Source organism: Onychomys torridus, chromosome 12, assembly GCF_903995425.1.
Source record: "Onychomys torridus chromosome 12, mOncTor1.1, whole genome shotgun sequence".
In the NCBI taxonomy this organism is placed as follows: domain Eukaryota; kingdom Metazoa; phylum Chordata; class Mammalia; order Rodentia; family Cricetidae; genus Onychomys; species Onychomys torridus.
Window position 1 is genome coordinate 17847328 of NC_050454.1, and position 144179 is coordinate 17991506.

A 144179-nucleotide genomic window follows, 5' to 3' on the forward strand; every position below is an offset into this window, starting at 1 on the left:
TTTTTAATAACAAATACAGGAGAATTCCAAGGGCTGGTAGATTCTTCAATGTGTTGAGCATTTAACTGCTCTTGAACCAGCTGTTCTAAAGCTTGTAGCTTCTCTTTTGTCAAAGGCCACTGTCCAGACAGGTTTATTAGTTAGCCATTTTAAAGGTAAGGCAGTTGGTACTTCTGAGAGTTCAAGAGCAGTTGTACTCTGTTTGTGTAGAGCAAGAATAGTTGGTGACTGTTTTTATAGCATGTTATGATATTATTCCTAGAAACATGCATTGGCCTGTATTCCTTTTCTGAGAGTGTAGGAATTTTAATCTGGGTATTCCACTGTTGTGACAGATCTCGGCCCCATAGATTTACTGCTACATTTGCTGCATATGGCTTCAGCTTTCCTTTCTGTCCTTCTGGCCCTATGCATTCAACCCATCTTGAACTCTGTTTTATCTGAGATAGGGTGCCAATTCCTAAAAGTTGGACATTTACCTCTTGAAGAGGCCAATTTGGATGCCATGATTTTGGTGTAATTATAGTCACGTCCACACCTGTGTCTACCAGGCCCTCCAGAACCAAGCCATTAATTTGAATTCTAAGCTTTGGTCTCTGTTCATTTATGGAAGTCTGCCAAAATATTTGTTTTATTGTGTTCTTTGTAAACTGTGATTCATCTATCAGAGCTGTTTTATCATCCATTGCAGTATTGGTTTTTACATTAGGCATTGGTTTATTCAGTTGTCCTGGAGAGGAATGTCTTCAACAATGGCTGGGAGTGTTCTTACCACATTTGATTTGGGGGCCTGCAAGAGGCCCCCAAGGAGTTTCTCACCAGTAAAGGGTTGCCTTGTATATTTATCTTTGATCTGCACTCACTGGTCCAATGTCGGCCTTTGCCACATCGTCTACATAATCCAGGAGGTGGTTTGGGTCTCCTGTTTAGGCTATTCCTAGAAGGAGTATTACTTCTAGGATTACCCTATGTACAATTTTTACTTATATGACCTGGTGTACCACATTTTAAAATATTTGGTACCACAGGGCCTTCTTTCACCTCTGGGATTTGTCTCTCCTATCCAAGCCTCATTACTGTAGTTAAGAGATTCAACACTATTAGTATACTGAATCCATTCTTCCAAAGGAGCTGATCTGATCTTTAATGGTGTAAGTATTCTTTTGCATTCTGCATTAGCATTGTCGAATGCCAAGGACTCAGTTAATACTTTCTTAATTCCTTATCTGATACAGCTTTTGTTATAGCTGTGTTCAGCCTTTGTAAAAAATCAGTGAAGGGTTCGTGCGGTCCCTGAAATATCTTTGTGATATTTTTTCCCAAACGTTTAGAGCTGCTGTACAGCATAGGGATATTGTATCATAAATGGCTTGTACATTCCTGTCAGCGAAACATCCCTCACCAAGTATTTGATCTTGGGAGATCTCAAAACCTCTGAGTTTACCTTGTTCTAAATTTCTTGCCTCTTCTCTCAACCAGCTTTTCCACTGTAACTGCTGGCTATATTCTAGAACAGCTGAAATTAACTGATGCCAGTCATCTGGAATGATTCTATGTGAGGTAGACCATGAATTTAACATCTGTTTTACATATGTGGGGGTGTATCCCATATGTAACTACTGCTTCCTTTATATTTTTAAAGTCCCTTGTTGAAATTGGTTGTAATGTATATGTCGTATATGGCTCGGGGTATGTGTCATCTGCTGGATTCTCATGGATGATAACAGGATAAAGCCATTGTATGAGAGCCATTTGAAGATGTTACAACCTGTATGGTCTTGCCCTTCTTCTTATTAGGTCCCTTGTCATGTTTATTGAGAGTTTCCTCCAGGGCTTGTAAACGAGCACCTAGGGTCTGTTCCAGGGAGTAAACCTCCTCTCTTGTAAGGGATTCCAGACTTTTCAAGGAATCATGGAAGTTTTTATTTTCTTCTGAAACACATGATTCCATGGACCTTATCTTATCACATCATGATAATTTTTCTTCCTTATATAGTGTCTGAGTAGCTACAACTTCCACTCTGGAGAGTTAGTTCTATCCATTAAATACTCATATTTATTATCAATAAAAGCAATTTTGGGTACAAGCTTGTTTTGTAAATTCTGGTTAGCATATTCCAGAGAGAGAATATTTTTATGTAAGTCCTGGTCAGCAGATTTCAGAAGAATCTTTTTCTGTAAGCCTTCATTGCTATGTTTTAAAACCTGTAAATCCTGGTTAGCAGATTCCAGAGAGAGAATCTTTTTATGTAAGTCCTGGTCAGCAGATTCCATAGAAAGAATCTTTTTCTGTAAGCCTTCATTGCTATCTTTTAAAGCCTGTAAATCCTGGTTGGCAGATTCCAGAAAGAGAATCTTTTTCTGTAAGCCTTCTTTGCTATCTTTTAAAGCCTGTATCAGTCCCAATAATGACTCATCTTTGTTCTTACTATTAAACCAGTGTTTGAACACTGTGTGAATTATTACAATGAATGTCAAAATGGTACAGGCCAGATCTGTCTTAGGGAGGTTGTATATTTCCAGGAAAATGTCATTTATCATACAGGCAAAAAGGTTTTTAAATTCTTGTGAGGTAATGTTGTCAGCCATATTACAAGAATTACTCAAAATTTGTTAGTCAGTTTTAAGGTGTAAAATTATCAAGTACTTTTACTTGAAATAAGCTTACCTTTCCGTGGTTTGGGGGGGTGCAGTAGCACTTTTCAGGCAGCAGGAGGCATTGGTATAGTTCCAAAGCAGGGCCTGCTGGCGACCTTGGCTGGCTGCGGCAGCTGAAGGCAGGAGCCAAGATGGCAGGGAGCCAGCACTCAGGGAGGAGTGGGAATGCCTCACTCACAGCGTTTTCGCTGGTCTAGGGGCTAAGCTAGGGAACTGAGACCAGACTAGCTGTTCCCTTTTTTGGGAATGGAACTTTGTAGGCGTCCCCTGGTTAAATGGAACTTTGCAGGCGGGTTTAGGGAGGAGGCTGAAGGAGGGAGCCACCTAGGCCTTTGGAATTTGCCCCACATGAGCGCCAGAACTTCCAGGCAAATGCTGGGATGGCTATCCACTACAGTTAACCCATAATCACAGATTTCCATGACAGGACACAGTAAGAAAAGTTCAACTAAAAATTTACGCCTGGTTTTTGCCTTCATTTCTTTTAGGCTCTATGAGGTCATATAATTCTTTTACTGTTTAAATCAGAACAATAATATCCTCTTAAGACTTGGCACAAATAGGTGTTGAAGAGCTGGCTCAATGATTAAGAGCATGGGCTGCTCTTACACAGGACCCAGGTTTGGTTCCCAGCACCCATATGGTGGCTCACAACCATCTGTAACTACAGTTCCAGAAGATTCTACTCCCTCCTTTGTCCTCCATGAGAACCAGGCACACATGTGGTGCACATACATGCAGGAAAACACTCATACACATAAAATAAAAATGTTATATACATAAATTTTTTCGAGACATGGTTTCACTGTGTAGCTCTGGCTGTCCTGGAACTCACTCTGTAGTCCAGGCTGGACTCGAACTCAGAGGTCCACCTGCCTCTGCCTCCTGAGTCCTGGGGTTAAAGGCATGTTCCACTAAACCTAGCTATAAGCTATATTCTTAATGGTCTTATTTTTAAAAGACTTCTGTGGATATTTGGAAGTTTTAAATGGAAAAGAAAAGTTGTGTGTGATGTCATGGGAACTCTATAAAAAAGAAAACGTTCTTAAATGTCATTACTGATATGTATTTTCCCTTCATATAAAGACCAAATTTAAAATGTTGGTTTGGTAGTTTTAAAAGCTGAAGTCAATAAGTCTGTAAAATTAGTCTGAACTTCTTAGAAAATAAGCTTACTTTTACAGCGGTCAGGCTTCTACAATTTTAGAATTTTTTGTTGCTCGTTTGAAAACCTTTGTAACCTTAACAATGATATCTGAGGTTCTTCCTAACTTTCAGAGTCTACAGTTACCCATGTGCAAATGCTCCTTCCCATTTTGGGGGGGAGAGTGTGGCTTTCAAATATTTGTAAATTCTTCTATCACCTCACGATGCCCCTGTTAATCACCCCTATTTAGGTCTTTTAATTTCCCCTCCTACACCAATGCACATGCAGCCAGGAGCCTAGTCAGCGGCTAATGAGAATAGTACCCTCATCTGTAATTAAAATTCTACCCTTTATGTCACTTCCATGGAGTCTGTGTAATAGATGGCAGATGGCAGAGAGAGGCTTTGAAACAAATCATCTTTTTTTTTTTTTTAATTTCTGCATCCCATAAAAGAAAGGCATGTGGTAATTGACCAATGGCTAGGAGTGAACCCTATGGTTCTGGGAGCCAGTGGCATAATTATAATATATATTAGATATATAGATTTAAAAAACAATTTATTTATCCTTATTTTATGTGCATTGGTGTTTTACCTGCATGTATGTCTGTGTGAGGGTGTCAGATCTTGGAGTTACAGACAGTTGTTTGCTGCCATGTGGGTGCTGGGAATTGAACCAGGGTCCTCTTGAAGAGCAGTTGGTACTCTTAACCACTGAGCCATCACTCCAGCCCCAATATATACATTTTTTTTTATTCTGGTGTGCAATGGAAATTTCTAATTATAAGAAATCACAGAATGAATGAAAGATTTACCAGTGAGGGCCTGAGAAGATGTTAGTATTCACATATGCAAGGGACAGCCCAGCCATCAGGAAGAGCACCTATGTTTGAACAGCTCAGACACTTTTTCTTCAGGGAGTCTCAGATGTCATGTTTCCTCAGGTTCTTCTGATGGGTGCTGGCCAGTTTAAATATGTCAGCAAGAGTACAATGAACAGCCTATGTACTTACTCGTTTACATGTCAGTTGACACAGCCGGAAGTCATCGGAAGAAACCTCAACTGAGGGTTTTGCCTAGATTAGGTTGCTCTATGGGTACATCTATGAGGAATTATCTTGTTTATTAATTAATGGAAGAGGGTCCAGCCCAGTGTGGGTGACCCTCTTTCTCGAGCTGGTGGTCCTGGGGCTGTGTAAAAAGCTGACTGAGCATGAGCCAAGGAGTAGGCCAGCGAGTAGTGGTCTTCCATAGTTTCTACCTCAAATTTCTCCTTCAGTTTCTGCCCTGAATTCCCTCAATGACAGATTTGACCTGGAAGTAAAAGCCAAATAAATCCTTCCCCACAACTACCGAGTTGCTGTTTTGGTCAGCCTGTCTTATCACAACAACAGAATGAAACTGCCACACCTCAGCGACTTTACTCATCACTGTGAAGTTGGCACACACAGGGATGGCAGTTCCCAGAGCTCCTGCATTTTGTCTGTACACCTGCTAAGAGGAGAACATGAACAGCAGCACCATATATATGTATATATGATATACTTATACATACATATATATGTACACACACACACACACATACACACACACACACACACACACACACACACACACACACACACACACTTATATACATATAAGTCATAGGTCCAGCTGCAATGACTGAATGGCAAACTATGACTGGGAAGAGAAGCTCTTGACTGAAGCTTTCAACCTCACACTAAGTTGTCAGACTAATGTAGACAGAGGGGTTGGTGTCCAGAAGGACGACAAAGGGGCCAACTGGTTTCCAGACCCCATTGGTGAACTGTCTTCATGATTGACTCTATGTGCACATGAATTATAATCTTACCACAAAGAGAGGATTCTTTCACTCATTCTTTGGTATCATTAGGAACTCTTAGGTCAGATCATCGCTTCAGGTACTATTTACAAAGCAATTAAATTGGGCTCAGTAGGTACATTTAGACAAGCCCAAAGTCTTATGTAGGTGTGTGTGTGTGTGTGTCTGTCTGTCTGTCTGTGTATGCACATGCACGTGCACACATACATGAATCCTATGCACATAGATATGTGTGCACACCCAAAGATGGAAACGTAATTACTGAACACAGAAAGCAAAATGTATATGACACTTTCACTCAACAAGTCTCAGGATATAAATGATGACACAGGAGCCCTTATGTGACCACTGTGTTAAAAGATGGCTTTTCCATTTTCTCCCTTGAGAGGTAAGGGAACAAAGCCATCCTGGAACAAAGGCCAAGTGGTTGATCTGCCATAAAACCATTAAATCCAGAAATACAGACCCCATTGGTGTACATGCTCATAAAACTGGGCACTTAGAAAGTTGAAGGCAGGTCAGAGTGGGCACTAATTTAACAGAGGAGACTCTAATTTAAGAAATCTTTTGGAATTCAGAACCAGTCATCAAAAGAGCAACAACACAGAAGTTCTCTTGGCATGCTATCCTGCTTGCTTTTTTCCCTTCTCATTGTCTTCTTTGACATTCTGATAAGAATGTACAAGTCTGAGTGTGGTGGCTATTGTGTTCCCTGAAATATTGTGTGTTCCCCGAAATAAACATATCTGGGGTCAGAGAACAGACAGCCACTAGAACAAAGCCAAAAATGGTGGCTAGAAAATGGGAAGAGCAAGCCATAACAGAAGTTGGGCGGTGGTGGTGCACACCTTTAATCCCAGCACTTGGGAGGCAGAGCTAGCCGAATCTCTGAGTTCAAGGCCACTTTAGAAACAGCTAAGCATGGTGACCCACATCTTTAATCCCAGAAACCCTACCTTTAATCCCAGGGAGTGGGGGCAGAAAGAGAAAGGTATATAAGGCGTGAGGACCAGGAACTAAAGGAGTAAAACATGCAGTTAGTTAAGCATTTGGTTGGTTAAGCATTCAGGCTTTGGAGCAACACAGTTCAGCTGAGATACATGTGGAGGAGGACTCAGAAGCTTCCAGCCTGAGGAAACAGGATCACCTGAGGAACTAGCAAGGTGAGATAGCTGTGGCTTGTTCTGTGTCTCTGATCTTCCAGCAATCACCCCAATAACTGGCCTCGGGTTTGAGTTTCATTAATAAGAACACTTAAGATTCATGCTACATCTGAGCCAGGTGGTGGTGGCGTATGCCTTTAATCCCAGCACTCGGGAGGCAGAGGCAGGCAGATCTCTATGAGTTCGAGGCCTGCCTGGGCTACAGAGTGAGATCCAGGACAGGAACCAAAGCTACGCAGAGAAACCCTGTCTCGAAAAACAAACAAAAAACAACCAAAAAAAAAAAAAAAAAAGCACAATTCTCCCAACTACTTGTAAAGGAAATGCTGTGTCTTAACTTCCAAGGCTGAGCAGCAGTCAGTAACTAGAATCCTAGGAAAATGGTAACTGGAGCACAGACCCTTCCAACTAGGGATGCCCATCTTAAGTCAGTGGCCACCAGGCCTCTAAGTGTATAAATGAAAATGAAGCTGTGGGTTCTGCAGGAGTCTCAGAATAGAGAAAACAGGTAAAAATGCCCATCCCCTACCACTGGAAATCCTCAGAGAAAGATAAAACTACTAAACCCAAGAAATAGAGGTACACAGATAAAAAGACAGATCATGGATGTATAAGCACACACAAAAAAGAACACAAGGGCTAAATGTATAAGGCCAAAACTGTAAGACACACAAGAAGAAGTAGATAAAATCATTATACCCAGAGATTCCGAAATGCTGATTTCAGAACTGGGCAAACCTTGAGCACATGTTATGTTCAGCATAGCATGATAAAAGAATTGAATAACATGATATAATGGGTGCCTATGTGTAAATATGCCATCTCTCAAACAAACAAAAAGAAATGAAAGGATATTTTGGTATCCATAGAATACTTACAAAAGTCAGATATATTTAATAATGAATAAATCTTTGAAGTGATCAGGCTATAAACCCAGCATTCAGAAGGCAGAGGAAGAAGGATCATGAATTCAAGGCCAGCCTGGGCTATATGGTGAGAACCTGCCTGAAAAACAAAACAAAACAAAAACATTCTTAACAAAGTCTCACAGCTACATTCTCTGGTCCTTTATTTATGATGATGAGTCTGTCACCCAAGGCTCTCTGCTTTTCTCTGCACCACTGGGAAATGTCCTTAGACATAGTTCCTGATCTCACTCAAATAAAGTTGGAATTAGATAATATAGAAATTACCAAAATTGGGGCTAGAAGGTTCAACCATTAAGTACTCATACTGTACTTCTCTCAGAGAGGGCCAGAGCTTGGTTCCCAGCATGCAGGCTGAATAGCTCACAAACACCTGTAACTCCAAAGCCAGAGGATCCAGTGGCCTCTGGGGGAACTGGCACTGATAGGCACCTACCCACACACAAAACTGCATACATACACAAAGTTATGATTTTAAAATGATCAAAATCATGTGAAGAGGAAAAATTCAAAGTATAATAGTACTTGTCATCAATCAGAAAGAAAATATTTTTTACCAAAATCCAAAGGCCACTGTACTCGAAAACTGTACTCGAAAGATAAAAATGTGTGCCATAAATGTTTTCAATGTTAAATAAGAGAAAATAAAACACAGTTTGTTTTTTCATAAATAAATTTTAAAAATAACAAAGAATGGAAAACAAAGCAAGTGATTATAGCAGAAAAGAAGAAACTATTTGTGGACACAAGATTCTCATGTACAAATTCAGGACAAGACTGAGTGAAAGTGATCCATGAAAGTGAGCCACAGGGAGAAGTGATTAAAACTGTATGGATTCTATACCAACAAACTGGAATTTTGAAGACAGTGGGTAATTTCCTAGTGAAAATGCAAATTATCAAAATGAAAACAGAAAGAGAAAGATTAGCCAATCAATTGTAAAAAAGCTTGGAATGGTACTTTCAGATCCTGCTTGGATACGATCCCAGGGTTCCATGTACTCATAGCTGAGTATCAGTGGCCAAATGCTAATTCTGATATTGTTGTAAATAGTCAAGGTTGCTGTGGAATAATCCTTCTGTGCACTATGCAATTATATGTTGCTATGATTAGTTTAATAAACAAGCTGACTGGCCAATAGCTGAACAGGATAAAGTTTTAGGTGGGAAAGCCAAACTGAGAAGGATGGGATGAAAAAGGGTGGAGTCAAGGGAACCAGACGCTGAACAAGTTGGACGTACAAAATGGGATAGAGGTAAAAGCCACGAGCCTTGGGGCAGCACATAGATGAACAGAAATGGGCTAAATTGTAAAGGCTAGTTAGTAACAAGCCTGAGCTATTGGCTGAACATTTATAATTAATATTAAGTCTCCAAGTCAGTTATTTGGGAAGCAGCTGCTGGTTATTTGGGAGCAGGTGGTTAGGACAGGAAAATTTTGCCTATACAAGGTCTAGAAGAAAATTAAACTAGGATTCTCTTCGGGCCCTTTTGTGGTTTAATATCAAAAGTGTGTGGTTTTATTTCATATAATGAAAACTGCCAAGAGCTGTAAAACTCACTTCATTTAATGTCCTAGTACAAAAGCACTTAGGATTTTTGTTTTAAATTTAATAAAAGCGCTGCTTTGTGTCTATTTTTAAAGTTTCAAAGAATAAGGAGCATGAGAGAAACCAGAGATAAGAGGCTGGGTAGTGGGGAGGGAGTCTTCATCCTCAACACCACTCTGTCCTGATTACTTTTAAGGTCTCTGATGCTGTCAATGACATTCTCTATAATGTCTTTCCCCTATACTATCAAAATACAGGCAATATGACTTTTCTGAAAGAGAGGTCTGTATTGGTGAAATTATTAAGGCCACTCCATGTAGTTAAAAGGGAGGTTTATTTTGTGGGGTAACTTACAAATGAAGGGGTAAGTTGCAGGGTCTGGCAAAGGTATGGCGCAGTCCGGTGGTGTTCTCTGGAGAACTCTGCTCGGTCTACCTCCTGCGTCCCGCATCCCAGAACCAAGAGAGAGACCTCCTCTCGATCCTGGGTCTTCTGCTTCCTCCTCCGCCCCGCCTTGTGGGCATGACCATTACCGAAGCCTTAATGGGGGTCGGAACTTCCAGGCCAAGGCTGGGATGGCCACCCACTACAGGTCTGTTTCTGGAATTCTTTTTCCAATGACTGTTTTCCCCTTGGAAAGTTTTGATTTACAGTGGCTTTCTTGGTTTTGCCAGCAGTTTGTTACTGGAACATTTCAGAACTGTCCAGAAGAGGCCGTGAGCATCATGTTATGACCTGGGCCAGGCCAATGGCAGCTTTTCTGCTGCGTTCTGATTTCAGAGATATTAAAACACAGAAACATATACATCACAGTATCAGTGAATATAATAGCATGCAAAGAGAATAATGCAGGCTAATCTCCCTTGTAGAATATAGGCATGAATATTCTAGAAACGGTATTAACAATCAGAATCACATAATAGATCAGAAGAACTGCCAACACCAGACCCAAAATTATGATCACTAGTTAAGCAATTAATAGGGAGAGAGATGGAGGGGGATGTTTGAGCTATGAATATTGAGATCATTTAAAATTTATCTTCACCATTATTGAAAATCAGTGCTGGGGATGTAAGTTACAGTCTTGGTCCAGTCACCTACCATCTGTGTTCCCCGGGGGCATGCAAACCCTCCCTGGTTCTCATTGTGTTCATGTGAAAGTAGAGCAGACCAGGGTCCTTTCAGTGAATAGTCTAAGAGCCTGGGAGGCTAGGACTACTTCTGAGCCACAAGAATCCAGCCCAGACTTTACCTCGGTTCAGTCCAAGCCAAAGCCTTGGTTACTCAGGAAGAAAACTGGTCACACTGCCCAATAAATCTTCCTGCTCTTTAATTTCACACAACAGTGCAGAGTCTAATTCCAACTCAAATGGGAATTTAAAATGACTAAGTTCTCCTTCTCAACCTACTCCAGGCAAATATGCATGTCCTGGCTCCTTCCTGGGTGCCCATAAAAGCCAAGGTTAACCTCAATTGCCTTGGTGAGAGGCACAGACACAGGCATTGAGCTTGTTTTGAATGCCACCTCAGAGCTGCTCACACACCCTGCCATTCTTTCCTCCTGCAAATATTTTTATTAATGTGAGTTTACATATGCTATTTACTTACTTTATAATTATAGAAAAATAGACACAACAGAAATTTAACATTTTAACTTTATTTCTTTTTTTGTTTGTTTGTTTGTTTTGTTTTTGAGGCAACAGTTCTCAGTGTAACAGCCTTGACTGTCCTGGAACTTGTTCTGTAGACTCAGAGAGATCCACCTGCCTCTGTCTCCCAAGTGCTAGGATTAAAGTCATGAGCCACTATGCCTGGTTCCTTTAAAGGAGTTTTAATCATATAGTTCAGTAACGTTAAGTACACCCACAGTACATTGTTGTGCAAACCCCTTATTTACATTTTACCTTTACATTTATTAAAAAAATAAATGAATTGGATGGAGGTTGAGAAGATGGCTCTCAGCAGCTAAAAATGCTTACTACTGTTTCAGAAACCCGGGTTTGGTTCCTAGAACCCACATGGCAGCCCACAACTACTTGTAATTCCAGTTTCAAGGAGTTCCAAAACCTGCTTTTCTTCTCTGCAGGTTCCTGCTCTCATGTGGTACATGTAAACTCACTATAGGCTCACACACATACAGGCTAAATAAACAAACAAACAAACAAATACATCTTTTAAATGAATAAGCAACCAAAGGCCAGGGATGTAGCTCAGTTGGCAGAGGCTTGCATGGAGATCCAGGTTCAATCCCCGGCATTACATGAACATGGCCTGGTGGTTCTTGCATATAATCCCAGCACTGGGAAGGTTGAGGACAACCTGGGATACATGCGATCCTGTAAAGAGAAGGAGAGGCACCAACTGAAGGGAAGTGTCAGAGGAGCATAGGTGGGCAGGGAAAGCCTAAAGAACTACTTCAATAACCTAAGAAGAAACGGAGGAATTTTTAAGAGGCAAGGTTGATTGAACTCTGCGTCTCTCCCCAAGAGTCTAATCGGTACTGTCCTGTGATGGACAGCCAAGACAGCAACGGTAATAGACAGAATGTTTTAATGAAACTCAGGAATGTTCACATATGTCGGCCGTAGGCCTGAGGGTCTTTCATTTTGTAGTTGAAAAGAACAACAAAACAATCATATCAGGGCCGGCAGGAGGCAATGGAGACCAAATGAGATATGATGGAAGTTGTATAACCATGAAGGATCTGGACGTGGCTGATAATCAGACCACTTTATTCGACATTAAATCTCAAAGTACTTAAATCCTAGAGCTGAAAAAGTTAATAAAGTAATATGTAATATGGACAATTGACTAAGGGTCCATTAGTTAACGAAATAGGGCAAGCTACAAATATCAAGAAATGTAAAGGAAACTCAAGAGAGACCAAAATAGATGATTTTTTTTTTAAAGAAAAACTAGAAACAGGGAATTTCTCAGGACTATCTTAGGTTGTGCAGAAGAACCACCATATACACCACACGTGTTTAGGATTCGGTCCAGTAGAGTCCTCAGCCGAGATGAATGGGGGAGACCTGACCTCGAGCTAGACCTGGCCCAGCCTGCTTCGGAACCTCATAGACTCAGTTGCCCAATTTTGCTGGAACTCTTTGTCCTCCCTTAGATGTTAGAGACGTTCCTCAGAGGAAATCATTTTGGTCCTCGCTGATCCAACCCTGACACACTTCCACGCATACTACAGGCATCCTTGCATGCTCAGGTAGGGTAAAGGACACGGGACAAGTCTCGGCAATGTGTTATTTGTTGTGGAGTCTGGCTCCAGGCCGAAACCCTGTTATGTGACCTTTGAAAGCGGACTGTGGGCTTTGCTTGGTGGCCTGGTGGAAAAATTGCAATCACACACCACACTTGAGGCGCTGACAGTTCACTGCAACTTGAGCTGAAGTCAAGGATTTGCCTCCTTCTCCCTCAGCAGCCAGCCACGCCCATGGATGTTTTATCTTCAAAGCTCAGGCACCGACCATTAGAAGACCTCTCCTAGGAGTTGGCTGATACATTTCCCCGGCATTTCCTCTTTATTGAAAGCCCTGCGGGAGCACCTTCTGTACTTCGCCCAGTTCCTTTCCACTCCTAGCTCCTTTCCTGCCCTCTTAGTCCCTGGTAGAACACACAGGAGCCTTTCTTAAAGGCCCCTCAGCAGTGAGAGGGTCGTTTCCACTTAAACTGTATGCTCCAGAAACTGCACGCACCAGAAAAGTTTCCTTAACGACCTAAATGCCCAGCAATGAGGCTTGTGGAAATAAGATTTTGCGCACGTAAGACAAAACTATGCAGATCTTTAAAACGATGGGTACAAATGAAAGGTTATTTATCAGCAGCAGCTCTAAGTAGCATGAACTCCATTTTGTACATAAAAACTTCAGCAAACAGAATAGACAGCAGAAGTGACCTCTGGGAGCTAGGATGGTGTAGCTGTGATGGTTTGCCTGCCTGTGTTTCTTGGTCAAGGACAATGATGCATTATTTCTGTAATAAAGAGACAATAGAAGTTATCGTTTTTATATTCATACTCCTTAAACAAGTGCTTGTGTTTCTGGGAGTTCACGTCTGAGCTTAAGCACACACACAAAGACTAAACTACAATATTGCTAAATGGTCTGTAATAGTGAATATTTAGATGCAGTTCAATTTCTAGAGCTTGAGAAAACAACTTTTAACATATGCATAGATTATAATATTGACAGCTAAACTGAGTATTTATGACCTGGAAAGACTTTCACAATATATTAAGTAATAGGTTTAAAGTGTCAAGTTACATAACAGTGTATTTTCATACCCTTTGGCCTAGTCATTCCAGTTCTAAGAAATACTAGCACAGAAACACAAGTGTAAACATTGTGTCATGTCAGTAAAGTATTACAAGCTGCCCAGACTTTATCAATGGAGAATGCTGAAACACATAATGGCATATTCACATAATGGAGTGCCAGTGACCACCGAAAAGATCTTTATGGACAAACATAGCAAGTGTGACTTAAGTATGTATACAATGTCATCTATATGTGTAATTATACATACCTTATGTATGTATGTCATGCACAGAAATGTAATTACGTATGTGTATATATGTCATACATAGAAATGCAGTTTTATAGATGATGTATGGGTGTGTGTGTGTGTGTGTGTGTGTGTGTGTGTGTGTGTGTGTGTGTGTGTGTATTGTAGGATTACACTTAGAGCCTCACTTAAACTGGCGAGAGGGGGACATTTTCTTAAAAACATTAAGACTAAGTAATTCCTTCTCAATCTTTTTCCTAAGAAGAGCTAGGATAACCACCAAGCTTCCCAGCCTCAGAGGACTGGCTGGGTTTGGACTCTGGACATCTAGCTTGGAGGAGTGTGGGAGTCCTGTTAAGACTCTTCCTCTGGATCAGGAGAGAGGAGGAAGAGATTTAAGGGAGGTAGGAAACAGAAAATAATGGAATACATGTCCTAGGAAAGAAGAATTGGGAACTCAATGGAGCAAGAATGGGAGCCAGCTGGAGAGGAGAGGGGAGGGCAGTGAGAAAGAGGTACGAAGAAGGAAATAGAAGGATGTGTATGTATAAAGACGCCGTGATGAAGCCCATCACCTTGAATGCTAGCCTAAAGGGCAAGAGCATGTACTGCTCTTGGAGAGGACCCAAGTTTGGTTCCCAGAACCCACGTCAGGTGACTCACAACCACCTGTAACTCAAGTAGCAGGGCATCCTATGCCCCTGGCCTCCACATGCATCCGCAATCACAGGTCCACGTGCATGCACGCGCACACACACACAGACACACACACATTGAAAAATATAAAAATAAATCTTAATTAAAAACAAAGCAGTGAGCCATGGTGCATAAAACATTGGGTGACAAAAGCAGGTTGGAGATGGTGCTGGTTAGCCTTTGACACAAACCTAGACATGGGAAGAGGGGAACTCAGATGAGAAATTGTATCCATCAGACTGACCTGTAGGCAAGTCTGTGAGAGCAGGGGTTTGTTGTTTCTTTTAAATTGTTTTATTGTATATGTATGGATGTTTTGTGTGATAATCTGTCTGTGCGTCACATGTGTACCCTGTCCACGGAGGCCAGAAGAGGGCAATGGATCCTCTGGAACTGGAGTTACCGATACTTGCCAGCCACAGTGTAGGTGCTGGGAACCTAACCCAAGCCATATGCAAGGAGAGCCCTACATTTTCTTGATCAGTGATTGATGTTGGAGGGCCCAGCTCACTGTGTGGAGTGCTAACCACGGCAAGTGGTCCTGGGTTGTCTAAGGAAGCAAGCCAATAAGCAGCATTACTCCATGGCCTCTGCTTCAATTTCTGCCTCTAGGTTCTGGCCATGAATTTCTCCTCTGACTTCTCTTTATGATGGACTGTACGCTGTAAGGTGAAATAAATCTTTTCCTCCCCAAGTTGCTTTTGGTCATGGGGTTTTGTCACATCAGTAGAAAGCAAATTAAGGGGCTGGAGACTGGAGAGATGGCTCCACAGTTAAAAGTATTGGCTGTTCTTGCAGAGGAACCAAGTTTGGTGGCTCACAACTACCTGTAATTCCAAGCCCCAGGGGATCCAACACTCTCTTCTGGCCTCCTTCGGTATGGCATACACATCCTGCACAGACATACATGCAGGCAAAACACCCGTACACATAAAATAAAAAATAAGTAAATCTTGTTTTTAGATTTATTTATTTATTATTTATACAGTGTTCTGCCTGCATGTGTCCCTACAGGCCAGAAGAGGGCACCAGATCTCATTACAAGTGGTTGTGAGCCACCATGTGGTTGCTGGGAATTGAACTCAGGACCTCTGGAAGAGCGATTGGTGCTCTTAACCACTGAGCCATCTCTCCAGCCCAAAAATAAGTAAATCTTAAAAAGAAAAGAAAGAAAGCAAACCAATACAGAGATTGCCTATTGTTGTTTGTTTGTTTGTTTGTTTGTTTGTTTTTGTTTTAGTTTTGAGACAGGGTTTCTCTGCGTAGTCCTGGCTGTCTTGAAACTTCCTCTGTAGACCAGGCTGGCCTGAAACCCAGAGATCTACCTGCCTCTGCTACCTGAGTGCTGGGATTAAAGGCATGTGCCACCACCACCCAGCAATTTTTTTTCTTAATATCATGTATATTGCTGTTTCCCACAAGTCTTCTCCTGTGTATCTTGTTCCTGCCTGTCCTGTGGAACTCATGGTTGGGCAGGTGAGGCCTATAACACAGGTCCCTGTTGAGAGTCATAGTGGCGTTCCCTACCTATGGCCTCAGGTGCAACCAAGCAAGTGCTGACAACAGAGGACTCTCACCTCTTTAAAAGGCTTGTTGGCAGCTCAAGGAGTAACCCAAGTGTTGCTTTAGGTGCATGACTATAACATGAAAAAGACAACCCAACAAAACCTGCTAATTACTATGACTCAGTCTCTGGTTCACACAAGACGGGCACCCACACACACATAAGGACCAGGGTCTCCCTACTCACTTTGTAGTTATTTGATTTGCTCCCCGAAACAGTTCTAACCCACTGTGTTATTGGAATCCTGCAGGGCACTGGCCCCTCTTCCTTGGAGCTGCTGTTGCTGTGGCTTGGCTCTTTGCTAGGGTAGATTCCTCCCATTGACATTACCATTTAATTTTTTAGGTACCACTCGGTGCACACAGGGTAAATTTTTTCATCTCTCTGAGCTTCTTTTCTTCATTTTTAAAATGAGAAGTTTGACCTGGACTGTGTTTAAGAGTTGTGCCAGTTTTGAGGTTCTACACTTGAATCAGTTGTAGAGGAAAGCATTCACATTTTTCCTTCCCCTAGTGGTTTTTAGGCCCGAGTGGGAAGCCCTCTGCCTTGCATTTCTATTCAGCATCACTGTCCTTTAACCATTAGTCTCCACTGTCTCTACTCTTGCGGGCCACAAGAGTATATTATAGAGATTCAGCTGTTTATTAAAGCTATACCTTGACTGACCAAGGGTCCCTCAAATGGGAAGCCATTTATCATGGAATACTTGGTGTTATACAGCTTTAATATTCACCTGTCCCTTGCTATGAATTTCTTGTGGGTTCATATACTACTAAACCATTTGGCAAACAGTTCAACTTCTCAGACCTACTGAACCTCTAGGTAACTAATTCCCCCCAGCCGCAGCCTAGGAGACAAGCAGGCTGTAGATGCAGAACTTTGTTTCTTATGCAAATGAAGCTCAGACCATCCCCTTCCTTCCGGTCTAGGGGCATGGCAGAGAGACTGACTGAGGACAATAAGGCTTTTTTGCAGTAAGGTGCAGTAAGGACTGGAGCAAATTTCCAGAGGCAGATACAGAACCACGTGGCCAGAGAAGAGATGAAGACAGAGATTTGGTAGAGGGTAAAGCTCTCTTGTAGAGTTTTCTAAGAGCCTGTAGTAAGAAGCCAAGAAGGATAGATGGACAATAAAGAACAGAGGACGAAGATCAGGTCATAGCTTACTAAAACTATGAGGACAGGAAAACTGGACACAGGAGTAGAATGTGAGGACAGAGCTGAAGCTGTAGAGATAGGATTTTGTCATAGAAGAATAAAGTTAACAGACAAAAGAGCTTGGTGTATCTAGATTCCTTTCTCCGTTGTTGGTAGCATCTCTCCTGGGCCTATGGGAAGGAAATTAAGAGGCTGGACCTCAGAATTCTGAAACTCTACTTAGACAGTGGTCAGGAAATTGCACGTTCTAGTTCCACCTCACCCGGCCGTCATCTCCCTTTTCTCCCCAACAAGATCTCTTCAGTTCAATCCAAACAGGCAACTTGCCTTGGGTATCCTCGCCTCTCTGCAATGCTCAGGGGTCTTTTTCTTTGGGGCAATTGCAAGGTAAAACTCCTAGGACTTAGTTTTCAATTCTAACGAGGAACAAAATGAAAGGGAATCCAGAGGAGAATCCAAAATAGAAGTTACAGTTTCAGGAGAAGGTCCGGAATGGGAAGAGGTTCAACTTAGTCAAGCTACAGTGGCTGATTGATAGTCTATCGATATAAACTCAGGTAACAATAGTGCCTCAACTTATATGAAAACATTACATCTACCAGTTGGACACAGGGGTGCCTTTCCTTCAATTCTCCACCCTACTTAAGAAGGCTCACTAATGATATTTTATCTTCAGAGTGTTTCCACTGAAATGTGCATACATCTACAGTTGGCCTGTCTTCAAGTTCCTGTCAGCCATCTTGCAATTAGTAATTCATCTTGCTGTGGAAGTTGTTCCAACTTCGTAAACACTTCCCAAGTTAGTTATCTTCAAAAAATGGCCCCAAAGTGTCAAGACCTAAATTTCAAAAATGTCCCAGATGATGCAAATGAAGAATTTAATTCAACATTGTTGGAGGAAATGAATTGCTAACATGGAGTATTCAATAAAAAACAATATTAGGGATTGACAAGATGGCTCCGTGGGTAAAAACACAAGCTGCTAAACCCGATGATCTCAATTTGATCTCTGGAACCCACGTGGTGGAAGGAGAAAACTGACTTCCATAAGTTGTCCTCTGATTCCCAGAGGTTATGCTGTATTGTGTGTAAGTATACAAATGTACAGGCACACACACAAAGAAAAGTAAATAAATAAATTTAATCTTTTTTTTTTTTTAAAGCAACAGTGAAATCTGGGGCTATAGCTCAATTAATATAGTGCTCACCTGGCATGCATGAGGTCCTGGGTTCAATCCCTAGCACCGCATATAAACTTCTGTAACCCTAGTACGCAGGAGACACAAACAGAAACATCAGAAAATTTAAAAAATGACACCAAGATTCCATCTCACCCTATTCAGAATGGCTGCCATTAAAACAAAACCAAAAACAAACAAACAAACAAACACACACAGGATGGGTCAGTGGATAAGACACTTGCAGCTTGTATGTGAGGACTGGAGTTTTGTGGGGGGTGTCCCCATCCCAAGGCAAGCTGACTAGACAGGAAATCAGCAAACATGGGTGCAATGAGAGACCCTGCCTGGATAAATAAGGTGGTGGGGAGTTGAGGAAGCCACTCAGTGTCAACCCTGGTCTCCATGTGCATGTGCACTTGCTCACACATGTGTTCCTATACGTGCGAGTATGCACCTAAACAGGGATAGATACCAAACACACGTAAGAGAGGTGGGGAAGGGAGAGGGAGAGAGAAAGAGAGGAAGTAGCTGGGTGGGGGTATGGGTAAACAGACCTGCCTTGTGATCCAGCTGTACCATTTTTTGCAGATATTCAAAGAGATCAAACTCAGCATGCAGAATCAGAGGCCGCAAATCCATGTTTACTGCAGCACTATTGATAAGAGCCACATTGTAGTATTAGCCTGGGTACCCATCAATAAATGAATGGATAAAGAAAATGTAGTGTTTATGAATGGTAGAGTAATGGTCAGTTGTAACAGATAATGAAGGGCTGGAGAGATGGCTCCGTGATTACAAGCATACTACTCCAGCTCCAGAGGATCCATGCTGTCTTCTGGCCTCTACCTCCATGGGCACCCATATACACATGCACATATACACATGAATAAATGTGATGAATCCGTTTTTTAAAAGAATAATGAAATTATGTCATTTATGGTAAAATGGGTGGAGCTGGAGATCATCCTGCTTAGCAAAATAAGTCAGGCTCTAGGTTGAGTATATGGGTTGACAGAATGCTCGCAGGAAATCTGGGTTTAGTTCCCAGCCATCCTCACAACTGTCTGTGACTCCAGTTCTAGGATACGCAATTTCCTCTTCTGAACTTGGTGGGCACCAGGCATGCATCTGGTACACATGCATACATGCAGGCAAGCACACATTAAGTAAAAATAAATCCTTTTTTTAAAAACAAGATTGTAATCACATGTTTGGGAGACTGAAGCAGGACTGCCATAGGTTTGAGGCTGGCCTGAGATACGTGCCACATAAGACTGTTATAGGAAATTATACACAATGTATATTTCATATAGATACATATATACCATATATACATACACACACACACACACACACACACACACACACACACACACATATATATATATATATATATATATATATATATATATATATATAGATAGAGAGAGAGAGAGAGAGAGAGAGAGAGAGAGAGAGAGAAATTTTCTTTTTGGTTTTTTGAGACAGGCTTTCCATCCTGGAACTCACTCTGTAGACCAGGCTGACCACAAACTCAAAGATTCGCCTGCTTCTGCCTCCCAAGTTCTGGGATAAAAGGCGTGCACCACCATCACCAAGCCGAAATGCAACTCTTTTTAAATAAAATAAAATAAAAACACATGTGCCCAATGCCTTGGGGGCGGGGGGGGGGGGAGAAGATGAGACAGAGCATACTTTGCCTTGTACACTCTGGTAGTCACTAAAGTGACAGGAAGACACAACCAGTGGTACCCAACTTAGGGCTGAAACAGACAGAGTGCTAAGAAGGAGATGTTAACTCATCCCACGGATCTGAATGATAAGATCTGGAAGAATGATGTTGATGGACAAGGCATTTGATTCAGACATTCAAGGGTTGGGGGCCAATTCAACCGGTAAAGATGTGGATGAGGAAAGAGAGAGAGCAAAAGAAACAGATGCTTTGACAGCCCAGGGTGTTTTCAGAGATCTGCAGTTGAGGACACTTGATAGAAGCGGGCAGAGGGTTGGAAAGCCTACCGGCTCTCCCAACTGTGGCAATGTTAAAATCGCACGGGAGAGTTACAGCAGGGGTGGGCGGGTGGTTTGCTTGTTTTGTCATGAAAGTGACATTCTGAAGTCTGTGTTGATGGTGAGGAGACCTGTTAGGAAACTATTAAAATGATTCAGCCCAGGGTAATTAAAACTTAACAAGGCAGCAGTGTGGGAATGCGGAGGAGAAGAGAATCGCCAGAAACACTTCTGAAGTAAATGCGGTAGATCCAGGTGGGAGATGAAAATCGGTGGCCAGGAACTAAGGAGCTGCAAGATCACTTAATGGGAAAAGGACAGAGGGGTGGGAAAGGGGACCAAGCTGGAAGGAGTCCACGGCGTTTATAGGGATTCCGGGGTAAGGTAAAGGCCACGGAGAGCAGAGGGGAAAGCCTTAATGTGGAACCACAGATTCAAGATCCAGCTTTGGATTCTGAAGTGAGCATTGGCAGAGAAAGACAGTCCCGGAAACGAGTGTGTGAATGCGTGCGCATGCGTGAAGGCACGTGGCGATCAGAAATGGATGGCAGTTGTCTTCCTCAATTGTCCTCCACCCTAGTTTTGAGACAGGCACTCCCAGTGAACCTGAAGTTTAACCAGTTTAGATTGGCTGTCCAGCAAACCCCAGAGATCCGCCTGTCTCTGCCCCCCCCCCCCCCCCCCCCCCCCGTGCCTCCAGCCTTGGGATTATAGTCCCGGGGATTTTTATGTGTGGGTGGGTGTCGGAACTGGTTCAGGTCCTCACGTTTGCAGGGCAAACGCTTTACCAACTGAGGCATTGTTCCAGCCCCCCACACACACCCCGCCACAACCTTTTAAACTAAGTAACCCCAAAGGTAGAGACTCAAAGGGGGAGGGGGCTGGAGAGATGGCTCAGTGGTTAAGAGCACTGACTGCTCTTCCAGAGGACCTGGGTTCAATTCCCAGCACCCATATGGCCGTTCACAACTGACCCGACACCCATGGCAAAACACCAATGCACATTAAATAAATAAATAAATAAATAAATAAATAAATAAATAAATAAATAAAAAAAATAAAATAAAAAATAGAAGGAGACTCCAAGGGACCTCTGCAGCCCCTCAATGACAGCATCTAGCTGTGCAGAACAGAAAGTCGCATTTTGCTTGTTTTCTTGAATAAGACGTTTGCTTTATTTCTTTCCTCTTTAATAAAATATTTTCCGGTGACAAGAAGGCTTTGGGTGACATAGTGTGTGTGTGTGTGTGTGTGTGTGTATGTGTGTAAAAATATTAAACCCAACCTTCCCTGTCCTGTGATCTGAACCCTGCAGCCCTACTGGGCTCCCCTTCCTCTCCTGTCTCTAAAATATGTTATAAAAATGTGGCATTTGGGACCTGAGACGCGGCTCCCTGGGTGAGTGAGTTCTACGCTCATCGCTCTCGCTACATCCTGTACAGGGACACTTAGGTCTGCGGATTTAGAATAAAATAAATGAAGATATGAAGTTCAAAGTAGATACCCAGGGCCCAGCTCACGCTCTCTCCCCACCTGGGCCCAAGCCGGGTTTTCCTTAAGCGAGTCCTACACACTGTACATTCCAATTATAAGCAACATTCTTGTCTTTCTGATTCTAAAGTAAGCATAAACTCAATGCAAAGAATCAAAGAGTGCAGAGATTTAAAAAAAAAAAAAAAAAAAAAAAAAGAAGGAGGAGGAGGAGGAGGAAAAAGACAGAAGAGAGGAGGGGGAAAGAAAGAGGAAGGAAGCGGGTATGCATGTGGCCAGTTTCGGACCTGAGTCTGAGGAACCAGGCGCAGGATCTGCTCCCCCGAGGCCTGAGCATCCTTCTCCTGCAGGGCTCCCCGGGCCAGCAACCCCTCACCCCGACCCCTTGCTCTCTGAGCACACTGCAAGGAGCTGCCGGAGAGGCGGGAAGAGGTGGGAGTAGGGGGGACCGACTCTCGAACCGCGCCTCTGGGAATGGAGGTCGGAGAAGTGGAGGATGCGGGAACAGGGGACGCGGGAGTGGAGCGGCCTGCAGCGGAGCGCAGAGTCGGGTCCTGGCGCCGGGTGGCGCCAGAGGAGGGACGGCGGGACGGCGGGCAAGGGGAGGAGGCGACCCGCAGGGCACCGCGCGCACCGCACAGCCGCGGCTCCTGCTGTCTGCGTGGCGATGGGCGCGGTCCGCGTCCCTCCCGCCGCGGTCCAGCCCCGAGAACCCATCAGAGACCTGGAGACCACGCGCGTCCCACCCACAGCAGCGGGCTCGGCGCTTCTCAGCGGCCGGGGACCCCGCGAGGTGAGCAGTGCGCCCCTGAGGACCCCACACCCCCGAGATTTTGTAGGAGCTCCCGGTGGACGCCGTGGGTCCACAAAACACGGGGCACCTGAATTCTACAGTAAGAAGTGGAGAGAGAGGGCAGGGGCACTCTCTTCTCTTTAAAAACCTGGGCAGGGTGTTCGGGAATGATTTAAGAAATCAAAGAAAAAAAAAAGTTAGGGAAGAACGCGTTCAGACGCATCAGGGATGCTGATGGCAGTTTGGGAGGAAAAAAAAAAGAGAAGAGAGTGTTGTAACTGGATGTGAACAGAGTGTGACTTCTCTGTTTTATTGAATAAGCGGCAAACTGCTGAAAAGATCTCAGAACTATCTCCCACAGTCTGGAGATTTCCAAGCGTGACCCCAAATCTACCCTGCAGGTGCAAGCTCACCCCGAGGGCAGGGTGGCGAGCCGATGTTCCCCCACCCCGGCTCTGAAGTCTGAGAAGAAAGTTTTACTACGCTGTGCACTTTCTGTATGATGGCTTTGTTCCTGGGCACCAGAGGAGTGCCCCAGGCGCCCCAGCATCCTTGGATCTGGCCAGCACGGCAAGTAGAAAGCTAGGCACCACGTGCTGCTTTCTTAACTTTCCTGTAAACTGTTAACATTTCAGGAGTAAAACTGTAGAGGAGAATGGCGTGGCTGCTCTTACCCATGTGCGGTTTTTTCTGGGTGTACGCATAAGGAATAGGCAAATTGTATCCTGACCCTATAATAAATTGACTTTTCCATTGTATTCTTTCGACCAGGGTTCAGAGGGTGACATTTAAGTGTGTGTATACTTAGGTGAAAAGAAAAGGTTTTCTGGTGGGAGTTTAAAACCCCTTCATTTGTTGGTGTGTTAATTAGGCAGCCAGGCGGTAAAGAAAAAACACCTATTCTCCACCAATAGCTGGATTCTCCCAGCAGCTGGAATACCAGCCAGGCTTCCCAATTTGTAGATGTTTTGTTTTTGTTGTTTACTGTTGCCGAAGGAACAAATGGGTGTTGTCTAGGGGCTTCAGACACTTGGAGTCTGGGGCATAAAGTGCTTTGGCAAGCTTAGCTTGAATTAGGGCTCTCTCAGAAAGAGTGGAGGGGCTCTCTGGCCCCCATTTTGTCTGTCCTCGGGACCACCGACTCTATCTGGCATATTGTCTTTCTTTCTCTGTCTCTCACATTCAACTTTTAGCTGCTCTCTGTTCCCTGATGGCCAGTGGCAGAGTGGTGGTAGCCTGGGGATAGAGATGCCCTGGTCCAGGGAAAACGGAAATGTCCCCAAGCAGAGACAAGGAGGGTCAATAGCAGGAAACAGATTCATCTTAAAGAGTGGGAGGATGATCAAAGGAGCAGAGTCACCTACAAAGAAGAGGCCTTGGACACATTGTTCCTTGATGAGGCCTCCTATTTCCACTTGCTCCCTATTTGTACATAAAGGTATTTGGAAGTTGTATTGGAGGAAAATGAGACCTCTGAGAAGTACCCCATATTTACGTCAAAAAAAATCTGTGTGTGTCTGTGTGCATGTGTGCGCGAGTGTGCATCTGTGTGTGCCTATGAGTGTGTGTATGTCGTGTGTGCAGGCACATGCAGCCAGAGGATGCCTCAGGTGTGGGTTCTGGTTTCCGTCTGGTTTGAGACAGAGTCTCTTGGTATTTGTGAGTTAGCTGTGTGCACCAGGCTGGCTGGCCAGAATCTGAGGATTCTCCCTTCTCTGCCTCTCACTTCCTGGTAAGGCGGGTGGGATCACAGACCTGAATGCACAACATCTGAGTGCTCTGGAGATCCAAACGCCGTCACAGCAAGCACTTTACCCACAGAATGCATGTTTCATGTTCCGTTTCAAACCTTGAATGTTTTCAGGGAATAGTTTGAGGCAGAGGCGAGAGGAAGGAATGGCCAAGGTCCCTGTAATCCACAGAAGTGGAGAAGTGCAGGCCGACCTGAGCAGAGAAACTGGACTTGATAGCTGAACCGAAAACAGACAGAGCCCTTATTTTACAGAAAGGACTGAGAACTATTGGTGTTTAGTTTCTAATGAATTTGCTAAAGGATGCTGATAATAAGTGCAAACCCCTCACTTTTTTCTATCAACATTTTATTACAAGAAAATTTAAATATGCCAAGAAGTTGTTTACCTTTCTTTTTATAAACTTTTAATTACCCTATTTTTAAAAGTGTATTTGTTTTCCTTTTATGCACGTGAATCACTTTGCCTGCCTGTATTCTATGCATCACATTCATGCAGTACCCATGGAGAACAGAAGGGGGCATCAGATCCCCCTGGAACTGGAGTTCCGGGTGGTTGTCAGCCACCATGTGGGTGCTGAAAATGGACATAGGTAATTAGGAAGAGCAGCCAGTTCTCTGAACCATGATTCATCTTTCCAGCCCTTTTAATGATCTTAAAACATAAAAAAAAAGGTGTGGGACCCAATATGTGATCCAGGCCTAGACAAAAGTTAAATCAGAAACTGATTAAGAAAAAAATGTTAGAAGATATTTTTTGATAAAAGATATTAATTATATTATATGAATTTTGTTTTTTTATTGTTTAAGCAATTTTCTTTTATTTTTGAGATTATAATTACATCATTCTCACTTTGTTTTTTCCCTCTTTCTTTTTTTAAAATTTTTTAATTTTTTAATTTTTTTATTATTATTATGTGTTTTAATTTTATACATCAGCCATGGGTTCCCCTGTCCTCCCCCCTCCCGCCCCCACCCCCACCTTCCCCCCAGCCTCTCCCCTCCATTCCCATGTCCTCCAGGACCAAGACACCCCTGGGGATTCATTTAAACCTGGTGGATTCAGTACAGGGAGGTCCTGTCTCCTCCTTCCAGGCTGAGCAAAGTGTCCCTGTGTAAGCCCAAGGTTTCAAACAGCCAGCTCATGCACTAAGGACAGGTCCTGGTCCCACAGCCTGGATGCCTCCCAAACAGTTCAAGCTATTCAATTGTCTCACTTATGCAGAGGGCCTGATCTAGCTGGGGGCTCCACAGCCTTTGGTTCATAATTCATGTGCTTTCTTTCGATTGGCTATTTGTCCCTGTGCTTTTGGCAATCTTGGATTCAACAATTCACGCTCTTACAGTCCTTCCTCATTCTCGACAGTTGGACACCTGGAGTTCCACCTGGGGCCTGGCTGAGGATCTCTGAATCCACTTCCATCAGTTATTGGATGAGAGTTCCAAGACAACTGTTAGGGTGTTTAGTCATCTGATCACCAGACTAGGTCAGATCAGGCTTTCTCTCGACCATTGCCAGCAGTCCACAGAGGATGTATCATTGTGGATTTTTGGGGACCTCTCCAGCACTCTGCCTATTCCTGTTCTCATGTGGTCTTCATTTATCATGGTCGGTTATTCCTGGTTCTCCCTTTCTGTTCTTGATCCAGCTGGGATCTCCTGCTCCCCTAAGCTTTCTTTCCCTCAAATCTTGCCCTTCATTACTCCCACTGTCGTCCAGGTTGTTCATGTAGATCTCATCCATTTCTCTGTCATTGGGTGATCCCTGGGTCTTTCCTAGGGTCCCATTTTCTAGATAGCCTCCCTGGAGTTGTGTAGCAGGCTAGTCATCTTTGTTTTACATCTAGTATCCTCCTATGAGTGAGTACATACCATGTTTGTCCTTCTGAGTCTGGATTACCTCACTCAGGATTATTTTTCCTAGATCCATCCATTTGCCTGCAAACCTCATGATGTCATTGTTTTTCTCTGCTGAGTAGTACTCCATTGTGTATATGTACCATATTTTCTTTATCTATTCTTCAGTTGAAGGGCATCTTTTGTTCTTCTTAATCCCCATTAACAGACAACAGGTCTCTTGATTTTGGAGTTCTCTCTCTCTCTCTCTCTCCCCAAATTTAAGGTAGCACACATGGTAAAGACAAGACAAGAGGAGAAAGGCAGACTGACACTATTCTTTTATTCATTCATTCATTCATTCATTGCAGCAGGGGGGTCTTGCTATGTAGTCTAAGCTGGCCTCCGATTCCCAATCCTCCTGCCTCAGCCCCCAATACAGAGATTACAAATGTCTTATTCTTAAAGACATCACTTGGATTTATCACTCCTCCCTGTAAAACCCTTCAATAGCTTCAACTTGCACTTAAATAAAACCCATTCACCATCAGAGGTGATCACAGACAGCCCTGTGTGATGGGATATGCTTGGCCTCACCTGGTCGCATCTGTTGCCTGCAATCCTCCGAGGTTTTCACTGTCTGTGCTCACCGCCCTCTGATCCTTGTGACCTTAGTGAGAAGATCCCTGGCACTTGTCACTTTCTGATGCTGTATGGCTGTCTCTGTCAATTTGGCAGATCCTCCACTGGAAACCCCGTAAGAGCAAGAGATTTTTGTTGTTGTTTGACTTATGGTTATGGTCCTAGTTGGCAAATGATAAGCAATTAACATATACTATTGAATTATGAATGACACGCATTCTCCTGCCACACTTGTGAAACCAAGTTAAAAACAAAACAAAACTTGGTAAAATGCTAGAAGTCAGACAATCAATATTTTATAGTCAAATGATCTGGAGACCAGTGAGCTCCTTTATCTTCAGGGCATTTCCAAGCTTCGCCACTGAAAGTCGGGTCAGTTTTGACCACACAGCCCAAGCAAACTACACAAATTCCCTCATGCCTCTTTCTAGTCACCTCCACCTTCTAGAAGCCTCTGATCCTCCTACTTGGATGTTAATGGCTCCTGCATGTCACATAAATGTATTTGCATGGCATATCCTCTTTGTCTGGGTCATGTAAAAGCATTTCATGGCATATCCTCTTTGTCTGGGTCATGTAAACGCATTTCATGGTGTATCCTCTTTGTCTGGCTTCTTTTTGTAGCAGCCTCTGTGAAATTCATTGTTGTTGAGCGTTTCAATAGGCCATTTATTTTTATGTCAAGGTGGTATCCATTGTATGAATATTACTGTTATGTGTATTCATGCTCCTATTGATGGGCATTCGTGTTGTTTCCGGTTTGGGGCTATTTTGAATAAAGCTGCTATGATGATGCTTATAGATTCTGCCTCATTTTAGTTCTAAGTATTTCACTTGAAATAGAAAATCCTGTGTCCCCACGTGGAGAGAGGTATGGTAAAGAGACAGGCAGTGTGGAGCCCATCTGTAGACATTACTGCTATGGAGCTGATCTACCTCATATCCCGGAGAATAGCACTTGGAAAATGAGCACCCATGCAAATCAGGAAAGCCCTCAGGTATTCCTTAAATGTATTTTAGGTCCTTAAAAGAAACGGTGTGACGTGCCTCCTATTCTCACTGTTCTATTCCCCTCCTCCCCTCTCAGCTTCCCAGTCCAGGACAAGTTGACTCTAATCAGCCCTGAACATTATGCTACTGAGGTGTTAAAACATTCATGAGAAAGAGTCTTGTTCAGAACCTGATTAAATATTTATGTGTTTCCATGGGGCATTGGTTTCCATCTAGATTTCTCAAGGCGTTTTTCTGAGCTGTTTGTCATACTCATAAGCTATACAGACAGACAATACAGCCTCATGATGCCGTGTTCCTGGAGCCAGTGTTAGAGCACCCTGCTTTCTGGGGATGGAGATAAGAAGCCCACAGAAAACTATTAGCTTCCAGTGTGTTCACATCAAGTATGTGCTGTTGAAATGGCATAAGGAGAGGAGGGCTTGTTAATGAGGAACACTCACAGATGTGATCTAGAGGGAACAGTAAAGAGAACATGCTAGGATGCAGAAGGATTCATCAAAAATGGGATGCTTACATTTCAAATGGGAGGCTTAGTTCCTCTGATTCTGTCATGGACAGAGCCTGCACAAGTTAACTATGCCCAGTGCTTCAATTAAATTATGACTTCCTGCCATGAGAGGCTATGGCCAGGGGTGGAGTCTCTGCAGGATTTCCATGAGAGAAAAAAGTCAAAAGAAGAAATGATGTTGGGGTAGGGTTCTGAAGGATCAATGCCTCTCTGGCTGGCAGCTACAGTGTAGAAGGGGTTTTCCAGAGGCAAATCTATTATTTGAAGTAGAGTAAGATCAGGTATTATAATCAGGACCAAAGTGCTGGTATGGTTTGAGGAAGGTACAAAGAGGGTGAGGAGATGAATGGCCAGGCTTTGGTAACAGATAAAGCTGGTGGGTGGCACACACCTTACACCCCAGTACTCAAGAAGAAGTACTCAGGAGGATCTTTATGAGTTCGAGGCCAGCTTGGACTACATAGAGTTCCAGGACAGCCAGACTACATAGTAAAACTCTGTCTGAGATACATAGATGATAGATAGATAGATAGATAGATAGATAGATAGATAGATAGATGATAAAAAGGAAGAAAGAAATAAGGAAAGATAGATAATAGATGATAGATAGATAGATAGATAGATAGATAGATAGATAGAGACAGATAACTAAAGGCCAATGCATTGATGGGACTTTAGTCTGTTTGTCATGGGTATCCATGTAACTTTTGGCCAGAGATTGGGTCATATTTTGAGCCATTCTTGAGATGTGTGTCCAACATAGGCAAAATCTTGAGATATGGTTATAAAAAGGACTTCCAGGCTATTCTACCATGTCCTGTCCAGTCTAGAGAGAGGCTCGGTGCAATGTAATCTAAAGGAGGTAACAAGAGGAGGTTAGGTTGACTTAATATATTCCCAGACATGACCTGAGCAGGTATCAGTGCCCACCTTTTATATGTAAACAGGGTAATAACGTACCAGTTACTATGCTGTTTCATTTTACATTATTTTAGGTTAATATGTACATTATTTTAGATTAACACATAAGTAATCAATTTATATTAATAGAAAATTTTCATAATTTCTCCATTGATAGCTGTTCATGTTTTCCTCCAGTTTGTTTTCTACACAACAAATTATGCTCTAATCACTGTTCTATGTTGACCCATACACTTCAAGGGGTATGTATGTATGTATGTATGTATGTATATATGTATGTATGTATTTAGCAGGGCTAAAGGTTGAACCCAGGGCCTTATGCATGCCATGCAGTGCTCTACCACGGAGCGATGTCCCTAGTCCCCACACACTCTGATTACCGTTTCTGTTGGAGAGACTCCACAGACTGGCATTTCTGGGCCAAAGGGAATACACACAAGTGTAACCCTCAGGGTGGAAGAGGGGACCCCCTTCCTCCTTTTGTCTTTCTGCCTCTACCTTCGGGCAGGAAGGCCTGTCTGTGTGCGTCTGTCTGTCCGTCTGCAGGAGTGCCTCCAGGGAGACTCTGCCAAGCGTGGATTATACCGGCTCAGTGGGTAGGGAGTCTGCAGGGCTTTGGCTTCATCAAATCTCTCTTGGCTGTTGGTTGGCCAGACTGTTTATAATTCCCCTCGCTCATTTGTTCCATGCTGTGCAGTAGAATTACCCACGGCCTTCATCTGGAGGGGGGGGGGGCGGTGTGCTGGGGAGGGCCAGGCCTTCAATAAAGTGTCCTTGCTCTCCCACCAAGCCCTATCTGCTGTTTGCGGTGTCCTTTCTTCAAGGGCTGCATTGGGAAAGGCCCTTCCCCTCCTGTCTCAGTCTTCTTCCATTTTAAGGATTTGGGGGCGCTTTGTAAGCATATAGTCAACCAACTGTAACTGATTATTTAACGGGAGGATAATTACATGCGGAGGCAGGGGTCTTGGAGCGTAAGGATCCGCGCCAAGCAACAGATGGGAGCAGTCTTAAACAAATGATTTTTGTGAACCCTGGAGTTAGGGACGAGCTTTTCAATAGTACTTGGCTTTCACGTTCAGTTTTGCTCTTGTTGGGCTTCTAAATTTAGTCTATTGGGCGAGGGAAAAGCAGGATTCCCCACCACACCGGAGATGGATAAAACAACACAGGGCCATTGAGGAAGGTGATACAAGCCAGCGAATTCCAGCTAACCGGCCAAAAAGCAAGGGTTTTAAATCCTCAGTTGAAGGCGGCAGTGTGAACGTGGGCGGGTGAGCTAGAAGACAAGGTGTGGGAATGTGTGATCCTGACCCTTATCCGACAGGATTCTGCACTTAAAATGCCAACATTTTCGAATTAACTCCTTTTCCAGGCAGTCACCTGGGAAAACTTCTTTCTGTAGGCTGCTACAGAAAAAAACTGCTTCTGTAGGCTGCAGTTTGGACTTAGCAGCTTCAGAGTGGATTTCAAATCCCAGATTGAATATTAAAAACAAGAGAAACAGGATAGAAATTATTACAACTAATTTCTAAGGAGAAATGTTTAAAGTTAGCTTGCATAAATATATATATATATATATATATATATATATATATATATATATATATATATATATATATATACACACACATACATAGCCTGCAAATAAACATTAGCTTTTATGTTAATATGTATTTTATATAAACCTTTACTTTTTAAATATGTACTCAATGATAATGATAATTAAATTTGTGCACATAAGTGTCTTTTATAACTTAAGGATTCTATTATGTATCTTTTCTTTCTTTCTTTCTTTCTTTCTTTCTTTCTTTCTTTTTTCTTTATGGAAAGGGTTTCTTTATGTTGCTTTGGCTGTCCTGGAACTCGCTCTGTCAACCAGGCTGGCCTCAAACACACAGAGATCTGCCTGCCTCTGCCTCCTGAGTGCTAGGATTATAGGCATGTGCACCACAACCACCTGGCTCTATTAAGTATCTTAATTAATGTAGTTAATAGTAAGAATAGTCATGTTGTATAGTACTAGTATTTGTACTCACTGGGTAAATGTTACCTTTACTTTGAAATTACATTTCTTTGTACATTTCTGTGCTCAAAAATGTGAAAGTCGGAAAGACAACTTGAAGGACATGGTTATCTCCTTCTACCACATAGGACCCAGTAATCGAACTCAAGACATCAGACTTAGTAACAGGTGCCCTTACCCACTAAACCATCTTTAAACTGTTTGGTCTTGTCAATAACAACAACAACAACAAAGTAAGGTTAAAGATCTTCCAGTATTCAGTATCTGCTTCTGGTAGTCACAAGCTAACCGGCAGTAGACTATTGCTCCCATGGAGAAAAATCTAGAAAAGCTGTATTTAAAACAAAACAAAACAAAACAAAACAAAACAAACAAACAAACAAAAACACTATTCGTAGTCATAGAAGACATACTAAGGCAGTTAAGAACTCAAGAGCTAAGAAACCTCCAGAAGGAGAGAAACTCACTAAATACCTCACATTCCAAACATTCTTTTCCCTTGGGCCACTTTGATTATAAACAATAAAGTAGCGGCTAGGAGTCTCAGAAAAATATGTGCAGTCTAATAGGACTGAGAAGAAAGCACAGACATGTGAACTGGACATGGGAGACCACAGTCACAAAAGAAATGAGGCACAGAGCAATCGGCCTACAGGTCTATGAACACTTCCCTTCAGCCCTTTACCGACTTGTAAGTAGCACAGACAGAGTTTTTTAAAAAAATCAAGCAGGGGAAAGTGCTTTTGTAAACACTGGGGTACTAGAGCAAATGTTCAGTGGTCAAGAGCATTGCTCTTTCCAAGAACAAGAATTCAATTCCTAGCACTCAAGTTAGGCGGCCCACAAGCATCTGCAACTCCAGCTACATACAGAGGGATCAGGTGCACACATGTGCACATACCCATATGCAGACACATAATAAAAATAAACCTTAAAAAATTAAAAAGCTCGAGAGCTAACCAGAACTATTTACCTTGTTGTTGTTTTATTTTAAAATGCTTTTAAAACATTTTAAGTATGGGGCTGTTTTGATTGCATGTGTGGCTATACACCACATTGATGCAGTGCCCACTAAGGCCAGAAGAGGGCATCAGATTCCCTGGAACTGAAATTATAGATGTTTGTTAGCCAGCATGTGGGTGCTGGGAATTGATCTCAGGTCCCCTGTAAGTGTTTTTTATTGCTGAGCTATCTCTGCAGCCCTCCTACTTGAAGATAAAAGTTGGGGTTCAGATCCTACCTAGATGGAAAAGCCTGAAAAGCATCCTAGCTTTTTTCTGGGGTTCCTGCAGGATTATGACTGCACAGTTGGGGAGACAGAAGAGGTCTCGTACAAGATGAAACCCTAATCAGCCAGTCATTGACTGATCAGAGGGATCTGTTCTTACGTAGGCCCCTGACAGAAGCCACTTCTGTTTTCTTTTGGGGAAAGAAGGTGACCTAGGGTATCTACGTGCTTAATCACGATTTATGAGATTCAGTGAAATAAAACAACAGGCACACCAAGATGGGGCTTCCAGAATACAGAACAAAAAGAATAGCTAAAATTCTGCCGTCAAGTCTAGGAAGACAGACAGGCGACTAGGATTGACGGGAAAGAATACTGGAGAAGAGAACACGTCAGAGAGTTTCTCAGGACACTCCTCAGGCCTAATGGTGTGATAAACAAAACAACAAGAACAATCACAGATGGCAAAGATGACAATATAACAAACCATCTTGACATCATTGATCTTTATGTGACCCATTACAACAACAGGAAAATATACATTGTTTTTGTCTTAGCTACTTTTGTGTTGCCAGACAAAACACCATGACCAGGCTGGAGAGATGGCTCAGTGGTTAAGAGCACCAACTGCTCTTCCAGAGGTCCTGAGTTCAATTCCCAGCACCCACATGGTGGCTCACAACCATCTGTAAAGAGATCTGGTGCCCTCTTCTGGCCTGCAGTCAAACATGGTGTATACATAATAAATAAATAAATCTTAAAAAACAAAACAAAACAAAACAAAAAGCCACCATGACCAAGGCTGCTTAGAAAATAAGGGATTTAATTTGGGGCTCACAGTTCCAGAAGGTTAGAATTTCCCACCCTTATGGCAGCAGGCAGGCAGGCAGGCAGGCATGGTGCTGGAAGAGTGGCTGAGAGCTTACCTCTGATTTACAGGCAGGAAGCAGAGGGAGACCGGGTCTAGGCTGGGCTGTTGAAACCTCAGAGCCCACCCACAGTGACATGCCTCCTCCAACAAGGCCACACCTCCTGATCCTGCTCATGAAATTTCATACTGGAGATCAAGTGTTCAGATACGGCCTATAGAGGCCATTCTCCCTGAAACCACCACACTTTTTAAGTATAAGTGGAACATATATCAAGACAGACCATATGCTGCATTATATCATACCACAAAGACTCAGTACATTTAAAGAGATTGAAGTTATTCAGAACACGTTCTTGAACATGGTGGAATTGAGAAATCAGTGACAGAAATCTATAAACATCTGATAACAAAATAGCATGCTTCAGAATGACTTATGAGTCAAAGAATTAATCAAGGGCTGGGGAGGATGCTTGGTGGGGACAGTGTCTACCACATGAGAACCTGGCTGCAGGCCCACAGGAAAGCCAGGCATGATGGTGTGCATCTGTAACCCTTGCTCTGGGGTAAGGTGTGCCGGAAGGGTCCTGGAACTTGTTAGCCAAGCAATCTAGCCAGCCAGCCAGTAAGTTCTGGGTTTACTGTGTTTCAAAAAAGGAAGGTGAAGACTAGTAGAAGAAGACACTAGATCTGACCCTCACCCTCCACATACACTTGGATACATTCACACACGCATGTACACAGACTACACACACAACAATCGCATGAACACAGACTAGCTGGGTATGATGGCACACACCTTTAATCCCAGCACTCGGGAGGCAGAAGCAAGTGGGGCTCTGTGAGTTCAAGGACAGCCTAGTCAACATGATGGGTTCCAGGCCTGCCAGGTCTACATAGTGAGACCCTGTCTCAAAACAAAACAAAACAAAACAACAACAAAAATATATAACTTAAAAAATGGAAAAATAAAACAAGAATAAATCAAAAGAGAAACTATGCCGGGCGGTGGTGGCACACGCCTGTAATCCCAGCACTCGGGAGGCAAAAGCAGGCGGATCTCTGTGAGTTCGAGGCCAGCCTGATCTCCAAAGGCGCAAAGCTACACAGAGAAACCCTGTCTCAAAAGAGAGAGGGAGAGAGAGAGAGAGAGAGAGAGAAACTATTTCCACTGAGTGAGTGTGGAAACGTCACATAGCAGACCAGTGTCTGGCGGGAGATGCTGGTGAGAGCAGTCCCACCAGGCAGGCATCAACCAGTAGTCTCAGAACTCAGAAGGGTGAGTTTTAAGACATCCTGGGCTACATAGTGAGCTTCAAGCTATCCTGAACTACAAAGGAAGACCCTGTCTGAAAAAGTAAATAAACAAACAGTAAGAAAAAGAAAGCTTTGAATCAAAACCTTCATCCTTCATCCTAATCAACTGAAAGGAAACGAAACTCAAAGCAAGCAAAAGCAAAGGGACAGGAGAGGTGGGGAGGGGGGAGATCATCACTACAGATTCGACTTTCCCCAGGAAAGAGTTCATAACCTCCCTAAGTCTGACTGAGATCATTTAAGAATCACGACTTGGATGATAAAAAGATTGAGTGTTTCATTGAGCAGGCAGCTAAGAACCGAAGAAGTCCTGGCCCGAGACACTACTATTATAGGATTATGAAGCTGGAGCTTAAATTAAAACCAGGCTATGACTGTTACGGTGCCGCTTATTATATCCCAGCATAGGAAAAGGAAAGTCAAACTCCACATACTGGATGGAAGGCTAAGTTGGCCCAGGAACACTACAGTATTCTTTTCACTTAGAATGACCCACTGTGTATAAAAATCCTACTGCTTATGGGACTAGAGAGATGCCTATACGACCTTAGGGTCAGGGCTTCTGAGTCTTCTTCCCTCCAGTGAGTCTTATAAGTTTCTTGAGCTTCCTAATTGTTCCGAGTTTCTTGTGAGTTTCATGAGCCCGTGAGTCTCCCTCCTCTCCCTCCATGTTTTACTCTGGAGGAAATGGCCACACAATTAAATTTACCTTTTTCACCTCTCTGGATTCCTTTGCTTAGGTCCACATTTATATCTGGTATCATTTTACTTTGGCACCAAGACTTTCCTCTGACATTTCTTTTTTTAAATGTATTTTATTAATTCTTAGAATTTCATATATGCATACAAAATATCTTGATAACATTCACCTTCATCCCTCCCCCCAACTCCTGCCAGATCCACCCCAACTCCAACTTTATAGGACACTTTATGTATATACATATATACATAGATAGAAGAGAGATGGATGGGTGGATGGATGGATGGATGGATGGATGGATGGATAGATAGATAGATAGATAGATAGATAGATAGATAGATAGATGACAGATGGAAAGAAAGAAAAGAAAGGAAGAAAGAAAGAGAAAGATGGATGGGTGAATGGATAGATAGATAGATGACAGATAGATAAATAGATAGATAGATAGATAGATAGATAGATAGGCAGAGATACAGATCTATCCCACTGAATCCCATATATGGGCATGGGACAATCTACTGGAGCAAGGTCCATCTACCAGGGCCACACCTTAAAAAAAAAAAACAAAAAACCAGGGACTGGAGAGATGGCTCAGTGTTTAAGAGCACTGACTGCTCTTCCAGAGGTCCTGAGTTCAATTCCCAGCAACCACATGGTGGCTCACAACCATCTCTAGGGGGATCTGATGTTCTCTTCTGGCATAAAGATGTACATGCAGGAAAAAAAGCACTCATACATAAAGTAAATAAAATTAAAAAAATAAAACAACTAACTCTCTGTCCTCTAGAAGCCATCAACTGCTTGTAGTACCCAGTTCTATTTTCTCAGCCTGAAATTTCTTAATAAGATTGTTATTTCTTTCTAATTGCTTTCTGCCCTCTCCACTTGGAATCACAGTTCTACATATGCTGGAGCACTCACTAACATGCCACACATCCCTGTGCTCATTTTTAGTAACCATTTTTTCTTCTATGTTTCATCTTCTGTAATTTTCCTTGCCAAGTCTTTAAGGTAACCAGTATTTCTTTCTAAGGTGTTTAATGGAGGGTACTTTGTTTCAGATGTTCTGTTTTTATCTGAGGGAGTGCTGTTCAGCTCTCCTTTGTGTCTTTGTTTCCTAGGCCTTTACTGTCTCTTCTGGTAGCTACTAGAACAGTTGTTTTAAGGTCTGTATGTGCCAGCTCTATCTTTTCTGTTCTCTGTTTCCATCGAACTATATTTTAAATTTTTTACATTTGGGAGTTGTATTTGCTTTGAATCTTTAAATGCTTGGCATGTTTATTGGATGTTGTGTGTGCGTGTGCATGCCTGTGTATGTGTGTGTGTGTGTGTGTGTGTGTGTGTGTGTGTGTGTGTGTATCTACAAGATCATGTATATGTGCACATGAGGTCGAAGCAGCTTGTCTCTTTCAATTGTCATCCACTTTACTTTTTGAGACAGGGTCTCTCCTTAACCCTTATGCTCACCAATCCCAGCTACCCTGGCTGGATCTTCTGTCTCCAACTCCCCAGTGCTGGGATTACAAGTGTACACTGCCATGTTTGGCTTTTTTTAAAAAAACATGGGTGCTGGGGATTTAACCCATGTTCTTACGCTTGTCAGCAAGCATTTTACAGCTGAGCTATGTCTCCAGCTCCTGGATGATAGACATTTCTAATTTATGTTATTAACTGTTAGATCCTGTTGTGTTGCTGAAAAAGAATTGAGTTGTGTTCTTGAAAGGGCCGAATACTCTCTAAGTTGCTCTGGTCCTTCGTAGGCACACTTGGTTTTTGCTTTGTTTTCTGAAACACTGTTAGGACAGGCCGAGAGCACCCTTTGGACTTGGGTTAATTTAGTTCAACCTCTACAGTGTGACTTTCCTGAGGACTCTATTCAGTGTTCTGCATATTATGAGTCTCTTTCCTCCATTTGCTGGGAACACTGTGGAACACAGAGTACTCAGCTCTGGGGACTGTGCAGATGCTGCCTGCCAATAGTTACTTCTTCAGCTTTAAGATGTGATCTCTCACTTGGACAAAGGTCTGTGAAAGCCTGAGGCTCCCTGCAGACCCCCTAAGCACTTTCTCCCTCTCTCTCTCTCTCTCCCTTCCTCTCTGTACTTTCTCTTCTCCATTACTCTATCTTCCATTTCCAGCCACCTCACCTTTTCCTTCCTTCCTCCCTCCCTCCCTTCCTTTATCTCAGCAAGACATCTCTTTCTGCTTGGGTTACTTCTCCGCTTGCTGCCCCAGCCCAGAATCTGCCTTCAGGCAGAATGTCTCTTTGGAGCCAAAGTCCTATGATCTGTTGCCCAATGTCTAAAAAAAAAAAAAAAAAAAAAAAAAAAAAAAAAAAAAAATCTTCATACTTTTTGTCTGGTTTTTAAGTCTGGTTTTTTAAGTTTTTAAATTGGTCATGTGACCAATTTTTCAATGGCCAGAAATAAATAGGATTACTTAGAATTAAAAAGAAATAAATAAGTTAATAAATAGGATATAAGACCATTGAAAGCCCCATAAAACATGGACACATCAACGTGGGAAAGAATTCTGTTGTGACTGATAAATGAACTGTAAGCACATGGCCTTGAGTCTGCTGCTGGGTGTAACACATAGTTTCCTCAAGGGGACTTTACTGATGGGGATGTGGGAGTGGACTTGCTTTAGGAAGGGTGTGGCAGACTTCACACCTTGAGCCTGGGTTCTGACTCTCTTCTCATGGTCTGATGCCTCTCCCCAGTGAGTCAACACTATAAATTTCAGCAGCTCTCTTTTCAACGGCCAAGCCCTCCACTGTTTCAGACCTTGGACCTAGGAGTTTGTTAACACTGAGATGCACCTGTGATTGGTTCATTTGTGGATTTCTGTGACTAAGTGCCCTCTCTGGCATTTTATGCCTGCCTGCCCATATGGCAGTTTAATACTGTCCTATGTAAGGTTCCTGAACTGGAGAGTCATGGACCCAAGGAAGGGCTTCTGGAGACTTAGTTCCCAGAGCTTTACTTCTCAGGGTTTCCTCGAGTATGTACTGCATCACATGTCTTTACCAGGGAGTCTCAATTTGGCACATGCTGGGGACAGTTGGCAATGACTGGAGGAGACATTTGTGGTTGTTGAACCTGGGAGGGGAGTGCCAAGCATGCCACTAAACATCCTATATTCACAGAGTGGTCCAGACCACGAAGAACTACCAAGCCAGAAATATGTGTCTTTGGCTTACCAATGTGATGGAAAAGACAATATAGAGCACATTTCCTCCAGACTATCATGGTGTGATCTGCTCTGTGATTTGGGACATTGCTCAGTAGGGGATGTCTGAAAAAAAGAAAGAGCCTTGTTAGTGAGAATTCCAACAAAACTAGGTTATGAATAGCCATGCCTTGTTTGTTTTGTAAATTTTATATCCAGTCTTCTGCCCAGACCACCCAAGAATTCAATGCTAATGGGAGACAGTGGACTTCAGTTTTCTCAAGAGTGCCCTGTCATGAAGCTGGTAAATAATTCAGGAACATAGTAGTGGCCAGTGACCGGGCGACACCTGCTGCTACATTGTCCATGTCTGAGCACACAGACTCCAAAGATGACACTCCGCACCTGTCACCATTGTTCTGCCTCAATCGTGGGCCTAGTGTTCAGTGACTATTGATTAGTAGCAATTAATATTTGTCCCAATCTTCCTCCACAAAAGCACAAGGCAGAAATGGCATCCTCTTAAGTTCTCTCCATTAGCCCCAGATCTTTTTTCTCTCTTAAAGGATGGATTGGTTTTAAAAAGGAAGGATAAGATGCAGGCATGTCCAGTCTGTGACCCGTGAACCGCACATGCCACCCCCCTGTCTTCCACCCCTCCCCCTTCCTTGTCTATGTTTCTAGACAGGCTCACCTAACTCGGCATCCCAAGCCCCGAGATTCTAGATGTCTGGCTTCACTTCTTTCCAGATCTCAATATTCATATTACAAATACCTTCTGAGAGAGGTGAAACCTTCTCGGCCCTTTTCTCAGCCCCTCTCCCTAGAGCCTGACTAGCCCGTTACACTTCGGCAATTCTGACAATTTAAAAACCAGTACAAGCTCAGGGCAACTCAGCTGTCTGAACACGGAAGGCTCTTCTATGCCCCGAGAGACAGGAGAAAATAGCTAAAAGGTAATTGATGTAGAGAGATAACATAGGGTACTTAGCCAGAATCACCTAGGATCCAAAAGAGCATATGCCTGGAGCTATGTGGAAAGATCTTAGGACATGAATTTTGCAGAGGGAAACGGGGGAGATGTGCCCTATAAATCAAAAGTAAAGTTTTTCAAGAGCTTGGCCATTAAAAGGCTCTGGAGAGTGAAGAGATTTTAACCTAGAAATTCTTAAATGCACTTACTTTATCTCTGTTTCTAAAGTATCCATTACAATGAGTTTTTAAATATATTTATTAAAGTATTTTCTATTTTTAAATGTTGTGATATTTATAAGCATATAACTACACGTGATAGAACATAAGTACGCATAGTTCAGATAGAAAAAGTATTTTAAACCTGTGTGTGCATGTTTGGTAGCTGGTCTAACTGCTTTCCTCCAGGGCCCAGTTTGACTGCCCTCTAGTGGTGAACCGGAATCCACACGTTGTACGACCTGAGATGCCCATCTTGATCACGTGGTACCCGCTGGCGGCAAGGGTTCCTGCTGAAGAGTGTCTGGTGTTCAAATATGACTGATGAAGGAGCCTAATGAAAGAACCTGCACTTCTACCCAGATCCCCTTTTCACCTTGGATCTGGAGTCTAGAAGCAGCTCTGGGATGGGGCCTCTGAAGGGAAGACGTGAGTCGTGTCCACATCCTTGCCAGGGAGTAACCAAGACCGCGTAGGTGCCCACAGAGGGAGCATGTGGTGACATGGAGCTGGAAATCAACTGCTCTGAATTTTGTGACAGTTTCCCTGGCCAGGAGCTGGATCGGAGACCCCTTCATGATCTTTGCAAGACAACCATTGTAAGTGAGCAGCTGTGGGCATCAGTGTTCCTCACATACACAGTGGTGGGGATGCTGGTGGTGGTGGTGGTGATGGGGGTGGTGGAGGAGAAACTGCCTTGTAGGATGACTCAGCTTTGGTGTCTATAGGGCCTTCATTCTTGTTTTGTTTTTCGAGGCAGGGTTTCTCTGTGTAGCTTTGTGCCTGTCCTGGAACTCACTCTGCAGGCCAGGGTGGCCTCGAACTCACAGAGATCCACCTGTCTCTACCTCCCAAGTGCTGGGATCAAAGGCGTGTGCCACTAAGCCCAGCAGATCATTCTTAACGGCTTCTTTTTTTTTTCTTTTTTCTTTTTTTAATTCTACCTCTAGACTGATTCACAGCCCAGCAGCGCAGACATCTCTCCCCTGTCTCCCACCCTCTTGGGTGTTGTTTGGACTTTCCTCAGCTGTGGACTACTTCTGGGGCTCTTCTTTTTCGCTTTCACAATTCGCTGCAGGAAGAACAGGTAAGCAGACTCCTGCCTAGAGTCCCACCTCCTGTAAGCAGAACCGGGAAACCCAGAGTGCTAACATCATCTTGGCTCTGTGAGCAGCTTAGCCAGAGTCCATCAATGCAAAGCCTGGGATCACAGGGACCCCGTGTCTCATGCTCCCCACAGTGCCTCTAGCATTTACAACAGATTGACACTTAATGGGTGCTCAGTATATGTGTTTGGTGGCCTTGGAGGGAAGACCAATCCAAGTGGTGAATGCTACCAAGAAAATGACCGGGGAAAGTATGTGCATTGGGTTAGAGAACTACAAGGTTTCTATAATGCCAGCTAGTGCAGGGTCAACAAATTATACAAGGATAGCATTGTCCCACACATGATTGGCTCTCAGTAAACCGGTAGTTGAAAGCATTCAGGGGCAAGCTTTGTCAGTGGAAACAAGAAACTTTGTGCTGGAGAGGCAACTTGGCTGGTAGAGTGCCTGCCCAGCATTCACACAGCCCTGAGTTCAGTCTCCAGCATCACATTCAACCAAGTGTGATGACACATGCCTGTAATCTCAGAACTCAGGAGGGGAGGTGGGAAGATTAGGAATTCAAGGTCATTGTCTTAGTTAGGGTTTTATTGCTGTGAAGAACACCATGACTATGGCAACTCTTATAAAGGAAAACATTTCACTGGGGGTGACTTATAGTTTCAGGGATCTAGTCCATTATATGGAGGGTGACATGGCAACATGCAGGCAGACATGCTGGAGAAGGAGCTGAGAGTTCTACATCTTGATCCACAGTCAACAGAAGGAGACTGGGTACCAGACGGGGCATAGCTTGAGCATATAAGACCTCCAAGCCTGCCCCAAGAGTGTCACACTTTGTCCAACAAGGCCACACCTACTCCAACAAGGCCACACCTCCTAAAAGTGCCACTCCCTATGAGCCAAGCATTCAAACACATGAGTCTATGGGGGCTATTGCTATTCAAACCACCACAGCCATCCTTGGCTATAGCAAGTTTGAGGTAGGCTCTTCCTTCCCAGTCAGTGAGATGGTTCAGTGGGTAGAGGAGCTTGCTGCCAAGTTTGTTGACCTGAGTTTGATCCTGAGACTCCACATGGCAGAGGGGGAGAACTAGTTGTTACAAGTTGTCCTCTCTCTCTCTCTCTCTCTCTCTCTCTCTCTCTCACACACACACACACACACACACACACACACTCTAAAAAGTAGAATAAAATTTAAACCTCTGATCCCTGAAAGGAGAGAAACCTGAGAATACCATGTAGTATGCTCCCTTAGTATAAGTCGTGGCCAGTTCAGTGGCTTCAGGAGCTGTGTCTTCTCTACCCACAAAGTTGAATGAGTATAAGAGGACATAAAGGAGATATTTGCCTTGTTAAAAACAAACAAAACCCCTCGATTGTTGAAGAATGCGCCGGGTCTAGAGTCCATTTTAAATTTTAGCGACAATATTGTCTATTGAGGATAAAGGCCATAGAACCTACATCTTGAGATTTAAGGCTACAAAAGTAAGCTGTGATTCTGGATACAGAGCATCATGAATATTGACTGAGGGTTAGTGCTTTAATTGGGAGAATTAGTATTTTTTTTTAAGATTTATTTATTTATTATGTATACAGTATTCTGCCTGCAGGCCAGCAGAGGGCACCAGATCTCATTACAGATGGTTGTGAGCCACCATGTGGTTGCTGGGAATTGAACTCAGGACCTCTGGAAGAGCAGTCAGTGCTCTTAACCACTGAGCCATCTCTCCAGCCCGAGAATTAGTATTTTGTTAAGATTTACTACAAAGTTAAATGTAGTTTGAGTATTATGCTTTCAAGGACAACCTAGTGTTTTTCTTCTGACCAAGATCCATAATTTTTATATGTAATTTTTCACAATATGGGATTTATCAAACACTGGAGGTAGAGATGGCTCAAAGGTTAACAGCTCTGGTTGCTCTTCCAGATGACCCAGTTTTGATTCTAAATACCTACATGACAGGTCACATCCTGCTGTAATACCACTTCCAGAGGACCCAATGCCTCTGCAGGTACCAAGCACACATGTAGTACACAGACATGTCTGCAGGCAAAACATTCATAATTAAATTAAAATTTAAAAGCTTTATCAAACATTTATACATACCATTAAAACAGAAACACCTGCTGGGTATGGTGGTGCACGCCTTTAATCCCAGTATTTGGGAGCCAGAGGCAGGCAGATCTCTGTGAGTTCAAGGCCAGCCTGGTCTACAAAGTGAGTTCCAGGGCAGCCGGGGCTACACAGGGAAATGCTGTCTCAAAAACCACAAAACCCAGAAGCACCTATGAGCAACACTGAAATAGAAACACACATATTTCTGTCATTGCACTAAAGATTTTCCGCCTGTCTTGTTCAAAATGGGAACATGACTTGGCATAAAGAGTGAGATCATAAGAAGCCCTGCAGATCAAATTACAGTGTATGGTGAAGTAGCTTAGGAGACTCCGGCAGGGAAAAGAACCCACTTCCAAGGGTGCCTCACTGAACAGGAAACTTTGTTCAAAGGAGCAACATCAGGGTCAGGTGATCCGCTTTATTTCAGTTGATGTCTTGTGTGTGTGTGTGTGTGTGTGTGTGTGTGTGTGTGTTCCTTCATGTGATTGGACTTGAATGTCATAGGAAGAAAAGTATATTACAGAAACAAAAATACTATAATAATGATTAAATTTAGTCATAGATATTTGCATTTATTTTAAAATAAAGTTAACATAGCCTACAACAGAAAATCAGCAAAGATCTAGGGAACTTGACCTAACTGGTACTTGTCTAACCCTCCACCCAACAATAGCAGACTCCTTCACATTCTTTACGAGGACACACAGAGCACTTACCAGACCAGGAAAGACTCTAGGCCCTAGACAAAGCTGTACTGAATTTAAACTGGGCATGGGGATTCGTGCTTGCAACCTCAGCACTCAGGAGGCAGAGCCAGGGAGGAGGGCAAGTGTGAGGCTAGCCTGGGCCATATAGCAAGTTCTGGAACAGCTTAGACCCTGTCTGAAAAATAAAACAAATGAAAAAGAAAAAAGAAAAAGAAAGAAAGGAAGGAATGGAGGGAGGGAGGGAGACAGGGAGGGGGAGAGAGAAAAGGAAGGAAGGAAGGAAGGAAATTTAAGAGAATTCAAGTCATACAGAGTATGTCCACTGAATACATTGGAATTAAATTAAACTCAGAAAATCCTAAAATACACAGAATCTACTGAGAACACTCCAATAAAACCATCCTCAAAGAAGTAATCAAAAGGAAAAGTAAAATAGAAACTCTCTTGGATTGAATGAAAACGAACATGTATCAAAGCAGTTAACTGTCTTTAGAGCAGTGCTTTGGGTGCTCATCTCTTTATCAGACATGAAGAAAGGCCCCAAATCACAATCTCACCTTCACCCATGCACAAAAATAGACTAGAGAACAAACAAACCTAAAGCAAATAGTGGAGAGGAAATGACAAAGATCAGTAGAAACTGATAAAATGGAAAACACAAAACAAAAAGGAAAAATAAATCATAACCAAAGCTGCTTCTTTATAAATATTAGTAACATTGACCAAGTTCTGGTCAAACTGATTGGAGGGAAACATTAAAGATGCAGTTAGTCAAATGAGGGATGGAAGAATGAATGGACACCCTACTCTGTGTCAGGTTGAGAAGGGGGGTTGGCTCTGCAGTATTCCTCATTGAGTTCCAGCTCCAGGGAGTCTCGCTTTCTGAAATCTCTTTGAGTGTGGACTAGACTTATTGACTTGCTTACTAATGAGATGCCATTGCTGTTGTTGGGGTATAAAATACCTTCCATCTTTTTCTTCACTGGGTTGCTCTAGACTGCTCTGTTGTAGGCTGACCTACAGTGAGACCCTTATAAGAAGGAACTATGTGGGATTCACACTATTAGTCATGGTTTTCTAGAGAAATATACTGGTATATACATATATGGAATTTATTAAGTCAGAATGTTTATAAAAAAAATAAGACTATAAGCACTGTGAACCAAAATCTATTGCACAGGGAAGTAGCTTTTGAAGTAAGAAAGAAAAGATGAAATTGCCCATTTTCAAAGGTACTTTATTGAACAATAAAATTTATTCAAAGGAGCAACATTACAATCAGATGATCCAGCCGGGCATGGTGGTACATGCCTTTAATCCCAGCACTTAAGAAGGAGAGGCAGAGGCGGATCTCTGAGTTTGAAGCCAGCCTGAATTCCTGCGTTCCAGGAGAGCTGAGGCTACACAGGGAAACCCTATCTCACACAAACAAATGAACAAACAAAAATAAGCAAATAAACAAATAAATAAACAACAACAAATCATATGATCCACTTCATTTCAGTTCTGAGGTCGTGTGTGTGTGTGTGTGTGTGTGTGTGTGTGTGTGTGTCCTGTTATGTCTGAGAAACACTGTTTCCCTGAAGTCATCTACTACCTCTACCTCAGGCTTTTACAATCTTTCCAATCCCTCTTCCTCATAGATCCCCTGAGCCTTGAGAAGAGGATTGTGACACAGACATCCCATTTAAGGCCGAGCACTCTCCACTCTCTTGTTTTCTGTATGTTGACCAGTTGTGGATCTCTGTACTAATTGCCATCTACAAGAGGAAGCTTCTCTGATGAAGGCTGAGTGATATATTGACCTACGGGTACAGCAATAAATCACCAGGAGTCATTTTATTGCTTTGTTAATTTAGCAGAATAATAGTAGTAGGCATCTATCCATAGCTTCTTGGCCTCATTGGCAGTTTCAGGGATGGGTTCTGTCTTAGTTAGGATTTCTGTTGCTGTGATGAAAAACCATGACCAAAAAGCAAGTTGTGGAGGAAAATATTTATTTGGCTTATAAGTCAAAATTGCTGTTCATAACTGAAGGATGTCAGGACAGCAACTCAAACAGGGCAATCCAGAAGGCAGGAGCTGATGCAGAGGCCATGGAGGAGGGCTACTTACTAGCTTGCTTCCCATGGCTTGCTCAGCCCACCTTCTTATATCCCAGGAACAGCAGCCTAGGGATGGCACCACCCACCATGGACTGGCCTTCCCCCACTGATCACTAAATGAGAAAATGCTGAATCTCATGGAGGAGGCATTTCCTCAGCTGATGACTCTAGCTTGTATCAAGTTGACACACAAAAGCCGTCAGTACACGTTCCATCTCACAGAGTGGGCTCAAATCCATTTTTTCCCCTGTAAAGTGGATGGTTACTCCCATAGTGTCTATAGCACTATTTCACCAATGAGTGTATCTTGTCAGGAAGATCAATAGTGTAACTCACAGCATTCATAGTTAGGTGAGCTGGATAACGATTTTTCTCCTCTTGTAGCATGCATAACACCTCCTAGAACCATGAAAAGTAGTCAACAAGAATAAAACTTCCAGCTGAGTACCAGTTAGATTTTTCCATATTCAGTGACTTAAGTATATGAAGTCTTCAGCAATAGGGTCTTAAAAAGTATCTACTTTAAAAAAGAAAGAGAGAGAGAGAGAGAGAGAGAGAGAGAGAGAGAGAGAGAGAAAGAAAGAAAGAAAGAAAAAAAGAAAGAAAAAAAGAAAGAAAAAAAGAAAGACAGACAAGAAAAGCACTAAGCTGTCTTGTGGCTGGCTATTCCCACTCAGGCTGAAGGGTACAGGGTAGGACTGTCCAAAAGGTTTTATAATTCCAGTTACACAAAATTCTAGAAAACTAATCCGTTGCTAACTAACTTGTACTAACATATGGGTCAACAGTTGACTGTAAGTGGGTGAGGTTAGCAAAAGGAGAGAGGAAAGAGGAATTATAAAAAATCATATAAGAAACTTAAATAGCAGTGAATGATTGTCTTGACACAGACATAAGAAAGTTTGTATTGGGGGCTAGAGAGAAGGCTCAGTGATTAAGAGTACTGGCTGCTCTTCCAGAAACTCAGCTTCCATTCCCAACACCCACCTTCTTGGAATTCTAGCCCCAGGGGATCTGATGCCTTCTTCTGGCCTCCATAGGCACTGCACACACAGTGAACAGACATATATATGTTCAGGCAAACGCTCATACACATAACGTCAAAGTAAATGTTATACAAACATTGTTATCTTTCTGAGAAAGCTCTCATGGGAAATAAAGTATATAGGTATATCTTTGTTTTTGTTTTTGTTTTCAAGACAGGGTTTCTCTGTGTAATAGCCCTGGCTGTCCTGGAGCTCACTCTTTAGATCAGGCTGGCCTCAAACTCAGAAATCTACCTGCCTCTGCCTCCCAAGTACTGGGATTAAAGTTGTGCACCCCCCCCACACATACAGGTATGTTTTTCTAAAAGTCTTGCTAAGTTATCTTAAAATCATCTGATAACTTTACTAGCTATTAATAACTGATATAGAAAAAATATTTCCCTTAGATTATTCATGAACTTATTAATAAGAATATTCCTTTACTAATATTCTTTTTAAACTGTACAACTTAAGCTGAAATTGTTAAATATTTCAGGCCCAACAGGAAGCTCTCCTGGTATCTATCTCCTCTGACATATACAAAGTAGGACTTATATTCTACAATCTACACTAAGCTAACCTTGTTCAATAAGGCCTTTTATTCTGAGGTCTTATTTCACTATTAATTGAGATGACAGTTATAGATTGTAGATTGATATCTTGTATCTCAAAGTCGACACTGGAATTCCCATCATAATCTTCAGTAAAATGTTGCTGTCTGAGAAATATGAATCATAATTATTGTGTAGAATGTGGATTTTTACTCTGCTCGCAAACTAACAACTTAACCAGTTACTGTTTCATGGACATGAGCCAAAGTAGTCAACACTCATGACTGAAACAGTAAGCAGCTTCTAGTTAGACTGGCTCCCAGGGCAATGACGGGCCTGTGGACACAGTCCAAATCCCATGAGCATGAAGAAGGGCCCGTGGAGGAGGCTTGAATAGTCAGTGAGTTACCTGTCAAGGAGAGGGGCACTGGGTCTAGAGGATTCCCTGCCTTTACAGTGAGTTACAAGCTGGTGTGTGTGTGTGTGTGTGTGTGTGTGTGTGTGTGTGTGTGTGTGTGGCGGGGGGAGGAAGGAGGGAGGAAGGGGAATTGAGATCTCTGTTACTTTTCAAGGTTGTTCGTGTATTATGTGAACAACCCTGAGAAGGGCATGGATAAAGAACAGGCAAGCACTTGTGTCTTGGGAGGACCCCGCAAGAATAGACAGGGCCGTTCCTGGGCCCACGGTAGCTTTGCATACAATTCAGAGTTCTGTACAAAGCACCTTCCATACCCAGAGGAGTGACAGTCAGCTATTCAGACCGAAAGTGTCTTTTCCTGTGCCCTCTTCACTCCTGGACATGGTCCTCTGCAGGTAGGATCCTCACACCGGTGCCCTGGCTGCTTCTGGCAGAGCGGAGTCTCATGCTCTGGTGTGCAAGCTGTGTTTACCTGCCCTGCTTTCAGAAGATCCACGCTATGGTTCTCAAGCACTTCCTTGTCCCTTTCTTGGACTCTGCCTCCCTGGGTTTCATGTCACTGGTCCTCATCACAAAAGTCCTTAGGATCTCCCTGCTTTTCCATTTCTGAGAGTGTTATATTATCATCTGAGTGAGGCTGATCTTATTACAGTCAATAGGAAATGTTTAGTGAGCTGAATACTTTGTACCCAGGATACTGTGTAAAATGTGATTTATGGGTTTCCGAGACCTTGAATTTTATCTGTCCCCAGGGTAGGGAAACATGAACAAGTAGAGGTACATTCTGTTTTTGAAAAAAAAAAAAATAACTGTCAGTCAGAAGTAGGGCTAGCTGGGGAGGGAAAGGACCAGTGGGAAGGGCTGGGGACTGGGGAAGGGTCAACAAAACAAAGAAGGTAAGAAAATGCCATCATGAAATCTATCACCTTGTATACGGATTTTTAAGAAGTTAGTTTTAAAGCCCAGTTTTGAAACCGAATGCCTTGCTGCTGGGTAGGATCTGAGCTGTTTCCATATTGATTGATCCAATCCTGTCATCTTTGTGGGTTGATTCATTGACGTTGAAAGCAAGGTCACTGTAAGGACAGGCAAGCAATACCAATCACTTTGGGCTGAGAGAAAGCTTACACACTGGCGTGCTGGGATCGTGGCTATAATCTCTGACACTGTGATTGCTAACCAGGACAGAAGAGGAGGAAGCAGTCCATCCTAGAACAGACACTGACCAGGTTGCCCAAGTTAGGATAATGTTGCAGGGTCAGGGGCTGGATAAAGCAGAGGGACCAGGGACAGATCCTGAAAGGCTCTACCATCACAAGAAGCTGGCAGTTGCAGAAGGAAAATATTATTTGGACCGTTGTTTCCAAGAGATTGGGCAGCGTGCGAAGAGTAGATGTCGTATCATGAGGTCAGATGCCACTGGCATGTGGGAACAGCTCAGGAAAAGAGATACAAAGCAAAAGTGAGGTGGTGGGTGGGGAAGGTCTTTCTTGGGTCCTGCCTGTGGAATAGAGTATGGGTGGGGGTGTGTGGAGGTTCATGAGGCAATAGGGTTAAGACATGAGAGTAGTCTCGGCACAGAGCTTTGATGCTCTTTAGCCATCTGGCAGACAGGCTTAGATGGATCTTAAGCCTAGATGAACTGCTCACACTTTTCTTCATACATCTGTGTATGTGAATTTACATAACTAGTCAAGCATAGTGGCACAAGCCTTAGGAGTCAGAAGCTGGAGGGTCACCAGTTCAAGACCAGCCTGGGTTACATAGTAAAATTCCTGTCTGAGAAATAAAAAAAACATAAATAAGTAACTAAAATAAGAATAGATAGACACATGGGCTGGCAAGATAATTAAGTGGCAAAGGCACTTGTCATCAAGCCTGACCACCTAAATTTAATCTCAGGGGCCCATAAGGTGGATGGAGAGAACTGTCTCCCAGAGTTGTCCTCTGACCTCCACATGCATGCCATGGCACGCCTGCACATGCACACACATACACACACCACACTAGATAGATAGATAGATAGATAGATAGATAGATAGATAGATAGATAGGTAGATAGATAGATGACAGACAGATAGATGGGCCAATAGACCGATCGACAGACAGACAGACAAGCAAACAGCTGAACACAACTGTCACTGTCCTACAGCTGGTGGTGGATGGCATTTACTAAGTTGGGAGAAGGCAGTTCTAACTCCTTTACCAAATATTGAGATCCTTGAACTTTTTTAAAATAAAGACTTGTTTTTATACTTCTTGGTGTTTTGCCTATAGGGGTGTCTGTGCACCGTGAGGGCATGCAGTGCCCTCAGAGGCCAGAAAAGGATCCCCTAAAACTGGAGTGACAGGGAGATGTGAATTGCCATGTAGATGCTGGGAATTGAACCCTGGCTCAGTACTCTTAACCACCAAGCCATCTCTCCGGTTTTGAGTATGTATGTATGTATGTATGTATGTATGTATGTATTTGTGGTACTGAGGGTAGAACCCAGGGCCTTGTTCATGCCAGGCAATTAGTCTACCATTGGCCACACCCAGCTCCTGGCTGTTTTCATCTTTGCTCTCCATTGTACCCAGATTATGTTGTTTTCCCAGGGGAACACTTTAGCTGGCCTGGAATAAAACCGAGCACAAGGATAAGGATAAAAGCTCTTGGAAGACAGACAAGTCCTTTCACCTACTTAACAGTTTCAAGTCCACACACACAGCACATAGCAAAGCAGCTGCTCTCCACTGTGATCCTTCTCCTAGGGCTCCTCCCTCCCTCCCTCCCCAGGCCCTGGCATGGCACGCAGGTTCCCAGCCCTTCTGGCTGCAATTCTTCCAAACCATCCCCCCAATCCTGTTATCCCACAGCAACGAATCTGTCCTTGGTGCACTATTGGCCATGCTGGGCTGTACTTGTAGAGGGCCTTCGTGCCATCATGTTCTTACACAGCTGGCTGTTGTTATCTACACATCTGTGAGTTCAAGGCCAGATTGCTCTACATACTGAGTTCTGGATCAACTGGGACTAGATAGAGACTCTGTTTTTAAAAATACACACACACACACACACACACACACACACATGCTGGGCAGTGGTGACACACGCCTTTAATCCTAGCACTGGAGAGGCAGAGGCAGGCGGATCTCTGTGAGTTTGAGACTAGCCTTGTCTACAAAGCAAGTTCCAGGAAAGGCGCAAAGCTACACAGAGAAACCCTGTCTCGAAAAACCAAAAAAAAAAAAAAAAAAAAAAAAAAAACCACCAAAAAAACCTAAAACAAGAGATAGTGACCAAACATGACAAAATAAAGCATATTGAGATGGATTTTTTTTAATGGAGAAAAGATGTGCAGTGATAAACAATCCAGCTAGCCAATACATGAATAATGGTCAATCCAAGACATGCAAATTGAAGTCACAGTGGATAGCCTACATGCCTACTTAAGAGATGGGAAAAATTAAGTTTGGAGAAGCTGAAGAGCAATAGGAATTCTGATGCATTGTTATGGAAGTATAGTTGCTTTGCTAGAGAGATGGCCCTCTGAGAAATGTCTCATGATGTGAGGTGTTGTGTGAATGTCATAACACATTCCACACACCTAGACAGCATAGCCTCCTACAGACCTAGGCTAGAAACCACTGCTGTATGCAGACTATATGCATGTGGTGTCTCAGTGTGGGTATATATATATGCATTCACTTTGCAAAACTGTTTAGCAATATCTATAAACCTTGAACATATTCATACCCTGTCTGTCTGAAATCCCAGAAAAACTGCCCATATAGCTACCAAAATACATTTACTAGAACATTCTTAGCAGTACTATTTATAACAAACCTTTTCCAGACCATTTTGTGTTGCTTTAACAGACTATCTAAAGCTGAGTTATGTATAAAGAAAAGAGTTTTATTTGGCTCGTGATTCTGGTAGCTGGGAGATCCAAACAGGATGGTGCTACTATTGGGTAAGAGGCCCTAGCTGTATCACAACATGAGAGAAGAACAGAGAACTAAAAATACACCAAAGAGGCCAAATACGTGGGGGTAGTCTTGATTTGTCACAGCTGGCTTTCATGCTAACCTAGTCTCACAAGAACAAACCAATCGCCATGAGGTGGTCATTAATCCCTTCCGTGGTGGTGCTTACATGACCCAAATCACCCGTTGATGTCCCATCATCTCGAAACAGTGTTGCACTGGGAACCACACCCCAACATCAGTTTGGGTGGGAACAAACGATATTCACACCATAGCAGAACTGTCAAGAAACTGGAAGCAGCTCAAATGTCCATCAACAATTTTAACGTGGCAACACCTTCAGATACATCCCATAAAATCGATGCTACACAATAATAACAATGATCTACAATTACCTGCCACGGTACTGACAATATTGTTGACCAAACACCAAGATTATACCTGGCGTGATTCCTCTGGTATGAGAAGCACAAAGACAGACAAGTGAGCCTGTCAGGAGTCCGGGCAGTTTTTACTCTAGGTCAAGAAAGAGAGAAAGGGAGACAGCCTGGGGACCAGCAGAGCAAGGGACAGGTGTCTGACATGTAAGTAGGCTTCCTTCTTGGGCTGTGCACTGGATGCAGAGGCGTGTCTGGTGTGGATTTTTTTTAAGGTTTATTTATTTATTATTATGATACAGTGTCTGTCTGCACATATCCCTGCAGGCCAGAAGAGGGCGCCAGATCTCATTACAGATGGTTGTGAGCCACCATGTGGTTGCTGGGAATTGAACTCAGGACATTTGGAAGAGCAAGCAGTACTCTTAACCTCTGAGCCATCTCCCCAGCCCCCCTGATGTGGATTTTTGAATTGTGTATTTATATATATGAATTTGTCTTTGTTTGTTTCTGTTTTGTTTTGGATTTGTGTTTGGTTTTTATTTGGTTTTTGAGACTGAGTCTTGCTATGTAGCCCTGGATAGCCTGGTGCTTCTTGTGTAGCCCAAATTCATGTGGGCTCAAATTCATGGCAATCTTCCTGCTTCAGCCTCTAGAGTGCTGGGATTATAGGCAAGCACCACCTTCATGCCTGACTATGTATATTTTTCTTCAATGTGTTTTTAAAAGTGTCATTGGGTTTTTGTTTTGTTTTGTTTTGTTTTTTTCCACAAGATGAAAACCTCCAAAAGTGATATATGTCGGTTTGTTATAAGAAACAAAAATTCTGCTGGGTGGCAGTGGCATACACCTTTAATCCCAGCACTGGGGAGGCAGAGCCAGGCTGATCTCTGTGAGTTCGAGGCCAGCCTGGTCTACAGAGCAAGCTCCAAGACAGGCACCAAAACTACACAGAGAAACCCTGTCTCGAGAAACAAACAAACAAACAAAACCCAAAAATTCTTAAATATCATTTTTCTGGAAAATTATTCTTACTTATGTCTATTATGTATATTGAAGGGCAAAATGATTAGTTATACTGTAAATATGAAGTGAACTGTGTAAGACTCCTTTATGCCACTGATTAAAAAAAGGAGGAGAACTTGGGCCAGCAAGATTGCCTAACAGTTTGAATTTGATTCCCAGAACCCACATGGTGGAAGGAGAGAGCCAACTCCTCAGTTTTTCTATGACCACCAACATGTAGCCTGGCTCATGCTCACACACACACATACACCAAATAAATGGAAAGAAAGAAAGAAAGAAAGAAAGAAAGAAAGAAAGAAAGAAAGAAAGAAAGAAAGAAAGAAAGAAAAGAAAGAAAAAAGAAAAAAGAACTTGTTTATCAAGATACTTAATTAAATGGCACAAAAGTACACACAATAAAAGAAAACCAAGTTCAGGATCACCAAAGTTAAAACTTCTGTGCCCCAGGGGATGGAGGGACAGGGCAGTGTAAGAGCATGTACTGCTCTTGCAAAGGACCAGGGCTCTGTTCTCAGCACCCACATCAGGTGGCTCATAATTGCCTGTAGCTCTGGCTTCAGGAGATCCAACACTTGATACAGACATAATGCAGGCAAAACACCAATGCACATAAAATAAAAATAAATCATAAAAAGAAAGTGTTTTAAAACGTTATATCAGGCTGGAGAGATGGCTCAGAGGTTAAGAGCACCAACTGCTCTTCCAGAGGTCCTGAGTTCAATTCCCAGCATCCACATGGTGGCTCACAACCATCTGTAATGAGATCTGGCACCCTCTTCTGTATACTTAATAAATAAATAAATCTTTAAAAACGATATATCAAATAAAGGATTTATATCTAGATATTTGAAGGAATGCTTACAACCCAATAGTAAAAGACAAGCCAAAATAAAATGAATATCATAAACTAGATCTGCCCATTGTCAGCAGACCGGAGTAAGGACATAATCTCACTCTCATACTGAAGAGTGAAAACTGGTAGAACCATCTTGGAAAACAGTATAGAGTGGGCCAGGAATCTGAATAGATGTATCTCTGAAAAGATATATTAAAAACTCAGCAGGCACTTCCTTCAGTAAGAAGAGAAAAGCAGATCAAACCGGATTGCAAACCACTTTCCACCCCCTGGGATGACTGTAATTAAAAAGTGAACAAGTGTTTTTGAGGCCATGGGTATAACACTCACACACTATGGGTGGGAATGTAAAACAGTTGAGCTGTTATGGATGTCATTAGAGAATCCCCCAAATATTGAGTGGGCAACAGTTAAATTCCTAGGTCTATATCTAAGAAAATGAAAACATATGCCTACATCAAAACATAAATGGATGTCCATGATATTCTTATAATAGCTCCAAAGTGGAAACAGCTAACCCAGGTGTCAGGTTTAAAAGCCAGTCATGCACTGTGTGATTCCCCTTCATAAAACAGTTCAAAGTCAGAACTAACTAAATTACAGTGCTAAAAGTCAATGCAGCGTTTTGCCTTTGGAGAGAGGGAAGGTAACAATTAGGATGTGGCTGTAATGTTCTCGATTTGGACTTGGCTTATGGTCACCTAGATGTTCTCTTTGTGGGTAGTTCACGGGCCTATACATTTATAATCTGTGTACATAAAAAAATAGCTTTCCTTGTCCATAGTCATTACGTTTTAAAGGCAAACTGTCAGGAATGTGTAAGTATAGGAGTCACGGACAGGAAGTAACTACACCTTCCGGGGACTATGGAACTGTAGAGACCAAGGGTTAACTTCCAAGCATCCATTTTACATAATTCTAGATGTCGTGAGCACCCTGCTCCCCCAAATTCATACGTGGAAGCCCTAAGTCCTAATGTGACTGTATTTGAAGACAGTCTTTACGGTTAAATGACGTTAAGTCCTAGCACTAGCCCCTCAGGGCTGGTGTCCTGAGAGTACAGCTTGCAGAAGCGCCTGCTGGTGTGGACGAGGTCTGTGGAGACAGCAGGCAGCCGCACTACAAAAGAGCCTTGGCCAACTCATGACCGTGGACTTCGAGTCTCCTGAATATGAGAAACAAAATCCTGTTGTTTAATTCATCGGGTCTGTGGACTTTGTCATGGCAGTCTGCTCAGGATGGTACAGCAGATATTGCCATGTATTCAACAGCCTTACCTCTGATCAAACACTGTATCGAGATTTATTTATAAATTTTCCTGTTCTCTTTGCTTTTGTAAATGTAACCAGATATCCAAATAGTACTTGATTCAGGTACTAACTCTATTTGAAAATAGTCTAACACTAATCTATACCTGACTCCCTCCCTAGGCTACCCCCGAGGCCAGGAGCTTGCTTTTACCTCTATAATTCACCATAAATATGTTTTCAAGTACTTTGATTTGCAACTCTCAACAGCGATGGCAAATGGAGCGCTCTCTCTCTCTCTCTCTCTCTCTCTCTCTCTCTCTCTCTCTGTCTGTGTGTCTGTGTGTCTGTGATGGGAGGGGGTGGTGATCGCTGTGCTAATCTATGCAGAATGACCTTTGTTTCTATCTGACTGAGCAGATGTAGGAATTAATCATTGTCACTCCTGGATGGCTCAGCTGCAGCTGTCCCCACTGCCTCTCTCGCCCCTGATAGATTTATTACTGTGTTTTGTTTGTTGGAAAACATGTCCGAGCACAAAAGATCTAGCAAATTGCAGTCACTTATCTGTAAGTATAGATTTCTAGAAACACATTTTTTCCCCTACACATCTTTAAATATACACCCTGATCCTTTAAAAGAAATAGGAGGAGGAAAAGAAAGAAAAGAAGGCAATACCAACTGGCCATGTTGTTTTGGGGACACCAGGATGATTCTTTCCTTTCTGAACTTTCACTTTGGATGTGGCATGGCCTCCAGCCTAGGCCCTCCCACAGAACTTGGCAACGCCTGGCTTCTGGGCCCATGAAAATCAATGGCCTGGTTTACTTAGCACCAAATTTCATTTCATAGCAAAACCATTTACAACCTTCAAACCATAACCACCACCTCCTGTGGGCCCTAGACACTCCTATTGTGAACTGTTCCCACAGCTCCTGCAGATCAGCCCCTGGTGATCCTGACACAGGCCTGGATGGACATTACACAGCTATGACCCTTTGCATGTTGGAAGTTGGCCCCCAAACCCAGTGTGGCTTTGTGAGTCTGGGCTTTTGTCTGTTTTCAATCAGGTACCCCACCAGCCACCAAATCAGGTCAGCATGCCACAGGGTAAAGGCTAAAGGGAGTAGACCAATGCCTGTCAAAATCTGTTTTTTCCTTTCTGATGGCCCACTGGCCTGCTCAGAGTCTTAGACCTGGGAAGATGTCCCAGCCAGCTTGGGCCTGACTGGCCCCACCCTCCCCTCCCTGGGCACTGTGAGGGTTTTCTGCCTGATAGACTGACTCACGCTCACAGTCTGGTGGACTCTGTCTGTACTTTTCTTCCCCAGAATATATGTATTCAGTATGTATTCAATCTTTCACTCCCCCCTGCCTGTGGGTTCAAGTTTTTGGCACCAGCCCATGGGTCCACCCAGACTCCTGAATTTAAACTCTTCTCATTTAAATTATTTGGCTAGTGTTTTGTTGTTGTTGTTGTTGTTGTTGTTGTTGTTGTTTTGAGACAGGGTTTCTCTGTGTAGCTTTGCGCCTTTCCTGGAGCGCACTAAGTAGCCCAGGTTGGCCTCGAACTCACAGAGATCCACCTGGCTCTGCCTCCCAAGTGCTGGGATTAAAAGCATGTGCCGCCGCCGCCGTGGCCACCACCACCACCACCACCACCACCACCACCACCATCACCACCACCACCACCCTGCGACTAGTTTTTGTCAATGCTGATAGTATTTCTATCTGGAAGAGACAACACGCATCTTTGTATGAGAATGCAGATAAACATCAGCCTCCCTGGTTAGAGCCTGCTCCCAAAGTTAAGAGATATAAAACACCTGTTAGTGGTAGCTCCTTTTGGACAGAGTCTATTATGGAAACATTGCTTTAAAGTTATATATATATATATATATATATTGCCTGTACTATCTCTTGAATGATAATTATCATTCTAAAATTTACTATATCTCACAGGTTAAAAATTAAATATAGGGAGAAAAAAAAAGGGTTGGGGATTTAGCTCAGTGGTAGAGTGCTTGCCTAGCAAGTGCAAGGCCCTGGGTTTCAATCCTCAGCTCAAAATATATATATATATATATATATATATATATATATATATATATATATATATATATAAGATGGGGGACTGGAGAGATGGCTCAAAGGTTAAGAGCACCAACTGCCCTTCCAGAGGTCCTGAGTTCAATTCCCAGCACCCACATGGTGGCTCAGAACCATCTGTAATGAGATCTGGCACCCTCTTCTGTATACATAATAAATAAATAAATCTTTTTAAAAAATTAAAGATAGAAATAAAATATATTATAAAAACTGTAAATAGAAAAATATTGTAGGAAAAGCATTTTGTCTGTAATATCCTAAATTTACAAACCTGAGCCTTTTCTTTTTGTTGCATGTACTTATTTATCTATGTGTGAATGGTGATCATGAGCATGCCCATGTGGGTACGTGGAGGTCAGAGGTCAACTTTCAGGAGCTGGTTCTCTCCTTCCATCATGAATGTCCCAGGGATCAAATGCAGGTTATCGGGCTAGTGACAATCATCTTTACTCACGGAGCCATCTCACTGGCCTCGTATCTGAACTTTCAAATGGTAGTTTATCTTTCAAGTGTTCTAGAAGTTCTGCCACACTCGCTCAGGGTCTCTTTACACCTTCCTGGTCTGTTTCTTTCTTGGCTTCAGAGCAGTCTGTCCTCATTTACTAGGAGCCCTGCCTGTCCCTCCTGTTTCCCTTCCACAGAACTTACTTTTCTCTTATCCTAAAAGCGGCTAACGTTAGGTGGTCCACGCTAATATACTCTGAGGACTTAGCCTAGGCATCAGGCAAAACTAGGTGACTCCCTTCCTTTCTGGCCCGATGCCTAAGCTAAGGTGGGAAAAACAATAAAACAGAAATGTGTTTAGAAGGGCATCATCCTCAATGAACCGTTGAGTAGGGAAACCAACACACACACACACACACACACACACACACACACACACACACACACACGGAGCTGTGAGATGACAGTTGGAGTTCACAGGCTCTTTTGATGTCTTCAGAGATGGGACTCACACACCAATCATCAAAAGTTAGCGGTAGAATCCCACAGTTCGGAAGCCATCATCAGATGATAAGTTTAATGTTCGGGAATCACTAATCCCAGAACATTTCATTATCCCAGTACTCTGTGCTGGTTTGCAGTTTCTCTCCATTTTCTCCTTCCCCAAGTCCCTAGAAACCAATCATTCTTTCTATATCTGTGGGTTTATCTATTCTAGATGCTTCATGTAAATGGATTCATAGATTAATGTCTGGCTTCTTTTATTCAGCATAATATTAGCGTGTTTGTTAAATATATCCATGTGGTAGTGTCAATCAGCATTTCATTCCTTTTTGTGGCTGAGTAATATCCCATTATCTGGATACCACACATTTTGTTTATTCATTCATCAGTTAATAGATACTTGGATTTTCCTGCTTTGGGGGCTGTTATTAAATAAAATGATGCTCTGAAAATTCACATACAAGTCCTTGTGTGAGCATACAAGTTTTGCTTGCCATGGAACAGAGTTTCACAGTAACCGTTTAAACTGTGTTTAAAACTGTTTATCAATGGCTATACCACTTTACAGTCACACCAGCAATCTACGGGGCTACCTACTCTCCACATCCTCACCTATGTCCATATGCATTTCCTGTTCAATCCCAGACATCTTGACGGATATAAAGTGTTGTCTCATTATGGTTTTCATTTCCATTTCTGTGTGACCAATGATGCTGAGAGTTTTTTCATATACTTGTTGGTCATTTCTGTATCTTCACTGGAGAAATGCCTATCCAAATCTTTTGATAATTGTAAAAAAAAAATTATTACTTTAGGAATGTATTTAAATTAGTGGATGTCAAACTTGGTTTGCATTAAACTCTCCTACAAAGCTTTAAAAAATCTTCTTGCTGGGGTCTGGAGGGATGACTCAGAGGTTAAAAGCATTTGCTGCTCTTGTAGGGGGCAGGTTCAGTTCCCAGCACTGACATGGTGGCTCACAACTGTTGCTAACTCCAGTTCCAGAGGATCCAGCGCTCTCTTCTGGCCTCCACGGGCACTGCATGCGCATAGTGCGCATATATAATCCAGGCAGAACACTTATATGCATACGTGCATCTTTTAAAAGATGATGCTTAGGCTTGGCTCCAAGTTAAATCAGAATACCAAGCAGACATTAAAAAAACTTTCCAGGTGATTAAAGTTTTTGAAAACCATTGCTATAGAATAGCTGAGCAAGCTCATGAGACTGGCAAATATTAACAACATAGAAACATAGACATTAAGCAAGTCATTTTAAATCAGAGAGTTGACTCAAATATAAGTCATAAAGTGGTTGATGGGGCCAAAAGGCAGTGATTAGCTATTTAATAAGGGGGGCCAGGTATTATAATGAACGATGCTGTAACAGGAAGTTACAAACCACCCACAGCTAGAGAAAATGACCAACTGTGATTCTGATCTAGGAGATACTCCCATGAGGTGACCACATGTGCATACAGATTAAAATAAATGTGAGTAACACGACATGATAAAATCTGTGAGCCCAGAAAACTTACCTTAATGGCTGATGTTCACTAAGGGGAAAAAAGTGTTCCCTAGGAAAAACTGAAAGGTGTCTTTGAAAGTGACAGGACAAATGGGGACTATTTTTAAAGATGTGACTGGAAGCATAGAAAAAGAACAAGTGAGAGATTTTCAGAAATCTAAGCACATGAAGATGTGATGGTCACAGTGGTTACCCTTGGAGGGAAATGACATCTCTCCAAGAATGTCAGAAAGAGAGGAGAGCAGGAGGCTCACGGAGTATGTCAGGTTAGGAACAGGGTGTCGGGCATATGTATTAGACAAAAGAAGTGCTTTTGAAGAGAGTTAAAGACACATAAAGGGATTATTTTAAAATCTATTAAAAGAGGAAGCTTGAATGACGTGGCCGCTTTTGCTGCTCTATGGGGCCACAGGGCCTGTTCCACATACTAAAGACGATCGGCTGAACTAATTTCACATCTCTGAGTGTGTTGAGAAGGACATCAGAGCTGTTATCACACCGAAACTGCCTCCTAAAGGGACCCGGTAGCAGTTACCAAGTATGTTTCTGGGTATTACAGATTCCTGTTCAGGCAGCCAAAATAAATACAGTTCAGTGTCCAAAAGGCTTCCAGAAGAGCATCTTCTCTTGATGGTTCCTCTCGCTGAAGCTTTGGCCCCCAGCCACCCCTTTTTTTAATCACCAAGCCTCTTAAAAGAGCATCCTCATCAGCCACCTCCATCCATGCATCTAAAGTTCATTCTTCAAACCCATCCCTCCGACCCCACTGGAAGGTCATTAAGTCTGACTCCTTGCTCAGGTCACTGAATCAGCAGCTGCTTCTTAGCTGTCATCCTTTTCAGTTTTTAAAGATGTGCTGACACCATTAACCATCTCCCCTTTCTTCCTTTCCTTCATTTCTTCTTACGACTTTTCTTTGTAGACAGGGCCTCACTATGTAGCCCAGGATTATTCCAGGACTCCTGATCCTCCTGCTCTTGCCTCCCAAGCGCCAAGATCACAAGCATGTGCCACTGTGCCTGGCTCCAATCTCCTTCCTGAACATTCTCTATTCTTAATTTCTGCCATTTATAAAGTCCAGTTCTAGGGGGCTGGATAGATGGCTCAGTGGTTAACAGTGCTCTTGCAGAGGTGTAGTAGGAATCTTAAAAGTTCTTATTAATGAAATCAAACCTGAGGCAGATTATTGGGGTGAATGCTGGAAGATCAGAGAAGCAGAACAAGCCACAGTTTTCTCACCTCACCAGTTCCTCAACTGGTCTTGTTTTCTCAGACTGCAAGCTTCTGAATCCTCATCCCAATGGCTCTCAGCTGAACTGTGCTCGAAAACCTGAATGCTTAACCAGCCAAACGCTTTACTCACTACATGCTTTTTTCTCCTTAGTTCCTGGCCCTCACGCCTTATATACCTTTCTCTTTCTGCCCCCACTCCCTGGGGTTAAAGGTTATGTTTCTGGGATTAAAGGCTTGGGTCACCATGCTTAGCTGTTTCTAAAGTGGCCTTGAACTCAGAGATCCAGCTAGCTCTGCCTCCCAAGTGCTGGAATTAAAGGTGTGTACCACCACCGCCCAACTTCTGTTATGGTTTACTCTTCCCATTTTCTAGCCACCATTTCTGGCTCTGTTCTAGTGGCTGTCTGTTCTCTGACCCCAGATATGTTTATTTTGGGGAACACACAATATTTCAAGGAACACAATACCCACCACACAGAGGACCCAAGCTTAGTGGCCAGCACCCACCCCAGGCACTTCACGGCCACTTTTAACTCCAGCTCCAGGGGATCCAATACCCTCTTATGGCCTCTGCAGACAATATACTCGTGTACACACACACACACACACACACACACACACACACACACACACACACAATTAAAAATAAAAACAAATTTTTAAAAATCCAGTTTTACCTCTGTGCTTATCAGTTACTTCCAATAGTTCTAGAATTCCATCTACCCACTTAATGTTGATGTCACCCTGGATTCCAGTCTTGACTTACTTCTTACCCTGCACCTTTTATTTGGGTTTGATGTCTCCTCTTCAGTATCCTCAGCCATGGCTTCCTCTGATCCCAGTCTGACTTCATAGTTGCCGTAAGGGTTTTTCCATAGTTAGTCTAGATTCATTGGCTAAAAGCAGACTCTAGTCATTAGTCTTGCTCTCCCCTTGTAATTTCCATCTTGTTTATTAATAATACCATGCATCCATACCTACTCTACCATCTCCCGTGCATGCAGATACTCACCAAGTCTCAGCTATATAACCTCTGCAACGTCTCTCAAATCTGTCTCTTATTATCCAGCTCCATTGTCCAAGTAGAATCTTTTTTATCTTTTTTTTCCCTTGTTTTCTTTTTTTTTTCTTTTTTCTTTTTTGGTGGTGGTGGTGGTGTGGAATGGAGAGTGGTGGTGGTGGGTAGTGGTGGTGGTGGTGGGTGGTGGTAAACTATAATCTTAATTTGTTTTCTTTTAAGATTGGTTTATTTTATGTACACTGGTGTTTTGCCTGTATGCATGTCTGTGTGAGGCTGTCAGATCCCCTGGAACTGGAGTTACAGATAGTTGTGAGCTGCTATATGGGTGGGAATTGAACCTGGGTCCTCTGGAAGAGCAGCCTGTGCTCTTAACTGCTGAGCACATTAATTTGTTTTTATTGGGATGGTTGCCATGCCCCCCTAGTAGGTCTTCCTCATTGTTTAAGCTTCTGACCTTTTGTCAATATGACTTAAGAAGCACAACATGGTTTCCTAACACAGACTTGGGCTTGCATACACAACTCCTTAGGTGAGCATTTAAGGTTTATGGGGGTTTTGTTTTTGAGATAGGGTCTCACTATGTAGACCAGGCTGTCCTGGAACTCACAGAGATCTGTTTGCCTCTGTCTCCTGAGTGCTGGGACGAAAGGTGTGAGCCACCATGCCTGACTTCCACTTAAGTCTCTGTGTTTTGTTTGTAACACACAGTCCCCACGTTCCCCTTTAACCCTTGCTCTAGCAGGTACTGCGGGCATTGATCTCCCGCCTGTGGCAGTTCTGTTCTTGTTTTATGACTCGTTTGTCACCAGAAAAACACTCATTCATGGGGCTGGAGAGATGGTTCAGAAGTTAAGAACACTGGCTTTTCTTCCAGAGGTCCTGAGTTCAATTCCCAGCAACCACATGGTGGCTCAGAACCATGTAATGAGATCTGTAATGAGATCTGGTGCCCTCTTCTGGTCTGCAGGGATACATGCAAACAGAACACTGTATACATAATAAATTAAAAAAACAAAACAAAAAAACACTCATTCATCCTTTAAAACCAACTCTTGTCTCTTAACATGAGGCTCCTGGACCAGAATTAGCAGAATCACCCAGAAACTTGCCTAAAATATAGTACTAGATTCCACTTAATCCAAAACTTTTGGGGGTGATGAGGACCAGCGGTCTGTGTTTTTGACAAGCTCTCCTCGTGATTCTGGTCATATTAGGATTTAAGAACCACTGTTGTAAGACCCAATTCCTTTATCAATCTCCATGTCCTTTGAACAACCCTTACTTTGTTTCAGAATTAGATCTACTTAGTCACGTACCCATTTCCTTTGCTAACGTCTGAGTCAAGTACTACATTTTTGTACTCAACATCTCCCGTCATGCCCGGCACTAAGAAGGGGATTGATGGGATTGATTAGGAACTGGGGAGACAGCCCAGGCAGTAAAGTGCTTGCTGGGAAGCCTGCTGCCCTCAGCTCAGGCCCCAGCACCCACACAAACATGTCGGATGCAGTGGCAAGCACTTAGATTCCAGCACTGGGGAGGCAGTGGGGATTCCCAGAGCTCACTGGGCAGTTAGTCTAGTCAAATCTATGAGTTCCAGGGGTATAAGATACTCTCTCTCAAAGGATATGGTAAGAAGGGGCTGGAGAGCTGGCTCATGGCTTAAGATCACATCCAGTTCCAGGGAATCTGGCACCTTCTTCTGGACTCCATGGGTGCCCCTCAACACAGACGTGTGTGTGTGTGTGTGTGTGTAAACAAAAATAAATATTAAAGCTGGACAGTGGTGGTGCATGCCTTTAATCCCAACACTGAGGAGGCAGAGCCAGGCAGATCTCTGTGAGTTCAAGGCCAGCCTGATCTACAGAGAGAGATCCAGGACAGGCACCAAAACTACACAGAGAAACCCTGTCTCAAAAGACCAATAAATAAATATTAAACTCTAAGATGACAAGTCATTGAGGAGGATGCTGATGTCAACTTCTACATGCACACTTATATGAACCCATACATACACAGATAAAATTAATCATAAAAATTCAGCATACTAAAATATACCTTCTTCCCTACAGGATTTATTCATGATAATCAAATGGAATCTAAGGCTTCTACTCATTTTTTAAAAGATTTATTCTTTTTTTTTTTTTTAAATCAATGGGTATCTTGCCTGTATGTCTGTGTACCACGTGCATATAGTACTCTCAGAGACCTGGAGTAATGTTGTGAGCCACCATGTGGGGACTGGGACTGGAACCCGGGTCCTCTGGAAGGGAAGTCAGTGCTCCTAACCACTGGGCTATCTCTCCAGCACCCCAAGGCTTCTACTATTAAAGGCTGATACATAACACACACACACACACACACACACACACACACACACACACACACACACACACACCAATACTAAATGTTAGCAAAAGTATGAGAAAACTAAGTCTCGCATGCATCACTACATGACCATTTAGTAATTTCTTGGAAAATTAAACACATACTGTGTGGTTCAGCCATTGGATTACTGGGTATTTACCCTAGGGAAATGGAAACATCTGTTTACACAAAACTTATGCCTAAATATTTATAGTAACCTCATTTGTGGCACTCAAAAACTGGAGACATGACAATAAACTATCTGAAAAGGAAATCAAGAAAACGATCTCATTTATAAAGTGTCAAAAAATCAATGAAATAAAAACTTGGGGTCTTGAGATTAGACTCGGGAGCTAAAGCACTCACTACACAGATTTGAGGACCCGAGTTTGACTCTCCAGAACCCACATAAAGCTGGGCATGGTAGTTCTCATGGCTGTAATTCTAGGGTTCTTTTTTTTGTTTGTTTTTTGAGACAGGGTTTCTCCATGTAGTTTTGGTGCCTGTCCTTGGATCTCACTCTGTAGACCAGGTTGGCCTTGAACTCACAGAGATCCGCCCGGCTCTGCTTCCCCAGTCTGGGATTAAACGCATGCGCCACCACCACCTGGCTAATTCTAGGGTTAAGGTAGAAAGTAGAGACATGAGAACCCCCAGTGGCCCATGGCTTAGCTAGCCTGGTATCCAAGGCAGCCAACAAGCAAGAGATCCTGATTCAAACAAGGTGGAGAGAAAAGATGGACGCTTGAGGCTGTCCTCTGACCTCCAAGCGTGTACCCACACCCATAGACATAAACATGCACACACACAGATATATACTCATCACACACACACACACACACACACACACACACACACACACACACAGAGTTGTTCCTTTTTCATCAGATTTTAGGAAAGAATATATAATTCCTGTCTGTCATAGTGCGGAGCCAACATTGCCAAGCCATTGCTGGGGCCTCGGCTTAGAGATACCAGACAATGGCAGAAACCCAAAAGAACCCAAAGCCAGCTGCAGCAGGAATTCAGACTGGATTCCAGCCAGTGGGTAAAATCAGGAGGCATGATGGGAAATCAGCCAAGGTCCTCAGTCTGAGCCAGCCATGGGATCTGAAGACACAGGCGAGTCGGCTGTGTGTACCACGGGGAGCTGAGTGGTCCTCTGTGTCTGCTCTTGTTGACACTGACAGCCAAAAATGAGGCCTTTGGGAGGCAGCTGAAAACTCACAGCCTACTAACACTATGACAGGATGTTAGCAACCAGGGTCAGAAAGGACTCTGAGAAAGGTGCATTAATCAGGGAGGTGTCAACAGGGTTCTGGGCAACTGTGACCGATTTGGGGAAGTCAAAGAATGCTAGAGACAACCAGAGTCAGAGAGTGTGGGTCACTTGTGCCCACAGTGTCCCCAGTGGACAGCCACATGCCAGCCTTTTCATGGTAAAATCAGAGTCAGGGCAGGGTGTGAGCCTCAGGTCCTGCCCTGGACAACTAACTGATGGGAACAAGGCAACAGGGAGCAAACAGGTCTTCCTTCATGGCTCTCTTCTTTCTCATTTTTCCAAGGCCTGAACCCCTAACACTCACCTAAACCTAATGATTAGAATGATTTTAACAGGCTGGGCGGTGGTGGCGCATGCCTCAATCCCAGTACTAGGAAGGCACAAAGAAGCAGGTGGATCTCTGAGTTCGGCGCCAGCCTGTTCTAGGGAGTGAGTTGCAGGATAGCCAGGACTACACAGAGAAACCCTGTCTTTAAAAAAAAAAAAAAAAAGGGGGGGGGAGGAAAGGAGAGGGAAGGAAAGGAAAGGAAGGAAGGAAGGAAGGAAGGAAGGAAGGAAGGAAGGAAGGAAGGAAGGAAGGAAGGAAGGAAGGAAGGAAGAAAAGAATTAATTTAACAGACATTTAATAAGGTTCCACTAAGAGAGAGCCCCCTAGAAGGTGCTCATTGGCACCAAGGCAGAGCAAACTCAGTCCCAGGGTCATGAATCCCTAGATTCTGGCCCGATGGAGAACCATTCTTACATGGATTCACGGACTCAGCATTCCTCCCAGATTCCCAGACACCCGGGCCCAGCATTCTCCTAGCATAATAAACCTGAAGACTGAAAAGAGGCGAACGAGGGAGCAGAGATGGATTTGCAGCCACCTGGGGCTGGCGCCTCGCGATTGGATGCTTCAGACGGTCAATTGTGTTTGTGCTTTTTGTCCTACTTAGAGCCAGGGTGTCTGCTCTGGCTTTTTTCTTTGGAAGTGCTACAAGAGTCTTGCTAGAAATCGCTGGTGGCCTTTCGGACAGCGGCGGCGGCGGCGGCGGGAGGGAGAACGGAAGTTTAAATCGCAGCCTGACCGATTACAACCCATGTGGAACTGGAACCCTCGGGTCGGAGAGCTTGAGGAAAAGGGGATTTTCTTCTGTGCGTCTATTGTCCACTCTTGCTGTTTAAAGGCACATTTAGAATATTTTACAGATGTACGAGACATGGAAATACACATTTGGGAGTTAATTTTTTAAAAAATCGATATCAAATGTTACCATAATACTCCTAATATAAAGCAGGCTTCCTTTATAAGGACGCTTCTTGTGGCTTTTGCTTTCTCCTGACTAGGAGTGTGTCTTCAATGTGCCGTTCACTACTGTCCCACATTTGAACTGGCACCATGAGGAAATGGGCATTTGCTCTGAAGTGAAAATCTAAATTTCCATATTTCAGCTTTTAAAATGGATGCAAGGATGCCGTTTTGAATTGATACTCAGTTATGTTTGTAGCCCAGGAGAGCTATGAATTCTGAAATATGTGTACTGTAAATCTATATGTATTTTGATATATTAAATTTATATAGCACGTATATTTTCTACTGGCTACAAGTAAAGGCACTTGCCACCAAGCCAGACTCTCTGAGTTTGATCCCCAAGACCCACACAGCAGAAGGGGAAAACCAGCTTGCGTGAGTTGTTTTCTGAACTCTGTGCATGCCATAGTACTCAGGTGCCAACACACACATGAATAAAGGTAATTTGCATTTTTAAATCTGTATATTCTCATATGCGTGTGTTAAATAGCCCTGGATACTGAGAAAAGGGCTGTTAGTGTTAAATGCAACTTGTATTCTCTTTTAAAAGAGGAGTAAGAAAAGTATCCTTGTAGTGAAAAGGTTAAAAACCCAAGGAAGTAGCCTCACGAGCTGAGAGCAGAGTTCTACCTAATTTGCTTTGCCATCTCCATTCTCTTTTTCTTTTTCTTTCTTTCTTTCTTTCTTTTTTTTTTTTTTTTTTTTTTTTTTTTTTGGGTTTGTTTGTTTGTTTTTCAAGACAGGGTTTCTCTGTGTAGTTTTGGTGCCTGTCCTGGATCTCACTCTATAGACCAGGCTGGCCTCGAACTCACAGAGATCTGCCAGGCTCTGCCTCCTGAGTGCTGAGATCCACCTGGCTTATTTTTTTTTTTTTTTCTGTCTCCATTTTCTTAATGCTGTGATGGGTTCCTATTCAGGAATTAATATTTGACACAAAATGACCATCATTGAGAAGATAAGCAAAGCAAAGGACACTGAGGCCATCAGCTAAAGGAGAATCTGGGGCCAGGACATTCGACAAGTTTTCTTTTGTACCTAATAAGCAAAGCTTTTATTTGGATAATCAGTTGATCAGGCTGTAAAATCCACCACATCTCTGGAAACCAGGTCAGTCTGCTCTTACGGGCTAAGGAAGTGAGGCAGAAATGCACGTGACTGGCTTGCTGATAAGCCAGCCACAGGGGAAAGGTGCTGTAGCTAGCTAGCATGATGTGAAAAGGGAAGAGCTGGGAGGGACCTTGAGTCTCATCCAGTCTCACCTCGGCTAACCACGTAGCTAGTCTGTAGCCTCTGTGTCCAGTCCTTTCCAGCTTCAGGAACTGTCAGTCCAAAATGACAGGTTGGTGGGTTGGAAATTTTGCTCTCTCCAGGTTAAAACAAAGCTGTATAAGCACTGAGCTTGCTTTGAAAAGCAAGCGAGCTTAGAGAGGCCAGGCCTACCCAGCACTCGGGGCTTCAAGATATAAAAGAAGCCATGCTTCTACGCCCAGCTGCAAGCAGCAAGGTAGTCCAAGATCAGCAGCTTTTCTGAAATCCGGGAGAGCAATGCATGCTGTTCATTTCTGTCTCTAACATCAGCTGAGGGTTGGGAACCTGCATGGTCATAAAGATGAGGTCTGCTGTCACGTTTCTGGGCCCTCAGGGGCCCTCCTGGCCACATGACCCAGGAGATGTGTTAAACAAAGGCATATCCTGGGAGAAGTCTCCAGGAAGGATTTGGCCAATGGAAAGGAACCTTTGGAGGGGCCTGATCTCATTGGAGACTCGTGAACATACGTGTGTACATGCATATGTGAATGAATGAATACTCCCACAGATGCTGTGGTTTCCTAGAAACCGAGGGGGGCAGGGAGCCCAGGGCTTCACAAACACCCTGTTAGGATCTCTCGTTTATTTTCAGGCTTCGTTCGGCACGGTGCTGGGAGGGAAGCCCAGGAGAGGCTCACCCACACAACAAGGCTTGTCAGTGAGGACTTAATCTGCTCAAAACCCATGGTCTGCAGAAACCCAGAGCAATCGGAACCCCAAAATAACTCTGGTCTTTGTGTGTGCAATAACACCAGAGAAGTCTCAGCCATTCCATGAAAGTGCAGAGAGACACCCGGAAGCCACTTCCGTTACCCAGCATGTGCCCCCCTTGTCTAACACATGGACATTAAGCCAGCTCAGATCCCCTCTGTCTTCCAATGATCGGAGAACTGGCTCTGTCTGCAGGGCCTTGTAGTCCCCTTGGAGGAGGAAGTTCCAGGGTAGGAGCTGGAGAGCAGCTAGGAAGTCACTGCAAGGGAGGCTTTGATCAGTTGGTGGCAGCAGAGGTAGTGAGAAGGAGCCGGGTTCTGGGTGTTTTTCCAGACTAGAACCACTGAGATGTGGGGACAGATTGGATGTGGGAGGTAAGCAGGAGTCGGCAATGACTCCAGGGTTTTTATCCACGCAAACACAAAGATGAAGTGCTCCTGCTGACCTGGAGAAGGTTGGTGGAGGAACAGCTTATGAGACAAGCCAAGGAGTTCAATGCTCAATGGACTGTGGTTTAAAAATTAAGAAAGAGAGAAAGTGCCAGGTGTGGTGGTGCACACCTTTGATCCTAAGGCAAGGCAGAGGCAGGTGGATCTCTGTGAGTTCAGTACCAGTCTGGACCACATAGCAAGTTCCAGAACAGTCAGGGATACACAGTGAGACCCTATCTCAGTGGCAGGGGTGGGTGGGGGGGTGGGTGGGGGGAGTATGTTTAAAATTCCTGAAAGTAGAACTATTTCAAATGATAAGGACAAAGGATTCAGAGACCCTGAAGCAAAATAAAATGAAATCATTATGATTAAAGGATTTAGGGCTTAGGAAATTGAAAGGTGACATTGAGCTCTCTGGATGGTCCTCCATGAAGGCCCAGGTGGGATGAGGTGGCAGGGTGATGCAGACATGAAACCAATGGTCAGAGATCACACTAGCATTAGTCCATTTTGAATTGGTTAATTCAAATCTTAGAAATGGGCAAAACAGCAAACAGATCAGATCTGCGGGCGGCACCACACCAGGTCCTATAATAAAACTGGAGTTTTGCTCGCCATAGATTTATTATCTCGTTGTAACATAATATAGCTCAAAATCGGAGGGCTGAGTGAGAAACTCAACAAATTCTCAGGATTGAAATCTTTGTTTCACTGCTGAGCTGTGGATGACTCCTCTACTTATTTTCAGTTATGATGGAACTCAATAATAGGGGCTGAAGAGATGGCTCAGAGGTTAAGAGCTTGTACTACTTACTGCAGTTCCAGAGTCCCCAGGCTCAACTCCCAGCACGCACATGGTTCACAACCATCTGTAACTCCAGTTCCAGGGAATCTAATGCCTGCTCCTGTCTTCTGAGGGCACCAGACATGCAGCTGATGCACAGACACCCATACACGTTAAATTAAACAGAACAAAACTACCGAATGTTAGCCTTTACATCAACTCATGAGGCATCTTATAAAGTACACCCTGTGATGCCCTAAGGGAAGTTTCCTGCCAGTCTAGCCATAGCTTGTCAGGCTTGTACCCCCAGTGATAGGGATTCACAACATGCCCCCATGGTTGGCGTACCTAGACATTTCTGCCTAGCCATTTCTGGGTCAAAATGTCTTGCGTGACCAGGATCCCGTGGCTTTGTGTGGTTGCATAAAGTACACAGCTACGAGCATGCGTGGAACAGCCACATGGGTCTGTGTGCACAGGCGCGGCCCAGCCTTTATAAGCTGGCTCCATGTTTCCAACTCCATCTTTTATTCACATGTCTTTTCACAGGCCTGTCACCTCTGTCTCTCTTTCCTATCTTAATAAAACTCTTGTTAGTGGATTCTGTCATGCTACGTGACATTTCCTCGCAGGCTAAGAGCGCCTCCGCCAAATAACTAACACCCAGCCCTTCCCAACCCTGAACCATGTTTCCAAGTTCAGTAACTCAAAGTCCCCTAGCTCCGAGGCCAGTGTTTGAGCTGGTGAATGTCACAAGCATCTGAGTCCACTAGACTACAGGTGTGAGGACAGTGCAGGATTAAACAAGTTCTACAGATGTTTATCTACATGTCCTGAGATTTCACTGGAGAATAGAAAACATGAGAAAGCCCTTGCCTCACATTTCCAATTAATAACTGAAAAGGAAGAGAAAATTAAAATGAGATTGTTATATAATCCTTAACCCCCACCCCCACCTCGTTTCAGACTGCTAGTCACCTAGTCTAGACTTTTAACGTGAGTCCTGCCATTATAATTAAGTATATAATATTTAAATCTCCTGGCTTTAAATGTCTGCATGTTTGTAGGTGGGTGAAAATGTTCAGCTTTGTAGACTTCATCATTTAGTTCAACAGATAACTAAAATGAAACGGTGGTTGAATACCTCCCCACATGGAAAGACCGTCCCCAGACGAGTCATTCACGTACTGAATTGGAGATGATTGACATTTAAGTGGCTTCACAGGTGTTCGCTCAGCCAAACAAAACAAGTTAATCATCTCCTATTCATTTTTTTTTTCTCTTATAAGATATCCTCAGTAAAACTTCTCAAGGAAAATACCAAAAAAATACACGTCTGGGTCCATGGCATGTTTATCTGAACGATGGGTTTATACCAGTTCTTGAGACGGGAACTAGAGAATGCCTGTTTGTTTGAGCAAAAATAACTATCTTGGTGGGTTCCTCTCCACTAAATCAGAAACAGGGAGAATTCCCAATCAGGATTCCTGCAATACTGGAGCGTTCAAATGAGACCAAATTAGGGTGTTCAAATAAAGTAGGTGCAGAGAAGAGCAGGGCTGCAAAGCCACCCATCAGTGATGCAGATAAAACAGATGTTTGGCTATGAGGTCCTGCCATGAGGAGGTCACCATCAGAGGCTCATGGCTTATGTCCAGGAGTTTATGAGAGGCAGATGGAAAAGGGTCTCAATTCCTGCTCTTACAGAAGCTCAAACATCAGAGATCCCCAGGGTAAGCCTGATTTCCCCCTTAGATGAACTGATTCTCATGCCGAACCTCTGCTGGTGCCCAGTTTGTCTGGGACCCCAGTTAGCCACATTCCCTGGAGTCTTTGCTACCCACTGACTTCATTTTGCCCCCACTCCCTTAATGCCTTGCTTCTGATCTCTCCTTCCTCTTTTTCCAGTCAAGTAAGAAAAGAAAAGCAATGCATACTTTCTTCTTCTTCTTCTTCTTCTTCTTCTTCTTCTTCTTCTTCTTCTTCTTCTTCTTCTTCTTCTTCTCCTCCTCCTCCTCCTCCTCCTCCTCCTCCTCCTCCTCCTCCTCCTCCTCCTTCCTTCGAACTCACAAAGATCCACCTGCCTCTGCTTCCCGAGTGCTGGGATTAAAGGCCTGCACCACCACCACCGGGCGCATACTTCTAATAATTGGTGTATATGAAGCACCCCAAACCTATTTCCAACTAGCAGTCTCCCTTATAGCTCAGTTCTGCGAGCCCCACACTGTCTCCCTGTGTACCCACTGCTGGTCAATGGCATACACTGACCTGTCCTTTAGAAGCCTTTAGGATTTCACTGACAAAGTCCTCACCCTTCTCTGGTGTCCTCTGTGTGCCAGTGGCCAGCCTTCTTTTAAAACTCTGAGTTATGTAAGCAACAGATTGCAAGAATTTAGATTTTAAGAAAAAAAAAAAAGCCAGTAGGGCTGCAGGGGTGGCTCAGCAGTTAAGAACCCTTGTTGCTCTTGCAGAGGACCAGGGTTCAGTTTCCAGCACTTACATCATCAGCTCACAACTGTCCGGAGCTCCAGTTCTGAGGAATCAGGCACTTTTCTTTGTCCTCCATGGGCGTGAGGCACACACATGACACACACATGTACGTGTAGAGAAATGTGCATAAACATAAAATTAAAATTTTAAGTCTTGTTTGTTTGTTTGTTTTGAGGCAGGATTTCTCTGTGTAGCCCTGGTTGTCCTGAAACTTGTTTTGTGATCAGGCTGACCTCGAACTCACAGAGATCTGTCTGCTTCTGCCTCCCAAGTGCCACCATGCTCAGCATAAATTTCTTTTTTAATTAGATATGTTGACATATGCCTGCAATCCCAGCACAGGGGTGGTAGAGGCAGGAGGGTCAGGAACTCAAGGGCATCATAGCAAGTTCAAAGCCAGCCTGTGCTACATTATGTCCTATCTTAATATATGTACATACATAACATACATCAAACAAAAACAGGACTTGGTTTAAATGAATGTAAATAAACAGTAGGATTTTTGGAGGGCACACAGTGGCTCTTCCCAGTGACTGGGGCTGCAGTGGGGATCGCCCTGGGAAGAAGTATTGCTCTGGCATGTCTTCAACACCAGTGCAATGGATCATAGCTATATCACTCTTTCTATTTCCACCTAGGATTGTGAAGATGTCCAGCCCCAATCTGAACATTGTGACCCTACTGGGCAGTTGTCTGACTTACAGTAGTGCTTACCTTTTTGGGATTCAAGATGCTTTTGTGGGGAATTCAATGGAAGCACTCATTCAGGTAGGTGGCATTTCGAAATTTTGTTTCAGACACCGTGTTGAACTTTGGTTCATACTCATGGCTCTTCCTGTGAGCGGCAGTTACGTGTCTGTGTTATGGGCATATGCAGTGAGGCCCACTTTCCACCCCATGCCCTCCGTGGGCCTGAGACCTTGAAGATGGATGAAGGTTCCGCTTGTGACTCTTCCTCCTGTCCTCTTCCCCCCCCCCCCCCCAAGACGAGACTGTCCTTGCTGTGCATCGGGACGTCCCTTGTGTTTGGCCCTATTCTGGGGAAGAGCTGGCGACTCTACAAGGTGTTTACCCAGAGGGTCCCGGACAAGAGAGTGGTGAGTTGACAGCTGGTCCGCAAGGCTGGCCTGCAGCGGGAGCTCCACGGTGGCTCGGAGCTGGGGGAGTTAGTGCAAATCTCTGGGATGACGGCAGGATGGCTAGAATTCTTGCTCCTTAGTCCCATCCTTGAGTCAGGTGGCTCCATAAAGCTCCACCCAGACTTCTAGGATGTGAGTGCTGCTGGGAACATAGGCTGCTTGAAGTCCACCCACCCCAGGCTCCATGGGAACCTGTGAGCGGGCCAATACGTGGCACTGTGGGAGCGAAAACAAGATGCCAGAGAGACGGGTTCTTGGCACAGACGGGAACTGCAAAGCGAAAGAGTGAGTGTAGAGGAACTATAGCAAGAAGCAGACTGGTTCCTCTCCCTAGAGCTCGGGTCTTTTCCCTGCACTGAGAAGGGCATAGCTAAGGCAGTGAGCAAGAAAAGGGCCTCAGCGGGCAGAATTATATGGAAGCCATGCAGCAGCCAGGTCTCCTGCATGTTCCTGACATCCAGCATTTATTATAACCATATTCTAACATTTTATCAGATTCCCTGATATGGCTGCCCAGACCTCAAAGCCAGACCGTGGGCCTCTTCGGCTGGAGACTCCCCAGACCTCATATATAATTCTGTCAGAATACTTCTCTGTAATTATGGGATTCTAAAAACCAAACCTTATTGAATCACGGTGACTGCTTAGCAAAACCTCACAGATGTAGAAAGTTGGCTAAACAGACAGAATTCATCTCCCTCTTGATACCTTTTCCAAAAATAGCTTTTATTTATTTATTTGTTTGTTTGTTTATTTGAGGCAGAATTGACAGACAAGAAACACAATATTGAAACTGTGACATGATGCTTACCTGGTGGGGGGAGGGGGGAACATGATCAGGAAGGTGGTTTTCCCAGAGAGAGGCTCACCCTTTGCACTTGGGGTGTGCAGACCCCTGAGATGTCCGCACGCACAGGAAACTCGACTGTGTAATTTGTGATAGTGAGGGACTGTATTAGCCCTCTCCCCTGAATAAAACATGTGATATTATGTCTTAATCCATAAAACATGTGATCTAACAAACTCCATCATCCCCAGATGTTCAAAATCCTCTACCCAGTGTTACATTTGTTACATTGTTACATTGGGCCTCCCTATCTCAAGGACACCAGTGTTCTGCATTCTGGCATTAAGGATTAGTTTTTCACTTTCCAGAGTTGCACATAAATGGAATCATGGGCTGGAGAGCTATCTCAGCAGTTAATGAATGGAGTTGGGTTCCCAGCACCCAGGTTGGACATGTGCACATACCTGCACACAGGTGCACACATGCACATAATTTAAAACTAAAAATTCTAGATTTTAAAAGTCTTTCAAAAACAAATTTTAGACATATTTATTTTACTTTATGTGCATGAGTGTTTTGCCTGCACATACGTATGTGTACCCTGTGTGTGCCTGTGACCAAGGAGGTACAAAGAGGGCATCAGATGCCCCAGCACTGGAGTTACAGATGGCTGTGAGCCGCCGTGTGTGCGGGGAACCAAATCCCCTTCTTTGCAAAAGCCACAAGCGCTCTTAACCACTGAGCCATCTCTCCAGCTCCTAAAAACAAAACACTGAAAAGAATTTAAGGTCATCCTTAGCCCCATAGTGAGGACACATGAGACTCTATTTCAAATAAACAAACAAGTAAGTAAATAAATGAAAACAAAATTTTGTCTCTGGTGACAGTTCAGTGGGAATAATGTCTGCTGGGAACTATGCAGTGGATACTCTTGTTTAGTTTGGTTTATTTTATTCATGTAATTATTTTTAATATAACCACTCATCCCTGCTGCTGTGTACATCAATTGTTTATGTTTACCCGTTGATGGAGTTTGGGTTGTTTCCAGTTCAGGACGAATACAGATAAAAATAGTGTGAACATTTGTGTACATATCTTTGCATAGATAAAAACTTCCCTTTCTCTTTGCTCAAAACCCGAGCCTAGAATGGTCAGCTCATATGGTAAGTGTGTATTTAACTTTGTTTTGTATGTTTTTGCTTTTTTTTTTTTTTTTTTCCACCAGAGCTGAGGACCGAACCCAGGGCCTTAAACTTGCTAGGCAAGCGCTCTACCGCTGAGCTAAATCCCCAACTCCTGTTTTTGCTTTTGAGGCAAGGTCTTACTGTGTAGCCTTGGCTTGCCTGGAACTCACTGTGTTACCAGGTTGGCCTTGACGTCATAGATCTGCCTGCCTCTGCTTATTGAGTACTGGAATTACAGATGTGTGCCCCCACATCCAGCGCTAACTTATTCTTTGTGGATTGTGCTTTGGAGGTTAAATATAAGAAATATTTGTTTGATTCATGGCACCAAGATGTTTCCTCCTGGATTTACTTCTAGAAATATTAGAGTTTTTATGTTTGTGTATGAGAGATAGAGAAAGACAGAGACAGAGTCAGAGACAGAGACAGAGAGACAGAGGGGTACACTTACCACAGCATATGTATGTATGGTCTTCTGCTTTCACCATGTGGGAGCTGAGGATCAGCTCAGGCCATCAGGCTTCTTGGCAAGCGGTTTGACCTGCTGAGCCCTCTAACTAGCTCTCAAACAAGTTTTTAAGTTGGTTTGCCAATCTACATAAAAATATGTTGGGATTATGACTGGAAATGCACATATTTTACCAGATTTATTACCCTTTGTCATACATTGCATGTTTTATTGTTTTGTAAACTATACTTTTTCATTGATTTTTGTCCAGATACAGACAGATAGGTGGGTTTTGGTGCTGATCTTGTGCGTTTCAACCTTGCTAAATTACATAATAGTTCTAACAGCTTTGTCTTCTAAGACGGTCTCACAATATGGTCCAGGTTGACCTATGTATTCTAGGCTGGCCTCAGGGCCTGGTGTTCCTTCTGACTCTGCTTCCGAAATGCTGGATTACAGTTGTTCTAGCATACGCAGATTTTCTAGCAACTTTTTAATAGACTCCGTTAGATTCTCTGTATTGATGTCATATCACCTGTGAATAAAAAGCTCTTTTCTGATAGAGTCTGTAAAAAAAAATAGTACAACTTCAAATTGAGGTGACGAGCAAAATGTCCTTCAATTATTGTTGTTTCATATAAATATGTGTGTCTGGGCACCATGTGCATGCAGTGCCCAAGGAAGTCAGAAGAGGGCATCAGATTCCCGGGAACTGGGGTGACAGATGTTGGTGAGCCTCCATATGGATGCTGGTGATCTTGAGGGAGGAGCCCTCTTTCCAGCCCCCTTCAATTAGTCTTGACTTATCTGGAAGGCATTCACGATCCACGCTAAGCTTGGATTGAGTGTGTGGCTTATTCCAGTAGTCCTAGCACTTGGCAGGAATTTGGTGAGTTTGGAGCCAGCCAGAGCAAGACCCTGTTTCAAAAACAAAACCACAAAAAAACCATTATGTACATGTATGAAAATGTCATAATGAGTTGTATCATCATGTATAATTAATGTACACTAGTAAAAACATTTTAAAGAACAAACAAAAACATGGATGTTGGCTGCAGTTTCATAGATCATCCTTCTAATTGTGGAAGGTTCTTTTTCCTCTCTTAGGTTCCTGAGAATTTTTATCAGTACTGGTGTTGGGTTTTGTCTAACAAATTTCCATGTCTATTGAAATTATCCTATTATTTTCTTGTTTGGGCTGCTCATCTGGTGGATTGTGTTAAATGATTGTAGGATGCCCAAACAAACTTGCCTTCCTGGGATAAATTCAGGTTGGTCATGCTGTGTTAAAGTCTTTGTATTGGGTAGAATTCCTCTTTATGGAAATTCTGTGTGGATCTGTGCACTTACTCTTTTAGTGAATATTGCTTTGTGGTTTCCTTTTTCTGTAGTACATGTATTTACCTAGTTTGGGTATTGGGGTAATCCTGGCCTTGTAGAAGGAGTTGGGAACTATTCCTTCCTCCTCCATTTCTAGAGTACTTTGTATATGATAGTAAAATTATTACATACTCCTCATTGTCATAGGATAATCTCCATGTAATAATGCACTTCCATTTCTCCCCATCCCAATCTTCATGTTATTGCTTCCATTTTTACATGTGCTACAAGCCCCACTCATAATAATAATTGTTTTATTAAACAATCACCTTTTAAAGGTATTTAGTAGACCAGATCATATGTTTTTCTTTGTAGTTGACATTTCCAGTGCTCTTAATTTTCTATACATATTTTTTTGTTTTTTTTTTTTGAGAGGAAGTCTCACTATGTAGTCCTAATAGGCCTGCCCTACCACTCACAGAGATCCACCTGCCTCTGCCTCCCAAGTGCTGGAATTAAGGAAGTGTATAACCACACTCAGCCTTACCTCCTCATTTTCATTTGGTATCATTCCCCTTTGATCTGAAGGGTTGAAAACGTTCTAATGTGAGTGGAGAAGTGCTAAGCTCTTTCAGCTTCATTGGGCTGAACATATCTTTATTTTGACTGTGTTTCCATAAGCTATATTGCCATTTGTTATGTGGTATTGGGGATGGAGTGCAGAGCCTTGCTCACTCTAGTCAGCGGACCTACCACTGTCTGTACCCCAACCTTTGGATGTTTCTTTTTTGTTCCTGTACTTAGATGGAGATGCCCCTCTCCCGCTGTCTTCTTGCTTGGCCTTACATGGTGAGGTCTGATACTGTCTTGGTCCTCGGTACAGAGTGAGTCTTTTTCCCTGATTGCTAGCAGAGGTTTCTCTTATGAACAATTTGATTAAGCAAAGTTTAACTTGCTCTTGCGAACATTCTAACTGGATTGCGTCTTTCCTTTGATGGCTGTCAAGAATGTGGATTGAACACACCCATCACCCTGGACAAAACTCAACTCCAAATGGATCAAGGACCTCACCATAAGACCAAATACCCTGAACCTGGTAGAAAAGAAAGTGGGAACAGGCTTGGCCTCATTGGCACAGGAAAGGTTTTCTGAGCAGAACAATGATAGCATGAACATTAAGACCAACAATAAATGGGACTCCATGAAGCTGAAAAGCTTCGGTACAGAAAGGACTCCATCATTTGGACAAAGCAGAAGCCTGCAGAATGGAAAACTCTTTACTAATTGATAGTTATCTAGAGTATATAAAGAGTTTAAAAATGAATATCAAAACATCTTTTATTATACATCTTTCATTAAATTGTCATAATCAATTTAAGATTTACTGTCATAAAAAGAACATTCCCTTCGTACTAGTCAAATTGTAGAGAAAATATTAATAATTCCTCCATCTTTCAGTCCCATCTCGGAGTTCTGACAAAGTCTGGCAGTAAAACCTCCACATTTCTCTACGTTTTCATAGAGATACATCTAGAAATAAAAGTGAACTTCCTTTATAAGACCCCTGGACATCTTTGCCAGAAAAGTTAGAATATCAAAACATTAAACAAGACGATTGGTGGTGGTGCACGCCTTTAGTCCCAGCGCTTGGGGGGCAGAGGCAGGTAGATCTCTGAGAATTAATGCAAAGTTAGCCTGGTCTACACAGTAAGTTCCAGGACAGCCAGGACTACACAAAGAAACCCTGTCTTGAAAAACAAATAAACAAAACGTTAAACAAATGGAAATGGTTAATGGTACCAAAAACAATAGCTGAATAGACTTACAGGGAAGGCATTCAGTCTTGCAGTCCTCATCATGAACTGGGTTGGGTGGGGGGAGGCTGCGTTTGAGGCTCCCACAGAGTGCTGTGCTCAGGGCACAGGACACACTCTAGCACCTACGTTAAACAGCCGAGCAAGCGAGGAGCCATTTTGACCTTGACTCCTTTGCAGATTATCAAAGACCTGCAGTTACTGGGCTTGGTAGCAGCCCTGGTGGTGGCTGATGTCATCCTGCTTGTGACCTGGGTGCTGACTGATCCCATCCGGTGCCTCCAAATCCTTGGTGTCAGCGTGAAGGTGAGGGCCTCTCCCTAGGCAATCTAATTCCTGACTTGGGCTGGCCTCTGTGATGATCATCATCTCAACAGCAGCACTGAGCAGCTGTCCTACAAAGAAGTCAGGAGCAGTGGCCGCCCGGAGCACCCTGTCCCTTGTCTGCAGGGTGTCCCTGATCTTCTCATGGGAGTCCTCCTAGATGTCAGTGCTCAGGAATCTGCCTGTCAGGTCTCTGGGCTTGCACAGTCACTGATGAGAACTTTCAGCTCTAGGGAGTTGCCTTCTCCTCCCTGTCGAGGGATAAAGGTAATGTTTTGAGGTTATCTTTGTAATCATTGGACTTCAGTTCAAATCACAGCCTGCATCAGCCGTGCCCTGGGGGAAGGCTACATAATCTCTCCAAGTCTCCTTTCTAGACAGAGGGGTTTCTGGGGTGCATGCATACATGCAGACAAAATACTGTGTATCTAGACAGAGGGATGAAGAGGAGGTAACAATACCAACTTTTTCACTGGGCTTGGGTGAAGATGAGGAGAAATAATGCAGGTAAAGGGGCTGAGGAATACAGTGGAATCAGTATTGCAGGGGTCAGTGAATGAGGAGTTGGCTCTCTGAAAATGGTGATCTATGATGTGAAATACTCCTGCAATTTTGCTGAGGTGATGTTTGAACTCGCTGTGGTAGCAAAGCCCTTGAGTAAGCCCCAGCATCTCCAGCCGTCCACCACCTTTCTTTCCCTTCCTATCTGCTTGGGCACCCTAGTTTAGGTTCTAACAGAATTTATACATTTTTTTTTCCATTTTTACACACTAAGAGGGGAAGTTATATGCTCTGGAGGAGTTCACACTCCAGGAAGATCACAGAGCTCTAGTGTGTGGTTGGTGCCAGGAATTTGAATGCCCTTGGTTCTGACCCTGTGTCCCTCACAGGTGACAGGGAGAGATGTGTCCTGCTCGCTGACCAACACACACTTCTGTGCTTCGAGGTACTCCGATGTCTGGATTGCTCTGGTTTTGGGATGCAAGGTTGGTAACCACATCTCCACAGGTTACAGTCCGTCTCCAACAAAATGGTTTGGGAAGAGAATTAGGGAATTGATGAGATTTATTTGTGGGTAGTGATGACAGAGAATGGTGAGCTCACAGCCAACCTGGGCTCATGCAGAAGTCCCAAAGCTGTGAACCATTTATTTCTCCACTGTTTACATTTGGAGGGGCCTTTCATAACTCCTCATGTGCCTTCATTCAGTCTACCGACAAATCATTGGCAATTCCGTTTCTCTCATATTACGATCTGTTTTTCTGTTGGGGGGGCTGAGGGAGGGTTTCCTAGGGGAGGGGTTTTGATTGTTTGTTGGTCCATGGTCTTGCTAGGTAACCCTCATTGGCTGTGTAAGCCAGGCTGGCCTTGAACTCATAATGTGAGCCATTGTAACTGGTTTAGAAGTTTGTTTGTTTGTTTGAAGAATCCAGGAGGCAAACAGCCATCACAGCCACCCCTGCCCTTAGCCAGGGCTCCAGAATGTTCCATCTTGTTACTCTTGTTCTTCCTCTGGTCCTGGACAGTTCTGAAGCACTCGGGTCATCTCCGTTCTTGGATCCCTTCCACCTCACCCCTCCACCCCAACCCTGTCTTCATGTGTCACCTCCATGGCTTTCTGCACATTCCCATCGAACTTCTCACTACCACAGTGTTTCTATAAGATATGGAGGCTGGGCGGTGGTGTTGGTGCACGCCTTTAATCCCAGCCCTCAGGAGGCAGAGGCAGGTGGATCTCTGTGAGTTCGAGGCCAGCCTGGGCTACCAAGTGAGTTCCAGGAAAGGTGCAAATCTACACAGAGAAACCCTGTCTTGAAAAACCAAAAAAAAAAAAAAAAAGATATGGAGAAAGAGTAACTGCCTGAGCCAAGCCCATGGGGGGAGGCTGCCAGCAAGGAGCTCCTGAGGAGGGCTAGCCCCACCCCCTTGCTTGCTGACTAATGGTAGAAGACAGTCAAGGACCAGGTGTGGCACCCTCCAATAGTAGCCATGGGTACAGTGGCTTTGAGTCACACCTATTTCCCTTTTTAGCAAGAATATTAAGTGGAATGAAACTGTTTTATTAAGATCACATCTAACATTTCAGAATCACAGAGTTCATTTTATTCACCTTCTGTAAAACAAATAATGGCCGGGCAGTGGTGGCACACGCCTGTAATGCCAGCACTAGGGAAGCAGAGGCAGGCAGATCTCTGTGAGTTTGAGGCCAGCCTGGTCTATGGAGGGAGACCCAGGATAGGCACCAAAACAACACAGAGAAACCTTGTCTTAAAAAACAAAAACAAGACAAAACAAAAACAAAAACAAAACAAACTCAATAACGATGCATGCACCTCTGGATGCCACTCAAAGGCATCAGTTACCCGGGAGACAGGCCCCACTGGCCTCTTACTTATGTCCATCTTCTCAGTGAAGAGCCGATGGTGACTGGGTTTGGCCCTGTACCCCCAATTGGGACGTTGGGTGTGAGGAGTACCTCTGCCACACTGATTCCTTCCCCTCTAGCAGAGCCAAAGCTTCCAAAGTCACCCCTTAGAGCCTGCCTGCAGGTGGAGTGGGCCAGGTCATGTGATCTCAGAGTCAGCGGGACACCTGGCCTGACTTTCCTTGGCTCGGCCTCACCTTGTACCCGATGGCATCTACACATTCCAGTTAGGAACAGGGTGTGACTTGCTCTCCTCTCCTCTCTCTACCAGCCAAGCCCTCGACTCTGCTACCGCTGTCCTCATGTAGTTATTGCTATGGTTTTCTTTTTTTAGTCTCACCACATGGCCCAAATTGTCCTGAAAACTCATGGCAATCCTCCTGCCTCAGCCTCACCAGTGCTGGGATGCCTGGTCACCCATCATGCTGGGCTGTGAATGTCCTTGGTGGCAATGGTTTGTTGTGTTGTACTTTGAGCAAGTCAGAAAGACTAGTGTGTGCAGAAAATGACAGGAAAGCTTTGACATCTGGATATGCGCAGCTGCCTCTGAGGAAGGCGGTGCCCTCGGATACCATGCCATTTTCTCCCCTCCGCAGTACAAATGAGAACCGGGAGGACAGGTTCATGTTTGTGAAGAGAGGGAAAAAGCTGGGCCCCAGTTCCTTGTTGGTAGAGTCGGGGGTGGGAGTGGGGAGTGTGTGTGTGTGTCCCAAAGCAGTTCCCATACAGCACCTGCTGCCTGTGCCTCCCCTCACTCTTGCTGGGGTCCCAGCCTACCTTTGTTCTCCTCTTTTTCCATCTTTCATCTCCCAAGGACCCCCACTGCACAGAGCCACGGGCAACCTATGGAGTTCCTTTGTGTCGAACAGAAAACAGTGTTCTGTTCTTCCCTGTGGATGCAGTCTTGCAGGTGCAGAGCCTGGCAAGCAGATGGTGCCTTTGAGCTCCCTGGAAAAACAAACAATAATCCTCTTCCGCCCCTGGCACTGCCCTGCTACTGTAGCATAGGGCTGGACATTCGGACCATAGGTCCCTTTCAGTTCCCGTGTGCCACTCAGCCTCACTCATTGCCAAGCCATAATGGATAGGTAGCAGGCCTCCTACACACACACACACACACACACACACACACACACACACACACACACACACACCCAGCAGGAGCTGGCTCTCCTCTCTTCCTAGTGCCCACTGCCCTGTCTGGGGGACACCTATCCACCTACATAAGGCTCTGTGCCTTCGCCCATATTATCTGATGACTTGTTTGCCCGTCTCGGATAAACTCATTCTCAGTGAAAGATGGAAGTAGCACTCAGAACCCAAAGGTATAAGGAGGACTCATCTCCTGGTTTCTTGTGTTGCATCTTAGTGGAAGCTCACAGCCCAGTGTTACCGATGAAAGGACCCTGGCCCCAACCCTGCCGCTCTGACCTGTGTCTCTGGTCCCTGCTCCTCCTGCAGGGGCTGCTGCTGCTGTATGGTGCTTACCTGGCCGGCCTGACCAACCATGTCAGCTCTCCTCCAGTGAACCAGTCCTTGACCGTCATGGTCGGAGTCAACCTCCTGTTACTCACGGCCGGGCTAATTTTCGTGCTCACCAGATACTTGCACTCCTGGCCTAATCTAGTCTTTGGACTCACCTCTGGAGGGATCTTCATTTGCACAACCACCGTGAACTGCTGTGTGTTCCTCCCCCAGGTATGGTTGGAGTGCTCTGCAGGGTTCTTCACGGAGTATGACAGGTCATTTTACTTTCCCTGAAATTATGGTGGTCAGAAGAAGGGCTATCTCTGTACCTCCTCAATGCTTAGGAGAAGACAGCTCCGCTCCCCAATCAGGCCAAAGAGGGCTACCAGTGGCAGGACCAGTTCCTTGAGGTGACCGCACCCCTGCTTCCCACCAGCTCCCACTCTGCTCTATTTCATGCCCCTTCGGTCCTTGAGATTTTTTTTTTCCAAGAGAGTATATCTTCTTCTTTTTTTTTTTTTCTTCTCACTATGTAGCTCTGAAACTTCTCTGTAGGCCAGGCTAACCTCAAAAAGAAATACCTAGGGTTGGGGATTTAGCTCAGTGGTAGAGCACTTGCCTAACAAGCGCAAGGCCCTGGGTTCGATCCTCAGCTCAAAAAAGAAGAAATACCTTTTCCTTTCTAATTTGGGATTGCAGGTTCATAGAGAAATTTCTGCTTAGAATTTCATGAAGTGGGATGGTTACCCTAGCTAGGTGTGGTGATGCACCCCTGTAATCCCAACACCTGGAAGATAAAGGCAGGAGAATCAGGTCATCCTCAACTACACAGTGAGATTTTCCTTTTTTATTGGATGGAAACAGAGTCTTTACAAAAGGGAGAGATTAGCCAGGCAGTGGTGACACACACCTTTAATCCCAGCACTCAGGAAGCAGAGGCAGGAGGATCTCTGTGAGTTTGAGGCCAGCCTGGTCTACAGAGTGAGTTCCAAGACAGCCAGGGTTAAACAGAGAAACCCTGCCTCAAAACACACACACACACACACACACACACACACACAGAGAGAGAGAGAGAGAGAGAGAGAGAGAGAGAGAGAGAGAGAGAAATTAAAATGTATTTCCTATTACAGAGGTTAAGAATAAAATCAAATAAATAATGGAGGTGCTAGAAGCAGAAAAAACATCTTGGCAAGGAGAGAAGAGGTGAAGAAATCCTTAAATCCAGGAGGAAAACTTTGGTGCTCCTTCTGAGCTGATGGCTACAGCGTCTCCTCATCTATCACGTTAATGACCTAGCCACTAGATGCTTTTTTCCCCCTCTGGCTCTTCCTTTCTTCCCCCTGAGGCTCCCCCCCCCCATGCTGAATCCCTTCCCCAGGTGAAACTACTGGCTCGTCCCACAGTTGACTGTCAAGGTTACAGTCAACTTAGAGCCAGCTCAGCTTGACACATCAGGCTCTTCCTGCTTGCTAATTCTCAACCAAACATTCCAATAAACAAATAGGGGTGGGGGAGTCTACATGAGCTGCTAAGGCTGGGTGCAGCTTTTGTGCCACAAACTGGAGGGACTTTGCAACATCTTAATGTTGTAAGAACATTCAACTCAAGAATGGCTGGAGAAGGCCATTAAGAGTGGAGGCTCATTGTCTGGGTCCCTCCTCCCTGGGAGATGCCGAGCTGAGGAGAAACTTTGGGGTAGCCTAGGCTTTTATGCCACTTCTTTCCTTTCTTGCCTATGAAAGAACTAAGCATTTGTCAGCCTGTATAGCCAGAGATATCCCCGGAACACCGAGGTTTCCTGGAAGGCTTCTGAGAAATGCTGTGCTGTCCTGGGGGGGGGGGGGGGGGGATAGACACTGTTGGCATATCCCTTTTTATCTTCTTTCTGCCTTGAATATATGTAATGTCTGGTGTGAAGGCAGTCAGTTGTGATCAATAAAATATATTTATTACACTAGGAGACCGTAGCTCCTTCCGTGTAAGGGTATACACTCAGGAGAGGTTTTTGTTTTTGTTTTGTTTTCTTTTTTTTTTTTTCTTTTCTTTTCTTTTTTTCTTGTTTGTTTTTTTTTGTTTGAGAAACAGGGTTTCTCTTTGTAGCCCTGGAACTCTCTCTGTAGACCAGGCCAGCCTTGATCTCACAAGAGATCCACCTGCCTCTGCCTCCTGAGCTGGGATTAAAAAGTGGGGACCATCACCACCTGGGAAAAGAATTCTTAAGGAGAACCCAGGGACACAAAGGAGAACACATATCTGAAGGTTTGGTGACGATGCCTTCTTCGACAGTTGAAAAGGTTCCAAGATATTTATTTTGCTTGGTCAACAGGATTCCAAGGACATTGCCTCATTTCAACAAAAACAAACCACAAAGTCAGGAATCTAGTCTTAGATAATGAAATATCGAATAAGGATGAAAAATGATGCTTAAGTTGAAATGAAGCATTGAATAGGCAATTTAGACACTACAAAATATTGAGCTAACAAACTAAGGAAGCAAACGACAGATAATTATATTTATAAGTCACTAAATAAAAAAATATAAAGAATAGGTCTAACTAGGGGGCAGAGTTCATAGCGAATAGTGGAGAGAGAGGGAGGGGGGGAGAAGGAAGGGAGGGAGGGAGGGAAGATACTAACCACCCAGGAACTCGGAAGTCAAGGCTTTCTGATTTGAGCAACACGCCCTCCGAAAATGGAGGGGATCTACACCTCCCTGGATGGTCCTAGTTGGTGTTTCTGCTCTGCTCTCTTACCCTTGCGTCCCGAGACTCAGCTGCAGGATTTCTGCTTCCTCTGGCCTTTGAATCCTCTGCAGCTGGGATGGACAGATGAACATCTGTCTCCCAGAATTTACCTACAGTTGCTAACTGTGCTAACCTACCTCTCATCATATGTTTCTCTGTCTCTCTCTGTCTCTGTCTCTGTCTCTCTCTGTCTCTCTGTCTCTCTGTCTCTGTCTCTGTCTCTGTCTCTCTCTCTCTCAATTGATTTGTCCTCTGAGCTCAGACATGTTTAGTGGAAGCACGTCTTCCCCTGTGAGGCTAGCGCTGTGTCCCCAGGGCCGTGAGACAGCTGAGCACCTTAGGGAAGGTGTCCCAGGGGGAGTCAGAGGAGGGAGGATCGGAGGAAGGCTGCAGGGAGGTGAGTACTGGGCTAGCCGGAGCCTTCAGAGCTGCTGTGACCCGGAAGGGTCTCTAGGCGGCGCTGGACAGCAGGGTGCAGCGACTGTTGGCAAGGGAACCAAGAAGCTTGTACACAGCTCTCAGGAAATGCCTGGGTGTAGCTGATGCCAAGCGCTGAGGTCATCGCCAGCCAGCCACCAGCCAGCCACCAGCCAGCCACCAGCCAACCCCTGCTTTTGTGACCTGAGTGTGACCCATCCCCCTACCCTTCCATTCCATTCCGAAAAGCAAAATTCCGAGGACATTTTCTCTTCCAGCCCCGCATCCATGACACACTTAGGATTTGTCCCCTTTACCTTGTGCCCACAAGCCTGGAGAACTGTAAAGAAAACCATCCTTCATTTATTCGGGTATCTTCTGGTCACATATTAGATGGCAGGGACAGGCAGTGATGCACAGGGCGGCCCTTCCCCTCTTTAAGTCTGGAGGGAAGCAGACATAAGAGGAATAAAAATCCGTGTTTTGGAAGCTGCCCCAGACTTTGCTAGCGCTCGGGGCAGCTTCATGGCAAATGGACGTTGGAGGTCAGTCTTGAGAGAAACTCAGCAAGCGGATGGAGTAAGACAGAAAATGAGAAAGAATTCCCAAGAGTGGGAAGAGCGCCAAAGAAGGAACAGCCAGACTTTACTCTTTTCGTTTTATTATATTTTAAAAGCACTTTTAGGGGTTGGGGATTTAGCTCAGTGGTAGAGCACTCAAGACCCTGGGTTTGGTCCTCAGCTCTGGAAAAAAAAAAAAAAAAAGCAAACAAACAAACAAAAAAAAAACACTTTTATTTGTGTGTAAGCATGGACACATGTGTGTATATGTGTATGCCGTGGTGCATGGATGGAGGGAGGTCAGAAGACAGCTTGCAGGAGGAATTGGTCTCTCCTTTCATGATGGGGGTTCCTGGGATTGAACCCAGGTCACCAGACCTAGAGGCAAGCACCCTTACCCACTGTGCCATCTTGCTGGCCCACTCTTAGCAATTTTTTAAATTAATTTTATTTTTCATTAATTTTTATGTGCCTGCATGTATATCTTTGCACCATGTGTATTCTTGGTGCCCACAGAGGCCAAAAGAGGACACCAGATCCCCTGGAACTGGAGTTACAGACAGTTGTGAGCCAGCATGTAGGTGCTGGGAACCGAACTGGAGGCCTCTAGAAGAGCAGCCAGTGCTTTTAACTACTGAGCCATCTCTCCAGCCTCTCTGCTACTTTTGAAATAGAAATAAGGTGAGAAGTCAGAGACCAGAGAGGCAGTTCTGTGGGCTTCTAGAAGCACGGTGTGGCCTGATGCCACATGGATTCCCACTGGTTCTAGTATCCTGTGGCTGCTGTAATAATCGCCAACAGCTTTAAACAAAACAAATGCATTGTCTTCGTCTCAATTAGGGTTTTTATTGCTGTGAAGAGACACCATGACCACAGCAATGCTTATAAAGAAAACATTTCATTGGGCTGGTTCGCCTACAGTTTCAGAGGTTCAGTCCATTATCATCATGACAGGGAGCATGGCAGCATGCAGGCAGATGTGGTGCTGGACCCAAGAGTCCTTTATCTTGACTCAGAGGCAACAGGAAGTCGACTGTCACATTGAGTGAAGCTTGAGAAAGAGACCTCAAAGCCCGCCCCCACAGTGACACACTTCCTCCAACAAGGCCACACCTCTTAATAGTGCCACTCCTTCTGGGGGCCCATTTTCTTTCAAACCACCACAGTCTTGCAGTTCTGTTGGGCAGATGTCTGAAATGGGTCTTATTTGACTATAACTAAGGTATCCATAGATCTGCATTTATTTTTCTTCAGACAAGGAGAGAACCCATTTCTTGGCTTTTCCAGCTTCTAGAGGCTTCCTGCCTTCTTTAGTTCATGCTCATCCCTTCCCTTTCTGACCCATAGTGGGGGGGGGCTCTTCATGGCCATCCCTCCTCCTCTCTCTTTACCCTCATCTTCTTCTCTGGCTCTTCTTCTCCTCCTCCTCAGCCTCCTCCTCCTCCTCCTCTTCCTCCTCTTCCTCCTCTCTTATATGGACTCTTGTACTGACAATGGGCCTACCTGAATAATCCAGAATAATCTTTCCATCCCCAAACCTTAACATCACCATCACAAAATTCCGTTTGCCATCTTAGATAACAGTCAACCAGTTCCAAGGACTCAGAGACAAGGAAGAGATGTGAGGAGTCTTAACACATCCTACAGCGTCCACATAACCCAGAGGCCAGAAACAAAAATTTGCAGATCCTTTGGAGGAAGTATCTTGATCCTTGAGGATCAATTATAGATATCTCAGATAATGCAAAGAGTCTTGAGGACCAGGATCTTCAGAAAGAAGGAACTAAAAGGGATTGGTGGGCTATGGTCAAAGGGTGCCTTGGTTCCACCAGCTTAGGGGATATGAACCCAAGGCTAGATATGGCCTTATGCCTATGTTGAGCTGGTCCTTGACAGCTGTGCCAATATGGCTCCAATAGGGGTAGTGACATTGTGGAGGGTAAGAGGTCTCTGCCTCTACTGCTGAGGTCCCCTGTCCTTCACATCTTTGGTACTCCTTAGATAGACACAGCGTCCTGGCAATTCTGCAGCAGATTCCTGTCTAAGAATATTCTAGGTCACATCTGCCACTATGAAAGTTGGCCAGCCCATGCCCCCACCATTTTTGCCCCCCCCCCAACATTCTGTCTCTTCATCAGTTACATGAGAATCCAAGGTCCTGGTTATAGCTGTCAAAAGTGATGTGTGACCTTGGAAAAGTCACGCTCCTCCTACCCACTTTCCCTGTTGGAAAATACGATCGTGTGTCAGACCTGACATTCTGTTGTATTTATTGAGACCTGTTGGTTTTAATTTGCTCTGTGGTCACTCATTTGGGTTAGAAAGCCTCCAACAATGAACTGGGCTCCCAATTGCTGGAAATGCATCACTCCTCAACCCCTGAAAAATGATGAAGAAAAACAACATGTGACTAGAAACAGCTTCATAGATACATTATTGTTTAGTCGGCTCCCAACCAAGAGCCTTAGGACACTGCCCTAGACATGTCTTTGCTCTGATTTCCTTTGACACCTTGACAACAGAGAGGCTGTTCTGTACCATGTTCTGTCTTATTCTCGGGCACTTTTAAAGCATGAAACCTTAACACCCTCCATGTTTTCTGTCATTGCTCCCTATGAGCACTGCAGAGCAAATGGCATTTTAAGGAGTAAATAGCTCATGCATATGTGTATTAGTGCCAGTGTCGTCCCTTTGTATTTATGAGAAAGAGCAAGGCAAGTATTTCTGGGTGTGTAATTAAATAAATAACGTGTGTTCTTTGGACTAACAGCTGAAGCAATGGAAGGCATTTGAAGGAGAAAATCAAACCTTCAGACGAATGGCCAAATATTTCAGCAGCCCTAGCAAAAGCCTCCACAGCCAAGCTGATGAGGACCAGAACTGCCACTTGAGGGACGAGAAGAGCTGCATGGAGAGGCTCCTCACAGAAGTAAGTAAGCTCCACCTTGCCTAGCAGGCTCCCTGGGAGGAACTCCAGCCCTGTGGGAGCAATTCCACATGCCCTCATGATCCCTCATGCCCTCATGGCCCCTTACGATCTCATGGCCCATGCATGTCTTCACGGCCCCACATGTTCTCATTGCCAACATTCTCTGTCCCAGTCATTCTTCTAATTTCCCCAAGAGCAAACAAAACCTCACCATCACCCCGTGACCCTCATCCATCTCACTCATGCAACAGACAGGTGTAGACTGAGTCATTGTGCTCCAGGTTGATGAACAAGACCAACTTGGTTCCTGACCTTATGGAGTTTGCAGTCAAGTGGAACAAATGGATATTGATTAAGTAAACATTTCATCATAAACTGTGATAGGAGAGACTGGAGATGAAATGTAACTGAAAGAATGCTTATCTAGCATGTACAAAGCCCTGGCGTTCATCCCGAAACTACTAAACCGGGTGTGGTGACATCTGCCTACAGTTCCAGCGCTCAAAAAGTGAAGGCAAGAGAAGTTCAAGGTCATCCTCAGATCACCTAGGGAGTTCAAGGTCACTCTGAGCTACATGAGACTCTAGCTCTAAAACCAGAGAAGAAAAATGTGAAATTATGATGAGAGTCAAGAAAGAATCGATCAGGATGATAAATGAGAATAATGGCTTGGGGAGGGAGGGAAAGGAACACAGCGGAAGAGTCAGGAAGGGCTCTGAATGAAGGCTAATGATGAAGAACAACTGGCTAGGTAAAGAGTAAAAGAAGGGAAAAAAAATCCCTACAGAGGGAACAACTTTGGAAAGCCCCTGAGCTCTAGTAGACATTAGGATCCCTGTGAACATTCTTTACATACAGCCATGCGTTGTGTCCAAGGTCTGATGGGGCCTCTCCGTGTCACCCCAACCTTCTCATTGCCCAGCATTTTCAGATGTGTCTACAGATGTGAGGGGGGGTGGTGAATGAGGGTCTCTGAAGGTCACCACAGCATCAAGGCAGCTTGGGTGCCCCAGCCCTTCTTTAATCTGTACTTGAACCAGAACTGGCCCCTCTCCCAGACAAGCATAAGGTGGGCTTGAAAAACCTGAGGACTGTGCTCCATAAGAAAGCAGCACAGGGGCAGCCAGGCGGTGATGGTGCACGCCTGTAATCCCAGGTGGATCTCTGTGAGTTTGAGGCCAGCCTGGTCTACAGAGCTAGTCCAGGACAGACTCCAAAGCTACAGAGAAACCCTGTCTTGAAAAAAAAAAAAAAAAAAAAGAAGGCAGCACAGGGCCCAGGCAAATGAATTAGTAAGTATTTTGACACAAATTAAATCATATATATATATATATATATATATATTTGAAAAACATACCTGAGTTTTTGCTATTAGGGAAACCAAACTTGTTTTTTGATAAAGGGACTATGTCATGTCCTGAACATGAACAGCGCTATGAGAGGACAGTGTGGGAGAAACCTTACATGCACCCTCATGATGGGCCAAGCCTGGCCAGCACCCCTGGGCCCTGCTTCTCTGGCCTCCCACAATATACCCTCCACTCCGGGTCTTCTTTATCCATCAGAGAAACCTCTCCTTTTCCTCTCCATTTATTAAACATTCTGGACATTGTTTCAAAGGCAATTTCTCTCCACCTGGCAGGGCAGTAGCCCTGCCTCTGGTAGTCTGTACAATCTTTAAAGAAATGTTTCCCCCAATAAACAGAAGGTCAGAAACTTGGCTAGACCCAGCAGGATGGTTTTCATTTACAATCAGCTAACCCTGGAATAGCCAAATGGACTGGAACGGACTCTTTAGACGTATGGTAATTTTTTGAGCAGCTTATTGGACTTCTGCCATGCTCCCGTTTCCCACGCAGGGGCTGGATGTGCTCTTTCCAAAAGAAACCCCCGAGTCTGCAGGGCAAGAGCCCTTAGCAGGTACAAGTGCCCAAACAGCAAAAAGCTGCTGTTGTCACACTGACTATGCCTGAGCATCTTCCGTAAAAACGGGCCTGAGAGCCAGCAGCCAGGCCTGGAGACCAGAGGTGGGCAGCCAAGGGATGGTTTGCTCAGTATCCCGGGTGCCAGCCCTGCCCCTTCCTTACATTTCCAGCCAGGGTTTGGGCTGAGCTCACTGGACCCCCCCTTTGTAGTTCCCATGATCTGACAGCCCAGCTTCTCATTTGCATCTTGGTTTTTTTTTTTCCTTGTTTGTTTTTGTTTTTTGAGACAGTGTCTCTGTAACCCAGGTTGCCATCAAACTGTGATCCTCCTGCCTCAGTTCCCCAAGTACTAGAACCACAGGCATGCACCATCCCAACCAGCTCTTCTCATTCTTGCCCTCACACCACATCTTATGTGCGCATGAGAGCAGTGGACAGACTGTCCCCTCATACTGACAACCTTCCCTTCCATGCTCTGCAGTGGAGGAAGCTGCTGTCTCCTTTTCTTCCTGGTACTAGAGAAGTGAGACGTGGACATTTTGCTTCCTGCCATGGACCAAAATAATGACTTAAGAATTCATTTTAGGGCTGGAGAGATGGCTCAGCCGTTAAAGGCTAGGCTCACAACCAAAAATATAAGAATTCATTTTAAAGCTGCTGCCGCAAGGGGTCAGATTTTGGACTCGCTGTTGCAGGAACTCACCACCATGCCTCTAATTAACATGGAGCCATGGTGAAAACCCAGTCTTGCTTCCCTTTGTGTAAGAAGGGAAGTTGACTGTTTACATTGATGTTTCTAAATCTGTAGCCAGCAGGCTTCAGACGTTTGGTTAGCTTGGAGGAGGGTATTCTTCCCAGCTGGAGGTTCACAAGAGTTTCCTACACTCAAAGCCATTTGCAGACAAGGCATAAAGAAAGTTTCACCCTTAAAGTGTGGTCATCAGCTATGGCATCTTCCTGCCTGCTGAGGCTGGCATGAAGACATGGAGGGTGGGTTTCAGGAATGGGTGCTGAAGGAGGAAGAAAGGAACCAAGTTCCTACTGAGCAGCCACCATGGTTATCTTGTGAGGACTTGAGAGCCACCTGACACATCCCATGTAGCACAAGGAGCCTGAGTGTTCCCCTCTTACTCATGGGCTCCATTCTGGGTGGTCTCCACTCACCAACCACAGCCAGACTTATCACTCTTCAGGAGGGGAAGGGAGACCTGGAGGATGGGAAGTCCTCTGAAAGTCCCTTCCACCTGCTCCCCTAGTCTCTCACTGGGCTTGGACCCTCTTCGGATGGAAAGGAAGCAGACTAAGCCATCAGGAAAACAGGAGAGCCAGCACCACTAAGTACCACCTCCTGGTTTTGCCCAGGGATGGGGGCCTTGCAGGGTCACTGCAAGTTTATTGGAAGGTTTTACTCAATGCAGTGCCCCCTTAAGTGGTCGTTTCTGACCAGGTGTGGTGGCACATGCCTGCAATCTCAATGCTTAGGAATCAAAGCAGGAGGATTGCCATGAATCTGAAGCCAGCTTGGGCTACAAAGTGAGTTTAGACCAGCTGGGATACCCTGTCTCAAAACCAAAAAGAATCATTTCTGGCCAGCTTTTCCATGTAATTGGATAGGCAAGCCTAGGCTCAGTCCATGGGCAGGCTGGGTTATTTATTATTGTAAGACAAAGTCCATTCTTTTGTTTCCAGGGCATGATATAAGGGTGTCCCAGCACTGGTCCTCGGCTCCTGAACAGGAAGGCAGCCACAAGGGTAGTATTGTGTCATCCAGACAGATCTTGCTGGAACCCAACGCTTGCCGTACTATATTCCCCACAGTCCATGTCATCCACCCCAGTTCATCCACTCCTCGTGAGACTCTTGTCACTGCCCTGCTGCCTTGAGCATAGAACTCTCCAACGAATGCGGTCTGAGCTAGAACAGCTCACTGCTACGGTCCACAAAGGCAAGAGGGCAGGTATGCCCAGACACCCACCACCAGCTCACACCCATATCTGCTTCCTACCTCCCAGCTTGCCATTAGGACAGGCACATTTCTGCAGCTGTCACCTGCCTGCCCTCTGGGACACAGCCTCTTTGTTCACTAACATCTGCACAGGGAACAGTATCTTAGTGGCTGAGCTGCCCCAGCCTCCTTCACCTTCTGCACTGTGTTCTGGAGCTACTTAATCAAGCTCTCTGCGTTAAGCTTCTATATTAATTCTTTTCTAATATTATCACATTAATCTGGAAATTAATGGGACTCATTGTGATATTTCTGGGCATGCATACAAGTATGCCTTGATCATAGCCATCCACACTCTCTCCTCCACCTTACTTCTCTCCCCATTCCACCCCACTTCCTTCTTAGTTCCTAATAGCTTATTTTCTACTTTTAGGTCATTGTTGTTTTTGTATCTACACATGAGGGAAAAAAAAACATGAAATATTTGACTGGGTCTGGCTTATTTCACTTAACACGATGCCCCAAAGTTCCACCCATTTTTCTGCAAATGACAAGGTTTCGTTCTACTTCATAGTTGAATAATACTCTATTGATACATATTGTATTTTCTTTGTTAAACCTTCTGTTGATGGGCACCTCAGCTGGTTCTAGCCTTTGTGTTTTATAGACAGTGCTGTAACAAACATGGATAGGGGGGATAACTCTTTGTCCGGATTTCATTTCCTTTGGATATCTACCTTCTCAGGACTGGTATAGCTGGATCATATATTTTTAATTTTTTTGAAAAATCTCCATCTTGACTTCCAAAGTAGCTGTACTAATTTCATTCCCACCAACACTGTATAATGAATGGTACTGTGCTCTCTACATCCTCACCAGCATTTGTTTTGTTTTGTTTTGGTTTGGTTTGGTTTTTCGAGACAGGGTTTCTCTGTGTAGTTTTGTGCCTTTCCTGGAACTCACTTGGTAGCCCAGGCTGACCTCAAACTCACAGAGATCCACCTGGCTCTGCCTCCTGAGTGCTGGGATTAAAGATGTGTACCACCACTGCCCGGCCCTCACCAGCATGTTTAATCATAGACATCCTAACTGAATAAGGTTACTTCTCATGTGATTTTGACTTTTGTATTCCCATTATGGATAAATATGTTGAGTATCTTTCCATATATTTATTGGCCACTGTATTTCTTCTTTTGATAAGTACCTATTTAGCTCATCCATCCATTTTAAAATTGGACTCCTTGAATCCTTGAAGTTGAGATTTTTAAATTCTTTTTGTTTGTTTGTTTCGAGACAGGGTTTCTCTGTGTACCTTTGTGCCTTTCCTGGATCTCGCTCTGTATCCCAGGCTGGCCTTGAACTCAAAGAGATCCACCTTGCTCTGCCTCCCCAGTGCTAGGATTAAAGTCATGCGCCACCACCGGGCCTTTCTTTGTTTTTGTTTTTGTTTTTTTGTTTTTTTTATTTTTTAGTTCTTTATGTATTCTGCATACATACTGACCCTCTGTAGATGAGTTGATGACAAACGTCTTCTCTGGTTCTATTGGTCATCACATTGTGTTGATTGTTTTCTGTGCTGTTCAGTAGACCTTTACCTTGATGTAATCCCACCTGTCATTCTTTCTCTTATTTCATGTTAAGCTACAATAATGCTTATGCACACACTTCTTAAGAGCTGTTGATAGCCAGTTGGTCACTTAGGCCTATCACACCAGGAGACCCTGCCACTTCCAAGGAGGTGTTGAAACCAACTTTGCAATTCTCATTGGCTTGCTTAGCTTAGGTATGAACAGTTGTCCCAGGAATGTCCGCCTACTCCTTATCCTTCCTCTTTTCCAGGCTGTTTTACAAGAGGCAAAACATTTGTTTTCTCGTTTGTCATCCCTGGAGTTCAGCTTAGGATTCATCTGTGGTTTGCACAAGGGTGAAAAACCAGAGCTGAACAATCCCAAACACTGTTCAGCATGGCGTCCTACAGAGGAACCTGCCCCTCTTGGAGCTTGGGAAAATGAGACCGACCATGGTGCAGCTACCAGCAAGCCTTGAGACTAGGCCCCTTCATCCTCACAGACAGCAGTACACAGTCAGGGACTGGGAAGGGAGCCCATAGTAACAATACCTCTTACAGTCCTTTCCTGGGCGCCACATAGCCATCACTGTGCTGAACACTTGGCATGCATCATTTCACCCCATGTAAGTCCCACCTCCAATCGTAAGGCGCACCAACCAGTCCACTGGAAGAACTGGGATTTAGGCAGGGTCTCCAATGTCACATTTTCCACCATGGAAGGCCTTTAGAAGCCAGCATCTTTTGTTGATGTGATGGTCTTGCTTTTATTCCACAGAAAAACGCAGTAATTGAAAGCCTGCAAGAACAAGTCAACAACGCCAAGGAGAAGCTAGTGAAGCTGATGTCTTCCGAGTGCACCTATGACTCCCCAGAGTGGGCTGCTGCAGCCTCTGCCCATGGGCTGGCAGATGAGGGACCTTCAGAGCACCCTGCTGCCTCTGAGAATGCTGTTAGTGTAGCAGCTGCTGAGGACTCCCTACACGCCTCGGTGGCCTCCCAGCAAAAGCAGAGCCCTGGGGCATCTAAAAGGGACACCAGTCCCTCCCCAGACCAAAAGGACAACGTGACTTTGAAACAGTTTTGTGATCATGCAGACACGGGTTGCAGCCGGAAGCCACAGGCTGAACAATGCGAGGATCCAGAAAGGGGAGACCAGGGACCCATGGCCCCCAGGCAGAGTTTCGTGGCAGATGGAGTGGGCTGTGAATCCCATAGGCCCAAGCAGAGGAACTCAGAGGAACTCCCAGAGAGGCTACCTCGGGTCAGTTCAGTGGTCAGGGAGAAGCTTCAGGAAGTCCTCCAAGAGCTGGACCTGGGTGCCGAGGCTCCCCTTTACCCCACTACCTTGTTCCCAGCAGCTTCGGAAGAGCACCGCTTCCTGCAGCCCCCGGAAGTTGTCCCCATCTAAACTGGGTTTCAGCCCATACGTGGTGAGGAGGCGACGGGCAGCCCAGCGGGCTCGCTTCCACTTCCCTGGCTCTGTGGCCCTCAATATGGGGCATCAGGCAAATAGGACGGCTGTCTCTGGTGCACAAAGCGGGCTGGTTGTGCAGAGCCGGGACAGCCTTACGCTGGACCACCAAAATGCAAGGTCCAAGATACCAAGGTCCTCTTCCGTAATACCGTCACCGCTCTCAGATCCTCATCGGAGACGGAGTACCCTGGAGGGTAGCAAACGAGGCCAGTCCGAGCCTCAGGGGGCCGGTCTCACTGCTGTTCCATGCCTACCCTCTTCACCAGGTCTGCCCAGGCAGCGTCAGCCTCGACTCCTAACGTCCCCTGGCTGTCCTTCCTCTTCTTCTGGCTGCTACAACCTTGACAGTGAGTCCAGCAGCTCAGATGAGTTTTTCTGCCGCTGCCACAGGCCCTACTGTGAACTCTGCTTCCAGAGCTCTTTGGACTCCAGTGACAGTGATACATCAGATAGCGACCTTGAGCAAGCTCAAGGACTAGCATCCTGGGAAAAGATGTGGGCCCGCTCCAAGCCTGTTGTGAACTTCAAAGATGACTTGAAGCCCACACTAGTGTGAGAAGCAGTGGGGCTGGACACAGAGCTCAGTCTGGGTCCCACAGAAACAGGGATCACGGGAAGAGAGCCAGAGCTCAGTCTTTGAGGACCAGATCAGCACCATGCCTTGACCAGCCTCGACTGTGTTTCTGCTGTGTTCATTCTTACTTTGAGGACTTTTTGATCTATGAATGGAAGGGCATTGCCCATCCGGCTACTACCTCAGCATTACTGTGAGGAGCTCTGGTGAGGGACTGAGGTGCTACATGAGCAGGCAGAGTTGTCCATTCAGCTCCGCCTGTATTCTATGAAACTCTGAATGTATACCAAGTGGCTAGCTAGCTGGATGGACAGAAAGATGGGGAAATGGGTGGGAGAATTCTGCAGAACCACTGTGACCCATCAAACTAGCATTTCAGTGAGCAGACCTGCCAGGTAAATAAGCCTACACCTTTATCCCTCCAACTCATGGGAAGAGTGACCTGCTTTCTGCTGATGGCGGTAAGCATCACTCTTCGGGGTTCCAACTTACGGTTCAAGTCAGACCAGCACTTCCTACTCCATTTCTTCTTGTCCACCCGCCATCATGACACTTACCATGATCCCCAACAGTTTCCTAACATGTATGTGCTCACAGGCTTCTCGGGTTGCTTTCCTGGGCTCAATAGTCCCTGGACCCTGTCCCCTGCTCTCTCTCAGTAGCACAGTGTTCTACTGAAGCACATTGCACATGGGTTTGGAGACTTGCTGGTCAAGAAGTACTTTGAGTGTGATTGAGGTTCCATGACCACCAAAGATACATAAACCTAGAAACAAAAATGGGGGAATAGAAAAGAAGAAATGAAGGGCCAGGCATGGTGGCGCACACCTTTAATCCCAGCACTCAGGAGGCAAAAGCAGGAGGATCTCTGTGAGTTGGAGGCCGACCTGGTCTGTGGAATGAGTTCCAAGACAACCAGGGCTGTGTAGAGAGACTCTGTCTAAAAAAATAAAAATAAATAAGGAAAGAAAGGAAGAAAAGAAGGCAACAGGTAGTGAAATTTTCACCTGAGTCTGGCTTAGTACTTGGCCATCCCAAATTTTAGTAGTTCCTAGTTAACCTTATAAAATTATTTCTGAGCTAGGGACCATTGGGCTTGGAGAAATCAACACCGTAATGCTGGCAAGTGACTAGTGGGGAATTTGCACACACTGCTGATGCTTGATGGGTTTCCCCAGGGATGCACCTCTCTATTCCTTCTTCTGGAAGTGGCAGGCAAGATTTAGGAGAAAGCTAAACAAGGCAGTGAGCTTCCAAGATGTGCTCACCTTGCAGTCTCAAAGGACAAAACCGGGTTCTTCACCCCCTCTTCCCACTTCTGGGGCATACCTGCAGTTCCAGGGGATCCACGGAGATGGTAAAGAGTGAGTCCCAGGAACCCACCTCCCACTGACACTTTGATGGTCACTTAACCCGTCAGCTACTGCCTGTGCTGCCGTACTGCATCTGCATCTGCGCTGCATGTGGGTGTTGTGAAGGAGCTCGGGTTTGGTGGGGTGGCATTTGACACTAAACATCTCACAGAAGTATCACGGACTCTCAGGGCCTGCTGACACCTCATGAGCCTCCAGGTGCTTAGCCACGGAGGCCCTGCTGACAGGACCACATCTTCTGCTGTCTACTGTTCAGTACCAATTTCATAATTTATTGTGTGTAGAGGGCTGTAGTTTCCCTGTGTGTTGTTTGTATGATGACCAAGTGTACCTTAATAAAAGAGGAATGGCCCTCGACATAAGTCTCTTCTAAAGTTGTAGTCTTGCACTGGGGAGGAGGAGCCTGGGGAAGACCAAGCCACTGGAAGAAGGTAAAATACAGAACTGCAGTCAGGCTCTGACAGTTCCATGTACAACTTTTTGCAAACTTCCATTTGTAATAGACTCTCTGACGATCTCTCTGTACAGGTCCTTATCCCAAAAACATCCCCTCTAGTGGGTGGAGGAAACAGTGAAGACCCCCCCCAGACTCCTCCCACCTGGTCGGGTCTCTGGCTGGGCTTATCCTTACCTCCCCTCCTCCCAATATGCTACCACTAGCAGCCCTCTGTTCCTTATGCAGGACCTGAGGATTCACAACCAAGCGCCCTAACCTTCTCACTCTGCTTCTAGACCCCCAGCCCTGTAAGTCCAGCCCTTCTACAGCCCCATCCTTTTCTAAAGTCTCCCCACCCACCCACTACATGCACTGTGTGAACAGTTTGCCTTTCAAGGTTGAGGTGCCCAAATGGAACTGACTAGTCCTCTGCTTGAACGGGAAGGATGTTTCCTGGCCTGTGTTTTGGCCTTGGTTTCAGAGGCTTCAATTAATGCATTTTGCTAATGACTTTGTAAACTATACTAGGCCTGACTGAAAAGGTGAAAAGTCTGTGTTAAGTGTTCCCTATTTATAATTTGGTTCAAATGTTATATGCAAAGCATCATGGCAGCCTATTCCAAAATACTGCCTCCAGACCCATCATTCAACCCTCTGTACCACACAACCTCTTCCCCGCACCCACAGAGTCTCCAGAAGCTTCTACCCAAGAGCAGCCAGTTGGTGGTAGGATCCATGGAGGGACGAATACGCTGTTGTTGCTCTTGGCAAGTTCTTGGCTACTTTCTTGAAGAAGAGTCAGTAAATGGGGCAGAGAAATCCTTCAGAAGTCAACATTGTCTCTGATGCTGTCACCGCACTATGTCACTGCTGGTCCTAAGGCTAGGCATAGCGCCAGGCCCAACTCTGCCCCCACAATATGGTTTCTGCTGATTGAAAATCTTGGGGCTGCAGGTGTCTTTACAACAAAGATCTGCCCTTATCTTCTGAGTTGTCCCAAGCCCCCTTTCCTTAAAGGAATCAACTTGGACCCCTCTGAGTTCCAGGAAGAGAAAGAAAGCCATCCCATGTAGGAGGCATGGCTTTTTTTAGAACTTAAAACACTTTTTTGAAGAATTGTTTATGTGTATGAAGTGGTTTGCCTGCACCTGTGTTTTCATACCACATACATGCAGTGCCCATGGAGGTCAAAAGAGGGCATTAGACCCCCTGGAACTGGAGTTACAGACATTTGTGAGCCAGTAGGCGAGTGCTGAGAATTGAACCTTAGTTCCCCGCAAGAGCTGTTAACCACTGAGCCATCTCTCCAGCCCCAAGACATGATTTTGAAAAGAACTGCATCACTTCCAAAGTGGTACAAAGCCCCATTTACATGTGTTTCACCCATGGACTGCAAGTTCCCCAAAAGCACCGAGCACATCTTCCTCCTGTTTGTCCCACCCTGACAGTAGACCTCAGAGAGGTTTGTCCAGGGGAGAATCCAGTAAATGGCCGATGGGCAGCTTTGTGAGGAGGTAAATGGAGAAAACAGGGGAGGGCAAGGTAGCAAAGGCAGAAAGACCTTGCTCTGAGCCAAGAACAGAGCTAGGAAGGGGGACAATCAGTCATCTGGCTTCGCTGCCTCCCAATGCATTAAGAGCATGAACTCACATCACTCCCAGACCCAGAAGTGACTGAATTCTGAAATGACAGTAATTTAGATCTCTCAGGGAAGGGTGAGAGAGGATACTGGGACAGAAACAAGGAAGCTCTTTTGATCAAAATCTTCTCTTGGAGAGTCTTGCTTCCTGGACTTGTTATGGCATCAGACGATATTTCCAGGACATCTGTTGACCTGAGGAAGATATGGGCATCTGCGTGGAGTTGCTCCAGACAGCACTCCCTTGCCCACAGGCCTGATTTCCATAACCTCTGGCACCACACCTACTCAGATCTCTCTGGATTTTCCCTGATCTCATCCTCCTCTTCCTCAGACAACTGCATTTGAAGAGGGGAACATCTCCAGATGTGGCGGAGAGATAGGAAATACCAACATCACATAGTAAGGCAAAATACCTGTTGTGAGTTTCCCAGGTCTGGGTCAGGGTTTCCTGAGATGGGTGCTTGGTGAAGGCCCTATGGTGGCCTCTAGGGAACTAGGAGAAAAAGCAAAAAGAAGGAAGAGAAGTCCAGAGAACAGAGAGAGGCGAGAGGGCTGCGCCGTGGAGGAGGAAGAGCAGAAAATGGAGGCACCAGGCTCAGCGGCTTGCTTGGTAGACCATTCCTGGCAATTGCCCCTCCTCTAGACAAGTATGCTGGCTTTGGCTCCCAGCGGAGATGGGGGGAGGTTGACTGGGGGGAAGCAAGGCTGAGATGCCCTTGTTCTGTCCAGAGAGTATGTGATCATCTGTTTATGTCTCCATTTCCCCCTCCAGACTGTGAGCGTCACCAGGCTGGAGCGTGTTGTAGTTGTCTTGGTGGCTCCCAAGCTCTGCACCATTTCCTCCTCAGGGTAGCTGCTCTGCAAATATTTGTCAAGAGAAATCAATCAAGGAAAGTGACAAAGAGCAGTGACACCAGCAAGGCAGCTCCGAGAGAGAGGTCACCTGGGAGGCGGGACTCAGGCGCCCCACCTGCTGTGTAAGGGACACGGTGTTGCTGACTTACCTCAGCCTTATCCCCTGTGGTGTCTGCCCTTTATCAAAAGAAGGTGATTATGCTGGTGAGATGGCACAATAGGAGAAGACAGTGTGGCCAAGCCTGTGACAAGTCAGTCCTTAAAGTCTGTGGGCAGGAGAGAAGCAACTGACTCAGGTTTTCTCCTCTGACCTCCACACAAGTGCTGTGGCGGGTGTGTACTCACACACGCACGCACATAAACACACACATATATATACACACACACATACATACACACACACATAAACACACACATACAAACACACATACACATATACACACAAACACATACACATATATATACATACACACAAACACACACACATACAAACACACATAAAACAAACACAAACACACACATACACAAACACACATAACACACAAACACAAACACAAACACACATACATACACACATATACACAAATACACACAAACACACATATAAACACACATATGCACAAATACACAAACACACACACAAATACACACAAACACACATATACACACACACATACAAACATATACACAAACACACAAAATACACATAAACACATACAAACACACATACACATATATACACATATACAAACACACACATACATGCACACAAACACAAATACACACAAACACACACTATACAAATACACACAAACACATATACACATACACAAACACACACATGCACAAATACACACAAATACACATACACATATACACACATACACAAACACAAACAAATAGTAAAAACAATTTAAAGAGTACAATTTTATGCTTTTAAAAGTTGCTATGTTTAAAAAAGAAAAAGGGGGCTGGAGAGATGGCTCAGGATTTAAGATCAGTAGCTGTTCTTCCAGAACACCCAGATTTAATTTCCAACCCCTACATGACAGCTCACAACTGTCTGTAGTAACTCTAGTTGGAGGGGATCTGACACCCTCAAACCAATGCAAATAAAAAATAAAATAAAATGTTGTTTTTTTTATAAAAAAAAAAAAAAAGAAAAAAGAAAGGAAAAGGACCGGTCGGTGGTGGCGCACGCCTTTAACCCCAGCACTCGGGAGGCAGAGGCAGGCGGATCTCTGTGAGTTTAAGGCCAGCCTGGGCTACAGAGTGAGTTCCCAGAAAGGCGCCAAAGCTACACAAGAGAAACCCTGTCTCAGACAAAAAACCAAAAAAAGAAAAGGAAAAAGAGACACTTTAAATGGGCTTCCTCTTCATTAACTTTCAGACATAAATAAATAAATAAACAAACAAACAAATAAATAAATAAATAAATAATTGTCCTTGCTTCACTGCCTGGAATAGTGTCATGTGGCTTTCAGCAAGATGTGCAACCTCTTTGTGGCTCAGTGTCCCCAGGTATAAACTGCGACAGTAACGCCTATCTGATAGGGTTAGCTAACATGTAGAAACAGTGCTAACCCTGCCTGCCTGACCTGGCAAGCATTATAAATGTCAGGTCCCCCAAGAAATTCCTTTTCCCAGGGTCCAGCGTTTAGACAAAGCCAGCCTTCCCTCAGGGACTTGAAGAAAGTTCCCACTTGGTAAAAAGAAATCATTCTCCTCCTCTCTGGCAAAAGGGACCTGTGGCTCCTCCATTAACATAGGATTGTAGTGTCTATAGGCGCCTCAGTCCCTAATCACAAGCCCCCAACCAGCTCCCAGGCTCCCTTGCTCCCAGGTACCTGCTCCCATGTAACCCAGGAGATATATGACCCACCCCCAGCTTCCCTCTGCTTTCATGAGAAACAGCCTTGGCAGTTTGGAATACACCTCATTTCCCTTTTCATCCACGGGCCGGCTACTTGGGTTTCTTTACTGCACCCATTTCATGCAGTAAACATGATTGTTAATGAAGAGTCAAGACTTTCTGGAAGACTCTCCCATCTACAGGACCAACATCAACAGGCTTCACATAGTGGGCTGTTCGCCTACTGCCTCCAACTGATGCCCCTTCGTGTACCTGCTGATCAGAGAGCACCAGGCAGAGCAGAGCAGACTTTCTGAAGAAAAGAAAAAGAGGCCAATAAAATGTTTCAGAGCCGTGTTTAGAAAACACTCGTTTATATTCAGAAGCCCCCTTTCCCTTGCTTTACACTGAAGTTCCCTGTCGAGGTCTTCAGTTTCTTCCTGTGGGAACAGATAGACACAGCAGCGGGAAGATGACCCTTTCCTTCAGCCCACTTTGGAGGCAGCGGACTTTTCAGTCCAGGGTACTTCCCACGGGGACCCCGGTGGGGCCAAAGGAAATGATGTTCAAAAGCCAGGACATGCGATTTTTTTTTTTTTAAGGGAAGCCAAGTCACATGAGTAATTTCCTTTGTAGAAACATTACACTTTGCAACAGAAACAGGCATGTTAATGCATATGCTCCCATATATAGGGTAGCTACTATGTGCCATTTAATTCTTGTCTCCCTTAATACCTATTACCTCTACAAAGCAGGGATCATCTAGGCGATGAAGAAACTCTCCCCGGGAGGGGTTAGGTAAGGGAAAGCCATGTGACCGATTAGAGGCAGAGCCCCACTGAAGTCTCACTAGAGATTCCTAAGTAATTCTTGGACTCCCCCCACGCGGCTTCTAGAGCACATGGTACAAGTATGCTTCTAGAACTGAGTGGAATTTCAACACAGAAGGGCAAGGGCCACGCCTGAGGTATCCCGAGAAAAGGCCGGCTGGTCTGGTTCTGTCAGTCGGTTGCAAAACCCTCTGTGCTGAGTCACTGAGCCCCGTCCCTGAGGCTGGCAGGCTGCTTTGTGAGGCTACCTGCCTGGTCCCTCCAACCCCTTCAGGAAGTTCAATTCTGAGCACAGGTTATTCCTAAAGCAAGCAAGCCACCTCAAGCTGATCCCCTGCCTCCTCCGCGTTAGCCCATTAACACGAAAAGAGGCAGAGTAAAGGACCCGTAAGACTTGACAGCGGTGGTGGCTCACCCTTCAAACCCCAGAGGCAGAAGCTGGAGGATCTCTGAGTTTGAGGCCAGCCTGGGCAGCCAGGGCTACACAGAGAAACCCTGTCTCCAAACAAAGAACCCTGCGGCATGTAGATGCAATGGGCATCTCAGCTCATTAGCTGAGATCCCTTCTAGCTCACATCTCTACGGGGCTGAGAAGCCTCCTTCTGGCTTGCTCTCCATTTCTTATAGGACAAAGTCTCACTGACCTGGGGCCTGAGGCTCTCTGGATTGAGCCCCCAAAACCTCGGTTTACTGAAAATCTTCTGGCTCTTTTCAAATGGGTTTGCTGTTTCCACAGCACATCCCACCTGGCTATCTTTGAACTACGCTAGCCAGAAGTGGCTTCCCTTCCGAGTAGAGCCTGATTTATTAGGTAATAAATATTACACTCCTGATAGCCCCTGAAAGCAGCCCTATTGTTGATCTTGGACTATTATATAAGTCCTTCATCGTTAACTTTCCAGACGCTCCTGTCTTGCCTCTTCAAATGTTATCGGAGGCTCGGTGGCAAACAGCATTTAACTTCTCAATGCATTTTCACCATATCTTCCATGATGCTGGATGCCCAGTGGATCTTGATCAAAATTCCAAGGTTTATTCTGCAGATGGGCCAACTGTCTGTAACAAGACTATCCCGAGCAGAGAAAAAGGAATTTGATGGCGTTTTTTCCCCCTCTCTCTCAAACTCTACCTGAAATTTAGTGGAACACACACTTGGTGAGAGTTACTGTATACCAGCTACCGTACTGGGGCTTACAAAATCCATTTCTCATGCTTCTGGAGGCTGGGAAATCAGAAGTCAAGGTACCAGCATGGTAGACAGCTTGTGAGAGCTGGAGTTTCTGTACAGAAGGAATTCTGGTCCTGAGAAGGCAGAAGGGCAAGGAAGCCAAACAGCTGTGAAAAGTCTAGTTTTTAGAATTATGTGTAATTATCTATGCTTGTGTGAGTACGTGAAGGTGAGTGCAGGAACCCACAGTAGAGGGTGGGCATTTAATATCTCTGCAGTTAAAGGCTCTTGTGAGTTGCCCAGGGTGGCGCTCTGGAACTACACTGGGGTCCTCTGGAAAAGCAGGGATCATTCTTTGCCATTGTGCCATCTCTCTAGCTCCCTTCTAGGGTTTTGGGTTAGGTTTTATTTTTCTCCTCCTCCCTCCCTCTTTTTGTTTTTGTTTTTGTTTGTTTGTTTGTTTGGTTTGGTTTTTTTTGGACACAGGTTTGTTCTTTTTTTTTTTAATGTATGTGTATAAAAGTGTTACCTGCATGAATGTATGTGTACCACAGGCACTGGTGCCTACAGAGGTCAGAAGAGGGTGTTGAGAGGGTGTCAGATCCCCTGAAACTAGAGTTACAAATGGCTATGAGCCACCATGTGTGTGCTGGAAACCTAATCTGTGTTGTATGATATTTTGTGTTCCGACAAATAAAGCTTGCCTGGAGATCAGAGGGTGGAGCTGGCCACCAGTCAGCCATAGAAGCCAGCCAATGGTGGCACACATCTTTAATACCAGCACTTGGGAGGAGGAAGCAGAAAGATCAGAGTTCAAGGCCGCCACCCTGGGCTACACAAGATTGATCCAGTCTAAAAGAAACAGAGCTAAGGCAGTGGAGGTTCATGTCTTTAATCCCAGCACTTGGATCTCATGCCTTTGATCCCAGTTCTTGGGGCGCACACACCTTTAATCCCAGCACTAGGGAAGTGGAGACTGGAAGTGATATGGCTGGGCAGAGAGAGGAATAATAAGGTGGGAGGAGACAGGAGCTCACTCCTTTTCTGTCGGAGGATTCCTAGAGGTGAGAAGTCTCTCTAGTGGCTGGTAACTCTGACCTTTCAGCATTTACCCCAATATTTGGCTCTGGGTTTTTATTATTAAGACCAATTAGATTTTGTGCTACACAGGAAGGTGAGTAACAAGATAATCTTGAGGCTTCTCCTGTTATGAAACATAGTAAACACTAAAACAGAACACAGGCCCGTTGGTGCAGTCTGTGATGTCACAGCAGACACTCTTATCTTACTCTGAGGAAAGGGTGCTCATACTAGTAGAATGCGGCCAGATGTTTTATTTCTTGTGATTATGTTGTTACCTGGAGCTGCAGATCTTGACCATCACAGCCTGAATTCAATCAGAAGCTAATGTGATCAATCATGCACTGGAAGGATTTCTTCCTTCTGGTCATGACTGTAGTTCCTGGGATACCCTGAGTCCTGACATCATATACTTCAAGTTTTCAAAGCAGTGTTAATGCGATCCTTTGAGTCTTGGCTCTGGTCTCTGGGATTCTGCCCATCATCTCCAGCTTTAGGCTTTGCCAGACCCTGGCTGGAGGCCATCCTGCTCTTGCCTTGGCATTGCTTCCAAGTGGTGGGGAAGGTGACGGGTCATGCAGACACCTCCCCACCTCCTAATTCCTCCCCACATCTCAGATGCACATCCATCTCCCTCCATGAGCTCATCTTGCATCTCGGCTCACACCAAGCCAAGTTATGACCTAGCCCCTGGCCAGGAATCACTCACCAGCTACCTGGTAGTAGAATACAGCTTTGCTAGAGCTGCATGGTAATGTCAGAAGCTGGTGGTGCCCTTAGCAGGTAAAGCCAGAAGGAAGTTAGGCCTTGGAGACATGTCATTGAAAGCAACACTGGGACTCTTGTCACTTCCTCTTCAGCTTTCTTTCCCCTGCTTCTTGACTGTGTGGCAGTAGATTTTACTCTGTTTTGTGATCCCCACCACTACCATATGGCACGCCCACCAAATGACAAGGAGCTGTGGAAACAACCAATCACGAATCTGAACCTTCAAAACTATGAGCCAGAGTAAATTTTGTGCTATGATAAGTTTAGTTTTTAGTTTTTAGTGTGTGTGTGTGTGTGTGTGTGTGTGTGTGTGTACATGTGCTCATTGGTACCTGCAGAATGTACAAGAGGCCATTGGATCTCCTGGAGCTGGAGTTACAGACAGCTCTGAGGCACCTGACATGGGTGCTGGGAACTTGGGTTCTCTGAAAAAGTAGCAAGTGCTAGTAACTGCTGAGCCATCTCTCCAGCCTGTTGTGGAATATTAGTTGAAGATGTGTTATGCCGGGCGGTGGTGGCGCACGCCTTTAATCCCAGCACTCGGGAGGCAGAGCCAGGCAGATTTCTGTGTGTTCGAGGCCAGCCTGGGCTACCAAGTGAGTTCCAGGAAAGGTGCAAAGCTACACAGAGAAACCCTGTCTCGAAAAACCAAAGAAAGAAAGAAAGAAAAAAAAAAAAAGACGTGTTACATTTGTTTATGCTGTGGAACATTTGTTTAATGATGCAAAGATGTGTTGTATTCCTTTATGCTGCATTTGTTTAACTCTGTGAAGCTGTGTTACTGTGCCTGTCTAAAACACCTGATTTGTCTAATAAAGAGCTGAATGGTCAGGGGCTAGGCAGGAAAGGGATAGATGGGGCTGGCAGGCAGAGAGAATGAGTAGAAGGAGAAAAATAAGATCAAGGAGCAAGGAAAGGAGAAGGAGAAAAGATTCCAGGGTCTAGCAACCCAGCCACACAGCCAGACTCAGAATAAGAAGGAAAGAAAAGATATAAAAAAATAGAGAAAGGTAAAAGCCCAGAGGCAAAAGGTAGATGGGATTAAGGTAAGAAAAGCTGGCTAGAAATAAGCCAAGCTAAGGTTGGGCATTCATAAAAAAAAAAAAAAAAGAGTATCTCTTTATGATTATTTAGGAGCTGGGTGGTGGGCCCTCCAAAGGGTAAAAAGAAAAATCGACTACACCAGCCCATCTTTTAGGGGTTTTTGTTTGTTTGTTTGGGGGGTTTTTGGCTGTTTGTTTGGTTTGGGTTTGGGTCTTATGTAGCCAAGGCTGTCCTCAAACTTATTGTATAAGCAAAAATGACTTTTTATTCCTGATCCTCCTGTTTGCACTTCCCAAGTACTGGAATTACAGGTGTGTGTAATTTCAGTGTGTGTATGCCAGCATGCCTGGCTTTCTGGACTGTCTGTCTCAGGTGGATGATACAATGAGAGAATGCTGTCTACAAGCCATTCCTTGTACCTTTTCCTGCCATGACCTGACATAACTGAGTATGGAATGCTGTGTACACAGTAGACAGGTGCTTAAAATACTGAATAGAGAGGGGGATAAACAAGGAAGGTTAAATTCTTATTAGACAATTACTTCCTACACACCTATCATGAAGCTAGCAGAGTAACAATGAAGGAGTAAACAAAAGATAAATATTATTTCCAAGAGTGACAAGTACAATATAAATTAACAATAAAGCACGTTAAAGATGTGGAGTGTAGGTGAGCAGATAAATAAAAAATGTATTCAATTTCTATTAAATGAAAGCCATACAAATAAAACTTAAGCTATGTCCACCCATGATTTCCCCTCATTAGATTGTACATAGCAAACTAATATGAGCTGATATAGAAATGATGAGGAATTATTGAATCTACTTTAATCCAAAAAACAACTATTAACCTTAAATGTTTTACAATGGTATGAATTTTGGTTTATTGATAAAAATTTTTGTTATACTGTATGTATATTTCTTATGTTTCTACTCTTGTTTGGGGTATTGTGCTTATGCAGCTAATCTAAAAATGTAATGTGTAATTAAGAAATACAGGTTAATAGTCATCTATGATAATCAAACTTGCAGTCATGTTAGGTATGTTTTCAAAGTTAAACAGATATATTTAGATAGATGGATGCTCTTCAAAGACCTACAAAAATTTTAAATGTTTAATAACCTGAGGCTTTTCATGACAGTGAGATCTGCCTGCTCCTGGCAGCACCAATTTACTTCAAAAGAAGATGATGGGCATTGAAGAAGCTCTGTATGGAATTTGCTTGCTTTATGGCAAAAGCTTGCCATTTGGAAAAAATAAAAACTGCCCTTGCTTCAATTGTTGACAGTATACTAACCAAACTGGATCAGCAGAATGCAAAAGAAAGCAACTGCCAAATTTTACCAAGACAAGGTAGGACAATCCTTCAAAATTCCCTGCTTCTCAGAAATCCCGTTAATCAGATATATTAGACCTATAGGCCAAACATAAATGCCCAAACATTACAAAGAAACTTTTAGTGACTGTCCAGGCAAACAGATGTCTTTGTCATTAGGTAATATTACTTCCTTCTGGGGTCTTTGATGGAATTAAAGACTAAATAGTTACACTTACAGTTTTCCTTTGTTATAAAAAATATATTAGGTATAAAATTTTAGACTCACAAAGATAAGATAGATAATATTGTCTCTAATTTTGCCAAATACAAATAGACTGAATATTGTAACTACAATTCTTACTTGATAACAGTTTTTGTTATATATAGTTTTACTATGTTAAAATTAAAACCTTCCTTTTTAATTAGACAAAAATGGGGAAATGTTGTGGAATAATCCTTTTGTACATTGTGAAGATGTTTTGCTTTCATGGATTTAATAAAGAGCCAACTGACCAATAGCTAGGCAGGAAGAAGTTAGGCAGGAGAGTCAGACTGGGACAATGCTGGGAAGAAGGAAAGTGGAGTTGCTAGCCAGATGCAGAGGAAGCAGGAGAGGAACCATGCCACATTGAAAAAAGGTACCGAGGTGGGGGGGGGGGAGGTACCAACATGTGGTAGAGAGCAGATAAGAAATATGGTTAATTTAAGATGTAAAGAGCTAGTTAGTAACAAGCCTAAGCTATCAGCCAGGCATTTATAATTAATAATAAGTCTCTGTGTGATTACGGGGGAACTGGCAGTCCCAATGAAAAACTCTGCATACAAGGAGCCACTAAATGTCCTATTAGTTTCCTATGGTTATTATAACAAAATATCACAGACTAGATGGATTAAACAAGCAAAATTTATTGTCTCAGGACTCCAAAGGGTTAGAAATAAGTTGGGATTTGGTAGGCAGACTTTTCTGTCCCACCAGCCAATTCCCAAATAACTGTGGAGACTTAATATTAACTATAAATGCTTGGCCACTAGCTCAGGCTTATTACCATCTGGCTTTTACAACTTAAATCAACACATTTCTATTAATCTACATTCTGCCACATGATGTTACCTCTCTTTCATCTTGCACCTCCTGTTTCCTCTCCATGTCTGGCTGGTGACTCCTGACTCTGCCCTTTTTCTTCCCAGCATGCTCTCTGCTCTGAAAATCCTTCCTAGCTATTGGTCAATCAGTTTTTATTAACAATAAGAGCAACATATTTTCACAGTATACAGAAGGATTATTGCACAGCAGATTCTTCTGAGGGCTGCAAGGAAAAGACCTGTCTCTTCAAATTGTAGACAGTCATCTTTTCCCTATACCTCTTCACACATCTTTCCTATCAAGAATGAATCTCTGGGGCCATGCATGACACTTGGGAGATGCTTCATAAATATTAGGCTGAATTCACAGTTGTCCAAGAAAATGCAATGCAAACGGTGAAGCTGATTAACCCAGGAAACTAAAAAAAGGTTCATAGCCTGCAGCAGTTCCTGGAACTCTCTGAGTCAAAGGAAATTATGTTTCCATGACACAGAGTCTGACTCTGGATTTCTTAATTAGGGGTATTTGCATGATGAGAGGAGACTTGTTTCTGAATAGTCATTGCTCTCCTCCTCTCAAATCAATGGCCCACTGCTTCTGACCTATGAATTATCTCTACAGCACCCAGATGAGTCATGGAAAGAAGGTTTGGCTCTCAGGAGGGGAATGAACAGCAGGAAGAAGGGAATGTATCTTTAGCCTGAGACCCCTCATCAGGGTGCAGAGGCAGGTGGGGAGCTGGCAGCTCAGCCTCAGCTGCCAAATGAAGTGGGAACACCAAATGAACTTTAAACCAAGTGTCTCTCCACCTTCAAGATACACTATTCCCCTTCAGCAAAGGCACCCAAAGTCCTACATCAACTGGAAACATTATCTGGACCAACAATAAAACCTCAGTACCCAACAGCCCAAAGGGAGGTCACCTATAGGTATGAGAGGTGAAGGGGCTGGTAGCACAATGTGGTTCCACCTTCATTCACATGTTGAGGTTCTACTGTGTGCTTGGATGATCCCCTAGAGATATAGATAGGGTTCCTTCATCTAGCTAGCAGAGAGTCTCTAAGTGGGACACTCAAAGACCCTTGAAGACATACATGTTCATACTTCCCATGTTGTCTTCCATCACTAAGAGTGTTCAACAAAGGTCTCCACAGACACAGGTAGAGACAATTCACTGGGTAAAGGTCTTTGCCATCAAGACTGATGACCTGAATTTGATTTCTAGCATCCACTTGGTGGAAGGAAAGAATCAACTCCCCTCAGTTGTTCTCAGACCTCCACCTGTGTGCTGTGGCATGTACATACACATACATACTCACACACACAAAGATCCCCACAGGGACTTTGTCACAGAAAGCAGCAGTCTTGGGAGCCACTGGTTTGGATAATCCGAGCCAAGAGTCCTGGTAAATGAGGGCAGGCCTCTCATGCTTTCCTACTGACTTCAGCCTGTGTCACATGACAGCCTGGGTATGGAGCAAAAGTCAGAGAATGACTTTTAGAAGATGCCCCACACAAGCCTGAGACACATCAATTAGAACTGCATAGAGCAAGTAGAGGACTTTTCTCTCACACCACTGTGAAAAGGCTGCTGGCCAGCTGCTGCACCCCTAAAAAATGGCTCAGAAAAACCCTCTGCTTTTAGTGGTGTCTCTAGGGAAAGGTCTCAATCAAATCCTCGAGCTACAGCTTCCCAAGGGAGTTCCAGAGAGAAGACTTTTGCAGCCAGGGCAGCCTGTGGTGACAGGACTTTGATCTTTTGCTCCAGGAATGGGTTTTACAAAGGGCCAAAAAGCTGCTGTATGACCCTCTGACCTGAATCTGAGTCCAGAGTTTAGGAAACAGGGTAAATACTTTGCAGATATCTGCTGCGTAAATAAGAATTTTGAAATACTTTGGATATAAAAGAAAAAGAGCCATGTGGTGGCTCATGCCTTTAATCCCAGCACTGGGGAAGCAGAGGAGATGGATCTCTGTGAGTTCGAGGCCAGCCTGGTGTCCAGAGTAAATTCCAGGACAGCCATGGCTACACAGAGAAATCCTGTCTCAGAAAATAAATAAATAAATAAATGAATGAATGAATGAATGAATGAATGAATGAATAAATAAATAAATAAATAAATAAATAAATAAAATAAAGATCAATCACCCCACAGCACATGGCTAGTGTGGAAGGCTATATTTTTCTTTTTTTTAGGCATAAATATTTATTTGTAACAAAGGAGTTTGTGTACAGTGTTGAAAATCTACAAGTTCTTGATAAATTAACATTTGCACTTCACCTTTTTAATTCCTTTTTTAGATTTATTTATTTACTACACATACAGTGTTCTGTCTACATGCCAGAAGAGGGCACCAGATCTCATTATAGATGGTTGTGAGCCACCATGTGGTTGCTGGGAATTGAACTCAGGACCTCTGGAAAAGCAGCCAATGCTCTTGACCTCTGAGCCACCTCTCCAGGCCACACTTCGTTTTTAAACAAACATTTATACTCATTATTTTACACAGACATAGATATAGTAATACAACATTGAGTTCAGTGGTCCTTCAGCATTTTTCACTTACATTCCAAAGGCCAGAGTTATTTGAAACTGGAAAATATTTTCTCTGTAGAAAATAGTAAGGGGTTGGGGATTTAGCTCAGTGGTAGAGCGCTTGCCTAGCAAGTGCAAGGCCCTGGGTTCGGTCCTCAGCTCTGGCAAAAAAAAAAAAAAAAAAAAAAAAGAAAAAAAGAAAAAAGAAGAGAAAATAGTAAAAATGATAACATTTCCCAATAAGCCCTTTTAAGCCAAATAATATCTGAATTATACATATATAATCTCAACAATATTCCTAGAACTTTGCCACTGTACTATCAGAAAAAGATGACTCCATCTCCTCTCCTCAGCCTTGGTGGGTCTTTCTGAAGGCCTCAACAAAGAGCGTGAGGGCTTTCAAGATGGTGCAGAGGATGAAGATCAATTCCTGGGTCCTACACGGTAGAAGGAGAGAACCAGCTTCAGAAAGTTGTCTTCTGATCTCAGCAAGTATGCACACACACTAGATGGATGGATGGATGGATGGATGGATGGATGGATGGATGGATGGATGGATGGGAGACACAGAGGCAGAGTTTGAGGCCAGCTTGGTCTACATAGTGGGTTTCAGAACAGTCAAACTACATAGTTAGACCCTGTCTCAAAAAAAAAAAAAAAAGGAAGTTAGTTACAGTATAAGTGATACTTGCTGACTTTTCAGGCAAGGTTATTTCAAAAATAATAGAATTTCTGTCTACTTGGCTCTTTCTGAACCCTTGACCTTGGAGCACAGATCTATGTTGTAAGGAAACTCAGGCTCCACAGAGAAACCACATAGAGAGGCTCAAATGAAGTTCCAGCCGACAGACAGAGTCAATGCGCAGACATGTTAGTAAACAAGCTTTTAGATCAGGACTGCAGGTTTTTAAAATTCAGCTTATTTGTTTGTTTGTTTGTTTGTTTGTTTATTTATTTATTTATTTATTTATTTATTTATTTATTTATTTATTTATTTATAGTCAGGGTCTCACTTTATGTCTGAGTGGCCAGAAACTTACTCTGTAGACCAGGCTGGCCTCAGACTCACAGAGATCACCTGCCTCTGCTTTCTGAATGCTGGGATTAAAGGCGAGTGCCATCACCACGCTGCAGAGCTGCAGATTTTTAACTTGTGGCCCAAATCCAGCCTATTGCCTATTTTAAATAAATAAATAAACTCACTTACTCATCTATAGCTACTTTTGCAGGACAGTGACAGAAATGTTAACATAGACCCTGAGGCTCACAAAGACATAGATGATTTGTTATCTGGTCCTTTACAGAAGAGATTCACCTGCCTTAGATGATTCCAGGTCCTGCTTTGTGAATTACCCAATTAAGGTCTAGTGGGGCAAAGGTCAGCTGTCCCTCTCCAGACCCTATCTGTGAGCCAAATATTGCTTCAAGCTACTAAGTTTTGAGATGCTTACTTCATAGTAATAAATAATCAGAATTATTTTTCAGCTAGGCTAAACTCAAGATGCTAAATTGTATGGTCCTTGCTCGTAATTTTGTGCTCAGATTCTATTGCTTGCGGTTTATCTCTGTAAATACCAGCATGCAGAAATTAATTAGCAGCAAATGCAGCAGGCATTCACAACTCAGGTGTTTTCTGTTCTCAGTTCCAAGGGGAATTGGCTTAAATGTTCCCAGTTCTTCAATAATGCCATTAGTTATTGCATTAGTTTTTTCGCTAAGAAGAGATAATTTTATGCCCTTAGCTAGTAACACCTCATTAACTTTGCTTCTCCCCCATAACTGCCTGCCAGCAGTGTTACAGTTAAGCGAGATGGCTGATCATTCTGCATTATCAGACACAGCTGTGAGTCGATGCTTCTAGTGACACCTTCTGTGACGTACACATGCAGACACACTCTGCATTGAAACAAGGGAAGCTGAAATGCAAACACAAATTAAATATAGAACCAGAACTAAGGCTACTCCTGTTATTAAGCAACGGTGAGGTTGTGTTTAGCGAGGCTTTATCTCTCACGTTCAGTTGTATGAGATTTTGTGAGGGTTTGGGGTTAGTGTGATAAATTGTTTTTATAATTGTATAAGCTGTGACTAGAGCTGTGAGCTCAGGTTTGTGTGTGTGTGTGTGTGTGTGTGTGTGTGTGTGTGTGTGTGTGTAAAGCACCAGAATACTCAGTATAGCCAGTCAGTAACGTAACTTTTTTTCTTTAAAATATTCCCCCATAAGAAAATCTCAAATATTCTATCTCTAGGGATAACTAGAATTCTCAGAGACAGAATTCAGAATTGAGTCTTAAGGATGGCAGGAGATCAAGGGGTGAAGAGTTATTATTCGATGGGCATGGAATCTGAGTATGGGATCAGCAAATATTTCTAGAGAGTGAGTGGTACACGACAGAGCAAATCTAGTTATTACCATTGAACCTGACACCTAAAAATGATCAAAATGCTAATTGTATGGCATCTATGTTTTATTATAATAAGAGTGATCTCAGAAATATCTTTGAGATATGAGAAATCTCAGCTTGGGTTAAAAGCACCTAAGAGGGGGTCTAGAGAGATGGCTCAGCAACTAAGAGTGCTTGCTGTGGGTTGTTGAGGGTTGCTGTGGGTTGTTGAGGGTTGCTGTGGGTTGTTGAGGGTTGCTGTGGGTTGTTGAGGGTTGCTGTGGGTTGTTGAGGCTTGCTGTGGGTTGTTGAGGGTTGCTGTGGGTTGTTGAGGGTTGCTGTGGGTTGTTGAGGGTTGCTGTGGGTTGTTGAGGGTTGCTGTGGGTTGTTGAGGCTTGCTGTGGGTTGTTGAGGCTTGCTGTGGTTGTTGAGGGTTGCTGTGGGTTGTTGAGGCTTGCTGTGGGTTGTTGAGGGTTGCTGTGGGTTGTTGAGGGTTGCTGTGGGTTGTTGAGGGTTGCTGTGGGTTGTTGAGGGTTGCTGTGGTTGTTGAGGGTTGCTGTGGGTTGTTGAGGGTTGCTGTGGGTTGTTGAGGGTTGCTGTGGGTTGTTGAGGTTGCTGTGGTTGTTGAGGCTTGCTGTGGGTTGTTGAGGGTTGCTGTGGGTTGTTGAGGGTTGCTGTGGGTTGTTGAGGGTTGCTGTGGGTTGTTGAGGGTTGCTGTGGGTTGTTGAGGGTTGCTGTGGGTTGTTGAGGATTGCTGTGGGTTGTTGAGGGTTGCTGTGGATGTTGAGGGTTGCTGTGGGTTGTTGAGGCTTTGCTGTGGGTTGTTGAGGCTTGCTGTGGTTGTTGAGGCTTGCTGTGGGTTGTTGAGGGTTGCTGTGGGTTGTTGAGGGTTGCTGTGGGTTGTTGAGGGTTGCTGTGGGTTGTTGAGGGTTGCTGTGGGTTGTTGAGGGTTGCTGTGGGTTGTTGAGGGTTGCTGTGGGTTGTTGAGGGTTGCTGTGGGTTGTTGAGGCTTGCTGTGGGTTGTTGAGGCTTGCTGTGGGTTGTTGAGGGTTGCTGTGGGTTGTTGAGGGTTGCTGTGGGTTGTTGAGGGTTGCTGTGGGTTGTTGAGGGTTGCTGTGGGTTGTTGAGGGTTGCTGTGGGTTGTTGAGGGTTGCTGTGGGTTGTTGAGGCTTGCTGTGGGTTGTTGAGGTTGCTGTGGGTTGTTGAGGGTTGCTGTGGGTTGTTGAGGGTTGCTGTGGGTTGTTGAGGGTTGCTGTGGGTTGTTGAGGGTTGCTGTGGGTTGTTGAGGGTTGCTGTGGGTTGTTGAGGGTTGCTGTGGGTTGTTGAGGGTTGCTGTGGGTTGTTGAGGGTTGCTGGGGTTGTTGAGGGTTGCTGTGGGTTGTTGAGGGTTGCTGTGGGTTGTTGAGGGTTGCTGTGGGTTGTTGAGGGTTGCTGTGAGTTGTTGAGGGTTACTGTGAGTTGTTGAGGGTTGCTGTGGGTTGTTGAGGGTTGCTGTGGGTTGTTGAGGGTTGCTGTGGGTTGTTGAGGGTTGCTGTGGGTTGTTGAGGGTTGCTGTGGGTTGTTGAGGGTTGCTGTGGGTTGTTGAGGCTTGCTGTGGGTTGTTGAGGCTTGCTGTGGGTTGCTGTGGGCCTAGAGTGATGACTTTGTGTTAAGAGCAAGCTAGCACTTGCTGCTTTTCCAAGAGACCTGAGTTTATTTCCTAGCACCTATGGCAGATGGCTCCCAACCAACTCCAGGTCTAGGGGATCTGACACCCTCTTCTAGTCTCCATGGATACCTGCACTCATGGGGGGAGTGTTTGCTGCGCTTTCAGAGGACCCAAGTTCAGTTCCTAATGCCATGGCACAATGTGTGACTCCAGTCTGGGAATCCATAGCCTTCATCTTGACCCCTGAGGACACACACACACACACACACACACACACACACACACACACTACACATAAATAAAAGTAACACCTTTCTCTCTCAGACTCCGAGCCCAAACCAACCACTCCTGTATGGGGAAGGAAGTGATTCCAAAGGTGAGGGCCTCAGGGAAGGCAGAGGATGGTCCCCCCAAAAGCACAAACACCAGACACCTCTCCTACCCTCAGAAGCTTCACCCTTCCCGCATCTTCCACCACAAGTGGGAACCCCTGCCTCTGGCAGAGGGGCACCTCAGAGCAATATGGGAAACGGGGCGACCAGAAGGGATCTGGAGGCAGGAACTGAGGTGTCTTACACCAATGCCGGATTCTGCCTTACAACCTTTACCTCCTCCGAATTCCTTAGCTCTTTTAGGTCTTCCAAATAACTGCTTTCCATTTTATAGGATAGAAGCGGGAGTCTGGAAAGATTGGCCTGCTTCCCTAACTTGCCACACTGCTAGCAAGCAGCGAGGGTGGGAACCAGGTCTCTGTGACTTTGAAAGCCCTGGCTCTCACCTGCTTTGCAGCCCCGTCCTATTGGGTCTGGCCTTATAGTCAGGCTGCCCCACACACCTGCTTTGAGACGGTTCTGCCTTGCTGCCCAGGATATCTTCATCCTGAGATTCTAGCACCACAGTCCGAAAATAGTTCTAAAAATAATGTCGCAAGTAACTTCTGTTCGCCTCTTCCTAGGAGAAGGGAAATAAAGCCAAATCAAAGGCAGCTGCTGGGCCAGCCACCTCTTCCTGTATTTGTTTCTTCTCTTAAGGACCAGGAACCTCCCCCCACCCCCACACACACCCCTGCTCTGCCTGCTACCTGTGGTTCTCCATCAGTTCCTCCTCCCCTCCCTCAAGTTATATGCCGAGGCAGCATCAGCCATGACAATTTTTCCTGACTAATTCTTTACACATTCATACGAATTGATTTCTGATGTGATGATGCCCCTTTGGTATTTTCCAAAGAGTGAGATGAGTGTTCTTGAGGAACCGAGGGACTGGGAGAGATTGAAGGAGGTTGTACTGAGTGATCTGTATGAACTCTGTCAGTTTCACATCAGAAGAGATTATCTATGTCAAGGATTGAGCTCACACTGTAGGTCTGGATCACTAGATGACATCTGTGCCCTTTCTACTCTTAGAGTTGTTCCTAGACACCAGGCCTGTCCCTGAAGCTCCAAGACCCGTCTTTGGTCTCCTTCCAGTGCAGAGACCTTAGAGAAGCTCATAAACGTCGCCTTTCATTGTTCAAACAATTTTCTTTTCAGTTTTTCATGACAGGGTCTCTCTAAGTAGCCCTGGCTGTCCTGGAACCCACTCTGTTCATTTGAGGATGGACACAAACTCGGGGATCCACCTGCCTCTGTCTCCTGAATGCCGGGATAAAAGGCATGCACCACCACCACCTCCCGGCTTCAACCAATTCTTTATTATCTATTCTTAACTTCAATAGAAGTACTGTGTGTGTGTGTGTGTGTGTGTGTGTGTGTGTGTGTGTGTATGTGAAGTGTGATGGCTAATGTTGTGTTTCAAGTTTAAATTATTGTCCTTAAGAGATCTGTAAGGCAAAAATGTCTCTAACCAGTAAGCTCCAACTTGCCCAAGGACAGATAACTTCCTGTAATGATGGGGACTGTTGTTCATGTAAGATAACAAAGCATGTTTTTGCTTCTGCAAACAAGCTTGGTTGTCCCAAGTGTGATTGGACAAAGGCAGGAAGTACATAGCCTTCTGCTTTTTGCCTTTATAAAACCCTGATTAATGAAATTTGGAGTCATATTCTGAGTATGGGTCTTGGCTATGAATCTGGCCAGTGTCTATGGTCCTGGCTAGTACTTAATAAAGATTTTTAAAGTTTAGCTAAAAAATTGTGATAGTGGCCTTATTCTTGTCCAGTGGAACTAACGTCAGCATGCTCCAGCAGGCATGTGTGAGTCAGAGGACAGCCTGCAGAGTTCTCCTCTCCTACTCTGTGGGTCTCAGGGGTTGAACTCTGGTTATTAGGTTTGGCCCTTACTTGCCCTAGAAATACTTTCAAAATCACTCCGAGAGGGAATGGAGATGTAATTCAGTGGCAATGTGTGCATAGCATTGCATACACACACCACACAAAATCACTCAGAGAAACTTTAAAAGGAAAATAAAATCTATACAGCTCAGCAGGCACTCATCCAGCCAAAGGTTGACCCAACATTCAGGAAGAACCTTCATTCCATTTTCATGTCCTGGTTGTGGTGGCACATACCTTTAATCTCAGCACTTGGGAGGCAGAGGCAGGTGGATCTCTAAATTTGAGGCTAGCCTGGTCTACAGAGTACGCTAGAGCAGCCAGGGACACATGGAGAGATGCTGTCTTGGGAAATGGTGGGAGGACAGTCTGCTCTGGTTCTGCTTTCTCTTCCTAGTGTGTCTCCAAAGGAAGTCTGTCCTAGATTTCTGGTTAGAACACTCCCCCAGGCCTACTTCTCCACCCGGAAAAGTCCTGGCTCCAGGCCTCTGGTCTGTAGAGCCACGTCTAAATCCTTTCCCAAGGCGTATTTCCCGCCCTCTTGCAGACACACCCAGCACAAACATCTGCCGCAGTATTTTGAAGAGTTAGTTCATTGTTCCATCTTACTTCCTCAGACAGTGCCTCCTCGTAGATAGTAACTGTGCAGGGACCGAGGAGGAGAATGTTGACTGTCAGTACCAAGTCCAGTGAGCTGCTAATATCCTGGACAACTGGTGGGGGACTGAAAACACACCCGTTACATTCTCTGAATATCCTAGCTCTCCAGAACCAACCCTCGTTCAGCCATTAAACAATTACATTCCCTCTTTTCTGCCCATCCTGGCACTTAAAGCTGAATGTCATCAGCATCACTGAGTAGTCGGCGAGTGATGAGGTATGACTAGATGAGTATGTGAAAGGGTGTGTGTGTGTGTGTGTGTGTGTGTAGGCGCGCGCTGGAGTGGAAACACCATGTGTCTGGATTCCTCTTGAGCACTGATTGGTTCCCTTTCTTATTTTTCCTCCCAGAGAGAATGTAGATTTATTAAGGCAATGTAAGAAAAGAAACCCTAAGTGTAGAAGGGGCTCCAAGGGAGGAATACTCTTCCTTTGCTTTCATATATATATATATATATATGTTGTTTCCCTGGCAGTAGCTCATGACCAAGGTCAAATAGATGTTTAGTGTTTCTATTTTTGTTTTTTGTTTTTGTTTTTGTTTTTTTTTTTCCAAGACAGGGTTTCTCTGTGTAGTTTTGGTGCCTATCTTGGATCTCGCTCTATAGACCAGGCTGGCCTCAAACTCACAGAGATCCGCCTGCCTCTGCCTCCCGAGTGCTGTGTTGTTAGAGTTTTCCTGCCTGGCCCACAGTCAGGACAAATCACTCTTACCCGCCAGTCCCACAGCCGCTCAGACCCAACCAAGAAAGCACACAGAGACTTATATTGTTTACAAACTGTATGGCCGTGGCAGGCTTCTTGTTATCTACTTCTTTTAACTTAAATTAACCCATTTCTATAAATTTATACTTTGCCATGTGACTCGTGGCTTATTACCTTACATCCTTCTTGCCATGGCGGTGGCTGGCGGTGTCTGTTCCCCCAGCCTTTTACCTCCCCAAATTCTCTTCTCTCTTGTCCCGCCTATACTATCCTTCCTGCCTGGCTACTGGCCAATCAGCACTTTATTTTAACCAATCAGATCAACACATTTGACATACAGAACATCCCACAGCACTTCCCCGTTTCTTTTTTTTAAAAAGCAAGGTTTTAACTTTTATATAGTAAAATTTCGGATAACAAAACAATTATTAAGTAATAATTATAGTTACAATATCTAGTCTAGTTGTTTTGGCAAAATTAAACAAAATAAAAGCCACAGTGGCATTTCAGTCTTACAAAGATGGATATTACACAGAGACTCTGGTTTATGTTGTCTTTGGGATTTTTAACTACAGAAAAAGATTTGATTGTAAAAGCTGTTGAGTTAAACAAATATGTAAATTTTAAAGGTACCTTGACTTCAAAATTTAGATATAAAGATATGTTGCTTTGGAAAAGAGTCTCTGCTTTTGTTTCCACAGAAAGCCAGAAGCTGTGGATTTGTTCCAGATTAAGATATATCAGTTTTGATCAGCCAAGACCACCTGAAAGGTCTCCGATGACACCATGGCCCAGATGATCCAACATCCAAAATGGCTCATAGGTTTACCCTCACAGACTAGTCCATAATCCTAAAATTTTCTTTGTGTCCCCATAAGATACAGTGCCCCCCTCCAGCAGGAAGTAGTAAAAAAAAAAAAAACAAAAACAAAAAAACAAAAAAACAAAAAAAACAAAAACTACGCCCAAATTCCCAGCTGACTTTGGAGATGGAATTGGCTCACTCCTTCTCTAAACCCAGACACATTATTAAAAGAAAAGGTTAAGAGATCTTTGTGTCCCAAATCAGAAGAGCCCTCTGGTGTGGGACAGAAAAAGTACAATATTTTTCTTTAAATTGGGTTGATTATAAATGTGATCTCTTTCTAAAGAAGAAAAGGGGATATAATATAGATATAATAGGATGAAAGGTAGATTAAGGAGCTTACTTCTAAAGAGCAACAACTTGTTTAAAATGTTTTACATTAGTATAGATTTTAGTCTATTGATACAAACTTAAAGTTAATTTTGTTATACTGTGTATGTATTTAAATATATACTATGTGTATATATTTAAAACTACTTATGTTTAAGGTATTATGTTTGTATAGCTCATTTTAAATTGAAATGGATGATTAAAATAGATTAATAATTAGTCATCTATGATAATCATACTCGTAGCCATGTTAGTTAAGTCTTCTAGATATACATAGAGATATTTCAGATAGATAAGTAATCTTCAAATACTTCAAAGACCTACAGAACATGGCATTTAAAGTACTTTTAAAAATTTAGACTTTCTGGACAATGAGCCATGTCTGCTCCTGGCATCACCAATTTACTTCAGAGAGGAGGATGGGCATTAAAGACACTTCATATGGAGTTTATCTTCACCTTGGCAAAAATAGCCATTTGGGCAAGAAACTGTTCTTGCCTGGACTGCTTGATCAACTGGACATGCAGGACCTATAAAAAGGTGACCACTGAACTTTGCTCGACAAAATGGTCCTTCAGGTTCCTGCTTTGCAGAGGAAACTGCCAGATCTTCTACAGGACACAGAGAGAAGTGACTGAGAGACTCTAGCCCTGTGGGCTGAAGACAGGTGCCCCAACTTTACAAAGGAACATTAGGTGACTATCCAGGCTGCCAACTGTCTCTGTCTACCCTGCAAGACTCCCGAAAGTTGCTTGCATCCTTCTCCTGGTTCTTAGGTAATATTATATCCTTCTGAGATCTTTGATGTGGTTGAAGACTAGATAGTTATAATTTTCTCAGTTATGATAAAAGATAAGTTTAGATATAAAACCTTGGACTCACAAATATAAGAGAGATAGGATATCTTCTTTAATATTGTAACTGTAATTCTTGCTTGATAATTGTTTTGTTATATATAATTGTACTATGTAAAAGTTAAAACATTGTTTTTTTTAAAAAAAAAAAAAAAAGAAAAGAAAAGAAAAGGGGAAATGCTGTGGATATCGCTCTGTATAAATAAAATGCTGTTTGGCCAGTGGCCAGGCAGGAAGTATAGGCGGGACAAGAGAGAAGAGAATTCTGGGAAGTAAAGGCTGGAGAGGAGACACTGCCAGCCGCTGCCATGAGAAGCAACATGTAAAGACACCGGTAAGCCACAAGCCATGTGGCAAAGTATAGACTAACAGAAATGGGCTAAATATAAGAGTAAGAGCTAGACAATGGTAGGCCTGAGCTAATGGCCAAGCAGTTTAAATAATATAAGTGTCTGTATGATTATTTTACACGTGGGTTAGGGGACCTCGGGGGCTTGGTGACACCTGGAGAGAAGCTCTCCAACTACAGTGCTGGGATTAAAGGTGTCCACCACCACTGCCCAGAGTGTTTCTATTTTCTTACAGGGTGTCTTGCTTCCTAGATGCAAGAAAGCTGTGTTCGTGGAATGGTGTTGGAGCCCTTCAATGGTCCCGTCTGCTCTTCTTCCTCCAGAGTCTTGCTACCCACAGTACAACCCTTGGGCCAGCAGCATTGGTAGCACTTTGGAACTTGCTAGAAATGTGCTTTCAAGCCCCATTCCAATCTACCGAGTAGGAATCTACATTTCCCCCAAATTCCCAGGTGACTCACATGCATGCACATTGAAGTGTAAGGAGTCTGAATTTTGGCATAACGTTAGGTCTTAGCATTTCACAGCGGGTGTGGCAACATCTCTGTTAACTCTGTGGTGCCTGGTCTTCCTACTGATTAGGTGAATTCTGTAGACTTTAGGTGTTCAACAGGAAGCCCATAGATGGTGATGCTGTGGTAGTAAGGAGCCCAGATAGTGTTGGTTAAGTCAGTGCTGCTTGGAAAGAGAAAAAAAAGGGAGACACACAGAGGACCTGCCCGCGTTTTTGGCTGGGCTGTCCCAGGCTGATGATGTACTTAAGGACAGAACCCTTACAGATAGTTCTTCAAGTTTTTGAGAGTTAACCATTAAGCCTGAATTGGTGGAAACCCAGACTTTAGGTTAGGGCCTCTGTGTTAGAAGTTTGATCTCTATTTACCAGCTGTGGAAACGTAGTCACTGGCAGCAATGTATAGACGATATAAACCAAATTAAAGATTTCTTAGTCTCTGCACACTTGTTGCACACTGGGTGTGGTTTGCTTTTTAAAAGCACCAGACAAAGCTGGGTGTGGCAGCTCATACCGAATCCTCAGGACTCTAGAGGCTGAGGGGGAATGATTGGCATGGGTTCAAAGACAGCCTGTGCTACCCAGTGAGTTCTAGGCTCAAAACCAACCAAGCAACAAGAATGTACATCAGATAAGCCCTAGACTTAGCACGGCACTTGGCCTAGGGAAAGAGGCCTCTGAGGCTACCACGTTAAACCTCAGAAACTCTCACAGCTAGAATCCAGCAAGATTGCCTGTTGCTACTGTTGACAAAAGAATGTTTATTTTTAAATGACGTAAGACACTGTTCCCAAGTCTTCCTAAGACCAGAGAAGTTATGGGTCAGAGCAGAGCCTATCCTTGAGGATAATAAAAGTGGAGAGCACCTGGGAAAGGAGGCCAAGTCATCTGTGAACAGATTGCCTGGGTCCCAACCAAAGCTTACCCCTGGCAGATGAGTATCCAGAGTCAGTCAGAAGATAGCCTGAGAGTTCGGCTGCCTGCCTGTTACAGGCCGTCTTAGTGTGGAGGGCTTTCTAAGATCAAAGGAGCATTGTACAGGGTCTAGGAGCCCACAGGTAACCCCTGAAAATAAAGCTGCCAGCACTCAGAAGGCAGAGACGGGCAGATCTCTGTGAGTTCGAATTCAGCCTGGTCTGCAAAATGAGTTCCGGGACAGTAATAGCTTCATAGTAAGACTGTCTGAGAAACAAAAAAGAAGAAAAAATTCAATAACATTTTAGATTTGTGGTAACTGTTCTATTATATAAGAAATAAATATTTGCTGGGCGGTGGCGGCACAAGCCTTTAATCCCAGCACTCGGGAAGCAGAGCCAGGCGGATCTCTGTGAGTTCGAGGCCAGCCTGGGCTACCACATGAGTTCCAGGAAACAGGCGCAAAGCTACACAGAGAAACCCTGTCTTAAAAAACCAAAAACAGTATAAACAAACAAATAATAAATAAATATTTGTTATAAAATGTCACTACCAAAATTAGTTATAACCCTTTGCCCAAATATAAATTTGGTTTTCAAATACAAATATTTTTAATTAACTTAGTGTCTTAAAATGGCAAACACAGCTGAATATAACTTAATTGTCAGTTCATCCCTGTGGAATAAAATAAGGTCACGGTGATGGTAAAAAATGGCATCTCTCTGACTGTTGACACCTTCAGTTCTGGGAACTCTGACCACACTGAAATCCTTCCCCCACTCTTGGTGGGAGTTGTTAATATGGTGTAGGGATGAGGGAGGTCTGGTGGGTTTTCCCAAATAAAGTTTATCCAACCACAGAAAGGTCCCCTCTGTCCCTAATTCCACAGAGCTCTACCTGACAGCGTTTGAATTCATCTTGCACAGTGCTCCACCCAGACTATGACTCCCGGTGGCCATCAGCAGGAGAGGCAGTTCAGTTCTCTTCAGGGAACTGTGCTCAGATGAAGCCAGAATCTTTGACTTTACACCACAAAGAAAAGTTTCAGGATGAGTCAGAATGAAGCAAACCAGGAGTTTCTTAAGAAAAGTCTTAAGGGTTGTAAAGGTGTCTCAGTGATTAAGTGTGTGATGCCCCTGCAGAGAGCCCATTCCCAGCACCCACATGGCCCCTCACAACCATAGGTAATTCCCGTTCCAGGAGATCCAACACCCTCTTCTGGCCTCCTAGGGCTCTCAGTATGTACACAGTACACAGACAAATATGTAGGCAGGATACTGGCACACATAAAATAATAAAAAATAAAAATTTTATAAGAAAAGGTTTAGTATAGATTTAAGCATGGAGGGGCAGGCTTAGGAAAGACAGTTAGGTGTGTGTAGCCAAATGTGGACATGGGTTTCTCAAGAACGTGTCTCTTTGTGAGACTAGAGATTGAGCCTGGGTCTCACATGAGGCAACTGTTCTACCACCAAGCAACATCCCCAGACCCTCTCTCTTTCAATTGTTTCTTGTTTTTGTTGTTTTGAGACAAAGTCTCATCCTGGGTTCAGTTCCCAGTATCTACGTGGTGTCTCATAACCACCCATGATAACTCCAGTTCCAGTAAACAAAACTTCTCTTCTGGCCTCTATGAGTACCAGGCACATGGTGTACATATGTATGTGCAGACAAGACATTTATACACATAAAGCAAGTGAATCTTAAAATTTTAAAATACATAGAGAGAGAGAGAGAGAGAGAGAGAGAGAGAGAGAGAGAGAGAGAGACTGAGACTCACCACATAAGCCCTGGCTGGTTTGGAACTTTTATGTAGACCAGGCTGGCCTTAAACTCAGAGATTCACTGGCCTCTGTCTCTGGAATGCTGGGATTAAAGGTACCAATAAACCTAGCCCTTATTAAAATTTTGGTGGCTCTCTGTGAGTTCCAAGCCAGCCTGGTTTACAAAAAGAGTTCCAAAATAGCCAGAGCTGCTATATAGAGAAACTCTGTCTCAAAAAATAATTAAATTATTTCATTACTTATTATTTATTTTGGTTTTTGAAACGAGATTTCGGGTAGCCCAGGCTGATGTGAGGAACTTCCTGCCCCACCCTCTAGAGTAACTGGAATTACAGGCCTGTGCCTCCAGGCCCACATCTATTTACATTGCTTTTGAAATCATAACAAATTCAAGGGACTTAAAAAAAAAAACAGTTAAAAAAAGCGCTTATCTCAAAAACTTTTATTTAGTACCCAAGATAAAGTAGATCACACTGTGTCATATACATTTACAGGATAACAAGATAAAAACAGACTGAAAAAGCCAAAGGCATTTTTACTATAGGTAGGTCACAAGGACATGAAGGCATATTTTGACTATAAACATGGTTAATCACCATCTGTGAGAGTTCTTGGCTCATAGCTACCAGAGGTGTGGAGTTCCTTTTTCCTTCTTATGCCCCCTTATTTTTCCTTACCTTTTTATTTTGCCTCCCTTCACCAACATCTCCACCTCGCCGTGGCTCACTGTTGAGGCCACTAGGACTTGTTTGGAACTCCAACATGAGCCCAGGGCCTGAGCTAAAGTAAAGCTGAGTAAATGACAAGCTTTCCTTGGGAGTCACTCAGTGAGAGGGCTTTCTTGGCAAACCCAGAGTTACTGAGGTCACGGTGACATAGAGATGTCTTATCACCTGGACACTAAGACTCAGAAGATGACAGTTGTGTTGCTGTGGGGGAGAATATGAAACAGTTTCAATAAACTGATCTCTTTAAGACACAGAATCTTACCAGGCATGGTGGCATACACTTTTAATCCTGGCTTTCAGGAGGTGGAGGCAGGTGGATCTCTGAGTTCCAGACCAGCCTAATCTACATAGTAAGTTCCTCGCCAGCCAGAGCCTACACAGTGAGACTTAAAGATAAGATCTGAAAAGCAAACTGAACACTTTGTGCTATTTCTATAGGACAGAGCTGGCTGGCTGAGGTCAGAAAGGTCTTCTCAGCACTGGGCATCTAAGCCTGGGCTTTAGAAGTAAGTAAATCGGATACAGGGGAATGGTGGCGGTTTTCTAGGTGGAGAGCACAGGCTTTGCTCTGTGACCTGCTTCTTTGGATTGACAAATTCAGTGAGCAGTACACTGAGAGATAGCTGGGGACTCTCCCATGGAAGAGAATTTCTGCTTTTAGTGAGACACGATGTCACTAGGTTGTCCAGGGCCCAACCCCTGTTTTCAGGTGACCCGGCCTCAGCTCTCTAGCAGCTAGAACAATGGACAGACAGATCTTGGGTGGACCAGAACTGTTACTGCCAGCATAGATTTTTCAGGTACTATAAACATGTAAATAGCATTATAAAAAGGGTGTTTTTTTTTGTTTTTTTGTTTTTTTTTTTTAAGATTTATTTATTATGTATACAGTGTTCTGCCTGCATGCCAGAAGAGGGCACCAGATCTCATTACAGATGGTTGTGAGCCACCATGTGGGTGCTGGGAATTGAACTCAGGACCTCTGGAAGAACGGCCAGTGCTCTTAAATGCTAAGCCATTTCTCCAGCCCTAAAAAGGGTGTTTTAAAGAACACTTTCTGGTGTTATCTAAAAACAAAAATACAGGATGCAGCTGGGAACCCCAGAAATGAGGAAGCAAAAGCAGGAAGGTCATTCAAGGTCATTCTCATCTACTTAGCAAGTGTGAGGCCAGCTTGAACTACATAAATCCTCCCTGGAGATGGAAAAGATGTAACTGAACCTTTGCATAGAAAGCCAGGGGCCAGCAAAGTGGTTCAGTGGGTAGAGGCACTCGCTGCCAAGCCTGATTGTGAGTTCCTGCCAGGGCAACAGCCTGCCTCAGCCACTGACACAGTTACATCATCACCTGTCACCATGTGCCTTTCCACCAGGCGATGTGCCACGTGCACCCCTTAAAAGTGTCCACCAGCCGGGCGGTGGTGGCGCACGCCTTTAATCCCAGGTGGATCTCTGTGAGTTCGAGGCCAGCCTGGGCTACAGAGTGAGATCCAGGAAAGGCACAAAGCTAAACACAGAGACCCTGTCTGGAAAAACCAAACAAAAGGTGTCCACCAGGCACAGCTCTCTCTCTTGCTCCTCTCTTACCTTTCTTGCCTCTTCCCTGTGTCTGTCCATCTGCCTGCCTGCCTCTCTCATGTCCACACTCCAGCATGGCCTTTCACTCTTTCATTCTCCTCCTCCTCCTTCCTCCCCTCCCCCACCTCTCCCTTCTCCCTCCCCCAATAAACCTCTAGCACTAACTCTGTTGTTTGAGGCGTGGCATACCTTGCCAGGGCCCATCAAAAGGTACCCACCCTGCCTTTCTTCTTCCTCTTCTTCTTCTTCTTCTTCTTCTTCTTCTTCTTCTTCTTCTTCTTCTTCTTCTTCTTCTTCTCCTCCTCCTCCTCCTCCTCCTCCTCCTCCTCCTCCTCCTCCTCCTCCTCCAAGCTTAGGCTCGAACCCAAGGGCCTTGTGCTTGCTAGGCAAGCGCTCTACCACTGAGCTCAATCCCCAACACTCTTCTTTTTAATCCTTTCACTAATGGCCCAAATTCCCATTCCCGGGACCCACATGGTGGAAAGAGCCAACTCACCAGTTTTCTGACCAGTTGTCCTCTGACCTCCACACACGGGTCATGGTGTAGCACACTGATGCATGTACACAGATGAATAAATACATAAATAATGAATAAGTAAATAATTTTTTATAAGACAAAAAACAATCCCCACAAAATGCTCCAAGTAATATTAAATCGAGAGGAACCACTGCTACCCCTCCCTGCTCTTGTTTATATCTCTGAGGACAGGATGGTGGGAGGCCAGACATCTCTCTCTTCAGGTGAGCTAGCCCAGACTGGTTAGGTCTAAGATGGCTGAGTGAGCAGACAACCTCTCAAGTCATGGTAACTGTTAGTTATTTGGCGGTGCTCTTATATTTGGCGGTGTTCTTACCCTGCAAGGAAATGTCACAAAACACGACAGAATCCACTAATAAGAGTTTTATCAAGATAGGGAAGAGAGACAGATGTGAACAGGCCTGCAGAAAACATACATGATCAAGAGAGGAAGTGAGGCCAGGGAATATGGCGCCGGCTTATAAAGGCTGGGCTGCTCCTGCGTACACAGACTTATGTGGCTACTCCATGCATGCACGTAGATCACATGGTTGTGCTGCGTGCTTTACGCAACCACTCTAAGCCACAGGGTCCTCACTATATACCATACATATAAGCAATAAATACCTAAACAATGTCTAGTCCATTTGCATTTGACAAGTTCAGAGAAAATAATTCCATTATCTATCCTATTTTGCTAAGTCCAAAATGTACCTGATTCACTTTCTATCCTAACTTATATTACTAACAGAACTGTCCTATAACATCTTTCAAATTTATAACACCTCTAGTGAGTTTCTTTTCTGAAGGAAAACTATAACTAACTGATCTTCAACTCCCTCAGAGACCCAAGAAGGAAATAATACTACCTAATAAAAAATAAAAACAGGAAGTGCATGCAAGCAGCTTCCAAAAAAAAAAAAAAAAAATGTGAGTTGACAGAAACAGCCAGCTGCCTGGACAGTCATCCGAGGTTTCTCCACAGTGTTGGGGCATCATCTTCAGCCTATAGACTTAGCGTATCTGATAGACTCATTTGTGAACTAGGATGTATATAAGGTCAACAGTTTGACCTCACATTTGGTGAGAGCAGTCCATGTACCAGAAACACCTGAATTCCATTAGTTTTATGTCATGATTCAGGATTTTAAATTCTGGAATTTTTTTTTTTTTTTAATTCAGCTGTCCATTTTTCTTGGCTGTGGTGTATGTGGTTTCATCTCGGCATCCTGTTCTTCTCTGCATCCCTCTATTAAATGCCAGTCTACTATTGAGAGGGGTGAGCTTAGTTATTCTTCAAGAATAACTGTTTCATCTGCTGTTCCATTGCGCATCAGAAGCCATCGGCCCACTCGCTGTTCAGTTGCCTTCGAAGAAAAGGGCACGGTACCTTTTACAGATTTCAAAGGCCACTCACTTCAGGGATAGTGCCATATTGTCCTAGCTTCAGAAGATGCCTTTTGTTAAAGCCACAATCACACTTGTTTTGGCAAGAATCGGTAGTCCTTTGTTACATGTCCTGTCTGTCCTGTTTGTCCTGTTTGTCAGCAGTTGATTCGAGGATACTTTGTTGTTCAGTGGCTAACTTTTGCCACGAAGAAAGTTAACTCCATATGCAGTTTCTTCAATGCCCATATTTTCTCTGAAGTAGATTGGTACTGCCAGGAGCTGACATGTCTCATAGTCATAGCAAAAAAGAAAAATTCCTAAGTTATTAAAACATTTTAAATGCCATATTCTGTAGATCTCTGAAGGGTTTGAAGATGACCTGTCTATCTAAAATATATCTGTTCTATCTTGAAGACACACCTAATATGTGATGTCTAACTACTAACTTTCATTTCTATATATCCTAGTAGTTGGTAATAACATTCAAGGATTAGGAAATTGCATTACATTGTTAAATGAATGGTATAAGTACATTATCTCGAGCAAGATTAGAAATATGTGTATGGCATATTCTAACAATCTCAATCTCAATCTAGATATATAATTTGTATATAATATAAAACAATCCAATCCAATGTAAAGTATTTAAAACTAGTAATTGTCTTTTTCTTTTCTCTTTCTCGTTTTTAAACAAGCACCTTAAATCTAATCTCCTTTGCCTAGCCCTTTTCCTAACCCTTAACAACTTGTAACCAACCCTCCTAAACAATGAAAACTATCCCAGACCCAAAACCCATTAAAAGACCAAAAAAACACCTGCCCCACACCACCCCTTTGGGAATGTGGGCATCGTGTTCTTAAAATTACTTCCTACTGGGTATGGACAAAGGTATCTTTATTTTGAAAAGAAAAATTTTGGGTTAATTGTCAAATTCTAGGAAAGGTAACTATATTGTTTGTTATCCATAATGCCAAAGTTCAGGGTTTATCTCAAGTCCTTATTCAAGTAGTCTTTGAAACTGGAACATTTCAGCTAGCCATCTCAGAATTGCTCTAAGCACTTCGTAGTCCAAAGCTGATCTGTAGATGTTTGTCAGTTTAGTGATATTACTATTGTCCACATGGAATTGTTTTTGTGGGGCCCCATCTTCTTCCTGGAGATTTCAGTTGATGTTAGGCCTGGCCATGATTTCCTGCAGAAAACTGATAAGAGACTTGAACACAAAGACATGTATAGGCAGCGAACTGAAGCCTTTTCTCTAGAATTAATTAGTACTCTATATGATCATTATTATCTTAACAAAGTTATATATATATATATATATATATATATATATATATATATAGTGAATTTTGATGTAAAATTCATACTTTAAGAAAAGTTTAAATAGAATAGAATCAAAGAATTGATATTAGTAAAAGAATAGTCCCTTAATTTGGTTTTTCTCCTGTCCCATGTCAGAAGATGGCTTTCTTCTGGTGTGATACAGGGAGTTTGCATTTTCCTTTTAACAACATGCTTAAGTTTAAAGACGGAGAGAGCCATTCTCTAACTCCAAAGCCAGCTTTAAATTTTCATTGAACTGGGACTACAAGAAGACCAACAGTGTTAATTTTTTTTAGAGAAGAGCAGAAACAAACATTTAGGAAGACTTACGAAATTTTGTAGATGATATACCAATAGGCCATTTTACTCTGTTTCCTGGACAGATGATTTGTCCCTTTTCTTCAGTTGTCTCATTTGTCCAGCGTTCTTCAGATTCCTTAGCCTTCATTCTCCTAAAAGACAAAAACAAAAACCCTTCCCCAAGACTAATTTTGGGGAGGTTCCCTTTTGGCAAGTTATATCTGATTAAATGAAAAGGCATGTATTAATGGTATAAGTTAGTTCAAATTGGATGGTCATGTTGGTTGATGAACTATCACCTCCTCTAATTAAGAGGTCTCTCTTGTCCAAATCAAACCTTTATCAATTTTGATGGTACCCACAGCTTATCTTCTGCAGAAACAAAAGCAAAACCTCATCCCCAACATAACACAAATCCTGGTTTCCATTCTGAGGTCAGCACATCCTTGAAGTATATAGGCTGATTTAATTCTGTAGTTTTTTCTATTATCCAATGGTTCCTCAACTCTGTCCCATGCATTCAAGGATGCCATTCAACATAGAATTAGGGTTTGGATATCATATAAACATTGTGTTTGTGCTGCAGCATATTGGCCTTCTCCAACAAGCTGATCCTGGAAGACTTGTATACCTTTATCCCTACATTGTTTTGCTATGTTTTTAGCTTCCTCTTTGAACCACATTTGCCACTGGAGCTGTTGTCCAGGTTCCAGAACAGCATGTGCCAGCTCCCGCCAGTCCTGTGGTATAATCCTATTATAAGTTGACCAGGAGTTTAACATTTGCTTTACATATGGGGAATGCATGCCATAAGATACTATTGCCTCCTTAAACCTTTGTAAGTCTAACATTTCAACTGGATTCCAAATATTTTGTGTATTCACTTGACCAGGTAGCTGTTGTATGGTTACCAGATAAATTAAGGGTGATTGTATGAAAAAAGGCTTTCTTTCTGTAACCTTATAATCCAATCCTGAAACAACTTCACTGTTAATTTCTTCTGTCTGGATCTGAATTTCTCTATAATTCATTTTAACAGGTTTAACAGGGTTTTAAAAAAATTTTATCCTGGCACTTAAATAGACTATTTTTTTAAATTGTAAATAAGGATAAGAAGAATAATAATGTACATAATTTGATCAACATTAATCCTCTCATATAGTTGTTCCATTGTCAGACTGCCTAAAATTTCAAACAAAGCCTAATTTTCTTCCAATGTACACATAAAACCCATTTTTTTAATGTGAAAAAATCTTTTAAATAGTTTCCTTTAAAATATCTGATATAATTGACTTACCAATTCTACGTAGAACAGTAAGAATCTGAGGGAATTTCAAAACAGCTACCTAGCATCTGAGGTGAGAATCCAGAGAGAGAGAGAGAGAGAGAGAGAGAAAGCGTAGCCGCTACGTTCTGACTAAAAGCTTGAATCCAACCATGTGTTCCCGCTTGAGCCGAGTTGAGCCTGGGCTCTGGCTTCCTTAAGCTCCAACTGACCATGTGTGCTGGCATTTCTGCAGTTGCATGTAGCTACTTCAATTAGTCGTAGCTCCCGTAGGCCTGAGTTGTTTGTAGCACCGGCTTTTTAAGCAAGTAACTCCAGCTGTGGCAGTAACCACTTGTAGCTAAGGTAGGTTGGGCCTGAGTCCTAAGGCGAACTAGGCTCAAGCTAGGCCTGAGCTAGGCCCAAGCTAGGGAGCCAGACCCAAGGCCAAGGCAAGCGGTTTTTTAATGAATTCTTGCCACGTTGGGTGCCAAATGTAGATGTAAACATCTTATTAAATAAGAAACACAGAGTCAGTTGCAGAGTTAAAAACCAAGAGGTCAGAGCAATAGCTGAGAGCTGAAAACCTTACCCTTCACTGCTGCACTGTCTTTCCTCTCCACAAAAGAGTTACTTCCTGTGTCCTGTCTTTTATATAGACTTTCTGTTCTGCTTTCTCATTGGTTGTAAACCCAACCACATGACCTCCTCGTCACTGCCTGTCTGTACAGACCTCCAGGTTTTCTATGGTTGGTATTGAGATTAAAGGCATGTGTCACCATGCTGGCTGTGTCCTGAATACACAGAGATCCTGCCTAGCTCTGCCTCCCACCGCCCAGCTTCTGCTATGGCTTGCTCTGACCCCAAGGCAACTTTATTAACATACAAATAAAATCACATTTCAATACAAATAAAATATCACTATAATAAGCAGAGACCAAGAGCAATGCTCAGTTCTGCACATCTGGTGAGACTCCATCTTGATCTGCCCTGTGGCTGGGGAGTCTCCCCCAGGATCCTGACCCTTGAATCAGAGACTGGACCTGATCTTCAGCTAAGATATAATGCACATGTGAGAAGTCTTGGGTAGACAGGCTTAGAACTGTAGTTAGGAACTTAGTGAGTGAACTTGGTGTGATGAGCCTCAGCATAATAAAATATGCTCAATAGAGCTTATTCATATCAACAAGTCTGTGTTAGGTTGTAGACGAGGCTGTTTTTGAACTCACAGACCCTCCTGCTTCTGCTTCCCAAGTGCTATGATTAAAGATGTGTACTACACCTAGGCAACTAGAAATTTTTGTTTGTTTGTTTCTTGCTTTTTCTTTTTTCAAGACAAGGTTTCTCTGTATAGCCCTGGCTGTCCTGGAACTTACTCTATAGACCAGGCTGGCCTTGAACTCACAGAGGTCTACCTGCCTCTGCCTCCTGAGTGCTGGGATTAAAGGTGTATGCTACCACTGCCTGTCTTAGAATGTTTTAAAAGAATATTTTAAATCCAGTTGACCTTTTTGTTTGTAAGCTTTCGTTTTGTTCTTTAAAAGAGTGCCATAAATCATTTCAACTGGTACAAGAGAAATAGGAGGATTAATAATAGGTCAAAGTAGCTACCAGTTATGGGAGACTATTAATTTCAGGAACCTGAATTAAGTATCCTTTTGTTGCAGCAGGGGGATTCCTTCCCTCCCTCCCTCTTTCCTGCCCTCTCTCCCTCCTTCCCCCTCCCTCCCTCCCTCCCTCTCTCCCTCCCTTCCTTCCTTCTGTATCATGGGACTCTAATAATCACCTACCCACCCCAGGATAAGAATCTTTGGGTTTAGACTGGGAAACCAAAGGGAAGAAGAAACACAAGATAAACAGTACATAATGTTAATATAAATGTCTTGCTGTGTACACCAGCCCAGGCTGTGGCCCAGATTGACCTTGATCTTATAATCCTGCTGCCTCTACCTTCTGAGTGTTGAGATTATAAGTGTGCCCCACAGCATCCAGCTTCTCTTCAAGTTTTTAGTGACTCTACTGCATACTCAAATGCCCTGGTAGGAGAGTTCAGATTTGGAGAGAGGTGGAAGGGAAAGAGGATATTTAAGGAATAAGATTGACAGGCAGTGGTGGCACATACCTTTAATCCGAGCACTCAGGAGGCAGAGACAGGTGGATCTCTGAGTTTGAGGTCAACCTGGTTTACAGAATGAATTCTAAAACAGCCAGGGCTACACAGAGAAACCACGTCTCAGAAAAAAAAATAAATGAATAAAGGAAGAAAAAAAGAGTTAAACTTCATATTGGAAAAAAAAATCAACACAGGGAAGAAAGAACTACAGAGTGGTGCTGAGGTCCCATGACCATGACAAATTAAGATGCTCCGCCTTTGGGAAGGACTGTGTTGAATCAGAATGCACGGAAGGTGTGGGTAGGGGCCAGATAGCATGTAAATGTTTGGACAAAGTCATCCCTCCAGACTTGCATGCTTAGGAACCAAGTGTCTCACTCTTCTCTAGCCTGCTTCACTTCCCTAGGAGCCATCTGCATATCGATGTGCTAGGAGAAAAACCCAATTAAAGACCGACTGCCCAGAAGTGACTCCTCAAGCACCAAGCACTGGCCATCAGGGCCCCATCGACTCCACAGCCAAACATGGTTGCCTACAAAATCTGCATATTTGAGTTGTAGAAGGATCTTGAGTTTCTGCCTGGGACATTCAAAAGGAAAAAATTAGGGATGTTCTTGTCTAACCTCAGGAGTGGAGGAAAGCAAGCATGGGTAGATAAGGGTGATATGATGGGTGGATGGGTGGAGAAGAGAACAAAGCCAACTTCCAGAAAACCCCTTCCAAGAACAGGACTCATGTCTTTTATGTTTATCCCGTTTCCATGAGTAGATTTGTTCTTCACGTCTTGGCTATATCAACTTACATTTAAATTGCTTATCTCACATTAAAGGAGAGGGCTTATGTTCTCCTTTTAATGTAGGAATCAAGGAATATTTCATCTTGATTGTTTCCTATGAGTTCCTGCCTGCCCAAGCTGTAGGCAGGAAAGTAAGTCCCTTATCTACATGCTTATAAGCACCTTATTCTTGGCAAAAGCTTAGATCTACCTCCTACTGGGACCTAGGGACAAACCTAATATTCATTGTGAATCTCAGTAGGACCGTGCCAACCCAAATGCAGCTCAGCATTTATGGGTACAGGTGAAGGAGGCAAAGCTTCCCACTGTCACCCTCAGCACCCTGAGAAAGGAAACTTGACTCAGGCCAAACAGGGATTCAAGGCACATGTGCTAAAAGAATTTCAGGGCTAGACAGTTTATGAAGTAGAGTTGGAGATTGTATTGTACATATTTTAATATAAGCCTTACACAGCATGATTGGGAGAAAGGGAAGTGTCAGAAGACAGTAAGACACACCTAAAAGGATAGATGAGGACTTCTAAAACTGGAGTGACATAATGTGTGTGCCTAAGGGAGAGTTGTTAATAAAGTTGCCTTGGGATCAGAGCAAGCCAAAGCAGAAGCTGGGCGGTGGTGGTGTACGCCTTTAATCCCAGCACTTGGGAGGCAGAGCTAGGTAGATCTCTGTGTGTTCAAGGACACAGCCAGCATGGCAGACACACACCTTTAATCTCAATACCAACCATAGAAGACCTGGAGGTCTGTACAAACAGGCAGTGACGAGGAGGTCATGTGGCTCGGTTTACAACCAATGAGAAAGCAGAACAGAAAGTCTATAGAAAAGACAGGACACACAGAAGTAGGTCTCTTGTGGAGAGGAAAGACAGCAGAAGCAGTGAAGGGTAAGGCTCTCAGCTATTGCTCTGACCTCTTTGTTTTTAACTCTGCAACTGACTCTGTGTTTCTTATTTAACAAGATGGTTACATCTACAGAGAGTCACAGCTCACTGGTGTAGCAGGAATCTTAAAAGGTCTTATTAATAAAATCAAACCCGAAACCAGATATTGGGGTGAATCCTGGAAGATCAGAGAAACAGAACCAGTCACAGCGTACCTCACCTCGCCAGTTCCTCAGCTGATCTCATTCCCTCAAACTGGATCTCTGTGAGTCCTCATCCAGAATGAATCTCAGCTGAACTGCTGCTAAAGGCCTAAAAGCTTAACCAGGCTCTAGTTCCTGGTCCTCACGCTTTACATACCTTTCTGTTTCCTGCCTTCTCATTGGCTCTAAGCCAGGCCACATGACTTCCTTGTCACTGCCTGTCTATACAGAACTCCAGGTCTCTATGGTTGGTATTGGGATTAAAGGCTCATGTTATCACACCTGGCTGTTTCCAATGTGGCTTTGAACTCACAGAGATCCACATGGATCTCTGTTTCCAGAATGCTAGGATTCAAGGTGTGTGTGCCACCATTTTCTGGACTCTATGTCTATCTAGTGGGTGTTCTGTCCTCTGACCCCAGATAAGTTTATTTATTAGGATGCACAATATATTAGGGAACACAATACCATCATACACTGGTCTTTGGATTTTTGTTTGTTTGTTTGTTTTGTTTTGTTTTATATCTGTGGGACTTTGAGGGATATGATGTACTATCTAATCACTGGCTGGTTCCTGGAAGGCACCTGACAGGTTTACAATTGATAATGTAAAGGTGTAGCCCACAGGGACACTACTGGCCTGGTGTTCTGCTGCATATTTTGGATCATTTACCCAGAACCTTATCTATACTTGAATCCCAGAAGACTTTCCCATTTCCCTTGTACTTTTAAATTTAGAGTGGGCAAAATGTGAATGAATAAAAGAACTTTAAAAGTCTCGTCCTGGGAGTGGATTTGGAGAGAGGGAAGATGGGGTGTGGCAGGGAACTGTGGTTGGTACTTATTGAGGGGAAAAAAAGTTTCCTGGCTTTTGCTGGCTTTAAATGCTAACATTTTGTAGAAACAGCTCTCAGCCTATAGACTAACCTCCCTCCAGTAGCTATATGGAAATGAGCCAGCAGTCTTTAAAATGATATCCCTGTTTATCTAGACATATTGAGTGTACATGGAGCTAATATCAGTCAGCCTGGCAGGGTACGGCAGCAAATGGATTTAAAGTCATGTCATACCATCTGCAACAGAGGCTCAGTTCAAGACCATCTGCTCATTCTTGGCAAGTATGGTGAATGGGTTTCCCCTCTTGGGGAAGAGCCTACACCTTAACTGGGTTGGCCTTCAAGGGACGTCTCTAATAGGTGCTTTCTGCTGTGGAAGGGCTGAGTTTTAAAACTGGGTCTCATTGAACTAGTGGTTTTGAAATCAATTTAAAGAGTCTACAAACATCTTGCAATTAATAAAATAGAACAGAAGGAATACCTTGAATATAGGGGCTGGAAAGGTGGCTCAGTGGTTAAAAATATGCAATGCTCTTGTAGTGGACCTGAGTTTAGTTCCCAGCACCCATACCAGATGGCTTACAACTGCCTGGAACTCCAGCTCAGGAGAATCTGATGCTACTGGCCTCTGTGGGCACCCGAACTCACATGCGCATACGCACACAGAAAATAGCAAGAAGTGTGTTTCACGAGCCCTGTGCTTTGGCTCTGCAAGCTTGCATAGGCACCATTTCTAAGAGAACATAAGAAGCAGTGGGAGCAGAGGATGAAAGAGATTGATTTATCCTACACAGAAAATGAAAACGTAAGCAACAGAAGATATATGCCATAAATATAAAAGACAATAGCTTAATATTCAGATAAATCCCCCAAGCAAACAAGAGCTGTATGAAGACAGACATGTTTGTGAGAGCATGTGATTTCAAATCAGAAATGATGAAAGTGTCTATTAATGAGGAAAAATGTTGTGCACACTTACTTTGAACTGCTAAAAAAAAAAAAGCAAAAAAACTACACATACAAACATGAAAATATGTCTAAGATGTACCATTCATTGAGAAGCATTCAACCAGAAAATTTAGAATGAAGAAGGCCAGCCTGGCCTATTTAGTTCTAGGACAGTGAGAAGTAGTACATAGTGCATATAGTGAGACCTTATCTGAAAAAATTAATAATGAAAGAAAGAAGGAAATTCAAGCCAGGTGGTGGTGGTGTATGCCTTTAATCCCAGCACTTGGGAGGTAGAGGCAGGTGGATCTCTATGAGTTGGAGGCCAGCCTGGTCTACAGAGTGAGCTCCAGGACAGGCACCAAAACTACATGGAGAAACCCTATCTCGAAAATATGAAAGAAAGAAAGAAAGAAAGAAAGAAAGAAAGAAAGAAAGAAAGAAAGAAAGAAAGAAAGAACGGAGGGAGGGAGGGAGGGAGGGAGGGAGGGAGGGAGGGAGGGAAGGAAGGAAGGAAGGAAGGAAGGAAGGAAGGAAGGAAGAAAGGGGTTGGGGATTTAGCTCAGTGGTAAATCGCTTGCCTGGCAAGCACAAGGCCCTGGGTTTGATCCTCAGCTAAAAAAAAAAAAGAAAAAAGAAAGAAAGAAATTCAAAATATGTGTGCTACAGTGTATAATTTTTAATTTTTTGTTTGTTTTTGAGACAGGGTTTCTCTGCGTAGCCCTGGCAGTCCTGGAACTCGATTTATAGACCAGGCTGGCCTTGACATTCAGAGATCTACTTGCCTCTGCCTCTCAAGTGCTGGAATACAGTGTCAATTTTTATAAATGAAAATTCATCAACAAATATTTATTGAAAGCTTACAAAGTTCTGAACACTATTGTGACTATTGAGAATCCAGAAATAGCCCAGTGGTGTTTGCACATGCCTTTAATTCCAGCACAGAGGCAGAGGCAGATGGAGTTCTGTGAGTTCAAGGCCAGCCTAGTCTACATAGGAGTTCCAGGAGAGCCAAAGCTACATAATAAAGAGACTTCATCTCAAAAAAAAAAAAAAAAAAAAATACCCGGGCAGTGGTGGCACATGGCTTTAATCCCTGCACTCGGGAGGCAGAGCCAGGAGGATCTCTGTGAGTTCAAGGCCAGCCTGGTCTACAGAGCAAGATCCAGGACAGGCACCAAAACTACACAGAGAAACCCTGTTTCAAAAACAAACAAACAAAAACAAACAAATAAATAAATAAATAAACATGAAACAAAATTATAGGCAGTGTACACCCATTTATTCGTCTTTGACTCTGTTAGTGAAGAGTGGCAATAAAGAAATAACCAGTTGTATAGCACAGAGATGGAAAGTGGAACGGAGGGTAATAAATCAGGAAGGGAGGACAGAGTCCTGTAAGGAAGGAGTTGCCATACTAAGTCAAACCCTAGTGGAGATCTACCACGGAAGAAGCAATTTGTGTAGAGACCTGAGCCAGGAGACGGAGTATGCCTCGTGGCTGCTGGGGTGAGTTCTGTAGGCAGGGCAAGCACGTGGTTCTGAGGAAGGTGTTACTGTGGGAGCAAGGCACGAAGCAAAACCCAGTATCAGAGCTTTGTTAAGAGAATAGAGGGACAGAAGAGAGCATGACCAGGCCTGTGGAAGACACGTGCAAAGAGTGAAGGCGGGTAGCAGAAGCAGAAGAAGAGGGGAAGAGTCTGTGTCCTGCTTCTTATGGATCCCCCTGCATATGCGCACATGGACTTACAGAGCTACACCTCCCATGCACATAGATTGTGTGATCACTCTGTTTGCAAACTAGGAGATCAAGCAGCACACAGTTTACAGAGGACATGGGGCCCCTTACTTGGCTACTGAACTGCGCATGTGTGGTCATATAGCTGGGGGAGTGGCCAGGAATTCCAAGAGAAGGTGCATTCATAGATTTTTTTTTCAGGGATATGCAAAGACTGTTGTTGTTGCAAAAAAAGAAATGAGGGGCCTTACTGTTACACCCTGATGAGCAAAGTAGACATATATTTAGTAAATCCTTAAACTGCTTAGGCACGTAGACAGTGGCTATGAATAACTAGTTCACACAAGAAGAAACATAACCCAAAGCCATCATTTGGGATGTTTAAGAAGCTCCTTAAGAGCAAAAATCAAACATTTGAGTCAAGCATTCTTCTGAACATGCTTCCTTGTTACAGGCCTGCCTGGAGGCAGTATCTGTGCTCCATGAAGAAGCTAGGAACCGTTTCTATGTCCACTCTGTTTACATTTTTCTCTGGCACTGCTCTCTGAGCTCAAAGGCATTAGTACTGACCAGCAGTTACACGCTTGCAATCCCAGAACAATTCTCAGCACTTAGCCCATTGGATCCTCACAACACGCCTTGGAGGGATGCACCATTGTTGTCACATCAACCATAGGGCTGACACACAAACAAAGCAATCAATGTTCTGAACATTGTATGGCTAATCCTGCAGTGGGTTAAGGGTGAGACCACTATCAGTTTAAAGCCACATTTGAAACAAGCTTTAATTAAGTACTGGCCAGGTTGATGAACTCTCTGGCCAGGCCCATCTCTAGGTTTCCAGGAAATAGCCATGAGTCATACCTTGTAGAGGCTTAAAAAGGCAACTCCACAAAGCCACTTTACTTCCCTTCAGGTCCAATCAGAGGGAAGAATGTATCCTGCTGAATTTCCTCCCTACATAGTCCCCGCCCTACATCCAATCAGGAGCAAGCATGCATCCCGATATATTTCCTGCCCACACACAGCTGGGGAGGGGGGCGGGTCTTATGTCTTGCATCTTATGTCATCAGGAGGCATCTGGCAACTACGCACACTCTATGTGGTCACACAATCTGCGTCCTAACAGCTGGATGCAGATCCTATGCTCTCTCTCTGCTCTCTGCTCCCTGCTCTGCTCTGTTCTGCTCCCTTCTTCCCCATCCCACCATCTTTCTCTCTCACCAGGCCTGGTCGTCAATCCCCCCCCCCCCCCCAACTCCCCACTCCACCCCCACCTTTTCCTCCTAGTAAAGCTCTGAATACTGACCCTGGGTTCTGTCGTGACTCTGACCTTTCCGCTCTGCCACCAAGCCAATTATCATCCTTTCAATATCTCCCACCCACACATCATCAAGCACATCCAGTGTAGATGGGTCAAACAAAACATAGGACAAAAGGATCTTATTCTTCACTGCAAACAGAACTTTTAACCTGTAATTACATTTTTCCTGTTTTGGTCTCACAATGTGTCAAAGCAAGAATGTACACCTAGGTATCCTGGTACAAGATGAACGACCTAAATCACTATCATCATCATCATCATCATCATCATCATCATCATCATTTAAAAGGTCTGGCTATCACACTGTCAGAGAAGCAGGAAGGCCAACTGTGGATCTACACCTCCTCCTCCTCTCCTCCAAATCCCATGTTTCACTCCCAGTTCTCTATCAATCACTTGCTTCAGCTTCCCTTCCTATGCCACCCTCTCCCACTGATCACATAGACCTTCTCCAAGCTTCTTCTCCTGTGGTGATACATTGTATACCCTAATAAACTTGCCTGAGGATCAGAGGACAGAGCCAGCCACTAGATTAGACACAGAGGTCTGGCAGTGGTGGCACACACCTTTAATCCCAGCACCTGAGATCTCATGCCTTTGCTTGGGAAGCACACACACCTTTAATCCCAGGAAGTAATATGGCAGGGCAGAGAAAGCTGCACAAGGCGTGAGGAAACAGGAACTCACTCTCTTTAGGCTGAGGATTTTGTAGAGGTAAGAACTAGTGGCTGGCTGTTCTGCTTCTCTGATCTTTCAGGCAAGTTTATTGGAGTACACAATATATCATCACATTCTCCACTCATTGCTTTATCCCAGCCCTCAACTCCAGCAGGCATTCCCTGGAAACCCACCAGTCAAGGCTACCAGAGAAGGAAGTGGGCCAGCAAAGCAAGTAGGAGAGCTTCAGATCTTCACTCCCCCTCCTCTCCTTCATAATCCCCCAGTCTCATCCACAGATCACAGTACCTGGTGTGGCCTCCTGACTCTCTGCCTTCATTTCCAGGGGACTAAGCAGATTCTAATGGAAACACCTTGATCTCCTCCCTCTTGTG

The 144179-nt window shown here is 43.9% G+C and overlaps 2 protein-coding genes and 1 non-coding gene across 3 annotated transcripts; 2 read left to right on the forward strand and 1 right to left on the reverse strand.

The window, feature by feature from the left end:
• Positions 1-11468: 11468 nt before the first annotated feature.
• On the reverse strand, positions 11469-23374 carry LOC118594267. The gene is made up of 5 exons (XM_036204099.1): positions 23371-23374; positions 22650-22791; positions 22191-22560; positions 18430-18487; positions 11469-11625 (listed from the first exon to the last, which is right to left on the reverse strand). Exons 1-5 carry the CDS (start codon positions 23372-23374, stop codon positions 11546-11548), a joined length of 654 nt encoding a protein of 217 aa, XP_036059992.1. The 3' UTR covers positions 11469-11545.
• Gpr156 (G protein-coupled receptor 156) lies at positions 22496-98752 on the forward strand. The gene is given in 11 exon segments (XM_036203134.1): positions 22496-22696; positions 40055-40464; positions 40816-40952; positions 73516-73645; positions 73864-73974; positions 79750-79875; positions 80784-80879; positions 83780-84016; positions 90277-90435; positions 96651-97207; positions 97209-98752. Coding segments are annotated over 10 exon segments (2346 nt in total). The 5' UTR covers positions 22496-22696; positions 40055-40368; the 3' UTR covers positions 97906-98752.
• Positions 74820-74987, forward strand: LOC118594347. The gene has a single exon (XR_004946343.1). It is a non-coding gene; the product is annotated as a U1 spliceosomal RNA (small nuclear RNA).
• Positions 98753-144179: the final 45427 nt, after the last annotated feature.

Bases quoted from the DNA above. Each gene is read 5' to 3' on its own strand.
- LOC118594267 (XM_036204099.1), bottom strand. The intron at 22,561-22,649 runs GTGGGACGCGCG...ATCGCCACGCAG, and splicing joins CGCCGAGCCCGCTGCTGTGG to ACAGCAGGAGCCGCGGCTGT. The intron at 11,626-18,429 runs GTGAGCACTATA...TTCTCTTTACAG, and splicing joins CAGGACCTCATGCATGCCAG to GATCGCATGTATCCCAGGTT.